The sequence below is a fragment of the Daucus carota genome, chromosome 7 (genome assembly GCF_001625215.2).
Source record: "Daucus carota subsp. sativus chromosome 7, DH1 v3.0, whole genome shotgun sequence".
Classification (NCBI taxonomy): domain Eukaryota; kingdom Viridiplantae; phylum Streptophyta; class Magnoliopsida; order Apiales; family Apiaceae; genus Daucus; species Daucus carota.
Window position 1 is genome coordinate 19,193,213 of NC_030387.2, and position 144,179 is coordinate 19,337,391.

The following is a 144,179-nucleotide window of genomic DNA, read 5'->3' on the forward strand; positions in this document are numbered from 1 at the left end:
TCTTTCCAGAGAAATCTCATTCAGATCTCTGCTTTCCCTGATGGCAGTGATTCTGTGTTCCAGATGTTCAGGAAGAGTTAAGAGAAACTTCATGTTGACCTCTTTCTTGTCGTAGAATTTCCCATTCAGATTTAAATTATTTATCAAATTATTAAGTCTGATAAATACTTCTGAAATCCCTTCACCGGGATGGGAACCAAACTGTTCATACTGAGCCATCAGTATCTCTTTCTTGTTTTCCCTAACTTCCTCTGAGCCTTCATTGATAATCTCTAACGTATCCCAGATTTGCTTGGCGTTCGTACAATTAACAACAGCATTGTACATTACTGGATCTAGAGATTCCACCAATATTAGTTGAAGAGCGTCATCTAAGTTCATCTGTTCACTCTCTTCATCTGTGTACTCAGAAAGTTCTTTCGGAATGACCTGGTGAGGTATTAACACACCATCCTCTTCGTGTGCTAATATGACATTCATGGGAGTAGTAACACCTTTGTCCAGAATCCCAATGTATTTTCTGTTCGCGATGTGGAGGAATAGGAACATGTGCCTTTTCCATAGGCCAAAGTGTTCTTTGCTGAACGGTGGGATTTTAATGCTACTGATCTTTTGTGTACTCATGTTTAAGGATTTGAAGTGAATAGTGTTTGGATGAGATTTGGATTTTTGAAAGAAAAATATTTTAAATCAAAATTAATTTTTGGAATAAAATTAATTTGAATAAAAAATATTTGGACGTTACAGAGTGTGTATAGGATCTGATACGGAAAAATGGTATCAACCGCTCTGATGCCAATTGTTAGGTCCAGATATGATTGTAGAAGGGGGGGGTTGAATACAATCAGTACCAAATCGTCGCGGAAGTGAATCTGATTGAATATGATTTGTTAATCAGATTATAATTAATTAATATAACAATGTTTGAAGTCGTTATATAATTAAAATGGTTCAGTTTTAATGTCCACTAAAGTTCGTAGAATAAATTCGACAGGGTATATTCTAGATTTAGTGATTAAAACAACCGGGTTATCAAAGCACAGAAAACTGTGGATATAACGATCAAGCAAGTTACGAACAACTTGAAAGCTTTACAAATGCTTTGATTTACAAAGTGATGAACACTAAAAATGAAGGATGCAATGCCATATTTATAGGCAAAGCATTTGTACATGTAAGACAATTGAAAGACAAGACAATTGTAAGTAGCAAAGACAAAGTAGAAAGGGCAAGACAATTTCAGATTGCCTTGCAAGCACAAGACACAGCAGAAAGACAATTTTAGAGCTAGCAAGACAATTTAGAGCTCGGTCAGACAATTATATTGCCTTGGCAGGATTGTTCTCTCGGCCAGACAATCCAATTGTCTTGGCAGTGCACCTTCGGTCAGACAATCAAAGATTGTCTTGAAAGACTCAGGAATTGTCTTGCAGGCATTCCCTCGGTCAGACAATCAAAGATTGTCTTTCAGGCAATCACAAATCTTCGGTAGGACAATCTGCTTTGTCTGGCAGTGAAGCATTCGGTAAGACAAAGTAATTGTCTTGGCTGTTGCTTCATTCATCCTAGAAACAGATTCGGTAAGACAATCTTGGATTGTCTTACTGAGTCTGTTTTGATGAAAAATGATGTAATTTAAGATATATATTAAATAGAAAATTATCCACTTAATTAAATTAATCATATAAATTCATAAATTAAATTAATTCGAGAGTGAATTAATTTAACAAATAAATTACATAATTAATATAATTATTTGTGAGGTGAAATAATAATCTATTAAATATTTAATCACCCATTCATCAGTAGAATTGCTTCCCGTCTTCTTTAAACATTAAAACTCCGTCTTGATCAGTCGAACGAACGAACCACCAACTCTGCTTGACTTCAAATATTCAATTTGAATAACTGATACACAGATGTATTGTCTGGTTCATCTGTATCTAGTTAAATCAAATATTCTTTGTCAAATAAACATTTAAGAAATTGATTTGTTCGTCGAGTCTTCGTCTTGTAAGTACTTCTTCATTAAATGGAATCTTCTGATAAAATAAAGTATAGAAACTTTATATCTTCTGAACTCCTGGACGTGCCACAAAAGATTATTTGTGCACTGAGGCTTGAACATATTAATGAACTTCTTTCAGTGATGTGCAGCAGCATCCTGGAATTTATCTGACATATAATTCCCATAAATCATTTGACTTTCTTCGTACGGATTCTGTTGACTTGCTATTTACTGAGCTTTCTTATCTGAGTTGAGTTGTATCTCTTTAAATACAAATAGGCTGAACATATGCCTTTCAAACACTGATATTTATACTCTGACCTGACAAACTCTGATTACATGAAATATTGACTGATAAGTGTCATTCCTGTGTAGAATATGTAGCAAAATCTTGAATTCAGTCATGAACATCTCTAAAGTCTGATATTTGTGACTTTACATATGTGGAAATCTATCTGACACATAACATGATCTAAATCTTTCACTTAGACTGCCTTACTTCCTAAATATTAGATATGTAATCAGTGTGGAATTTGCTTTACTCCCTTTATGAGCTCAGAGTTTAATAAATCTTAAATATGGATCAATAAAGTTTGTTTCTTCTCTTATTAAAAAAAAGAAATAAAAAGAGGGTGATATATATTTATTCTCAGGTACTCCTTTGAGATCTTAGATAATCTGTGAAAGGAATGATCCAAGTGCACTGCTGGTATTAAGCAAAATGCATTAGAAAAATCTTATTTTTCTTGGAGACTTTTTGCATTCTCTGATTACTGGAGAAATATACTGAGAAATATTTATCTGATGAAGGTTATGACTCACTTACCCTGAGAAGTTTCCATTCAAAAGATTAGTGTCTTAGTAAAGAGAAGAAAGCTTATACTCTGATCCATGTTATGATAAACTTGGCCTGTGAAGTGTTTAAATCATCTTCTGATAATCTGATTCATTCTTATGTTCTTAAGAATTTTGTCAGTCTCTGTGACATTGGAGGAATCATGTAAACACACACGTTACACTCCATATTTGTGATTAACAAATTTTGTGACACCGAGCAATGTCTGACTATATTCAAATAGCTGTTTGCAAACTTTGAGGAAATTTGTTGATAAATCTCCAAATTGCTTTCATTTATCAGAACAATATTTTCTGTTAACACTTGGTTTGTCACATAGTCTGATATCTGTTTAAACTCTGGTCAAATGGTCAAGCCTTTGATCAGCGTCGGGGTTTAAATTAAATAATATTTGGTTGAGTAAATATTAGTTTTAATTGTTAAACGGTACAAAATCCATTTGAATTCCTGAGTCGAGAAAAACACGATAAATTATTGTGTTTTTCTCGGAAATTATTACACGCTTGCACGATTCACACGCCACTAATAATTACCGTTCCACTCACTTCTTGTTACCGTTAGTCAATTGCCACGTGTCCCACTACATCCTTTAGTCAGTATATCGTGCATACATATACATACATACATATATATATATATATATATATATATATCAGTTTTAAAAAGTTTTTAACTTTTTACACACGATTTTTACTGCCTCTCTCTCTCTCACACACTTCTCTCTTCATTCTCTATTACGCCTTTCATCAAACACCTTACAAACACTATCTTAAACTCCTGTTTTCTTTCAGAAAAATGTCGACAACAGCATTTGAGTTCGATGGGGCTAAATTTGTCACAAATAACTATGCTGCCATACTCGACAATAATGAAGCCCCCAAGGAGTTTCATCTGATACTAGATTTTCTGGCTCACAGCGAGCTGATGTATGCTCTGACTCAACCAGAGTCTATTTCTCCTTCACAGGTCCTCACATTCTGGAGGACAGCACGTTATGATGATGGGGGTGATCATGGCTCTCCATCCTTGACCTGTGATTATGAGGGTCAACAGTAGTTTGTCTCACCTGCGACTGTCAGGATGACTCTTCATCTTCCTGAACATAACAAATTTGATTCTTCAGTCCCCACTCAAACTCTGAGGGACATGATGACTTTCTTTGGCTACACCGCAAGTACTGATAAGATGGGGGAACTCAAGCGTCCACATCTCTGCAAGGAGTGGAGCTTCTTCTATGACTGCATCACAAGGGCTTTTGGCAACAAATGTAGCAATTTTGATGCCATCCCTCTCTTCAGCACATTGGGTATTCTCTGATCCATAATCTTAAATTTGATTATGCTACCTCTATATTGAGATTCATTGGCGATAGGAGAAAAGAGAATATGAATATTGTGTATTATGCTAGATTCTGTCAGCTCATATTCTCTTACTGTTTTCCTGATGTACCTATACCTGAAACTGGTAATGAACTACCTTTTAAAATTACCAAACGTGCATTTACTGATCTTATCAAAAAGGACAGTAAAAAACCCAATGCACCAGTTTTTGCTATTCCTGTCACAGTTCTGGATAAATTAAGAGTTGCCATGCCAGATAAATATGAACCTTTATTCTCTGATGAGAACATACCACATCCTCCTTCCTCATCTGCTCAACCAGATGTTGAACCAACCTCTGGTCCTTCACAACAAGGGCCAGTTGTAAAATCTGATCAAGCCTTACCCTCTGGTTCTTCCCAAAAAGGGCCAGTTGTAACAACTTCACCTAAGAAAGTACTCAGATCTTCTAAGTCTCCAAGCAAACCATCTCCTCCTCCCAAGAAAAGAAGATTTTTGCAGAAGATATCAGACTCTGATTCTGATGAAGCACCTTGATAAGTGGATTTTATATCCACTTGGAAGCCTTCGTTTTGGCTTAAATTGATGGAATGGCCTCAAGCTTTTGATATTTTTGATATGTTTTAGTGTGGTGTTGTGTAGGTTTCTTGGAAGGAGAACGAAGAGGGGAATCATAGCTTTAATTGAAAAAAAACGGCGAAGCAATCGGATGCACGAGGAGAATGTTATGGACGTGACAAGGTTGGGTGTCAGGGCTGCTGATTTGGCGCGCCCGCCCCAATTTTGGCGCGGCCGCCCCGTTGGCGCGCCCGCCCCAACTCTGGCGCGGCCGCCCCACGACCTGAGCGGGAATTTTGGCCCGATTTGCCCGTTTTTGATCCGTTTAAAGGCCCGTTTGCTGGGAAACTTAAAGGAGGACTTGGGGAACTTAAAAGACAACCTAGAAACATTCTAAGGAGCAGTGACGGCTACGGAGAAGATCTAGATTCATAGTTTTCTTTTGTCTTCTTCCAATTAGGCGATACTTTTGGATGCTCATTCGGATTTGTTTCGAAACTCTTGTTTTACTCTTTTGACTTTGTTTTTCCTATTCAGTACCATGTTTACATTCGAACCCATGATGATGAGAAGTTCGATTATGAACTAATCATTGTCATGGGATTTTAGCGGATTTATCGATGAATTTTAGTAGTTAATTTGTCTTGTTCATATGTGATGGTTTGATTTCCTCGTATTGGTTGTGCTTATTCGTCTTGGATGCGTAGCTAACATCTAAGATTGCTTGTTAATCTTTATTGAAGCGACAGTGAATATATTGATTTAGAACTTGCCATGCGAGCATAGGTTTCGTGTTCGATAACATGACTTGTGATGTGATTTTAACCATCTTGCATCGCCCTATGTAATCTTGATAGATCTTGCTCTTCAACCGTTATGTTTTCAAATTCTATAGACATATAGGGTCTAAGCATAATTGGTGTCTGTTTACCTTCTATCTTAATTGTGGATGTGTAGCAGTATGGTGCAAGTATAACGACAGTTAGCGTGTATCAGTCTCGTGTTATCTGATTAGTTATCAACCATTACAATTGAATAAAGGTAGAGCTCTGAATGAAGTTGTTAATGAAGCTAGAATCCCATGTTTTATTCTCATTAGTAAATCGTATTCTCTTAGTTGATAATTCTTAGTTTCATAATTCAAATAGGATTAGTTAAGTAGAAAACCAAAACCCAATTTGATACTTGTCCAAGCATTGAATAATAATCATACATTGGTGCATAAGTGCATATTTCTGAATACACCAGTCTCTGTGGGTACGAACTTGAATAATATTCTATATTACTTGTGACCACGTACACTTGCGTGATTTTGTGCGAACAAGTTTTTGGCGCCGCTGCCGGGGACTCTGTGTTATATTTTAGTTTATGTGCTTGTCATTAGTGGTCGTTAAAGTTCAGTGACTTGGATTCTTTTCTCACTTTAGTTCGTTGTGTGTGTTTCAGGTACTTGAGTAACGTGTATGCGAACACGTTCTCAGGCTCGTAAGGAAGCATTAATTAAGGAAGAAACAATAGAGATTGATACGATGGTTGATCAACCACCAGCTGTGAATATTCCTAAGGCTCTGAAGGCTTTCTCTGAACCTAAAATCAATGACATTCGATCGAGCATTGTCAGGCCAGCAATTCAGGCCAACACTTTCGAGATCAAACCGAGCACTATTCAGATGGTACAGAACTTAGTGCAGTTTGGGGGTTCTCCGACTGAGGATCCTAATACTCATATTCGGGACTTCATTGAGATCTGCGACACTTTCAAGTTCAATGGTGTTACGGACGATGCCATCAGATTGAGGTTGTTCCCATTTTCTCTGAGGGATAAAGCTAAAGGATGGTTGCATTCTCTTCCTGCAGGATCTATTACGACATGGGAGGATCTGGCTCAGAAATTTCTTACTAAGTTCTTCCCTATGGCTAAAACCGCTGCAATCAGGAATGCTATCACTCAATTCTCTCAGTTGTATGGTGAAACTTTATGTGAAGCTTGGGAACGCTACAAGGAGATGCTTCGAAAGTGCCCACATCATGGGATGCCTGACTGGATGGTGATAAATTGTTTTATGGGCTAAGAGCTATGATGAGGCTTATGAGTTGATCGAGATGATGGCCGCGAATGAATATCAGAATCCTACTCAGCGTCTTCATCAGGGCAAGGTAGCTGGTATTCTGGATGTTGATGCTACTTCAGCCATAGCTGCTCAGCTTAAGGCTCTTACTATGAAGGTGGATTCTTTGGCAAATCTAGGAAATCAGCAGCCACCTTCAGTCTGCGAGCTCTGTGCTGGAGCACATTCTTCGGATCAGTGTGCTATTTCGAGCGAATCCGCTCAGTTTGTGAGCAACTTTCAGAGGTCACAACAGCCAGCTCCGGCCACTTATCATCCTAATAATCGGAATCATCCGAATTTCAGCTGGAGCAATAATCAGAATTACATGCCACAACAACAGCAACAGTTTCAGCAGCAAGGATCTAGACCTTTTAACCCCTCTGGTTTTCAACAACAGTTTGCACCGAGGCAGCAATTCCATCCACCCGGATTCCAGCAACAAAATCATGGGGTGGCTGGACAGTCTTCCAATGAAAGATCAGAATTGGAAGAATTAAGACTAATGGTAAAAAGCCAATCGGTGTCAATCAAGACTTTGGAGAATCAGATTGGGCAAATTGCTAATGCGTTGATTAATAGACCACAAGGAACTCTTCCTAGTGATACTGAGGGCAATCCGGGCAGGAAGGAAGTGAAGGAACAGGTACAGGTTGTCACCTTGAGGTCCGGAAAGGTTACAAAGGATAAAGAATCAGCAACAGAGCGAAACAAGGAAGAGAGTGATCAACAGGTTGAAACACCCGTACTCTCATCTGAGTCTGAGAGTGGAAAAACTGTTGTTGAGGCTGACAAGAATAAAGTCAACGAGGAAGCAAGCAAGGATTCAGCCGAAAAGTCTAGCCCGAAAACTGATACTGGGGTCAAGCAAGTATATCCACCTCCACCTTTTCCGAAGAGACTTCAAAAGCATAAGCTCGACAAACAATTCGCCAAATTTCTAGAGGTCTTCAAGAAACTACAAATCAACATACCTTTTGCGGAGGCTCTAGAACAAATGCCGAGTTATGCTAAATTCATGAAAGGTATTCTATCTCGAAAACTCAAACTCGAGGAATTGGAGACTGTGGCTTTGACCGAGGAGTGTAGTGCTGTATTGCAACAGAAATTGCCCCCGAAGCTGAAAGATCCGGGAAGTTTCACAATCCCGTGTACTATTGGGCAATTGTCATTCGACAAGTGTTTGTGTGATTTGGGAGCTAGCATTAATCTGATGCCCTTGTCTATTTTCTTGCAACTTGGTCTTCCGGAGTTGAAACCTACTAATATGTCTTTGCAACTGGCTGATCGTTCGATTACATACCCAAGGGGGATAGTTGAAAATGTGTTGGTAAAGGTAGATAAGCTAATCTTCCCTGCTGATTTTGTCATTCTCGACTTTGAGGAAGATAAGAAGATTCCCATCATCTTGGGGAGACCATTCCTTGCGACAGGGCGGACTTTGATTGATGTGCAAAAGGGTGAACTCACAATGAGAGTTCAAGATCAGATGGTCACTTTCAACGTGTTCAATGCCATAAAACTTCCATCAGATGAGGAGGAATGCTTTAAAGTGGATATGCTCGAAGCTGCAGCTCATTCGGAAATTGATAACAGGCTGAAAACTGACATCTTGGAAAGGGTTCTATCAGGTGACTCAGAATTCGGTGGTGAAGAGGAAGAAGAACACCTTCAATACTTGAATGCTTCTCCTTGGAGAAGAAGGATGGAACCTCCAATCGAATCTCTTGGGTTATCGGAATTGAAGGATTATCATGAACGACTGAAACCCTCTATTGTTGAAGCTCCTAAACTTGAGCTCAAGCAACTTCCCGAACACCTAAGGTATGCCTTTCTTGGTGAATCTTCTACATTACCTGTAATTATTGCATCTAACCTTTCAGGTATCGAGGAAGAAAAGCTTTTGAGAATTCTTAGGGAGTTGAAATCAGCCATTGGATGGACAATTGCAGATATCAAGGGAATCAGCCCTTCTTATTGTCAACATAAAATTCTGATCGAGGAGGGTAGTAAACCCACTGTTGAGCATCAAAGAAGACTCAACCCAATAATGAAAGAAGTGGTGAAGAAGGAGATTCTTAAGTGGCTTGATGCCGACATTATTTATCCAATCTCGGATAGTTCTTGGGTGAGCCCTGTTCAATGTGTGCCTAAGAAAGGAGAGAACAACAAGCTTTACAAGGAAAAAGTCAAGAGATGGCATGATAGGAAGTTGGTGCAAAAGGAGTTTTTCATTGGCCAACAAGTGTTGCTTTTTAATTCTCGTCTCAGACTATTTCCTGGGAAGTTGAAATCTAGATGGTCAGGTCCTTTCACAGTAAAGAAGGTGTTTTCATATGGTGCTATAGAAATTTATGAAACAACACCAGAGGAATCATTTAAAGTGAATGGACAAAGAGTGAAGCCATATTTCGGAGGACCGGTGAATCGCGAGTCGGTAAGCACTATCCTCTCTATTGTCTAATCCTTGGAGTTTCACGTCAAGCTAAGGACGTTAAACAAGCGCTTCGTGGGAGGCAACCCACGCTTTTTCAAGCAAATCCTGTTTTTCTTCTGAAAAAAAAAAAAAAATTCGAAAAACCACTGCCGCGCCGGGGCCCCCGCGCCAAGGCTGGCGCGCCCGCGCGAGCGGGGCGGCCGCCCCGGGACGGGGCGCCCGCGCGAAAGCTCCACAAAGTCACTGCCACTCCGCGGCCCCCGCGCCACGGCTGGCGCGCCCGCGCGAGCGGGGCGGCCGCGCCGGGACGGGGCGCCCGCGCGAGTTCGGCAGTCCCTTATATAAAAAAAAAAAAAATTTCTTTGTTTTTCTTGCTTGTTTTAACAAACCCAGCTCCTCCCCCTTAATTCCCAGCCCTTTAAACTCCTTTTCTAGCCCTAATTCAACACCCAAATTCCTCCCAAACACAAACCCACTTCATCTTCTCCAACCCCAACTATACATACATATACATACAACTATACACACACCCATCTCCACCAAATCTCATATCTTTTCACTAAATATCTCCACTACAACCTATCATCACATACATCTTCAAATCCATGGCACCCAAAAGAGCTAGGAGATCCGGGAGTAGTAGTTTGCAAGCACAATCAACGGGTGCTTCGGTTAACAAGTTTACAACCCCGGAAGCGCAAGAAGAGTTTATTCGGCTTATGGGTAAGTCAATTACTAAAGAGAGGGGTTTCTTGCCTTCATCGGGTGATGGTGGGTTGTTGTTGATGATTCAAGCTAGGGGGTGGGAGTCGTTGTGTAAGGCACCGGAAGCGGTGCCGTTGAGCATTGTCCGAGAATTTTATGCTAATGCTCGGATGGAAAAGAATGGGTTGGCAATTGTTCGGGGTTTGACCGTGGATTACACTTTGGAAGCCATCCAAAAGCTCATTGGGGGTCAAGAGATGCAAGAAACGGAGGAGGATTGGGTACGCAAAGATAAGAGGAACGTGGACTTGGATAAGATTGTCAATGAATTGTGTGTTCCGGGTACGGTGTGGAAGCGCAATCCAACCACTAATGTGCGCGTCTCGTTCCCTACATCTGCAATGAACAGGTATGCCCGAGCTTGGAACCTGTTTATTTGTTCTAGTATCATGCCCTCGGGTCACCCACACGACGTCACGGTTGACCGTGCTATATTGTTGTACGGCATTCTGAGTGGAGAGTATGTGGATGTTGCTTATGTTATCCATCAGAACATTATGAGATTCCTGAGGCATCGTACTGGTGTGGCCATTCCTCATGCCACAATAGTGACTAGGTTGTGTGTGGCGGTGGGTGTGAGTTGGTCGGCTGAGGAGCAGTTGCAGATGCCGAGTGCTCCCATTGATCATGCTATTATTGAGCGATTACCCGAGTGGGATGGTGGCATACCCCACCCTATGGGGATGGGTTATAGAGATTCCAGGGGGGGACGTGCCAGGGCACCACCTCCAGCGTCGCCGGATCGAGCTCAGGCTACACCAGATCGAGCTAGAGCTGGGCCGTCTCAGACAGGGGAGCACTCGGGGATTGGAGGCAGTGGGTTCAGTGATTCTCAGTACAGGAGGCTCACTAGGCGGATGGATACGATGCACGATATGCATAGTCGGTTTGCGAGGGATTTGACACAGGCTTTAGGGACTGCTTTTCGTGCTACGGGCGTAGACGTGGAGTGGCCTGTGTTCGGTGCTGATATGGTTTATCCTCCAGCTGACTCTTCACCTGATGAGGGTGAGGAGAGTGATGGTTCGGGCTCCTTCTAGGTACATTCGATCCTTTTTATCACCTTCAATGAGGACATTGAATATTTTAAGTTTGGGGGTGGTAATCTAAGGACTAGTAGTGATGTGTGTGTTCATATAGGTTGCATGTTGCATATAGTTTAGCATATTCTTTCATATTGTTAAATATTAGTTAGTTTTGTTTATATATATATATGCTTGTGTTAGTAGGTGTTAGTAGTTTCATATAGTTGCATTTGCATGAATCTTGAAGTTGTTTCCCAAGTTGATGTCCTATGATGAGTTATGTGCATAATTTCTTGGCTAGTAGTCTTGCTCATTTGTGATGCCTTGTTATTTGGAAATTGCTTGTGTGAAAATTGTAATTACACTTATGCTCTAGAGATAAGACTTAGACTAACTTGTTTCTTGAGTCCTTGCGTTGAGTCGGGCGTAGAGTTTGGAGTATTCCCTTTTTGAACTTAGAGTTTGTAAATCTTAAGTTTGGGGGAGTTAAGGGATGAATATGCCTTTCTAAAAAAAAAAAAAAAAATTTATTTATCAGTACTCCTTTGAGATCAATGGGTAGAATGCAATGTCATGTGAAAGGGACGATCCATGTACTTGTGCTGGTATTAAGTGCAAATGTATTAGAATAAGCAAATTCTTGGTGACTTTTCACAGCCCTTGATTACTGGAGAATTACTTGATGAAAAAAAAAAAGAAAAAAAAAAGAAAAAAAGAATAAGCGAAGTCGAATGGGGGTCGTGACTCATTTACACTGAGAAGCGTCCTAACTATAGACTTAGCAAGAAAAAAAAAAGAGAAAAAAAAGAAATAGAGAAAAAAAATAGGAGAGGCATAGGAATTCTTTGATGACCCTAAATTGTAGTTGACTCTTTAGTAAAGAAGTGTTTAAACCTTATTCTGATTAACGGCTCATAGTGAGGACTTTGTTGAAGTTTGATAGTCTTTGTTTTGTTTCACTAGAGAGCATGCTAGCACACACGATGCACTTCGCACTTGTAGTGGAAGAGTACATGGCTAATATGTGAAAAAGATGAAAGCCGAGAATGTTGCATATTCTGAGGATTATATGTTAACACGGATTACACTTCATGATTTGATTAGATGTAGGCATTTAGTTGCATTCATGCATTGCATTAGTAGTAGTTGTGTGTGTCTATGCTTGAGGACAAGCATCGGTTTAAGTTTGGGGGTGTGATAAGTGGATTTTATATCCACTTGGAAGCCTTCGTTTTGGCTTAAATTGATGGAATGGCCTCAAGCTTTTGATATTTTTGATATGTTTTAGTGTGGTGTTGTGTAGGTTTCTTGGAAGGAGAATGAAGAGGGGAATCATAGCTTTAATTGGAAAAAAACGGCGAAGCAATCGGATGCACGAGGAGAAAGTTATGGACGTGACAAGGTTGGGTGTCAGGGCTGCTGATTTGGCGCGCCCGCCCCAATTTTGGCGCGGCCGCCCCGTTGGCGCGCCCGCCCCAACTCTGGCGCGGCCGCCCCACGACCTGAGCGGGAATTTTGGCCCGATTTGCCCGTTTTTGATCCGTTTAAAGGCCCGTTTGCTGGGAAACTTAAAGGAGGACTTGGGGAACTTAAAAGACAACCTAGAAACATTCTAAGGAGCACGTGACGGCTACGGAGAAGATCTAGATTCATAGTTTTCTTTTGTCTTCTTCCAATTAGGCGATACTTTTGGATGCTCATTCGGATTTGTTTCGAAACTCTTGTTTTACTCTTTTGACTTTGTTTTTCCTATTCAGTACCATGTTTACATTCGAACCCATGATGATGAGAAGTTCGATTATGAACTAATCATTGTCATGGGATTTTAGCGGATTTATCGATGAATTTTAGTAGTTAATTTGTCTTGTTCATATGTGATGGTTTGATTTCCTCGTATTGGTTGTGCTTATTCGTCTTGGATGCGTAGCTAACATCTAAGATTGCTTGTTAATCTTTATTGAAGCGACAGTGAATATATTGATTTAGAACTTGCCATGCGAGCATAGGTTTCGTGTTCGATAACATGACTTGTGATGTGATTTTAACCATCTTGCATCGCCCTATGTAATCTTGATAGATAACTTGCTCTTCAACCGTTATGTTTTCAAATTCTATAGACATATAGGGTCTAAGCATAATTGGTGTCTGTTTACCTTCTATCTTAATTGTGGATGTGTAGCAGTATGGTGCACGTATAACGACAGTTAGCGTGTATCAGTCTCGTGTTATCTGATTAGTTATCAACCATTACAATTGAATAAAGGTAGAGCTCTGAATGAAGTTGTTAATGAAGCTAGAATCCCATGTTTTATTCTCATTAGTAAATCGTATTCTCTTAGTTGATAATTTTTAGTTTCATAATTCAAATAGGATTAGTTAAGTAGAAAACCAAAACCCAATTTGATACTTGTCCAAGCATTGAATAATAATCATACATTGGTGCATAAGTGCATATTTCTGAATACACCAGTCTCTGTGGGTACGAACTTGAATAATATTCTATATTACTTGTGACCACGTACACTTGCGTGATTTTGTGCGAACACACCTCAACTTCCCCCACCAGCTAAGAAACAGAGAAAGAAGGTCAAGCCTACAAACATAACTGATCTGACTGTTGAGCCACCTCAGTCAGAAGATCCTAACCAGGCCTTGATCTTATTCTCTGATCAACCACAAATTGCAGATCCAGTAATGGTTGAACCTCTCTCTGCAATGCCTCTTGACACTACTGCAGCTGATATTCATGTGTCAGACACAAATCCCGATGTTCAAGGTCAATCAGAAGATGCTCAAACAGAGGTTCTGTTGAAAATGATTCAAGACTCTTCGATTCAATCTGAGGCTAATGTTGCAGCTCCTGTTCAGGAGATTCCTACAGCTGCAAATTCTGATGCAGCTACAGAAGCTCTGGCATCTCATACTATGAGTATCTTTGTTGATGATAATGATGATGATGATGCAACAGAAGTCACTTCCATTCCTGTTCAGACTTCTGATATTCCAGTCTCAATCTCTGATCCAGTCAGAGATACTACACCAGTACGGGTTGATTCTCCAGTTCAAGCACTGTCACCAGTCAGAGAATCTTCTCCCTTCAAGACTCCTACTCCAGTTCCAAGTTCTCCACTTCTACCTTCCATGCCTGCACAGAGAAAAGTCTGTCACTTAACATACTTCCAGAGGATGTGCAGAGCTACACCTCCCTCTGTGGATGACAGACTTGCCTCTATTGAGGCTACTCAAAAGTCAATGCAACATACTCTGGCTGACTTGAGCTCCTCTATAGCTCTGCTGGTTCAAGCTCTTACCTCTGATAATGTCAAAAAGGGGGAGAAAGTGCTTAAAGACAAATGCAAAGATGACCAGCCATTAATGAAGAAAAAGTCAGATGATGATGAAGAAGGAAATAAGGAAGCTGCTGAAACTGCTACTGATGAAAAATCCATCAAGCAGTTGGTACAGGTCAAAGAAAGAAGTAATAAGGGTGCAAACTATGAGAGACCCAGAGAATCTCAACAAGAGCACAAGTCTATGGAAATGACTGTTATGTCTCAAGTTCAGAGCATAAATGAAGCAGTCTGGGTTTCTGATCTTATCTCTAAAGAATTTGCTGTTGTGAACTCTGAGGTTGAAAAGAAGAAAGAAGATCTGATTTCTGAATCAGATAAGTTGATTGAAGCGGGAGATCCTGAGTCTCAGAAGTTCTGTCAAACTCTGAAGTTCAGAGGTGAAGAAACCACCTTGTTCTACAAATCTCCTTCTCTGCAATCTATTGATGAAGCTGTAGCAAGGAAGATATTTGAAAAGGAAAATCCAGGAGTGGATATAAAAGCTATCAGACTTGAGGAAGAAAGACTAGCTGCTGAGAAGATGAAGATCAGCGAGACAAAGTCTGATGAGCAGAAACAAATCACTGATCCCTCACAGAAGCAGAAAAGACCAAAGCAAAAAGGGATAGTGATCAGTGAAGTGAACTATACTGATATCAACAGACCAAGAACCAGGTCTCAAACTCAACCTGAGACTGATTCAAAGGACAAAGGAAAGAAACCTGTTGATGGAGTTCCTTCTGTGATAAAGAAATCTATTGTCAAGATAGCATCAGAGAATCCTTCTCAGAGGATGATAAAGCTAAGCAAGAATGCAAACATAATCACTGATGTATCTGATCAAACAGAAGAGGAAGAAGCTGGATTGACCAGAAGAAGAAAGGATGAAGCCAAGCCAATCTCTGATATAACTTTAACCTCTGACAGTGATCAAGTTAAAGTTCCAGCAACAGAAGAAAAGCCTGAGACTGAAGAAGCTAAGGCCTCATGGCTGAAGACAAAATCTGGGAAACCTCAGGACCAGAAAAAGAAAAGTCTCTTTGGAAGCCTTGGTACAAGTCTGTACAAGGAAAGCTCAATGCTTACCAGGATCAGAACTCATGGAACCAGAGGAAAGGAAGCTTATGATACTACTGGTCTAGGGCACTGGAAGGAGAAGATACAAACAAGCTCAGCAACCACCTTCAGAGATCCATATCCTCTGACTGAGAAGGTGGGAGAAGCTGTTACTCAGAGGGACTTAGACAAAGTAGAATCAGTGCAGATTCTCATGGACACTCATGATGGTACAGGAGACAAAGAGAAGATTGCCATATTTCTGGAGTCTGGCAGAGTTTACAGAATCTCAGAAGCTGATCTATTGCTGAAATCTCTGAGGGAGCTTGAACACTTTCATTACATGCTAGAAGTAAAGAATGAAGCCACTCAGAGATGGTCTGATCTGATGAAGAGGACTATAAATGAGAAGAGAAGATTCTATGGGATAAAGTCTGATGAAGAATATACTCCAAAAATAGCTCAAGATGATGGTTCTTAAATCTTTATGGAAAAGAATAGCTCTGTGATGGAGACTATTGCAAACACCAGAATCTTGGGTTATAATAATGATGCAGACAGACCAAGGGTAATTCAGCTGGGAGATGCTATGGCAAGAAGCAAGGTAAATGCCTTGAGAGCAGCTATCTATCAGACTGGGGATGATACTGAAGAACTCAGAAATGTCAAAGCCCAGATGATACAGACCTTAAAGCTGAAGGAAGAAAATCTGATCAACCAGTTTGTCAGAGAAAGCTATGGATATAGGTTGATTTGATAAGTAGTTCTGCTGGTTCCGTAAGTTGTAATTAGTTCTGTAAATTAATTATTTCATGCATTTGTCCTTGATAGTTTTTGACATCATCAGTTTATATATATATATATATATATATATATAACTTGTTCATTCTATCTAATGTACAAGTTGGGGAGATTGTTACATATTTGATGATGTCACAGGTATCTAACTTGTTTAGTATGCAGAAGCAAATATCAGAGTTTAACTACAAATCAGAGTTTGACGACTGCAAGCAGGATCAGAGTTTAGCAAAGATCAGAGTTTGCAGGCGGCTGATTTTCAGGAGCAGATCTGGATAAATAAGGAAGATAAAGATCAAAAAAGATTGTGCAGATCAGGAGAGCAGAAGGATAGCTACTGATTAGATTATTTTAGGAAGCAGATAATTATAAATCAATCAGTAGATATCATGTAACTGTGTATATAAACACAGATTAGGGTTTACTCTACATGAGTTAGAACATCGAGCATATTATTCTTATAACCCGGCAGCTCTTAGTGATAAGTTATAAATCACTAAGAGAGTTTTTGTAACCTATTGAGTTTTGTGAATAAGAGTTTACTTTGATAATTCTCTTGTTTGAGTATTTTTTTATTGATTGTGTTCACTATATTAATTCATATAGTGAGTTAATTCGGCCTAACAAATTAATTTACGGAATTAGGAAAGGTAGTGCACATATTAATTCTTTAGTGGATTGAATTAATATTTAATGACATTGGGCCTGGCCCGGAATGTCATTAGAAGGCCTGACCTAATGGTCCATGATCCCTACTGTAGCCTATATATATTCTCGTTCTCCTAAAGCTGAAAGACACACCAAAACGAATTCATCCTAGAGTTTGAGAGAGGCAGACGTTTTTCTCAAGGAGACAGCTAGGGTGTTGGGTTTTCGGAGCTTTAAGGAGAGGCACACCTTGGGAGATCGAAGGCCACACTTCGTCCAAGGAAAATCAGGGAATACAGTAAAAGACGTGGATTTGAATCGCTTGCGCCGTAGCGATTAAGGTTAATATTATGTTCGAACTTTTAATTAGTATCATAAAACGCAGGGCCAAGGTCCGATTGTTCCCACACTATCACCCTGATCCTTCTCCGATTGCTCCTTCTCAGCCTCCCTAATTCTTTTATCAATGCTACCAAAATCTGTTTTGCACCACTGCCTCGTGTGATTTCGAATTTCCCGAAATTTTGCATGAATGTTGGGAGAACGACAAGAGTCCCAGATGTGTCTAAGCCTTAGAACCAGGTTGTCATTTTCAAGCCAAACGTTGTAAAACTTGAATGGCTTGGGACCCCAGTTTGAGGAAGTCGGTTTAAGGCAGATGGGGAATGATCAGAAGATCGATGATGCAACGCAAACAGGGCCCAATCCATATCTATATTCAATTCGGATGACAAAAAGGCTCTGTCAAAGCGACTTTTTTCCCACCTGGCCCGAACCAATTAAAACTAGCATTGGACAACGGCAACTCAAGCAGAGAAGAGCGTGTAATGAAATAATTGAAAAATTTTGCCTCCGTCTTATTAAAGTTGCAGTTTACTTTCTCCGAAATACAACAAACTGCATTAAAGTCTCCTAGAAGCAAGATAAAGGAAACCTGAAGGTCTTTAATTGTCTGTAGCAAGTGAGCCCAGAGGTTTTGTTTAGCGACACTATGTTGTGGCGCATACACATTGAAACATGCAATGGATGAGTTGTCGACCCGGCAGGAACCCTGGATAAGTAGCCAGTTATCAGAGTAGGAGTGCGATTGTATCTCAAAACAGTCGGAGTTCCAAAAAGTAAGAAGACCTCCTGAAAAGCCCTTAGCCGGTACATGTCGCCACCCAACTCTGCTGCCAAAACCTAAAGAAGAGATTTCTCTAAGGGACCAGGTAAGACATTTTGTATCTTGCAGACAGCACATTGTAGGATGTTCTCTATTGATCAAATTGCGAATCAGATATCTTTTTCCACTGCCCAAAGCTCCCCTGATATTCCAGCTTACAAATTTTTGTGTATTCATAAAAACCGAAAAGATAAGAGAGAATGAAGGAATTAATCCTTCAGTTGCAGAGGAATCTGCTCTAGCGATTTCTCTTTTGTGTTAAATGGAATTAAGCCCATAAGAACACCTGTTTCATAGATTGACTCTTCCTCCGTTAAAGAATTGTTTAGGCAAACATGTGAGATCTGTTTAGGGATAAATATCAAGTTGGTGACTCGTTTCGTCCAAATGTATCAATTGAGTGACTGATTCCTAAATTGACTCAAATGAGCTACTCATTAGAAAAATTTGTATCAAAAATATCACTCTATTGTTAGTCGAAATTTTGAAAGTACTATATATTGAGTTTCGCACATTTTTTATGAATGATATTACATCTAAATGAAAGATTCCGAGTTCTAGTATTTTAGATAATATTTTTAGATTTTTAAAAATTTATCTCCTATTTATTTTTATTTAAATCAAATAAAACAATCAAAAAATTAAAAATAAATAGTTGATAAAATTTTAAAAATCTAAAAATATTAGCAAAAATAGTAGGACTCGGAATCTTTCATTTGGATGTAATACTATTCATAAAAAATGTGTGAAACTCAATATATAATATTTTCAAAATTTCGACTAACGATAGAATAATATTTTTGATACAAATTTTTCTAATGAGTGTCTAATTTGAGTCAGTTTGGAAATCAGTCACTCAATTGATACATTTGGACGAAACGAGTCACCAACTTGATATTTATCCCGATCTGTTTAAGACCTACACCCCTGGATTTTGATTTTCTCTTTCTGGGCAGTTTGAAAAGTTTGTTGAGTTTATTCGGCACCAATTTCCTTGGTCTACCTCTTTTACTTTTTACCTTGAGTTTTTGCATTGCCTCAATCACATCTGCTTGATCCATCTAGATGTCCTCCATCGAGTGCATACTGCTATCGTCAATGTCTGAAAGATCCTCAGTCGAACCCAGCTACCTAGAAACAGAGGAGTCCTTATCTCCTGGGAGCCAATGGCTGGTGACAAACTGTTGTGGAAGTTCGGGCTCAGGGGAATGCATGATAATTTTCTTTGATGAATGCGACCAGCCAGATGATCGAATAGGAACAGAGTTAGGTCTAGGTGTTAACGGATTGATAAGAGAGTTGGACTCCTCAGCGAGCAAAACCTCATCATGCACCTCACTGTGGTCACCACTCTTTAAAATAAAATGAGAGGGAGAAGTTGGATTGTAGTCGTGCTTCTCAACCTGGTGTTGAGAGTGTGAATGATGGACTCTACTGTCTACCATGTCCTATCTTTCCTCATTTATGTCAGACATTCCCGATTCAACCAAACAAACTCTCCAAAGTTTCCCATTGATGCGAACCTTTCTCACCATGTTGATAAAATCAGCCTGGAAAGTTTCAACAAGAAATTTTGGTGACTTGTAGTTGCCATCATCATCCATCATTCTGCAGCATTGCAGAACTTGACCGATCTCCGCGAGAAGTTTTTTAAAATTTTCCTCTGTCCAGCCGAAAACCGGTAGACCACGTACCTCCAGCCACGCTCTTCTAGAAGGCAATAGGTCGTCCAACGTGGCTCTTCTAACCTCAAGGAAACCAATTTGAAGGAAGTCAATATCAACTTCTTCAAAATCATTTGGGCAGTCAAAATGTGCTAGGAAGCACCTATTTGAAAGACCCCTGACCGTAGCTGTCTTCACCCTCAGGCCTTCCACTATCAAAGTTACATTAGATACCGTTTCTGGTTTAATCGTTTGGAGGAACAGTGAATGATTCATTAACTCCAACATATCATCATTTGGGAGGAGATCCATAACATTCACCATAGAGGGAACATCACAGCTTTTTTCATCATGTTCACCATCCTCTGGGAGAGACTTTTTAACATCTATAACTGGCTTAACTACAGGGGATGTTGTGTGCCTGTCACCCCCAATTACGGGCATAGCAGACTCCTCCTGAAATTTATAGAAGCTTGGAGTTTTGTATTTTTCAGAGGAAAATATTTGGGGTTTATGCTGAGATTTTGCCCAAGATAAATGAAGTCTTTTAGTTCCCAGCAATTTTCCATGGAGAGTCGAAATGAGTTTATTACCATCAAGTTCTTCCGCAACAACAATGAAACCAAAACGATTCCTATTCTTATCCCTCTTTCGAGGTAATATAACATCTCTTAGACGACCAACCTTCTTGAACAGAGTCCACATATCCTTTAGTACAAGATTTTCCTCAAAGTTAGTGAAGAAGACTGAGAGATTAAGTCTTTTTTTCGGAGAAGCACCTTTGGCAGCAGGAGAGGCATGTTGGATGGTGGGAATGGTCTGATGGATGAAATGAGAGGAAGATAGAGGCTTTTGGAGAAGAGCATCTCTGTAGGACGAAGCTGGATTCTCGGAATGTCAGACATTCGAAAGAGAGGAGTGATGAACTTGTCCTAAAGCCAAGGACAGAGCTTTGTCATTACCCTTCATGGCGTCCTTGAAAACAAATTGTTCAATCAACATTTGAAAGCCATGTAGGAATTTTTTACCACCTGCATCTGAGAGTGATTATTTTTCCGATTCTTATAGTGCGAGTTTCCGAAAGCCTGTTTAAGATCTGACTTTTTCTCTTTGTTGTTTAAAGTCCCCTGACTTCTATTACCATCTCTTGCAGCTTTAAGGGACCCATAGTGGATTTGATTCAAAGCCATTCGAACCCCCTCCGTGTCTCCCCTATTGATCATAAGCTGGACATTATGATCAACAAAGTGATTGTTCGCCTGAATGAAGTCAAGTATTGGTAGATCATAATTATGTGTTGCAAGCTCTTCTTCTTCCGAGATGAAATTTAAGTTTCTGGCTCTCTCCCACCAACCATTATTATGTAGAAATTCATGAATGACCCACAGAGCTTCCTCATCACCGAGAACTCCTTTCTTAATCAGATCGGGATGTACCACTGCTAACAAGAACTTTACTCGTCGTAGAGCAGCCGGGATAAGACTCTTGTTGCCCTTTCTTATCCAATCAACCAAATCGGTTTCCAGGAGAAACCAATGTTAAAAGATTTGGTCTTCCTCTTTAGTGACGGAGTGCTTCCCTGACTTACCATGGATCCGATTGCTGTAATTTCCGGCGACTTCCCCGAGCAACGGCTCTATTTTCTGCTTTGGCTCATCCCCCGATGTCGCTTTTTTCTCCAACGGCTCTATTCTCTCTATTCTCTCCATTCGTAAAATTAAGTTATCTTGTTTTATTGATATACTTGATAGAATTTATCATTAGATTTGTAGCTAAATGCAAAATTATATATGTTTCTCTCTTTTTTTTTCATATACATATCAACTCTATAATTATTTTGAACTAATAAGCTGCACCTAGTTAGTCTTTCGGGGATATGATAAGATGAAACATCGTGGCCGTGGTTAGGCTAAGCCCATGACTATTTACAATTGTCGATGTCATTATTAACCATATTCACGATCTGAATTATCTTAACATGAATTACATATTTTGTCGTAAGCCCCTAAATTTCTCCGATAAAATAAAATCATACTAATCACCACTCTAAATATGCTTAGACCTCATATTTTAAAATATTTATTTCATTGGAACAATTACTAAATTTAATTTAAGATTTATACAAAGATCCTTATTTTAGAGTGTAAGATTATTTGGTTCACACGTTAAAAGATCATGTAAGAGTTTTCATCCGTTTCACACTAGAGAAAAATATACAGTTAAAAATTAAAATATCGAAATAGCCGGATCTATTTTTTTTTTTCACAGTCGGATCTAAATTCTAATATATAAAGTCATAAAGAAGCTGGCGATTTTATTTTATACATTTAAATAAGCTTAAGCGCGGCAAAGCCACACACAGTCTTCCCGCCATTTGAGCACCCACCCAATCTGCTCTACTAAACACATTTCTCTAACATCATCTCAGACTAATATATTTATATTCATCACTTGCCTTGTCTCCTTGTGCACAAGCTCACAAAATCACCTGAAGATGGCTGAAGCTACTCCAATTAAGCCCCACAAATCTCCTCTCAAGAAACTCAAACACTCACCCACTCATTCCTCCCCTAAATTTGCAATCCCAGCGACCCCAGATACCGCAGCTGCCGCGACGCCTCGCCGCTCTCTGCGCTTCATTTCCACCCCTCAGCAATCATCCCCAGCTCCCCAATCTTGCCCCAAATCGTCTCGGCGTGCGCTGTCTTATAAACCCCCAATTAAGGCGCCCAAACCCCAGATCCCCAAAACCCCCAAAAGCGATGCAATTGAGGCGGTGCTGTCTCCGGTGTCGCCGGATAGGCTGGATGTGAAGAAAAGGAGGAATCTTGGTGGGAGAAAATCGGCAATTGGGGTGCAGAAGAAGAGGGTTTATTATAAGAGAGTGTCGTATGATGGGGGTGAGTTTGCGGTTGGGGATGATGTGTATGTCAAGAGAAGGGAGGATGCGAGCTCGGACGGGGAGGATCCTGATGTGGAGGAGTGTAGGGTTTGTTTTAAGGCGGGGAGGGCTGTGATGATTGAGTGTGATGATTGTTTAGGGGGGTTTCATTTGAAGTGTTTGAAGCCGCCGCTTAAGGCTGTTCCGGATGGGGATTGGATTTGTGGGTTTTGTGAGGCGAGGAAGTTGGGGAAGAAGGTGGAGTTGCCTGTGCCTCCTAAAGGGAAGAAGTTGGCTAGGACTGCCAAGGAGAAGCTTCTTACGAGTGATTTATGGGCAATTCGGATTGTCAGGTAATTACAATTTTTGAATCAAATTTATTAGATAGCTCATTTCATTGTTGTACTTTTTTATGTTGCTATGATCAATTGTTAATTTCATGTATAAAATTATGTTAGTTGAAGCGTTGAGCTTTTTCCATTTGGCTAATTTACAGGTTGTGGAGAGAGGTAGATGGTACTTACTGGTTTCGGGGACAGTGGTATGTGATTCCTGAAGAAACTGCTTCTGGTAGACAGCCTCATAACTTGAAACGGGAGCTCTATAGAACAAATGACTTTGCTGATAATGAGGTGAATATGAATTTACCCTTTGATAAAGTATATTATGATTTTATGGTTGCTTCTATGATTGTTTTCATCAGTCATATATTATTTGTTCAGAATTTGATTGTATTTATACCTTGCATTTTCACTTTAGCATATATGTTTATGCACATTGCTTCATGTTCTAACTTCCAAAATTTATATTATCAATCATTCCCTCTTCCATCACAGAATGCGCTTACTCTTAGTCTCCCTATTGTGTTCCTCCTCAACTGTCCAATTTTTGAGACTGCATAGATCAACCTCAGCAACAAAATAGATCAAATGTACTGCCTATTTTAATGTTTTCACAACTCATAAACAACCCTCAGTAGTCACATCCAAACACAACACCATCTAAAGTGACATGATAGGTCTTTGCAATAGCTTTTCTCACGCTTTAAAACAATACTAATATTTTCTGACCTTACCCTTGTGTGGTGTACCCTCCAGTCGTAGCAGAGTGTGCGATAAGGTCTCTTTTAACCATCCCCTGAAAGGCCATGAGAACATTATCCAAACTTCTATGTTTTGGTTCATGTGAACTAAAAAAATTACCTTAAATAACATCCACGCAAATTATTTTCTTAAAATATAAGAGTGTCCTTGTTTACCCAGTTTAAAGTACACAAGTGACTGCAGATCTCTGTTACACTGGCAAGTGTGTCCTCATTCATGTCCCAACCTTATGGCTGCTTACATTCATTCACTTCCTATGCTTCTATTGCATTTCATGTTGCTAATGCTTTAAAATCATAACTCTTAATGCATTCTAATAAATAGATTACATGCTACATGAATAGAACTAGATCAAATTTACTTGCTCATCAAACTATCCAGAACTGGCTGCTCAAAACAGAAGGCCATTTCATAAACTGGCAATGTGCTATTCCATTCCTTTAAAGCAGAGTTTAGAGAATGCCTTGAGCACAAACGGAAACATGAAATGAATAGAAAATTTTGATGGCAGTGGTTGCTGACTCACTCAGTTCGCAGGCTTACATATGGTGTTCCACATGAAAATATTTGTATGGTAGGACCTAGAATTTTTTTATTAAGAATACACGCGACTTGAAAACGGAGTTAAATGGCTGGATGGCTGCAGCTTCCATCAGACTGCTTGTTAAGATGGAGTGATGGGTTTAATCAGCTAGAACCATGTAAACTTGACTCTTCGTATCTTGAGATATAGTGCACCGCTTTGTTATTGCCTAATAGTGAGTTCTTGGAAGCCATTGCTTCTATCTTGCTATTTACTCCTACCTAACTCACCAAACTCTTTAATATTTTGCCGTTGATGCACTTTGCATACAAATATACGTTGGTTTACGATATCTTAGTTAGTTTGTAGTATACTGACTAGATAAAATACGCGAAGAGAAAGAAAAAACACTGTCATTGTACCTTGGCTCTTATACTCTGCATAAAGAATGGACCGGATTATATGCTCAACTGTGTTGTGTACGTTAACTACGTTCTGTTACACTTGACAAGCAGATGCTTATCAAGGTGATATTTCCAAAATCCATTTTCTTACCTTTTTCATATTTTGTTTGTAGATGGAATCTATCCTCAGACATTGCTATGTAATGAACCCAAAAGAATTTGCAAATGCAAACAATGAAGGGGATGATGTTTTCTTCTGCGAATATGAGTATGATATGCGCTGGCATAGTTTCAAACGTATTGCAGATATTGAGAAAGAGGAAGGGGTAAGCATTTGACAAAGTAATCCTTACCTTTAAAATTTCAATCACGAAATATATTGGAATTTATCAACTGTTTAATTTGGTAGGGTAGTGAAGAAGCTGGCAAGGATGAAGATTGGAATCCTGACAATGATTCAGACTCAGAGCTAGAGTCAGAAGATGAAGAAGACTATGACTACGAAAATGAAAAAAGCTTTAATTTATCAAATGGACCATCTCCAGTTCGTCTGGCTGCGGTATGAGAATTATTTTTGAATATCAAACATCCACAAGCTTCGTGAGCTAACACTATTGACTTTTCCTTAACAGAACTCACAGAAGGGAAGAATCTTTGGACTTCAACGGATAGGGATGAAGAAAATACCAGAACATATAAGATGCCACAAGCAAACAGAACTTGAAAAAGCAAAAGCCACCCTTCTGTTAGCAACTCTGCCCAAGTCTCAGCCTTGTAGAACTAAGTACGTCTAATATTAAAAATTATGGTTTTGCTTTATGTGGTATAAGCATCCTAACAGATTTTGTAAGTGCAGAGAAATGGAAGAGATAACTGGCTTTATAAAGGGTGGCATATGTGATTCCCAGTGTCTAGGGCGTTGCCTCTACATTCATGGCGTTCCTGGTACTGGCAAGGTGACATATATGAGCTTTCAGTCATTGGTTTTAGGTTGACTTTAATTGGAACTATTCTGTCATATATTGAGCTTGTCATTTGTTTCTAAAGTGCTCTATCTGATAAAATTGCAGACAATGAGTGTGCTTTCTGTTATGAAGAATATAAGGTCTGAGGTTGATGCAGGAAGTATTAACCCTTACTGTTTTGTTGAAATTAATGGTCTTAAACTAGCATCACCGGAGAATATATACAAGGTACTGCTCTCGGTTAAAAGGCGATTGAGAATTCATCATTAAAAATTGGCTGTTGGTGTATAACATCATTAATTATTAACCTTTCAGGTAATTTATGAAGCATTAACTGGACACAGGGTTAACTGGAAAAAGGCACTCCATCTTCTGAATGAAAGATTTTCAAGTGGAGCAAAAAGGGGCGATGACCGTCCTTGTATATTACTTATTGATGAGCTTGATCTTTTGGTGACTAGAAGTCAATCTGTAAGTTGTACTTCATTTGGAGTAAAGTGAACATTTTGTCTATTTCATAGAAGTATGGAACCTAATATTTAACGTTTGAATTTGATATTCAGGTCTTATACAACATTCTTGATTGGCCGACTAAACCACATTCCAAGCTACTTATAATAGGTAGGAAACTAGAGCCTTTGTTTCTTAAATGCTTTACTTAAGTGTGTTGACTGTTGAGACTCGAGCATCAGTGTGATTTGTGTACTCGTCACCAAAACATGTAACAGGGATAGCAAATACCATGGATCTTCCAGAAAAGTTGCTACCACGCATATCTAGCCGCATGGGCATCCAAAGACTATGCTTTGGTCCTTATAACTATCAGCAGCTTCAAGAAATCATTTCAAGCCGCCTCAAAGGAATTAATGCATTTGAGAAACAGGCTATTGAATTCGCTTCTAGAAAGGTTCATAACGGCCAAAATTTTCGTCAATAAACACCTTAAGAATTTTATGTTTCTTTTGTCCTATATGATGCACGAGTAAGCTTGGTATTTACCAAAATGTTAAATATTTGAACTTACCTCGTATTCGTGTTGTGTTGTAGGTGGCTGCTGTCTCCGGAGATGCTCGGCGTGCACTTGAGATTTGCAGGCGTGCAGCAGAACTTGCTGATTATCGTATGAAGAACTTATTGGAATCCAGTACTAGTTCCGAAGGTAAATAGACTAAGATTCAATCTCAGGTCACCTGAATTTTATTTTTTTTTTGACATCAAGAGAAGACTAATTATTTGTGGAGATCCATTTCTTGGACAGAAAGACCCAGAGTCTTGCAAGCTATTTGTTTTTTTTTTATCTAGACACACTATTCACACACAATGTTAATACTCTGATAATCATTAAGATTATCGCATAAGATTTTAGTTTTATTGCTGAAAATATGTATGCCTGTGTCACTGTGTACCTTCTCCAACATTTGTTTATCCTAAAAGTCAAAATAATATATTTCTATAATGACAATTCACATATTTATTTACCTTGGGTAATTATATTTGATTCCACTCATGTTACTTTTGTGATCAATAATAGTTGATTGTTATTTCTATCTGATTTAGAGGCCAGTTTATCCCTTCTAATGAATTATAATTTTATGTCTTTTCTCTGTAGAAAACATTCTTGTTGGCATGGCGGAGGTGGAAGCAGCCATAAAGGAAATGTTTCAGGCTCCTCATATTCAGGTGAATTATAAGCTATTTTCCTCAATATTTACATTAAATATTCAATTAAACAAATGCTAACTATATTTGTCTTAAGCTTGGCTGGTTTTAGCTAACAATGTAACTGCTCCACCCGTTGATAACTCTCATGTAGAACTTTACTGATAGATTTTGATGGTAATAGACTAAATGAGAATTGCCTTTTCGCACAAGTAAAATGATAAGAAAAAGCTATGTTGTCTAATGCAATACTAAAAAATATTAAGCATGTACTAAAAATATGAAGCGTGGTCAGACTTTGATTAACAATTATTATTATGTTCCCAAGCGCAGAGGATTTTCATCTAGTCACAAAGTGCCTCATCTTTTATGCTACACATGTGCTAGAAAATTCAATTGTCTTTAGTTCCGTCATGTCTGTAGAAGTAGAAATTTAACTATGTATTATCTCCGTTATTTTCTCTTCTCCCCCAGGTAATGAGAAGTTGTTCCAAGCTTGGCAAAATCTTCTTGGCAGCTTTGGTGCATGAGTTCCATAAAACTGGAATGAGTGAAACTACATTTGAGCAGGTTAATGTTCACAGGCCTCTTGTTCAAGCTCTTCGAATACTACTCATCCCATCCCTTTGCATCTGAGTTTAATTTCTGTGTGATCTCAAAATGAATTGCTGGTGCAGAATACTTTATATAATTGACAATGCATTGTTAGAACCATATTTTGTGTTGCAGAAACACATGCATATATATCTTTAGTTTTGTATGTAACGGGTAATTAACAGAATCTGCTCTGCGAGCGGGATACACTTGGCACATTTGGTTTCTTTTGATGGGTTGTAGATGATATGTTGGAACCAGATTTATTTCTTAAAGCTCATGAAAGTGCTTTATCTCTGTAAAAGCATAGATAAACTGTAATAGCCACATCAGTTTGAATTTCACGCCTTCTTCACAAAGGATTAATAGATACAAATTTGAGCTTCTTGGCAATGTAATCCCTTCCGGTTCTCCGCTACAGTGCCACACAAGTTAAAACCAGCCCAATTTTTAGTGCTAGTCTAATGTAGATAATGAGACCTCTTTTGCATCCGGTCATGCAGAAAACTTGTCTTAATATAGGAAATTTGATAATGTGTAGTATATGATTACTGAAGCATACATTTCCTGGATGCAGTTGGCAGTTACTGTCTGTTGTTTCTGTACGAGTAATGGAGAAGCATTCCCCGGTTGGGACTCACTTTTAAAAGTTGGGTAAGCAAAATTCTGTTTTTCTATTTGTTATTTGAAGCCCACAGTTGTTCATAGAAGCAGATAGCTTACTATTGCTTCTCTCCTATCTAAGTCTTCCTTTTGTTTGTTATTTTATTTGTTGGCAGCTGTAAACTTGGAGAGTGTAGAATCATTTTGTGTGAAGCAGGAGCTAAACATAGGTTACAAAAATTGCAGCTCAACTTTCCAAGGTTAGTAGTAGTTCATTACAAATTCCTCGCCCCCCACTCTATAAAACCTTTTCTCTTATAACACAAAACCAAATAAACTGGGAAGACCTTGATAATTTATCCGCGCTCTTATATTGAAAATATAATGCCAAGGGGCAGTTGATTAATAACTCATTTTAGACTTTTAGCTCTTCATTTGGATTAGTGTTGGCCTGTGAGGCTTAGTTACCATGCTCTGAATGGGTTACACCACGGTTCACTTTTAAGAGGGTGTGTTTGGATTGCATTGGGCTTTCTTTATCGATGCGTAATGCAACTGTATTAAACAATTACTGTAAATAAACTTCACAAGGATGAAAAATGAATCGCATGTAGATAAGTATTATAAGCAACACAGTGCAACTCAAGGATTAAAAAAATTTGGATAATAAGAAATTAGGAATGGATGCAAGCAGAATATTGTAACTGCAAGGAATAGTTTTAAATTTATATCTGAAGTTTTTTTTGTCTCTGATTGGTTAAGTTAGCAGTTAGGACTCTTGCTTCACATTCTCCAGCTTATGGAATCTGAGCAAGCTTCTAAGGAAACTCACCTCTTTAGCCACTTTTGTACTAAATCATTAGCATCATGAATTAAGCATTTTTACAACTGAATTCCGTAGGCTTTCTTTTAATTATTTTCTTAGAAAAGTACCTCTTTTTGTATCATCTGCATAGCTTTTGTCCAACTTCTCCTTCTTCCTTGGGACACTAAAAGGAGTCGGTCTGTTTCTTCGGAATTACTTCACTCCCATTTTTTAAACCAATCACTAATTCGTCGTCTATTTATGATAATCTTCAAACCTGAGATGAGAGGAATGCATTATGAATATGGAAAATCCCATCCACTGTTAAAAATTTGCAGTTTGCAGTACTTGCATTAACTAAATATACTTCACTTGGAAGGTTAATATGCTTATAATAGTCAGGATTAATCGTAGATCTTAGTGCTCAAGTAAAACCAGCTATTATTATCATTATGTGTCAACTGTTTGTGTTAATTTCTTACAGTGATGACGTATCATTTGCACTGAAAGACACTCAGGAAGCACCTTGGTTAGCCAAATACCTCTGAGTCGATAATAACATAAAGGGAGCATGCAACACTTCGCAACAATCATGAGTTCTAAAATTTTTCCGCAACATTCAGAAATCTCACTATTTATGTTGTACTTGTTCAATCATACCATTATTTCATTGATTATCATTCTTAAATATGATCAGAGATATCTGCAGTTCTCGAGGACTATACTATATTTATAAATTGTAACTGTACAAGTTCGTTCTGAATAAAAAAGGTTGAGGATTCTAACCAGAACTCACTATTTAGACAACAGATAGAAGAAAGAGAGCTTATGTAGGTGGCTTTCATTACTATTTGTATCATTGGTACACTATACAGTACATGTGTATGTTGTGAAGAGACTTGTACTTTGAAAAAAAATGACTTATATATGACTTTACACTTGAAGCTCTTAGAAGGCAAAATGAGATCATACCATGAGGCACGAGGATTCTAAGTTGATTTGGTCATATTTGCACCTGAAAGTAGGATAAATGAAAAGGCAAAGTAATAATAAGTTTTTTCCGTTTGTTTCGTAAAGATCTAAAAGAATTCCGAAGGCAGGGGTTCATTTGTAGAACTTCACTTGAGTTGAAGATTTTTAAATTTTAGTGATTACTCATTTAGTTGTCAGAGAAATTTTCTGAAGCTAGGTTGTCTGACAAAATGTGGGGTGGGTATGAAAATTTTGGTTGCATTCACTTGAATGGAATCGAATGAGGAGAACATGAAATGAAAAAGGAAGATATCATGAGAGAATAGTGACTAAACATGTGTGAATGTAAAGTTTTTATGATGAAGATTGTGGGTTAGATTTCTAATTCAAATTATTTGGAATGAATTGGTTGAAAGAATGAAAATTAAACATATTTTCTCTAATAACCCCCAATTTAGAGTATCAAATTCATTCAATTTTTCTGTCATTTTATTTCATCAAAGAGAACGCAGTTTTGGATATCTCTAGGTCGGTAAACTTATTTTGAGATTGCAGGTGAAGTAATTTTATATGGTCTTCTCTTATCTGCTCTTTAATATTTGTGTGCTGGCTTCTGTCATGTGGCCCTTTGGATCTTTAATCTACTCTTGTAGGGAGGAGCTAAAATCCAACAAATTTACCAAAACATTACTTTCATGGTGCAAAGTGTTACCAGCATGGTTACGGTAAGGACCCAATTTATGCAAATGTTCTTATATAATTTACAAGGAGGTCTTCATGAATATTCTTAGTCCAAACACGATTTTAAAAGCTGTATGCCTTTTACCTGGTGCATAACGCTTCCCCATTCTTAATTGCATATCGCACCCCCTAAGTATCGTTCAAAAACGATAGAGTACTTATACTTTAAAAAACTCAACTCGCACCCCTTATTTTTACTTCTCAAAACCGAGATGCACCCCCTGCCGTTAACTCAGTGCACTCCGTTAAGTCACTATATATATAATTGCAATTCGGACCTCCTAACTTACGTTCAAAAACGATATTGTACCCGTACTTTTGGAAACCCAAATAGCACCACCTATCTTTTTGGAAACCCAAATCGCACCACCTATCTTTACATTTCAAGAACGATACGCACCCCCTCCGTTGAATTCCGTTATCTTCCGTTAAAATACTCCTCCGTCTCAATCTACATGTCCCTTTTGCTTTTTGAGAAGTCAAATTGACTAATTTTTGACCAACTATTAAAAAAATATTTATTTATTATTTTAGAAAATAGAAAGTTACATATTAAAATATACTAGATTTTGTTTAAAAAAAATATCATCAAAAAATAAATCTAGCCTATTTTAATAGAGGTAAATAATAGGGAGTCCGAATTGCAATTACCTCTATTATTTGCGAAATTCAGACCCTTTATTATTTGCGAAATTCAGACCCTTTATTATTTGCGAAAACAAATAGACTAGATTTACTTTTTGATGATATTTTATTTAAATTTTTGTTTAATTAAGTTATCCCAAGTCAAAATGATTTTACATATTGAATGATTTTAAATTTTTAGTGACATATGTATTAGGTACTTAAAATATACACTATTTTAAATATAAAAAATAAATTTATGTGATATTTATTATAAATAATACATAAATTTATTTATTGATTAAAATATATAAATTTTAATTATTTTGTTTGGAAAAATTGATCAAAAAAATTGAAAAAATATCATCAAAAATTAAATATAGTCTATTTTAATATGTAACTTTCTATTTTTTAAAATAATAAATACATATTTTCAAATAGTTGGTCAAAAGTTAGTCAATTTAACTCCTCAAAAAGCAAAAGGGACATGCAAATTGAGACGGAAGAGTATTTTAACGGAAGGTAACGGAATTCAATGGAGGGGGTGCGTATATCGTTCGTGAGATGTAAAAATAGGTGGTGCGATTCGAGTTTTCAAAAATATGGGTACAATATCGTTTTTGAACGTAAGTTAAGGGGTCCGAATTGCAATTATATATATAGTGACTTAACGGAGTGCACTGAGCAAGGGGTGCATCTCGGTTTTGAGAAGTAAAGATAAGAGGTGCGAGTTGAGTTTCTTAAAGTATAGGTACCCTATCGTTTTTGAACGATACTTAAGGAGTGCGATATGCAATTATCTCTAATTTTTAGCATAAACTCGCTTCATGAGTTTGAACCTCTAAGTAAATGATAAAGAGCAATCACTTGATGACCATGCGCAGCACAAGTTTCTAAAGTTGTGTGTTACTAAATCTTATACCTTAATGAGCACGATTGGATAGCCCAGTGGCGGGCATATCCTCTGTTGTCCCGGAACATCCGGGTTCGACTCTGGCTCACCCCGAGAATTATTAGAACAGATACTAATTTGTAAGGCATATAAGCCTGCATTGTCAAAACAAAAAAAAAATCTTATACCTTAATGGACGCGTTAACTGTGTCTTTTAATTGAGAGCGTAAATTTGCCTTCTAATTGACGGAGTTAATTGTGCCTCTTAATTGAGGGAGTTATTTGTGCCTTATTTGAGGGCGTTAATTATGCCTTAATTTAGGGCGTTAATTGTGCCTTTATTGAGGACGTTAATATTTTATTAATTGTGCCTTAATTAAGAGCTTAATTGTCTCAATTATGAGTTATCATAATTGTGGGATTATTTTGATCAGCTCATAATATACACGTGTTTTTATTAATAATTAATTATTAGATATATTATATTTTATATTTTAATATATATAATTTGTTATATATCAACTTATATTCTTCTTGTTTCCTTTGTTTTATTCTCAAGATGCTTGGAAGAAGACGGGTTTTTCTTTTCAGACATTAAAGTTTTATTGTCTAAATTTCTCCGGTCATCTTGCATGTCCGACGATTAGATGATAAGATTTCTTGAATGAAAGAATTATCACGGTGTACTGCCGAATCATTTTTGTTGAGATTCATTCTCATATTAAAAATAAAAATTAAATACAAAAAATCTTATACCTGCATTAAAATTAATTGGCATTTAACATTGTAATGGTAATTCATAGTCAATACAGGGTCTTGTTTAACACAAATCCGATATTTCATTAGCTTAGCTTTGATCAACTCAAAGTAAATACAGGCAACGCGGAAGGAATCACTATTTCTTCAAGCCCAAGAAAGTGAGAGCTATACCAATGTAGTCATATCTGTAAGCATCTCTAAAGAGCTGCAGCTTTTTATCGTCCCATGGCGGAAACCTGAACCAGAAGTCTGTGAGAAAGCCTCTCCTCAAAATGGCTTTCTCATGGCTGAAGGTATCGAAAGAGAATTTTCCATGGTACCTTCCAAATCCGCTTCCTCCCACGCCTCCAAATGGGATGGTGTCCGCGGCATGCTGCACATATGTTTAGTGTCAAAACAGAGAAATAGATGGCTGCATTATGCTGATATTGTTAGAGGTACTTACTTGAACTAATGTGTCGTTGAATGTTATGCCTCCGGATGATGTCCCTGCTATCAGCATCTTCTTCAGCTTCTCATTGTTTGTGAAAGCGTAGATTGTAAGTGGTTTAGGCCGCGAATTGATAAACTTAACACTGTCTTCAATCTTATCCAACTGCATTCAGAATCACCCAATAGCAGTTTAAGTTACTGTAACATTTTTGACACAGAAATGTAGAATACACTTTGCTGATAGGCTCCTAGTTTAAGCATTATGAATACTCTTGCAAAAAATGAAATGATTGTGAATATATATGCAAAGAAACAGAGAGTTTTAACTGTGATGATAGGAAGCAATGGACCAAATATCTCCTCTGTCATGATAGCAGAATGGAGTGGGGGATCTACCAGTATCGTCGGCTCAATGAATCTGCAATTCAGTAAATCAAGAAACTTTTTTAATCGTCGTTAGATGATTAATTCTCCCAAAACCACGAGGTTTTGGAAAAACATACAATGCATTTCATACATTTAACACCCCACACTTGAAAGCCTGCAACAGGAGAATAATGATCACGCGTAAGTTTCATAATGAAACCACTGAAGGGTGTGAACTCATTAATGAGTCGCGAACACAAGATTCTTCTGAACCAATCTCTGATGCCATCTTAGATGATCAGCTCGCCCAAAATTTTAAGCTATTGTGGAAACCACAACCAGATCTTTTACATGTACTACTCTAATATGAGAAGCTGGTTAAAGTAAACATAGTTGCATGCTGGTATTTTTTTTAGCTAGAAATTGTTTTTTGACTTACAAATTAGCTTCGTCTAAAGAACCACCATGTCGGATAGAAGCTTTTACAAGAGGATCACTCAGCAGATTCTTCAATCTTATGAAATGATGTTTGTTTATTATCCGTGCTAGACATTCTTTCGGATTATCCCCAAACATTTTCCTGATCCATATCTGGAGCCTTGACACCTAAATCATTCATACGGTTCGTATAATTTTGAAATTATGGGTAATGGAAAGCATCAATGCATGATGAGCTCCTCTGTGTTACTTAGAATCCAAAACATCAGATATATACAAAATGTTCATCAAGTTTCATACCAAGGTGGATAAGTATCTCTTTTCCACAAGAATGTAATCAACTCCTATGCAGACTTGACCAGCACATGATGCAAATTTCCCGCCAAGAATCCGCTTAAATGTAGACTGATATAGTGATATACATGTAACCAAAAACAGGAAAAGATTATAATGACAAATTCAGATACAAGAATCAAGGAAACTGTTGCAATAATATTCCCCTCTGAATTATCTATTTATTTTGTGTCGAGATTATTCAGTTTTGCTAAATATAGTACATGATCCGATTAAGGTATTCTCCTGATACTTGCGGTTTTAGGAGAGTTGGTTGTTTCAGAGTCCCTTCTAAGGTGTCTATGGTTTCATAAATTGTGTAACACTATTTCCTGTATTTAAATTTGTAAAAAATAAAAGTGATGACTTTTAGTAATACATAGTAGAAGTTTACCTCTCTGTCCCAAGAACCAGAGATGGAATCCACAACTGCAGGGCACTTACCACCTAATTCTAAGGTGACAGGTGTAAGATGATTAGCAGCTGCCGCCATAACCAGTCGCCCCACTTGAGCACTACCTATAATCACTCATTATCAGTTGAAATCATGATTAATTAGTTACACAAACATATGGGGCAAAATGAGAGATTAAGATGATTAGTTAGTAGTCATAATTTGCTTAAAAGTTCACCTGTGAAGAAAATCTTGTCCCATTTATGTTGAAGAAGTTGTTGGCCAACAGAAACACCACCTTGAAAGACTTTGATAGCTTTATTGTCAAGGTACTTGTCGATCACACTAGCCAGAACTGCTGAACATGTAGGAGCCAACTCTGATGGTTTCAGAACCACAACATTTCCAGCAGCTATTGCCCCGATTATCGGTTCCAGAGATAGCCCTAACAGTTATTTTGTTGTGCATTAATATAAGAAAGCTTTTGTATTAAGCAATGTTGAGCTATCTTAACAATTACCAAAGGGAAAGTTCCATGAGGAAATTATGTAGACAAGACCAAGCGGTTCAGGAATCAACTCTGCGGTTGCAGGGAATGCAATTAAAGGCAAATTAACCTGCATATCAAACAAGCTATACTCTATTAATATAATTTTAACAATTAATATTGAATTAAACATAATGGATTCATATACCATGAAATTTAACAAATATTTGAGATAAATTATTTAGTTAACCTTCTTCGCGGACATCCAATATTTTAAATTGCCCAGTGCATATTGTACAGACTTTGTTACAGTTCCAATCTGCAGAAATTACATGTAACAATGCAACTGTATGAGTAGTGGCTATAAGTCAAATTGTACGAGAAAGCGGAGAAATTAAATCATTAATCATGTGTCAAATAATTATGCTAACAAAATTGAAGTTGCAAGCTGCAATAAGAGTGAAGTGGCAGAGTTAGAAACCTCATCTCTATAAGCTTCACACCGAGGCTTCCCCAAATCTTGTTTAAGAGCGTGGAAGATTTCGTCTTCCGTCTCCTTAAGGAGAAGCTGCATTGCTTTGAGCTGAGACCTCCTCCAAGATGCATCTCTGGTCTTTCCGGAGTTAAAGGTCTCTCTGAGCTCCTCCAAGTCTTTTTCGAAATTCGGGTCATCTCCGGCTTCTCCTCCCATAGAGTAGTTTGGATGAATATGAGGAGGTGGGACGGAAATGTCAATGTTATGGTGATCCATAGAGCAAAACAGAGGTATATTAGGTATGAGAGACGTGTGGTTTGATGTGTGTTGTGCTTGTTTTGGGGGGGTTTATTAGGTCACAGTGAATGCATGGTGGGGTTTAGTCCCTCTCTTTGGGCATAATATAGGAGCATGGAGACTTGCATGTGCAATTTATTAGTACGTCCGAAATCCAAATTAAGTACCAATTAAATGCACTTGTCTCTTCTTTCTGGTTCCTCTTCTTCTGTATGAAATTTCTTACTGTCATTTCAACCATTTTCTCCGATCATTTTAGATCGAAAACGCAGGAAGAGGATGTGTTATGTGTATAGCTTGGATTTTGAGATGGTCCCGATAATATAGGTCGCTTGTCAGATCCCTGTCATGACTCATGAGATGATTTACAACTACCCGTGGGGTGAGTTCGGCTCCTCTTCATAAATGGCTCCAACTAACAAACTCCGTACTTCACTTCACCATGAATAAATTCAACACATCATCATGCACATGCTGATGCTTACATGTACTCCTTCCGTCTCAATTTATAGGTCCATTTTGGAATAAACACACATATTAAGAAAAAAGTTGATTAGATAGAATCTTATCTCATGTATCATTAATTAGTGTATTGATAAATGAGAATATATTTGAGTTTCAAAAAAATCACAATAAATATAAGAATTTAGTGCATTGAGAAATGAGAATAATGTTGAGTTTCAAAAAAATCACAATTAATATGTAGATAAATTTGTATTGAAATAAGAGAGGGACAAATATTTTGGGACAAATTTTTTTTCCAAAATAGACTTATAAATTGAGACGGAGAGAGTACCATCTATATATGTATTTTAGTACATACGAATTTGGTTCATGTCTTCATGATTAATAAATGTGGTTAACGTGAATCATCGAAATATTGATATTTGGATTAATAATTTTATTGTACGGCTCTAAACCTCATTCGATCCTCTTGATAAGTAAATTTTTTCTTTCATAACTTTTGAGACGCTCATCCTCATACCTCTAATTCTCATAAATTGTTAATTCTATATCCTTTGAGAAACTCATTCTCGTACCCTTAATTCCATATATCAGTTGTCATAATTTTATTGATAACAAAAATCTCCTACATGCACAAAATACACTCATGAATATCATTCATTTAAACGGAATGAGTTGTCAGTGTAGAAACACCCTAACAAAGTATTATGTTTGATAGCTTCCTTATAACCCTTGGTCCTTTAATTGTGAAAGAGTAAGACCCATTCAATGTCATCATCTAATCCAAAACCTAGCTAGATCTGAGAAAGTACGAGACCTCGTATCCGAACTGTCTGTTTCCCATCCTCGACTCATGTAATATTATATATATACTAATAACCTACCCATTGCCGAGGGACTGCTTGTTCCGGTAATCTAGTTGATCAGCTGTCAGGCATTTTATTCAAGTTGAGACAAAGATTTCTAACTAGTTGTTCGTTGAGTATGCATTTATGTGCATTTAGTATTTCAACCAACAGTGTTCACTCTTTATTTCATCGCCTATAAGCATGTCACATGCATGCATGAATGATGCTAGTGCTGTAGTGCACAATTGCATTACCAAGAAGAAGAGCTTGCATAGTTACATACCACCGCACATGTTCGTCACGTACTAGAACAGTACTACTCCAATGTGACTATTTCATGCCCTCCTCTGCTCGATCGTGTAATTTAAGTGCCGTGTCAACCAATTTTTTCAAGGACATATCATAATTCGAATTTGCATGAGATTTGAAGTTTCCAGTGGCAGAGCATTACTTGGAAACTAACTCACAATCCCATCTGGCATTATCACATCTTGCTTCATGACATTGTACGTCCTGCTCATCGTGTTTATTTGCCTAACAACTTCCTCCACTTCTTCTTCTTCAATCAGATCTCCATCCTGTTCCAAGAGTAGCTCATAAGCATGCACATTATAATCAGTTTCCAATACCACCTTGATAATTTCTTTTTGTATGCCATAACCATGACTTTTTGAATCGCCCACAGCTACTCCCCTTTGTGATTAATTCCTAGCAAGAATGCCTATTCCATTCACATTCCCATTTTGCAAGTCGTCATCAATGGTTGATGCATGGATGTTAATTTTTACAAACTTTCGCTTCGGAGGCTCCCAGCTTGAAACTGCTACTACGCTAAGAACAAGAATGAGAATATAGATGATATGAAGTGCATGCAATAGACAGTGAATATATAACCGATACTTATAAACAGGGCCGTTTGGGATTTTTTTGAGGCCCTGTGCTGACTTTAAGAATGTGACCCTTCCAAATGACAAAACAAAATTTTAAAATATTTAAAATAACATGATATTCATAAACAAAATTAGACTACTACAACTGAAAAATTGTTTTTTTAAGTAGTTAGACTTAAATAATGGTAAAAATAATGGTAAAAATTAAAGAGATATTAATATTATATTATATTTAAATAATGGTAAAAATTAAAGAGACTTAAATTAGTGTTTAAATAAAATAATAGTAAAAATTAAAGAGATATTAATATTATATTATATTTGTCATGAGTATATCAAAAGATAGAAAGAAGTAGTAATAGATTGGGGGCCCTAAATTTTCATGGGCCCTGTGCTGTTGCACTTGTTGCACTCCCTCAAAACCGGCCCTGCTTATAAATCCTAGACACGCATGCTGATTAATGCTAGGCAGGGACCTATCTACACTGGGGTTACTTGCCCCCAGCAACGAAGCCAGCAAACCTCTTTAAGGGGGGCCAAAAAAAAATTCTTCGATGCATTAAAATTTTTCATCAGTACCGTAAAATATTCTTTATAAAATAAATACAAAAATACTAATAAAAAAATTATAGTAGAGCTTTGCGTTCTTTTAAATCAGAAAATCAAATTTATAATTGTGTCAACAAAAATATTTAGCTATTTCTCTTTAAATATATATATAAGTATAAAATGGTCAGGAAACTCATCATAATAACTCTAAGTTATACAATTATCTTTAATTAGTAAGTAACACACATTAAATGAAATTGTATTTTGACAATATCTCAAAAACTAAATATTATGTTTATTATACTTACTCCTTTTCAAAAAAAATGTTTATTACACTTACAAAAAAAATATTATGTTTATTTAGAAGATGACAAGTTATAATTTATATAAGTAAAAATATTACCTGGATGATGAAATTTAAATTGAAAATGAGTAGATCAATATTAATATTATATAATAAATTGATAATGCACGAGGACTAACTATTCTACGAAAATGAAGAAGTATAGTGAGGTATAAGTTTCTTGGATAAGATCTCCACCAAAGATTTTTATTTTTAAAAAAGAATCATATTAACATTTATATTTATCACATATCACATTTTACGATTTTTTTTAAAATAGTAAAATTATATATATATATAGAGTGGAGTTCTGTGGGATACTAATACAATTGAGAAATTGGAGTCCCTAAGATCCACCGTTAGATTTTAAAAAATCCTGTGGCTAAGATTTAAAGACAAAAATAGGGTTGACAGTTACTAAGCAATTTTGAACTCCAATTACGCGCACGTTTCTTCAAGGTGTATCCTGCATTCATCAGTGAAGCACACAAGGACGCTCGATATCAAAAATCCCTCACTTCCGCTGTGTTCAACCCTAGGTCAATCACTGTGTAGAACTAATTCAACGACGGACTAGTGGTTTGCAGGACGCATCAAATTTTGGCGAAACTGAGTTCGGGTATGTCTACGATCTCTTGATTCTGTCCTTTAATTGCTTTGCATGTCGTTTTTCTGGCCACTCAATATCTTCATTTTATGAACTCCGGCGGCCCGATTCACTGGGGTGTCCTGCAGTTGCCGGCTCTATTTCGTGGATACCCTCTTTTTTTTCTTGGGGCTTTGATACAAATAGAAGTGTATGTGTGTTTTTACTAGACATTGCAAGAATATGTCAATTGATGGAGACCTCTACGACTGGGCAATCCTTCTTGATTAATGACTACTTTGGTGGATTTTGGGTCTTGTGTTGTGTATTAGATGCTTAAACTTTTAAGTGCATTTTGTTGTCTTGTTCTGCACTTTGTTACTAATTTGATCATGCAGTTGTGTTGTACTTGATTTTGCATTTGTTATGTATTTTTGAAACGAAGATTCCTAGTTTTAATGTGTCCTGCAGTTTTGTGATATGCTAGACCGAATAAGATACCTGTGCTTCACTTTCACTTCACGTTTATTTACTGAACACTCGGCACTGCAAGAATATGTCAATTGATGGAGACCTCTATGACTAGGAAATCCTTCTTGGCTAATGACTGCTTTGGTGGAATTTGGTTCTTTTGTAGTGTATTAGATGCTTAAAATTTTAAATGCTTTTTGTTGTCTAGTTCTGCACTTTATTACTATTTTGATCATGCAGTTGCATTTTATGTGATTCAACATTTGTTATGTATTTTTGAAACGAAGATTCCTATTTTTAAAGTGTCCTGCAGTTTTGTAACATGCTAGACCGAATAAGATACCCGTGCTTCACTTTCACTTCACGATGGTATGAGTTTTGCAGACAAAATTTGATTATTTTTTTTGAATCAACAGGACTCTTTGTTGTAGCACGATGTTATTAGTTTTTAGCTCACTATGCGAAGTTAACACGCTGAATGTTCTGTCTTCTGTCTCAGATTATAAACCGGACTCTTTTCGTTGTACCTTCTCCATATCAGACTACTATGCGATGTTAACACATTTTTAAGGATGACTTTGTAGTTGAGGAAGGCTCGATGAATATGAAGAGGTGTTGGTGTAGATGTCGAGCAAGAAGAAAAGTTGCATCAGGATCAGTCCTAGAAGAATGATGCTATGGATTCAATAAACAGTTGTTTTTGCCTATATTGCCTACGACATTGTAGCCTGAAAGATTTTTTAAATGCTTCATTATCATCTCCAATGGTTTTTTCCCCCTATTTCCTGTTATCCGGGACAATCTGTTTGTACTTAAATACCTAGAAATTGGAGATTGCACCAATTGAAATATGAACTACTTTTACAAGTGTAATTGACACGTACTTGGAATATGGATGTGAAGTTGATTTTTTTGTAGGATATTGAGTTGTTTTCATAGATAAATTAGATTAGACATTTCGACATATATTCTACTAGTGTGGAGCACAAGCATATTTCCTGGAATTTTAGGAAGTGGTGTGAGTATTAAACCTTTAAAATTTTATGAGTGTCTCACTAACTTTTCGTTTCATCAAAAATTTTATCCTCATATCTCACCATGCTCTTATGAACTTGGTTAGAAAGATATTAATTTTCATCCCCTGTTCTCTACCTTCCTTTAACTTAAAATTGCAGATGGAGTATTAACAAGAAAAGGATTTCATACAGAATAATGGGGGCATGCCCCAGGCAAAAGGAAGTAAATATCACTAATAGAACTCCTTTATATACATGTAATCAACAGCTAAAGCTAACATTAATCTATACTAGTTATAATACTAAACTAGGGTCTTTGCTAATTTGTTTTTTGAAACTAGTACAAGAAAACAATTTTGTTTTAACACTGTTTTACTCTGGCCGCATTTTGATCACATCAGTACGCCCCATTTGACAATGCATGCGGTGGTTCCGCTCTCTCCACACCTGATAGATGGCAATGTTAAGAAACGAGAGGAGCCAATTTAACTCCCCGTCCCACTGCCATGTTTCGAAGCACTCTGCCTTGAGTGTATTCTCGCCAATCTTAAAAATAAGAAAAGGCCCTCTAAATATCACATTCGAGACATAACTGCATCCCGCAAATCACATAAGTCAGATAAATATAATACCAAACCTGTTCATTCTTCCTTTGGTGAGTAGTCTTTCCTTTAGAGCCAACCACATTATAAAGGAATGCCAGTCCATATGAAACCATGCTGGAAAATTCCCAGAAGTACGAGTGCAGTTCCAAATTTGACCCAGCAAAACGTTCGACACATGGAGCCCATCCCAAGTGATTGCATCTACCTCATGAACTTGAATATTATGCATATTCTGCTTTAACTCTAAAAAATCAGAACGGCTTGAACTTGTCAGTAGCCAAATGCCAGTATGCAGACAAAAGTTGATTTTTGCAAAAAGATTTGAACGAACATTACTCTGTAATGATGCTACGAAGAAATATACATTAGCTATAAAAAATTCGTGCACACAATTCTTAGGTACATGCGATCTTGCAGTACAGGATTTTAAATGAACAACAAATGCATTAAAAATTCTGCAAAACTTACTTGATTCGGCCTTCTTATCAGACATTAAACACTTGCTATGGAGAAGAGCAGAGAATGATCCAAGAGATGTAGATATTGCCTCCTCAAAATGAAAGAACGAAAAGAAAAAAAAGAAGAAAAAAATGGCTTAACGACTGCAGGACGCTACTTCTACGCAATTCCCTGGACACACTCACAGGCAGTTGTAACTGCCGCATAAAGACACTATCACTCAAAAAAATGAACGGGCTGGGGTTTTAAAAAATTAAAACTTATAAAACAAAAATTAAATCAAAAATCCTCAGCCATTGGATCTAAAAAAAATGAAGGGTTTAGATTGGGACTCCAAGTACTCCAAAAATTATAGTACTCCATATAACTTTCTTCTATATATATATATATATATATATATATATATATATATATATATATATATATATTAGGGTTTGTCCATTTTTAAGTAATCGAGAGAAAATATAGTTAGTTGAATAATATAATTTAATTAAAATTCAATCCATTAATACTAAAATACTAATAAAATGATGTTAAAATTTAAATTATAAATAATAAATTGCGAACTATATATCCGCCCGTGCTTCGCACGGGTTAAAGGCTAGTATGTATTAATTTGACAACCGGACATTAACTATCAAGCTCATGTCTGAATTAGAATACCATTATTCAACATTACCTCTCTTAAGACATTTTACATTTCGTGCACTATGTGTATATATTACTACAACACATGCAAGGAGAAGGCCAGTGCTTCTGGCATGTTTTTGTAATTTGTACTTATTCGGTGCTTGTAAATTTGTTTAAATGCAGTAGTTCAATTTGAGCCAATTCGTGACTCTTTTTTTTCCATCATTTATATTATATTCTCTCCGAAGAATATTTGATTATTAAGAAATTTTATAATTTGATTTTAAAAGACTATTTAAATGTATAAACCGCATAAACCGTACCGCAACCGCACGACTTTTTTGTGGTGCGGTTTACGTGGTTTTAACTTTTTGCGGTGCGGTTGCGGTTTGAGAAATTGACAAAACCGCACACGTGGTTTGGTTTGCGGTTTTAGCCAAAAACCACACCGCGATCACCTCTAATCTCCACCGAATCCGAGCACAGTATTACCTTAACCCCCTTCTTCTATCTTCCCGTCCAGTTTCCTCAGAATATGTATACAAGCTTCTAACTCAGTCTCAAAAGCTTGACTCGCTTTAACCAGCCCTGAAAATATTTCTTAAGTTTTTATTGCATGAGATAAAAATTGGCCTTAGAATTGATCATCATTGATTTCTACCTAGAAATATAACGTCTGAACTACCATTTCGTCCAATAAAAAATGATGAGTTTTTAGCTAGTGATCAGACTTAGTTTCTTAACGTAATCAATTGTCACAAAAATATCCAAAAGAAATTATGCCACGGTTGTTAGTGCCACTAATTCCCCCAATACAACCCAAACAAACGAGTTTTATGTTCTGGACAAATGTAATTCGTTATCGTATACCATGAAAATCCAGTTCTGTTATCTTAAACTACACGTGTTGAGAGAGAGAGAGAGAGAGAGAGAGAGAGAGAGAGAGAGAGAGAGAGAGAGAGAGAGAGAGAGAGAGAGAGAGAGAGAGAGAGAGAGAGAGAGAGAGATTATGTGTAGTGGAAGCAAATTTCTGTAATTAGCTTGGTTACAAAACAAACTTTCCTGTTTTCACCTTCTCTACCATATACATATATTGCATGACACTATACTATATAATAACATGTATAATATTAGCTAGGTTTCCTTGTGAGTGAAGAAATATACGTAGAGAAAAAGACAAGTTATGGAGTCAAAGACAAGACGACCACATATCTCTCTCCAGACCGTTCTCTCCTCCACCTTCAACCAACCCTCTCTCTCTCTCTCTCTCAGTCTCTCTCTGCGTCTCTCCCCATTTTTAAGCAAACCCCACAACCATCTTTGTCATGATGATTTTGGCTCCACTAGTCTCTCCTCATGTATATAAAACTTTGAGTGCATCATAACATGAAAACAGTTGGGAGAGAGGGAGTTCAAAAGACTAAAGATGAGAAAGCCGGATCAATGTGGGAAGAATATTAGTAACAGTAGTAGTAGTAGTAGTCATGTTATGAAGCTGAGGAAAGGGCTGTGGTCGCCGGAAGAGGATGACAAGCTAATGCATTACATGCTAAGTAATGGACAAGGATGCTGGAGTGATGTGGCCAGAAATGCAGGTCTGCAGAGGTGCGGAAAAAGCTGCCGTCTCAGGTGGATTAATTACTTGAGGCCTGATCTGAAGCGCGGCGCCTTCTCGCCCCAGGAAGAAGATCTCATCATCCATTTCCATTCTCTTCTCGGCAACAGGTGAATCTTAGATCAAATTATTGCTTAATTGAAGGTTTGCATTAATGTTATGCATGGTGCAAATAATTATTAATCCTTTGTGTTTTTGACAAAACTGGAGTTGATGATTCCACAGCCATAGATTCCAGGATGCTAACAATAATTGCAGCTTGAAAGTAAATTAAATTGACAAATTTATAATAGATTGATTGGTGTTGGCATTGATATCTCATCATGCATGCTTTTGATCAAGTCAAGCAAACATAATTATAATTTCAGAATTAACCCATCTAACTAATTAGATCACCATGAAATTAATTACCACACACATATACTCTTTGCAGATGTGGTTTTACTATTCTCACACGTTTAACACTTTTTTTCCCGACATTACCAGCTAACTTTATCTAGAGATAACACCTGATATTTACAGGTTTCACTAATTAATTATCAGATAAAGACCATTGCAAGGTTAATTAGCCATAGTGACTGATGCAGCAGGGGCTTATTAATTAAGCACCCGGCCCCTTCCAAGAACTATCAAGAATATCGTTTTTAAAATATTAATTAAGTCTCTTATTTATCATTCCTGAATTCATCACTTATCAGCCATATAATTATCTTCCTCAAATTATATTACTCCCCTGTCCCTCTCATTTTATTACAATGTTTTTACATTACTTGACATGTATTTTAAGGTGTATATAAAATATAGTTCCATAACTTATTTTTAATTTTTTATAAACATTTAAACATGAAATTTATATTCGGAAGAAAAAAATAAAATAATATGTTAAACTATATTTTATAGGAATATTAAAATGTGTGTCAAACTACCATTCTCCAAGATAAAGAAGCCGGGGAAGAGGGAGTAAGTAATTATTAGCTGTTATATTTTGTAAGGTTGCATAAGGAACCGAAATCTGGGATTAATTTTTAGGAGAATTAGCATGCGTCTCCGTCTATAAATTTGCATGTCTCTGTGTTGTCTGCATGTGTGGTTTATAAATATATTAAATTACCATCTAGTTCATAAGAATTCATGAGGACAAACCTTAGAGTTGAAGACACTCTAAGGTCCATGTCAATTGTTGTTTTAGAATCAAGTTTCCCATGCAGATCATGCATTTCGTTAGATAACGTATAGATACCCAAATCTTCTATTACACATCTAATTACTTGTAACTGACTGATGTTTATTGATTTCATTTTTTTCATTTTCTGTTGCGAAGATGGTCCCAGATTGCAGCACGCCTGCCTGGACGTACTGACAATGAAATCAAGAATTTCTGGAACTCAACAATAAAGAAGAGGCTCAAGAATTCATCTTCTAGCTCTACACCAAACACAAGTGATTCCTCTATAGAGCCTAAAGAGATCAGCACCACCGCGGGAATCTTCTCCATTCCACCACATTGTAGCACCACAACAATGTCCAATATGGACTCATCATCGACTCTGTCCCCTTCGTCTTTCTTCTTACAATCCATGGGTTTAAGTTACATTGTTGATCCGAAAATGCCCATGAGTGCTGGTAATGGCATAAACCTATGGGGTACAACTAGATCATACTTAAATGTACCGCAAAGCCTGCAGGGGATAAGTGGAAATGGCAATTTTGGTGGGAATATAGGAATGGACTGTGAGCTACATGTTCCTCCTTTGGAGAACATAAACATAGCAGAAAATTTAGGGTGTGATGAGGTTAATAAAAGTAATGCAATTTACAGTAACAGTCTGAATAACAGTAGCAAAGTCGAAACAATTGGAGGGAATGGAAACTATTGGGAAGGAGATGAGTTAAGAGTGGGAGAGTGGGACTTTGAAGAATTGATGAGGGATGTTTCTTTCCTTCCTGCCCTTGATTTTCACCTCATAGATTAACTGATCCAAATTCTTCCCTCCAAGGGCCAATGGTCGGTTTAAGCCTAAAGACGGTCTGGTTTTCCCCTCTTCTTAATCCAAACTACATATTTTCATCGAATCTCCCTAGCTATTTGCTTTTCTTCCCTCTTTCCTTATACAATCTTCACAAATTGACATGACACATTACCTTAGTCTAGCTTCAGAAGTAGAGAGACAGCTTAACTCGAAAGCTAAATATTATTAATTTCGAAGATTCTGAAATAAGGTCACTCTCAGAGGTAGGTGCATATATGTAAAAGACACTGCTCATGCATGCAAAGTACAAAGCTTGTATAGTTGTAAGTATCAATTTCATTTGATGTTGTTGAGAATAATAAACACTCTGATTAACATTTCCAGTTTATGCTGGTGTGGCTGTAATCATCATTCATACACTGTAAAGCGACGTGAATATTATTCAAATTATATACAAAGAGTACATATTACACAAATCATCATGCTTTGTGTTTCTTGGACTTAAGTTGAATGCTTGTTTGTTAAACTTAATGGTACTCAGTTCTTCTTGGAATAATTATTATTCTTGTGGACTTGCATTGCATATTCGAAGATAACTTAATGAGGCATGTGGTATAACTAACAATCAAGTACTCTGAAAATTAGCAAAGGAATAGATGTGCTGTAAATGAATCACACCAAGAGGATCTTATGGCCAATATGTATATGATCAACTGATGTAGCACATAAAGTGAAAACAAATGACTTAAAGCAAGTGCAATCGAGCTATTAGAAGAAAAAGGCTTTGCAGAATTGCAGCGGACCAGCATAGTTGCTAGAATTCTTTATTTGTTTTTTTTTCTATAAATTTTTGAATTGGATGCTTATTTATGTATTGAATTTCTAGATCCTGGCCAAGATTCCATGAAGATGGCCCATGATAATGCACAGGCCTCCAGGCCCAGTTGTTGCACTTTTTGATAGTGTTCGACATGATCTGGCCCAGTGCCATGAAACCAGCTAAAACCACATGTACAAAAAAACTCTCAACATAGTAACAGTAACAGGAGGTCTTCATTTAAATATCTGTATATCCGTGTATGTACGAATCTCATTAACAACGAATCAAGTTACATATGTAACGGATCCAGAATAAAGACCGTAGTTCAGTCTATCTGATAGGTATGAAAAACCCTTATTTCGTTCATCTTATCTTATCCAGAATAAAGACTGTAGTACCTAAATTTTCTCTTAGCTAGATCGGTTTTTTTATCTACGAGCATCTCCAAGGGAACAAAACCCTTAGCTAAAATGTCTACTTGGCACTTAGGTGGCATCTAGGTGTCAGTTTTAGAGAATATGTAAAAGTTTTGGACTCCAACCATATTCCCTTCAGCAAAAATTATAGATAATCATGTTTTGATTGGATATATTTGCTGAATCAACAAATCTTTTAGGTATAATTTTAGCTATCATATTATACATAATACCATTGGAGTGGCTACCCTTCCCCTTAGGTAAAAATTTACATAATCATTATTTTATTATATTTTAGCTAACACTTTTTGTTATCACCCTTGGAGATGCTCTTATGGTAGGGAATTATAAAGATACTGTAGGTAATTTTCAAATTCATCATTTGTTTGATCCAAATATATCAAATTAGTCAGGTAATTTCAAAAATGACGACTCAATCTAATTATAAGATAACATTTATATCAACTAAACTATTTCTAGTGATTGAATTGATATAAAAAATATAATTTTTAGATGACTAAATTGATACGAATTTATTAATGAACAAGTCGATAATTCAACAGCAAAAACAAGTGAGTAAAAGATTGTCCTACACATCTCCATCACAATGGTCGGTTAGATGATGGTATAAATATGCAGTGACAGAGTTTGTTGTGTACATGTCTTGTTGTGATAACGCCTGTTTTGTTTATTAATGCTAGGCTGCATATGGAGAGATGGGAAGAACTGACATGTAAATCGCCTAGGATTCCTACCACATGCCAAACCCAACCTTAACTTTTACTATAAACTTTTGTAAGAAACAAACCACCACATCTTAAGACAGTTCTGTTTACACTAGTATTATTCTACCACCTGTCCTGTACTTCTGTTTAAATGACAAAATATCCATGCCTAGCCAGTCATTTTTATCTGCGCTTCAAAACTTTTGTGTTCTGGAGTTTAGCCCTTAGATGATGTTGCTACTTTACTGGTAAAAATTTCAGATGTAAAGTATTGATGGAAGATACTTTCTTGCCGCACGTAAAATATCACGAGAGTTAATGTTGGTAATCCATATTAATCTGTACTAGTTGTTTATTGAAATTTTGCGGTGTTCAAGATTTGGAAAGTAGTGTAATTGATAAAAGTAAAGGTTTATGTGCCGATAATAAGGGGCTGAGATGGTGCTCTTCTCAGCTTTAACTGGTAGGTCCTGTTTGGAAGTTAAAAATTTGGGCAAAATCACATTTTTGGGGTGACTTAGAGGTTTGACTACTAAAATCCGTTACTCCCTCCGTCCCTTTTTACATGTCCTTTTTGAAAAAAAAAATTTGTCCCAAATTACTTGTCCACTTCTCTTTTCAAAGCAACTTTTTGTATGTTTTTTCAAAATGTAACAACTTCCAATGTTTGACTAGCATATATATATACACAACTCTATCTAATTCATTACATTTATTAGGGATATGTATGAAAACAAGATATCCACCTAACATTTTCTTAAGATGCGTTATTTTTTCAAAAGGGACAAGTAAAAAAGGACGGAGGGAGTAATATAAATGTTTGATAGTTAGCGGATTGAAATAGAGGTTTGGACCTAAAAAGCTAATTTTGAAAAAGCTACTTTGAGGAACTTTTGGTGTTAGAGGTTTTGGTTTATGTTAGAAAAAGCTAATTAATCAGCTATTTATCAAACAGTTTTACGAGAAACAGCTAATTAAATCCGCTAGTCAAAACATCTATTTCAATCCACTAGTCAAAACATCTAATTGAATCCGCTATCAACTAATCCCCAAACTAGGCCTGTAAACGGATCGGATTTGGATCGGATCTAGCTAAATCCATATCCTCATCCATTTAAATTTATCGGATTCGGATCGGATCGGATCAGAGGTCGGATATTTTACAAGTCAATCCATATCCGGTCCATTCAGATCATGGATAATCGGATCGGAGCCCCGATCCGCTAAGAATTGTGAAATATATTTTTTCACCATGAATAATGTTTTAACTTCCAGACAGAAAAAAGTGATATTTTTTAGCTATATTAATTCATGAATTTTAACGTAATAGGTAAAAAAAACTAATAAAGGTGTATTTAATTTTAATAAAGTTTTTATTATAATAAAAACTTTGTTGATTGTTTCGATAAAAACTTCAATACAGAATTTATCAAGTAAATAGAAAAATAATAGATAAGTTGCTTAATACTTTTGGAGGAAGCAAATTATGATGTGCACTCCTCTTGTAAGGATTATAGTCGATACACATGTCTTAAATACAGAACCAGGTGATCGAGCAGGTTTTAAGTGGAAAAGTTAGCTCTTGTGTTTATACTCACTCTACACAAAAAAAGGGGTGATTATTAGATTAATCGGATGACAAGAGTGAGAGTCATGTCAAGAATTAGGAGCGGCTGATCGGTTATAAGAAAATATGATTTAGGATTTTGTCTTGTATTTTTAAAAAATTTTATTTTCTATGTAATATATTAATAATAATATATTATAATATTATATAATATAATATAAAATATATTATATAGTTAAGTATGAATCGGATCGGATCGTTAACAGATCGGATTTGACTATATCCATATCCATTCTTTATCGGGCCGGATTATTATCGGACCGGATTATTAACAGATCGGATTTTTTTAATAAGGATCCATATCCATTTATTTAACTACGGATCGGATCGGGTCGGATCGGATATCCGATCCATTTACAGGCCTACCCCAAACAGGGCATGTAGTCTGATACTCCATCCATTCGTCCATTTTCGTAGTTTGACTTTTTTCTTTTTTCAATAAAGATAATAATTTAAAATTCTTCTTTCAATATAAATATATATCCTATATATATTACATTTTTATTCAGAAATTTTATAAAATTTTAATTTTTAACTATTGAGACAATCTCGAGAAACAGTCAAATGAGGATACTTCGATAAATATGAAGGGGTCGTTTCCCTAAATTTAAAGAAGTGTTTAATACTTATAAATGAGAAATTATAATTTTTATTTACGTGTTTGGATAGCTTTTTTTAAATTTACAAATTATTGAGTATAAAAATTATTAATATAATAATCAATTTCTACAAATTATCTTTAAAGTGGTTCTTTATATTTTAGTAAAATGTGATTTCAAAAGTAAAATTATAATCTCAAATTTCCATATCATAATTTGTAAGTCAAACTCTATACTTGTGAATTTGATCATAATAACCTTAAACTTTTATTGGCAAAAAAGTTTGATTGAATAGCTCATTGCTGCGTATACTGAAGAAATAACTTGTGGATAGGTGATTCTTATGCGTATTGATGTTATTTTAAAATATTATATAGTACCTGCGTTTGGCTATATTAGTTTTTGATTTTTTTTCACATATTTTTAAGATCTTGACTGCATACTTAAAATTATTATTTTCAAAATTTTTTTTTTGTAAATAAAAATATGGGAAATTCCAAATAGTACCATTGTACTATTGGCTTTTCCATTTGATACCACAAGATGTTTTGGTCTTCCATGCGGCACCACTGAACTATTTAATTGTACCGTAAATGCCCCTCTGTTAGCTGAAACGTTACTTAGCCGTTAAAATAAAAATTAAAAAAAATCAAAAAAAACACTTAATACATGTTTAAACATATAAACTAAAATGAAATAAGCTTAAAAAACATAAAAACGCAGCGGGGAGGAGAAGGCGACTAGGGTTCAAGCACAGTGATTTGGGAATCTGCTCAATCCACTACAATCAACTGGAATCATCTCGTCTTGCAATCTCGACATTCTAAAGGTACGTTTTTTAATCCATTCGAAACAGTCCAATAACGTATCTTTACTAAATGCATGCTAACTATTTGATATAAGAATGCGATGATCAGTGTAAATATCAATATCTGTGTTATGTTTGTGTATATATTAGTGTGATTGTGTATATATTGGTGTGTTTGTGTGCTTCAATGTATGTGTGTGTGTGTATTTACAGATGGGTGAAGTTGAGCAAGTGTTGAGAGGGCTACACGTGTTGACATTGGGGTTGATCCAGATAAGACATCAATGTTGGATATTGTATTAGATTATGAGGAAGAGGGCAAGAAACAGGGGCTGAAATTGGATTACCATTTCCCGACTTTTTACTATCCTTTTAAAATGGAAACTCAACCATTACTGAATGATGAAAATTTGATGAGGATGTTTAACAGGCTGAGTGATAGGGAGATTATACCCATTACTGTTGGGACTGTTATAAAACCAACAGAATTATATAAGTTGGTTTTGAATTTTAGGAGGTCGAAGGAACAAAATAATAGTGTGGATGGTGGTCATCAAGTGGTGGGGGGGGGCTGGTGAGCAAGTGGAAGAGGGGTCTGTTGGTGAACAAGTGGAAGAGACTACAGCAACTAGTAATTCAAGGCAACAAGTTAAAAAACCCAAAGTGATGAAAACCAACATATCAAGAAAGAAAGCAAAAAAACCTGTGAACCATAGTAATTTACCACCACCTCCTGTCTCCCCTAAAACCGCCTTTCAATCACTACCTATAAGGAGAAGTCCTAGATTTTCTCCTATAACTAGCAGTGCTACTAATCCTACTTCAGACCAGCCTTCTAATCCTTCTGAAGAGCAGCCACCTAATCAGTCAATGTTTGCAAGAAAGATCCCTAAATCAACTGCAAGAAGAAAAGGACTAGTAGTGGGATCAAATGTGGCAATTGATCAAACAGAGGGCAAGGAAAAGGGGCTGGAGGAGGGTGCAAAGAGTGCTAAGAGGAAGATGGTTTTCAATGAGGAGGAGTTTGAAAGTAGGAAGAGGTCAGATGTAGATGAAGTTAGTGATGGAGATGAAGTTGGTGATACTTTACCAGCAATTAAAGATAACTGGAATCAAGGTATGTGGCATGACTTTATAGACAATGAGGATGATGATGAATAATACCAAAAACTCTACAAAAATGGAGAGGATTATGAAGACAAAGAATTTGGAAAGATTCAATTGAGACCCTGGATGATTTTTCTTGACAGGGGACATTTCAAGGATACTCTAATGGATTATTGTGTGCAGGAGGGATTTGCAATCAATGTCCTCTGGGCTGATAAGACAAGGTATACAGCCACCTGCTATGCAGCATGCTGTGTTTGGAGAATTCATAGCAGCAGACTGGCAGATGGCATTACATGGGCTATCAAAAAAATTGAGCCAAATGTGCACACATGCGGGGGCTTAGAAACATATAATCCCATCTGCACTGTCAAGTGGGGAGCAATGAAACTGTTGGAAGACATAAGGGCCAATCCAGACATACCAGGAAAAGCTCTAAATGAGCTGTTGTTTCAGAGATATGGTGTATACATGAGGAAGAGTTCAGTGTACAATTTGAAGAATTATGCTGTTGAAAAGTTGTTTGGAGGATATGATCAGTCATATGCAGACATACCAGCCTATATCAAGATATTATGTGAAACAAACCCTGATTCCAAGGCTTATTTTTCTTCTGTGGAGAGTGAGAGTCTTCCAAGACAGCTATTATTTGACAAAATATTTATTTCATTTACTGCTATGTGGAAGGGCTTTCTAGCAGGTTGCAGGCCTCTTATAGGTGTTGATGGAACACATTTGAAAGGAAATTATGGAGGCATCCTCTTATCAGCAGTTGCACTTGATGCCAATAATGAGATATTCCCACTGGCTTATGCAGTTGTCAGTGTTGAAGACAAAGAAAACTGGAGTTGGTTTTTTTGGAACTTGTATAACCTGGTTAAAGATTCAAGCAGAGGTGATTGGACAATAATATCTAACAAACAAAAGGTATAATTTCATTCTCTAACAACTTATTTAAGTTGCATGTTAATATATATTTTGTCTGCTGTTTAATTTGGTCAATTTGTCTGCAGGGAATTGATCTTGCTTTAATGGATGTATGGCCAACTGCAAAAAGAAGATATTGCTGCAGGCACATTAGCAGGAACTACAAGAAGCAATTTGCTGGCCCTTTAATGTACATTCTCTTCTGGAGAGCTTGTAATGCCACCTCACAGTTCACCTCTAGAAAAGCTATGGAAAAACTCAAGGAATCTGGAGGTGATAGTGTCATGGCCTGGTTTGCAGAATTAGGTGACTCATCAACTTGGAGCAAGCACAGATTTGATCCAAATGTGTGTAATGACTCCAACACCTCAAATTTTGTAGAGAGCTTCAACTCTACTCTTGGAATTGATAGGTGCAGGCCAGTTCTAACTCTACTTGAAGGTAAAATTCAACTACTTATGCATGCCAATTTTGTTATATAAATGACTGGTTTCCTTATACATTTGTATTTCTTTGTCCTAAGATAATGAAGGCATTGAAGAATATCAGCAAGGACACCATCAGCTGCAAGGCCTATATGTCAAAGCCTGGAGAATATGAAATTCATGAGGGAAAATCTCATTTTCCCTTATCTCTTAATAATAAGATATGCTCATGTGGTGCTTGGCAGATTTCAGATATACCTTGTAGGCATGCCATAAGAGCTATGGTGCATGCAAAAATAGACCCTCACACTGTGGTTTTAGCTTGGTATTCTGTGAGGACATACAAACAGTCATATAGCCACCATATTAACCCTTTACCAGACAAGGAGCAGTGGCCTGCATATGCTGATTTGCCTATCATCATGCCACCAACACTAAAGAGGGGAGTAGGAAGACCTTGTAGAAACAGAAGAAGGGAAGAAGGAGAAGACAAAAAGGGCAAAAGGACTCAGACTGTGAAATGCAAAAAATGTGGATGTCTTGGCCACAATTCAAGGACTTGCAAGGGAGGTCTGACTGAAAAAGAAAAGAGAGCTGCAGGAGGTGAGCCAGTGCTGGTTAGGCATCTCAAAGTCAGGGATCAATCCAATGCTGCCAAAGCAGCCAAGGCAGCAGCTACATCTCAGCCAACTGAAGTCAATGATTCCCAGTTTTCATTATCTCAATCACAATCTCAAGTCTAAGTTCCTGTGTTACTGAATTATCTTGGATATTTGTTTTGCTTGAATTTGTTTTGAAACATGTTTGCTTTCATTTTGTATGACTGACTGCAGTACTTGGAATGCCCTGTGGTTCTTTTTTTGGAGGGAGATGCTTTTTTTAAAAAAATTTAATAGTGCAACTGACGTTTGTTTAACAGAGTATTATGTTAACATTGTTGTCAATAGTTCAGTGGTGCCGCATGGAAGACCAAAACATCTCGTGGTATCAAATGGAAAAGCCAATAGTACAATGGTACTACTTGGAATTTCCCTAAAAATATTAATGACATATTTTTGTTCACAATAGAAAAAAAATAAAAATAATAATTTTATGTGTACGGTCAAAACTCTTAAAAATGCATGAAAAAATTATTAGTAAATCCAAAGAGAGGGAGTATATTAGTTGAATTTTTTAACACATGGTAAATATTGAAAAAGTTTACTACAGCTAGTAATTATAGTTTCGTTCTATTTTCAGCTTTAAACTGTGGCAGCCATTTCCTGATCTTTTGCGGAAAAAACATGACAGCTTTTGCAAGTTTTACTTGGTGTCTAAGCAAATTATAGATGTTTGTTATAAGATGAAAGTTTATCCAAACCTCTTCACAAAGATACAAATAAAAATAATTAATTATCACACCATGCTTAGGGTATCGGTTTATAATTTTAAACGCAACAAACTTCCAAAAATTTTAGTGAAATGCACGTGTGACTCCGTCTTGGAAAATGAAATTCAAGACAAAGACTTTAAGATCACCTGAGATTTATATGTCCGAGTATCCAAAGCTCGATGTGTCCTATATTGTTTATTTTATTACTCCCAAATGATAAATCAAATTTATATTAATATTCTTATTTGGATTGCTAATATCACTGACATCGCACAAACAATTTTCATAAATTATATCAAATTCGAATTACTCCACAGTTAATTAGCCCAGCCACTTGCTAATTACTAGGTACTCCTCCCCAAATATGCTGGCAGTAATACCGCGTTATACGTTCATATATATGCCCGCGCAAAATTTAAAACAAAAAAGTTTGCGAGGACCCTGTTAACCCTGATTTAAAATACGGGTTTGAAATAATTTTTGACTTTAAACTCAAAAAATATATATTTATATAATCAATTATAAGTTAGCTTAAAGTTAGAAATAAATTAAAAACTTATTTGAAGACAGTATTTTTTCCAGTGACTAAATTTTCTTAAACTTTATTAATAAAAATTATCCTTAAGCCATAAGGTATCCAATATCCATAAATCACTTTAACTTTTATTATTATATTTTTAATAATTTATAGTTCATTGATAAGTCAAAGTTTTTCAAATAATTATTTTAGGCTCTTAGTTTTTCACGAGACTTTACGTCATAACTTCAAACTTAGTCGAACGGCCTTTACTATAATAATAAAAAAAAACAATAGCAACTATAAAAAAGAGTCAGGCATATCGAAATAGGTATCAAAACAACAAATCGGCAATTCATATTTTGGAAAAGCTTTTCAGATACATTCTGAAGAGAAGATAAATATGTATGTAGCAAAGCACAAGTGGAACTACACTCACGGTTACTTTTGTAATGTTCTGATTAATTATAAATTATACAATTAATTTTAGATAAAAGTTCTTGGACAATTCTTTCTTCAAATCCACAATACTTATTCCCATACTAATCCAAATTTTCATCAGTTAAATATCTCTCTAAACTACTCCCTCCGTCCCTGTTTATCTGTCCACTTTGGATGTAAAAATTTGTCCCTATTTATCTGTCCATTTATACTTTCGAAACTAATTTAATGATAGTTTTTCAAATATATCTCCATAATTTCAATTTTCAGGGCTTGACTTATTTAAAACTTGGTTGAATTCATGTTTTCAAGATATAAAATAGGGATATTCCACCATTTACAAGATATTAATTAGAAGTATTTAATGAAAAAGTTTATACAATCAATTATTCTTTGGTATATGTTTTTTTTTCCTAAAATGGACAGATAAAAAGGGACGGAGGGAGTAATTTCTATCCGGTTAAACCTATGGAATATACTGTTTCGATTCCGCCCCCAAAAGTTTTGTGGAGTACATTAGTAAGCAAATCCTGCATTGAAGTATACTCCCTCCGTATCTTTTTTCTTTTCCTATTTGTAATGTCGGTACTGTTCATAACATGAGACAAATTACTAATTTACATCTAATCTATAAAACTAAATATAGTCATGAGTGATCTTGTTAGATTCGTATTCACGAGTACTTTAATACGGTGAAGTTTTTATATTTAATACTACTACGAAATGAAAGATATTAACGATCAAAAGTGTGTGTTGGCAAACGTGAAAAGTACAAACAGGAAAAGTATTTAGGGACGGAGGGAGTATCAAAATGGGGAGATTCCCTTTGGATTGTGATTAACATCGTGAAATGGCGTGCTTAAGCTATTTCTTTTCATATCCGGAGAAGGTATTTAAAAGCATACACATACCGGTAAAAATAATTTCTCGGACGAAACAAAACATAAGAAAGAGGGCCTTTTTAGAATCAAATCCTACATCAGTTTAATGTCACATCTGTCCTGTATTAATCTCCTGATTGTTTGAGTACTCAGAAGATTAATACAGGACAGATGTTTCAATTGAGCAAAAATATCTTTTCTTCCGTGCTGAATCAATGTTTCGTTAATTTAACTTTAGGCCGAGGATTTAAGCGGGTTTGGCGGATGCTCGAAAAGCTAACTTCTCAATTTATAAGTCAAAAACACTTATTTTTATCGTTTGTATAAAAAAGTAAGAAGTATTTATGAGAAGTTGAGAATATGTTTTTGTTTCGCTGACTTCTATTTCTTTGTCAAACACTTTAATCATTTGCCGGTCTTAACTTGCTTTTGACTTTTACTCCACCGTTTTTATTTTAAGTGAGAAACAATTATTTTAAAGTCATCTAGACGATCCTATAATCATATATCATAAAAGATTATCAAAAATAAGAAAATATATTTCACTATTCTTATCTCATCATGAAGAATTGAGGCAAAACTTTAAAACAGGAAAATCTTTGGTATAAGAAGGAAATTTATGTTAAATGTAAATGCGGCAATCTATGTTAAAAATAAGAGAGAAAGCTTTATTAAATATAAATGCTGCTTGATTCAAGTTCCTTAATTTTAAGCATTAATATATTCCGTTAATCTTACCATTGTTTATGTAATTCAACAAAATAAAGTAGTATGCTTTTAAAGAGATGAATCTCATCATCGTAAGGTAGTGCGGTAAAAATTCAAAATGGGAAAATGTTTGTTAAAAATAAGCAAGAAATCTTTTTTTTTTTTTTTTGTAAAATATAGATGCGAATTGATTCAAGTTCCTTAGTGTTACAAAATATATATTTCACTAATATTATCATTTTTCAAATAATCCAACGAAAATGAGATACCCGTTTAAGCACATGACTCTCATCATGATGGGTATTGAGGTTAAATACAAAAATAGAAATGTTCTTGTTAAAAATAAGAAAAGAAATTTTTGTTAAATGTAAATGGAGCTTGATTTAAGTTTCTTATGTTGTGTTTGGTTGGAGAGAATGAAATGGAATGAAATGAGTAAAAAATACTTGAAATTAATAGAGATAGGAAGAAAATTTTGAAAAAATTTAAAGGAGTGCAAAATTGCTTTGATGAGATTTGAGAAGAAATTGAGGACCATCTCAAATGGAAGGGATGATATCTAGCCTATGATAGGTAAGGAATGGAATGGAGGAAGGAATGAAATTTCTTAAAAATCATTCGTAAAATAGTTCATTTTTCATTCCATTCCTTCCGGAATCATTCATCTCAACCAAACACAATATTAATCTTAAACAGTAATATATTTTGCTAATCTCATCATTTTCAAGAAATCCGAAGATAAATATTGTTTAAACAGATTAATCTCGTCATCATGAGATATCGAGATGAAAATTCAAATATTTAAAAATCTTTGTTGAAAATAAGAAAACAATCTTTATTAAAAGTAAATACGACTTGATTAAGTTCCTTAGCCTTAAACTGTGGCATGAACAGTGGCAACATGTCCATATATATCCTCCCTCCTCTATTCCATCTCAACACCTACCCCTACAAAAAGTTTGAGATCTCTCTCTCACCATAAACAATCCTCTCATCTTCTTCCCTCTTTTTCCCTCTTTTGTTCAAAGGGGTTTTAGTAGGGTTTTTTACATCCTCCCTCATCTAATTTTCTAGATTTAAATTTTGTTTCCTTGCTTAGCAAAGGCCTCTTTGAGGGACCTTCATTCTATTTCATCTTTTGACCATAAAGACTATTTCTACTTCATTCTCTAGTTGATAAATCTTGACAACCAAAGGTTTCCCAAACATGGCTCCAAGTGCAAGAAGAATTCTAAGAAGAAGAACAATATCAACAAGAAGCTGCAGCAACAAGTCACCAAAGAAGCCTACAAGCATCCCACCATCACCAACTCTTTTGATGAAGAAGAAGAAGAAGAAGATGAGCACTACTAATGATGCTGATGGACTTGTAGAGAATCTTACTTTGGAAAATATAAATAGCACTAATCCAGAAGTTTTGAACAATGGATGCTCAACTCCTAAGGGCAAGAAATTCAGGATCCCGAGAATCAACAAATGTCCACCAGCACCCATGAAAAGAAGATCATCAACAACAACAATGGTTTCTTCAGTGAAAAGATCTCCCATTTCTTTCTTTTCTCCACCAGATTTAGAGCTTTTCTTTTTCTTTGCTTCTGATCATCCCTTGTGTGTTAATGATAATACTAATTAATACAGTGTAGCATTCCTCATCTTCTTAATATAATACTATGATATTTCTCTTATGTTATGCATATTTGTTGCTTCTTGTTTTAAATTTCAAAACTCATGCTTTTTAGTTTGAGTTGTTAATATTGTGGGGTTTTAGGGTACAGTCCACCTATTATTAGCTTCACCATTAACCAACTCTCCTCATATTATTTTAGTTACGTGTGTGCTTGACTTATGGTGGATAAGCTTTAAAGTATTTTATGAGTGGGTTAACTATTGTTGATATAATATAAATTTCAGTCCATTTTTACAATTTGGGGGAAAATGTTTTTATATCATCTATGTCTAAAATATACAAAACAAAGTATATTGATACAAAATATCTTTTTTTTAGTATATTTTGCATATTTCCATGTATAGGCCTGTGAGTTATCAGATGCATGAGATTTTCTGATGAAGACAATGTAGAGATCATGTGTATCTTAATGATCATGTGTATCTTGTTCCTAATTTAGTTGATAGAATGGTCTTTAATTTAGCACCAATCTGTGGGATTTGTCAATCAAATTATTTGTTAAAAGCAAGAAAGGTGGGGTCGTGTCATTCATCTAATTAGTCAAAACAAATTCAAATATCGGAAAAGTAATACTCCATCTGTCCCAGTCAATTGTATACGTTTCTTTTTCACTGCTCGACACGCTTTTTAAGGCACTTATAAAACATAGTTCTACAACTTATTTTTAAGATTTTCTTTTTTTGTATAAAAGTATAAATGTTATACTTTAATTTATACAGAAAAAGAAAATTTTAAAAATAATTTACAGAACTATACTATATTGAAGCATTAAAGTCCGTGCCGCGCCCCCGTCCCCCAATGTATACTATTGACTGGGACGGAGGGAGTAGAATTTTGTAGTGACAAAAATGTTACGTAATCAATGCCTAAACTTGGTCTCTTCGTGTTTCTGGTATTACAGGTATTACAGGATTACTCCTTTACTCTCATTTTAGTTGTCATCTTTGATGTTATGCCACCAAAGTTTGAGTGACATTTATTAATATTTTTATATGTCATCAGAAATAATTTTTAATTTATTTTAAGATATAATTTTCAATTTTTTAAAATAATGAAAGAATAATTTATAATCTCTGATCAAAGATTAGTCAATTTGAACAACAAAAATAAAAACGTGACGACTAAAATGGAACTTCTGGTGTTTCAGTTTCAATAACATTCCGTAGTAGTGTTTGTTTGCGTGTAGATTTTTTTTTCTCTAAATATTAGTGACTTCATTTCAAAATAATAATTATTTTAACTTTTTATATGTAAGTTCAAGATATAGAAAAAATCATACTTCTATGCATTAAATATATTTTCCTAAATAAACTTTAATATTTATATATTTATTCAGAAATAAAAATTAAAAAATAATATTTAAAAATATGTTATTTCCATCTAAAAATAGGTAATTAAAAATCAAAAATGAGAATTATTTTGAAACGGAAGATTGGAGCATGAGATAGAGATAGCATGAAGGCACTCGTGGAATTATTCACCAGCTTTTTTGTGAAACTTGTTCTCTGATTATCATGCTCAACCGGTCCGTGATTAATTTAAATCAAATACTTAACGATTCTAGAATCTAGCCTCATTTACCGATCAATATATGAAATAAAACTAAAAATAAAATTTGTGCACAAATCTTTGAAATATACTTTTTTTGACAGAAATCTTTGAAATAAACTTAAACTTAAAATTAAAATGAATAAGCTGTTTAGTGTTTAGAAGGGGTATTTTTTGTTGTACAATCTACATGTACGCAGTAAATCAAGGCTTAGTAAACAAATAAATTAATCAGTTTTCTGATGAAATATACCGGTCATGGCCTCGCTTTCTACTTGTAAATAATAAGTAAAATTTTAGTTTAATGCAGGCAAATGGGGCTATTTTCAGACAAAAAGACCATTTTTGATCATTTCAGGTTGAAATAAATCAATAAATCTTTTTTGATCAAGACGGAATAAAAGCAAGTTGACAAACAATGGGCCTTTTATTACTTTATGTTTTATGCAGAATTAAGAGTTATTAGCCAAAAAACCCAATCAACTTGTCAAATTTTTGCCAAAAAAACCTTTAAACTTCTGTTTTCTTTAACCACCCCAATAAATTTTATTAAAAGTATAAAAATAAATACAAAATAAACCATGGTTAAATCTACCAATGTGATTTGTCATGTATTTTTCCCTGATTTGTATCTTTTTACACACGTGTATGCCACATATCGCCTAGTTATTAATAGGAATAATTTATAATATGATATTTGTTAGTTTAGATTTAGAAAATAAAATGAAAACAAGTGAAGATGTGTGATATTGACAGATTATTGTAAAGACTGAGGTTGATGTTCGAAATAAATTAATGGGGTTATCAATTTGATGTAATCAGAGGATGTGTGAAAAGATTAGAAGATGATGTGTTATTTCAGATTCTATTCTATACAAAATTAACGATGTGGATGAAATGCTTGACCCGAGCCTTCAATGCAATAACTATGACGGCATAGTAATTCTCAGTTTGTTCATTGTTTGAATGAGAGCCAGGTACTTCCTGTATTAATGAGCTGCTGATCAACCATCTTAAAGCTGATTTTAGTGAAGCTCATATATTTTTTGGAAAATGCTAGGGACCCCAAATATTTATCCCAAAATTTTTTCCCAAATGACGTGGCAAAATCTCATTGGTTGCATTCATTCCCATAATAATGAGGCCCTCCTGCAGATTCATCAATCACCCAATCAAATTTCGCCACTTGTTAGCCACGTCATTTGGTAACAAATTTTGGGGAAAAAATTTGGGGTCTCTAGCATTGCCCATATTTTTTAGTTATTTTTTTGAATAATTTAATCAATTTGGCACATAGGATATGTGATGGTCATGGTTAGTCCACATCACTATAGGTAACTCTAGTTAAATGTTTTTTAATTTAGTAAAGTTTATTGGGGTTATTGGTGGAAAAAAAATTTATAAATTTTTTGGCAAAAAAATGACAAGTTAATTAGGTTTTTTGGTTAATAATTCCAGAATTAATTGTCAAAAATATCACAAACTTTACCAATCATTTGTAAAATCAAATGTGAATTTCCACCAAATTTTGAAAATCAAATATATTATATATGGAATGTCATGAAATCTTATAAGAAATTTGTAACAGTGAAACTTATATTCCATAATCTTATTCTAACTTTCCATATAAACTTCATATATTTTTAATTTTTTATATATAAAGACAATTATATAAAGACAATTATTATTAGAACTGAAATTCGAAGAAAGTCTACATCAAATTTTATTATCCATACATCTTTACCGAGAAACGGCCTCCTATTATATTGCTCACTTTTATATATCACAAGATTTATTTTTATTTCTCCAAACTGATGTTTATATTATATATGGAAATTAATGTTTATATTTCATTTGAAATCCATACAAATTTTGTTATTTCAGTATTTCTAGATGGCCTCTTGTGAGCAACGCAGGAAATTTGGGGGTAAATGGTTTGGGTCAGGACAACAAGAAGAAGGGTAGAACTAGTTCGGGGAAAGATGGAGGTATGGGAACGGAGCAGAGTGGCGTTTTGGAGGTATGTAAGTACTGGTTCCTTCTGGATTGGAGTATGCTGGAAGCTTTCAAGAAGGGCAACTACCGACTAATTCCGTTAGCAAGAGCTCGAATTGACTTCTTATCTAGGGCAATTAAGCCGGATTTGATGGATAAAGGCGTGGCTGGAGATGAAGACTCGCTGTGGGAAATACATGAGGTCTTGCAGAATGAAGGCTGGTGGTGTAAGGCTGATCAATTGAAGGTAGAAAGTCTACTACCTACTAAACTTGAAGCGGATGCCCAGAACGCGGCACTGATGGACTTCCTCCGGGCTAAAGAACATCTAATTCATCCCAATTCAAGGGAAATGGCTTTCAAGGGAGACCCAGAGGCAGTTCGTATGGCTTTGAATCAGATTCACTACGGATCATTGGAGGAGGGGAGGCAAGAACCCAAAAACTGGACCAAGAATGATCTCCTTAGCCTAACTAGGAACTTTATCAAAAGCTGGAAGCAACTAGTGGAGCCTTCTGTCCTGAGAGATGCCTTAGGTGGAAATGATAAAGCGATCTCCCTGGCTCTAGGACAGATTCATCACCGCTCGTTGGAATCACAGGAACACCTAGTCTCCAGCCCATACAAAAAGGCACTGCTTAAAGAACCGGTGAAAGATACCACCCAGAGGAAAAGGAGAGAGGCTACATCTTCGCCAAGAGTACAGAAAAACCACTCTGTCTTCTTCTCGGGGATTCAAGAATCAGCTCACCCCTTAGCACTATGGCAGCATTTCAAGAGGGCTGGTAAAGTCAAGGATCTAATACTCCCCAAGAAAAAAGATAAAAATGGAAATCGTTATGGCTTTATTATAATGGAGAATGACATTGAAGCTGATCTGATCATCACGAAACTATCGGGGAGGCTTTTTGACTCGAAACCCCTATATCTGACTAAAGCTAGGGGGAGGAACAGCGGAGCACCTTCGCCCCAGATGAAACAGATTAACCATCTTCAAACCACCCCCCCAATGAGCTCCCCTAAACAGTCCTTTGAACCTGAAATGAAGGAAGGAATCCTACAGGAACCAAAGGCCAAAGAAGGAAGTACTCTAGGTAACACTCCCCAGCATGATGGGGGTAATACCAAGGAAGGGGACATAGGGTATGATGCTTCTGAAATAAATATCAGCCCGAGTGAAGACATGAGGTGCATAATTCAAAGGAGTCTGTTTCTACGAACAGCACAAATTGAAACTGTTTATAGCACAACCATGATTGCGGAGAGTCTGGGAGTGAGAAATGTCCAGATCAGAGGTATCTCAGGGAAAACTTTCTTGGCTTTCTTTGCAAATATGGAGGATCTCACCTGTGTGGATCGAGAGCTTCTCTCGATAGGATTTGAAGAGGTTAGAGATATTAGGTTTGAAGACATCATCCCACTTAGGAAGACCTGGGTGGAGGTTAGAGGAATACCAGTGATGGGTCTAACTGAGGAGAACCTTAAACTAATTCTCCAGGATTTGGGCAACATTCTCTTCTTTGGAAAGCTGGTCGATAAGGAGTCCTTTTATGTGCAGCCAAAATTATGGATTGAAACTGGCAAAATGGAGGAGATATCAGTCTACAAAAGAGTAAAGCTGTTGGGAAAATCTTGGCGAATTAGAATTGTTGAATCCAATGACAAGAATGGATGGTTAGGGGATGAAAATGATGAATGGTATAGTAGTGAAAAAAAAGTGAAATCTGGGGGTTCTGAGGACTTGGGAGCAAATGATACAACTGTCAAACACTCTGTTAACATGGTAAGTTCACCCTCTGTAGTAATGGATGAAGCGCGAGAAGGAGTCCAAGATACAACTGGACAGATCAGTCTGGGCACAGGTGCGATGGAAAATCACATTGATTCCCCTTCCTCAAAATCGGTAGAATCTTCACAATCCTTGGTCAACCCACTTACACCGAGAGGGGCTCCAATCATCGACACTAAGGTGTATGCCTCACATAGTTCCCACTCCGCCCACATTTCGAATGAGAAACATAGGAGTCCTGAAGTTCCCATAGAACATGCACGGAGCGGCTCACATACTGAAGACCCTCAGCTAAAACCATTAAAGGCGGAACACAACTCTCAAACACAGCTGACCATGCACAAAATGCAGGAGTTTGCAGACGAGATCATTCAAACAAAAACCACAAACTGGATCCCACGCAATATAAAATCTTCTGAGATCTCCTCTGATGTGGTTTCTCCTCGAGCGACTACAGCTCACGACTCATCTTCTCAGGGCACAGCAGATGCCCCAATGCACGAAATACAGGATAGCTTCCTGCAGGGGATGGCGAATTTGAGAGTAAAATCTAAGAGGGGGAGACCACGAAAACACAAGCAACATCCCCTCAATAAAAACTTCAAGCTGCCAAGAAAAAGGAAGTCAAGAGGAGAGGGCCTTCAACAAGTGAGTCATTTCTTCCTCAATAATACATACGATGAGGTAGAGGCTGTGTATGAAACTGGCTTACTAATGGGCCTTCTGCCAGTTCACTCTAAAGAGAAATCTTTAAAACTCATCAAGCAGAATTTAGACTGCTAAGGCAGCCCAGACTTTCACCTCCCAGGTCGTAACTTTATGGATACACACCCCTATATATCATGGAATGTTCGGGGAGCTTGCAGCCTCCTGAATAGACAACACGTATCTCAACTTGTTTGTCAAATTAAACCGGGTATCACCTGCCTGCAGGAAACTAAGTGTCAGGAATGGTCGCTGAAAATGGTCACACAGTTAGGAATGGGTAGTAATGTTGGTTGGGTTGAATCTCCGTCCAGAGGCCTCTCGGGGGGGCTAATCACAGTATGGGCTAAAGACTGCTTCAATGTCACACACTGCAAGTCATCTCGCAACTGGGTTTTGATTCAGGGAATCTGTGTTACCAGTAACAAATCGTTTGCATGTATAAATGTCTACGCACCTCAGAAGGCAAATTTAAAACAACAATTATGGGATGAATTAAGTGCATGTCTACTGCCAATTAGAGATATGTGCATATGCATACTAGGAGACTTTAATGCGGTAAGACATAAATCGGAGAAGACTGCATGTTTGTTCAATAGTGGAATGGCCAATTCTTTTAACTCTTTTATTTTCAACTCGGGTCTTCTAGAGATTCCGTTATCGAACTGCTCATTCACATGGTACGGACCATCCAAAAAGAAAGGCAGGCTAGACAGGGCTCTAGTTACTGCTACATGGTTTGATAAAGGAAACTGGGTTCTAAAAGCTTTCCCTAGGAGACATTCAGATCACAGTCCCATAGTGCTGAGCACTGATCTTTGCGAGTGGGGGCCCAAGCCTTTCAAGTTCTACAATTGTTGGCTGACAGACCCCTCCCTTGCACAATCACTCAAGGCATGCTGGACATCAACCCACAGTCCAAACCCACAGGTAAAATTTAAAGCCCTACGAGACAAAGCTCGAATCTGGAATAAGGTGAAGTTAGGAAATGTTGACATCAAAATACGGGAACTTGAGAGCCTGCAACATACTCACGACATTAATATAAACTCCAGTATTGATATTCAGGCGGTTAGGCTTCAGCTCCACAGTCTCTATCTTTTCAGATCAAGCATGTTGTGTCAAAAAGCAAAAACTAACTGGCTATTGCAAGGAGAGAGGAATACCAAGTTTTTCCACTCAGCAATAGCAAAGAGAAGGGCTTATAATTCGATCAGAAAAGTCACAGTGGCTGGCGAATGCTTCACAAAACCGAGAGAAATTAAAGAAGCATTCTTAAAGCATTTCCAGGAACGCTTAACAGATCCGATATTTTCTAAAATATTCAACTTGGGGAGCCTCCTGCAGGATAAGCTAAGCACAGATCAGTCCTGTGCCCTAGAGCAGGACTTCACTATAGAAGAAGTGGAAGAAGCATTAAAAATGACGGAGAAGACCAAAGCACCGGGACCAGATGGAGTTAATGCGGGGGTCCTCGAGCTACTGTGGCCTGAAATGAAGGAAGATATTATGTCTGTCTTCAGACAGTTTCACAGCACAGGAATCTTACCTTCGGGAAGCAACTCGTCATTCATCGCTCTTATCCCAAAAACATCCAATGCCTCTAACCCCTCTGATTATAGACCAATCAGCCTGATGAATGCATTGGTTAAACTGATAACCAAAGTGTTGGCTAATCGGTTAAAACCATTTCTCTCATGCATTATTTCACAGCACCAATCAGCTTTTGTTAAAGGAAGACAAATAACGGATGGAATTCTTATCACAAGCGAGGTTGTTTCCTTACTCCAAAAGCAAGTCACGAGAGGAATGATAATCAAGATTGACTTCGAGAAAGCATTCGATCGAGTCAGATGGGAGTTCTTATTCGACATCTTTGAGGCACTCAACTTTGGGGCGAGGTGGATTAAATGGATACGAAATATTTTTACGTCCACTAGAATCTCAATCTTGGTGAATGGCTCTCCAACTCTAGAATTCACTCCTTCACGGGGGTTAAGACAAGGAGACCCTCTTTCGCCTTTACTTTTCATCTTAGTTGGTGAAGTCTTGTCTTCTATGTTACAATTAGGGGTGGAAAAGCGGATTTTCAGAGGCATCAAGCTGAAAGGTGGCATGGAGGATTTTTCCCATCTACAATATGCAGATGATGTTATACTTTTTATTCAAGATGAGGACACCTCGGTGCTAGGGATCAAACGTTCACTACAATGTTTCCAAGTTTTATCAGGGATGAAAGTGAATTTTGATAAAAGCAAGGTTTATGGCTTCCATGCATCCACATCTCAATTAAATAAGTGGTCCAATATTCTCGGATGCATGCAAGGTTCGCTCCCTTTCTCGTATCTAGGAGCTTCCATAGGGTCTTCTCCCACAGCCATTAAGTTCTGGGACCCACTGATTAGTCGTGTAAGAAAGAAACTTGCTGCAATAGATGCCTCACATGTCTCTATGGCAGGTCGAGTAGTCCTTCTTAAATCAGTAATAGATAGTACCCCCATATACTGGCTCAGCCTATACAAGTTACCGTCTTCGGTTCTAAACTCTATTGAGCGGTTAAGACGCCAGTTTTTATGGGATGATGCCCCTCCGAACAAAAGGAAGATACACCTAATAGGATGGAATCGCATCTGCATGCAGAAGTCAGCTGGTGGACTGGGTATTTCTTCGCTTCAGAACAGGAACAATGTTCTACTTTCAAAATGGTGGTGGAGGGCATATGGAGAAAGAGAGTCGTTCTGGAATAAAGTGTTCGTAGAACTTTATGGAAATTCATGGAATTATGATTTACAATCCATCAACCTATCTTCCAGTTCGCCTATAGTGCGTAGTGTGCTCTCCATAAAGAATGATGCTTTCTGCTCTCTGGTCACGAACAGAAACAACTTCAAATGGAAATGTGGGAACGGGTCAAAGGTGTTATTCTGGGAGGACTGGTGGATCGGAGATAGCCCGCTAATGTTGAGCTTTCATAACCTATTCCAGCGTTCTAGACTAAAACATACTGTCGTTAGGGTTTGCTTGGAGTGCCTTAACTCTACTGGCAACAGCGATATGTTATGGCTGGCTCCTCTATCAGATGAGGACCAAAGCAGCTTTGACACGCTGCGTCTGCTGTTGGAATGTTTTCAACCGTCTGCATGTGAAGATAGACTAGTATGGCTACCTTCTGGCAATATTTTTTCTACTTCGAAAGCCAACCAGCTGTTTCCTGATGTTACACAGGGTCCTCGCCATGGTACTCACAAGTGGATGGTCATCTGGAGTCTGAAAGTTCCCCCAAAAATAGCAATTTTCCTATGGAAAATTGGATGGGAAATTCTGCCCACAAACAATTTTCTCCACTGCCGTATGAGTGAGCTATCTCCTTTGTGTAAATGGTGTGAAGTGAGTACTGAAACAATGTGTCATTTACTCTGGGAGTGTGAACTAGCTGTGGGTGCTTGGGAATGGGTTCGGAATTGGTGGAGTATAAAAAGAGAAGTTTTATCAAAATTTGGCTTTAATGTGCACTACCTACTCAAGCTTTACAAACCAAGGTTTATTCGACAAATTTGGCAGTTGGTCGTAGTTGCTACTTTGTGGTCTATCTGGTTGGGACGGAATGACTTCGTGTTTAACCACAAAAAGATGGATATCAAAACTATTCAAGATCTTATCTTCTTTAGGGTGGCAAAATGGGGTAAAGCGCTAAATCTAATCCCTTTTGATAAGCTCCCTCTATGGAAAGTTAATCCGGTCGGAGCAATACATGTTCATCACTATTTGGAAACATCCAAATTCTGGGCATCCCGACGTGAAAATTTTGACTTCACGGCTGCGGTGGACGCTGCATGGAAATTAAGCAAAGGGGGCATAGGAGGTTTAATTTGGAATAAGGGTGGAAGTGTAGTATACACATTTTCGGGGCCTTCATTAAATGCCACATGCATTCTGGAAGCGGAGGTTGAGGCAATACTGCATGTAATGCATTTCTTTATGTACGCAAGCAGAATGAGAGGTAAAGCGGTTATATGCTCAGATTCTTCTCAAGCTGTTAACTCAATTTATGGAGGTTTGGAACATTCTTTTCCTCTACTATGGCCGAGCTTTGATACGAGCTCACTGCTTAAGAGCTCAGTGCAATTAAATTATATTCCTTCCGTTATTAATGAGGAGGCGCATGATTTAGCAACGGCTGGAATTTACAGAGAGTGCATGTCCTCATTTAGACTGTAGTTCTCAGTTTATTATGGCCTCCTAGTACTCTACATCTCCCATCTTCCAAGCTCAGCCTTGTTTTTTCGCGGGGTGATAAATTTTTCAAATTACCTACATGATAGGGGACTGTTCTTGCAGCATGATGGGTTTGTAGAGGCACTCCTTCAGCAGTACCTAGGATTACCTATGTTTACCTTCCCAATGTACCTTTCTGCAGTTCCATTTCTGCATCCAACGGGTGCTCGATGTGCATGAAGGTTAATATCCACCACAGCTGTTAAACACTTTCTTTTAACAGCTTGTCTTCTCTTCATATTCACACAAAATACAAAACATTTCAGTTGTGTATCTCTTCCCCCCTTTTCCTGCTCCCACTTCCTTTACCTCTTCTCTGCTGTGCTGATACAATGGAGTTCATATGGGACATCCCTGCGCATAATGCATACAAAATCAACGTTCATTGTGAGTTAACAAATGAACCTTCTCCTATCGGAAACACTGTAGCACTGGGCTCCATCATCAGAGACTTTTCTGGATCTAAATGCTGGGGACTGGAGGGTCCAGTGAATGGTCTTTCGGAGGAGCAGGGTATCATGGCGGCGATCCAAGCGGCATGTGTGTATGCTGATGAAAAAGGGCTGGAGCCTATCCACATTGAAACAACGAATGTCGGTATCTTCGAGTTGGTCAGTTCTCAGGACCAGTATGTCATTCCTGTAGAGCTGCTGGAGGCATTCCGACTTTTTAACACTCTTCATGCTAACAATGTTGATAATGCTGATGGCGCAAACCCTAGGCGCATATCTTGGATCCCTCATCACATGAATTCTGCTGCAGTCTACATGGCGGAGCATGGCTTGTCCAACTTAACTGAGATGGTGGAACTACCAGGGTCCTCCACCTTGGGCAATCTCCAGTTCTTCCTTGATCGAGACATGGGACGTGTTCTCCCAAACCCTCAGATGGTGATTCTCCCGAACTTAGGGCTAGGTGAAGTTGAAGATGGCATCCCGCCTCCTCCTGTCAATCATTCTTTCGACGACCCTGTTCCGAGGAGCATCTCTGTAGCTGTGCATGATCGTAAGATGAAGGGCCCCATGCTCACTGGTAACTCTCCTCTTAAGGGATGCTCTTCCAAGAGCTGGGAGATAGAAGCTCCCATCCCCCTTCTTCTCGCCAAAGGCAAAGACATGCTTTACGGGGGTTATGCTTTCTACAGTAATGGGAGCTTCTCTAGGAAAGCAGTTGAGATACTAGAGTCCGGAATGCTGGCTGAAATCTCCCCGGTATTTGCTCAGAAAAATGTGAACCTAGAAGCTCATGTTGGTAAAGGTCTGTTGGCCAAAGATATCTTAAACTATGCAATGCTTGGCTGCCTTTATGTGGCTGTGGCAATCCTGCAAAAGCCAAATTCCCCACAGATGACTAATTTAGGAAGCGGGTCTGTGGACGATAAGAAGCCTGTCATCTTGCCTGAAGAGAATCATTTCATGCAGGCTGCTGCTGTTGCAATAGAAGATACGCCTTCCCTGCTGCCAATGCCTTCTACTCTGCCAATACTTGACTCTGTGGACGTCTCAACTCTTCCTGAGCTCCCTCTGTTGCCTGTCTCCGACCTCCTCGTGGAAATGAATATGTCCTCTCCCACTGTTGGCATGAAGCGCCCTCGTCCGGAGGATGATGCATGACTTCTGGGTTTATGCTGCTCTGCTGTCGGTTTTTAAATAGTCATGTAGGTCTGCTTGTGTAGTTCCATGTTGTTTCAGTTGCTGTTGCTAGTTGGTTTCCTTTTGTCTCTTAGGTCTAGGTTTCGGTTTAGGTTTTATGCTTGCCAGTTTGTCTCTTCTGGTTTTAATCTTGAGTAATCTTTCCTGTTGGTGCTTGGGTTACGGCCTAAAGCCTTTTGAGAGGTCCCATCTTTGGTTCCTCTCTTTTTGTAAGATTGGTTGAGATTATTACATATTTCTGGCTTTTCAAAAAAAAAATAATGAAATGCTTGTGAACAAATATTAGTAGTACTCCCCTCTGTCCCAGTCAATTGTATACGTTTCTTTTTCAGTGCTCGACACGCTTTTTAAGGCTTTTGTAAAACATAGTTCTACAACTTATTTTTAAGATTTTCTTTTTTTGTATAAAAGATTTATATTTTTATACAAAAAAAGAAAATCTTAAAAATAATTCACAGAACTATATTATATTGAAGCATTAAAGTTCGTGCCGCGCTCCCGTCCCCCAATGTATACTATTGACCGGGACGGAGGGAGTACTTGGTTTTGCTCTTGTGTATGAATGAAAATCTAGACAGGTGCATGAGATGATTATGTTTACGGTGTGCGATGATTGTGGGAATCTGTAATTCGTGTCTCAGCTGAGTCCAACATTTATCAGAGAATCCAATGAACGCCACAGCCTCAGACTCGTGCGGCTCCTTCAATTACCTCATCTACCCACTTTTCTTGCTACTAACTCTGTGTATATAAAGATAAAACTATCATTATTTTTAACAGAATCTCGCAGCCAATTTCTTGTATACCTGCAACTCTTTCGACCACATTGGATTCCATTTCCGGTTCTCATGTGGTGCTCACATAAAATATTTTTTTCAAAGATAATATCAAGATTACATTGTAGTATAATATATTTTTAGTTATTCCTTTATTTTTTTACATTATATTTTAGTTGATATATATTTTTAAATAATATAAGATAGTAAAATTTTTTTATTTTTAATTAATTTGTATGAATTAAATCTTGATTGCATATTTTTATTCAGAGAACGGTTAAATATAATATTTTAAAATACATGGTCAAATCACTTAAAAATATGTGTCAAAAATCAAATTTTTTTTTTCTGAAACCAAAAAATCAAATTATTTAAACCTCGCAAGTACATGTCTTGAAAATGTAGATAATCATTCCATCTAAAACTTTTAAATTGTGAGAATATTGGGGTGGCAGGGCTCGAACTCTAAACCTTCCGCAGATCAGAGCTCTAATACCATGTAGGGAACTATTCCATCTAAAAAGATGTTAGAAGAGACCATTTTATAGATCTTATACTTATATTTCATAACAGAAAAGTTTGAACTTACTACTAGCAAATAAGTTAGACTTTGGGCATTTTGAAACAAGTTATGTCGCTCATTTAATTTATACAAGCTTAAGTATTTAATTTTACTTTTAGTTTTTGGCAAAGTTTTTAATCAAACTTAACTTGCTTAATCAATAAGTAAGGAGATAATCGAGTCGTGGTTAATCAAATTGAGCTGATTTTTCAAGTCTTATACAGAGACACTTTGTATAATGCTTTAATTTTGAGTGATAAATAAAATTTTGTAAACTTGGAAACGGGACAAGAATTTAATCGGCACTGCTCCAAAGTCAACAAAAATAGTATGTCAAAAACAATGCGTGTTTAAACTGTTTTTGATCGTACAAGTCAGAAATTGTTGAGATGATTATAAATGTAAATAAATTGCGGAGTTGAACAATGATTACCGCCTTCCACACGTACATGATGAGTTGAAATAAAGAGTCATGGTCTCTAATCGATAAAGCATCTAGTTTTGATACTGCATTATGCATTTATTCAATTGATTAATCACTTTATTTATTATAATTATAAAAAGAATATTTGCGTTCATTAGGAGTCACTCCTCTTCTTTAATCATGTCTCATGACCATCTTTTACTTCTCGCATCAAAAGATGCCCAATATGCTTACTAGATTGATGCCATTATTGTGGGCTTACTTTTACAATATCGTGGGCTCCTACTAGTTTTTTGGACCTGTGGGCCTCTTCTTTATTCACTTCGTACGACGATTTACGTGTTAAAAGCAAACAGGTCTGACCGATTGACAATTTCATAAATGTACCGAAATGGAAACATGAAAACGAAGAAAAATGGTGTTTAGTTATATAGAAAATGAGAGGATTACAAAAATGTTTTAGTTTTTTTACAAATCTAGTTAATAATTGTTATGTCCTGATTTTATGCAAGTGAATTTATAATTAATTCAGAATTAATCACGTAAGGAAGATTGGATGGTTACTTTTAAATGTACGATTACGGGTGATAAAAGCGGTTGTTACATTTGCTTTTCTAAATTAAATACAATAGTCACACTCTCATAAGGATTTCAACGAGCTGACAGAGTGGATAAGTACTAAAAAAATGATCATACCTATTCTAAAGCTACGTGGGATGGTTCAAATATTTTAACAAGATAAATGGCGTGAATGAAAGGGAATGTAAATCCCAAGTTTTGATGATGACACACTTTAGCAAGCTATTATCTTTTTCAGCTTAACATATTGTATTTTGTCTGTTACAGCCTGCTATATTGATTTGTCAATCTAACCCTGCAGGTTTTATGAGTAACAGATAGATAGCAAGCTATTTTAGCTTGACATACTGTTATAATCTGCTGCTTTGTATTTCTAACCTTGTGTTGCAGGAATTTTACTATAACAGAATTATAGCGAGCTATTTTATAATAGCAAGCTATAATAGAGTCCTACCAGAAGCAGAACACTTCAAAGATTACAGCTGTTGACTTCTACAATTTATAGGACTTAAGGTGTACGTTTTCTAATCTGAATATGAGTTAAATATACATATTATAAGCTCAGATTATTTAAATTGAAAACGTTTCCTAAATTCAAGGAAGTGGTTATGCTTTAAACTTATCTTTTTCAAACACACTTCCTTATCCCATTTTAATAGGGACTGTTGCTTCAAACGTCTTTCTAAAACTCAGTCTTCTATTTCTATGGAGTATAATATTGAACTAACAACCTGCAACGTTCACTTGTGCAACGTTCATGGAGGTTTGTTTCAATATAGCCGTTATAGCTTTCAGTATATATACGGCTTGCTGTTTTCAAGAATAGTTAACAACTCACAATCTTGAAAACATTCTGAAATTCTCTTCTGAGCTTATATCGTGTGTTTGATTCATATCTTATTAGAGAACATAGTTTGAGTTGTAATCTCTCATTGTTATTCAAAGTTGTATTTGATTAGTCACTAAAGCTAGCGGGGTTCTAAGTATAGAACAAAGGGGGAGTTAGATAGAATTAGTCTTCACAAGGTCTGAGGTGCTAAGGTTCGAGGAACAAGGTGAATTCAAGGAGGGAAGCTCAAGGAATTCAGAGGTTCAAGAACAGGTGCACAGGGGACTAAAGTGTCGAGCTGTTTTCTGTCTGCTCAACGTTTCAGCAAGCTGCTTTAGGTGACTGGGTAAAGGGAGATATATTATTATTCTGTAATTGTTGGAATTTTCAGTAATAATATATTCTCTTACCAAGTTGGTAAGGGACCAGGACGTAGACCATTAGACATAGGGGTCGAACCTGGCTAAAATTGCTTGTGTCTGATTTACATTTCTGCACTTTACTGTTTTCCATAATAGCCTGCTATAATCACACTTGATCTGAAAACAGTAAGCTGAAATATTCGGTAAAGTTTAAAATTGATAAAGTTAGCCATTTACACCTATTCACCCCCCCCCTCTAGGTGTATTTACACGTGGTATCAGAGCTGTGTTTACTAACATTTCTGTAACAGGAATAGTATAGATCCTATGGCTGACCAATTTCAGGGAAAATCAGACTTTAGAGCTCCTCTCCTCACTGGTTCGGACAACTACAACTGGTGGAAAGGACAAATGGAAGCTCATCTCTCCAGAGACCCTCTCATGCAAAGAGTTGTTGAAAGAGGTCCCTATCAGTTCCTAGATAAAGATGGCAAGGTCAAAGATGTTGATGAACTTACTACTGACGAGCTAACAAAGATGGCTGCTAATGGAAAGGCTAGAAGTACTCTCATCAATGGTCTTAATCAAGCTGAATATGACAAGGTGTCATCTCTCAAATCTGCAAAGGAGATATGGGATGCTTTGGAAGCTTATCATGAAGGATCAAAGGGTCTAAGGAAAGTAAAATTGGGACAACTAATGAAGGAACTTGGTGCTTTCGGGTTGCAGAAGGGAGAATCAATCAAAGAAGCTCAAGCTAGGTTTCAACTCATTGTTAATAACCTAGGGAGACTTGGAAAGATAATTCCTCAATCAGAACTCAACATGAACATTCTTGCTTCTGTTCCATTCGACTTTCAATCCAAAGTAACTGCCTTGGAAGCTGCTCACAATATTGATACAATGGATCATCTAGCTCTTTTTGCTGAATTGGAACAATTTGAGAGTAAGATGCATTCCAAGAAGCATGATGCTCCAGTTGAGAAAATGAAGAACTTGGCTCTTACTGTTGAAAAGAGCAAGCCAGAATCAGATGAGGAATCAGACGAAGATCTTGCACTCCTTTCCAAGAAGATTCAAAGGATGATTAACAAGCATAGTCAGCTGAAAAGGGAGAAAGGCAAGGATAAGGCTAAGTACTCAAGTAGCAGAAGGCCCTCCAAGGAACCAAAGGATCAGAACTGCTTTGAATGTGGAAAGCCTGGTCACTGCAAGAAGGACTGCTACAAGCTCAAGTCAAAACAGCCTGCTGTTTCCAGAGACAAGAAGAAGAAATCTAAAGCACTTCTGACCTGGAGTGATGATGAAGAAGATTCTGCTTCTAGTGATGGCTCTGGTGAGGAAATGATCAACCTTGCACTTGTTGGCATGGAGGATGACAATGTTCGAGGACTCACCGATGATGGTCTTGTCGAAACTGACTCCGAGGATGACAACAGTGAGGTTAGTTCGTTCAAATTTGATATTTCCAATGATAATCTTGTGCTAGAACAACTAACCATGCAGGAGCAAGATCATATTCCAAATGAGGAATATAATTCCCTCAAGGCAGATTACAGCAAGCTGATTGAAAAGAATAACTATCTTAAGAACATGGTTCAAGAGCTTATGCAGAAGATAGATAAATTCTTTGACTCCAAAGAGCCTACTCAAGCCAGAATAAAGGAACTTCAAGAAAAGCTAGATCAAGCTGAAGGGTTTCATAAAATTTTGATGAGACGAAATGAAGTTCAAAAGGAAGAGATCTCCCAGCTGAAACAAGAAGTAGAAGCCAGAGATGCATGCCTAGAGACATTCAAATTAAAAGAATCCACAAAGCTGCATACATCTCAGCCTGCTCCCAGTACATCGCAGCCTGCTGCAACTACTCCAGTGCCCACTGCTACAACAAATCAGCAAGCTGAAAAGATCAAAATTCTCGAAACAGAAGTATTGAAGCTCAGAAAAGGAATGGGAACTTTTGTTCAAGGAGAAGAAGGTCTAAAGTACATGATGAAGAGCATCAAGGTTCCACTAGATAAAGAAGGTGTTGGTCACAACTTCAACAAGAAAGGAAATGCTCTCAAGTATGAAGGAAGGCGTGGCAAACCATACAAATATGCTATGCCCTGGAAGAAATGTGCAAACTGTGGAGGACAGGGACATCTAGCTCAGTATTGCAGAGTCAGGCCTCAAAGACAATATTTCCATAACAGACCAGAAGACAAAACAGCCTACTGGAACGGGAAAGTAGCTTACCAGAATTTCAATGGTCCCAACAGAAGCTACAACAGAAGCTACAACAGAAGCTACAACAGAATCTACAACAGAAGCTACAACAGAGGCTACAGAACCCAGCAACATCCTCAAAGACAGTACTTCCAGAACAGATCAAAAGACAAAACAGCCTACTGGAACAAGAAGACAGCTTACCAGAATGGTCCAAACAGAAGCTACAGAACTAAGCAGCATACATATCCTACTGTGGTCCAAAAGTGGATCAAGAAAACTGATTTAAATGATATATTTGTTCGTGCTTCTAACCAAAGTGGACCCAAACCAACTTGGGTACCAAAGTGTTGAGTTTTGTTTTCTTTGTTTTGCAGATGTGTCTTGCTGCTAAGATCAAGTCTACACAATGGATCATTGATAGTGGCTGTACAAGGCATATGTGTGGAGACAAAACTCAGTTTAAGAGTCTTAAGTTGAAAAGAGGAGGAGGAGTAACTATTGGTGATAGTAAGACTCTCCCTATTCTAGAAAACAGCCTGCTGTTTAGCTGCTGTGGATGCTGATCCAACCATTTGGCATAGAAGATTGGGTCATGCTCACATGGACTTGCTTAAGAAGTTGTCAAGCAAGGAGCTAGTGAGGGGTCTGCCCAAATTAAAGTATGCCAAGACCGAGGTGTGTTCAGCATGTCAGCTAGGCAAGCAAATTCGAAGCACTCATAAGGCTAAGAATATGGTATCAACCTCTCAACCTCTAGAACTCTTACACTTAGACTTGTTTGGTCCTGAAGCTTATAAAAGCATTGGAGGTAAGCAATATTGTTTGGTTGCTGTTGATGATTATTCTCGATATTCATGGACTTTATTTCTTCGTACTAAAGATTGTGCATTTGAAGAATTTGAAATTCTAATCAAACTTCTTGAGAATAAGTTGAAAACCAAGCTTATAGGTATAAGGAGTGATCATGGAGGTGAATTCCAAAAGGACTTTATTACATACTGTGAAGAAAGAGGAATCACTCACCAATTCTCAGCTCCAAGGACACCTCAACAAAATGGAGTCGTAGAGCGCAAAAACAGGTCACTTCAGGAAACAGCAAGGACGTTATTGCAAGAAAGCAAGCTGCCAAGAAGTTTCTGGGCAGAAGCAGTCAATACAGCCTGCTATGTTCTGAACAGGGTGATCATCAGGCCTATCTTGAACAAGACTCCATATGAGTTGCTGAGAAATAAGACTCCTAATATCGGGTACTTTAAAGTTTTTGGTTCTAAATGTTTTGTTCTTAAAAAGATTGATAGAGTTGGTAAATTTGATGCTAAATCTTTTGAAGCTATCTTTCTTGGTTATTCTTCAACTAGTCGTGCATATAGATATTATAATTTAGATAAACATACTGTTGAAGAATCTATTGATATTGTCTTCAAAGAACCTAACAATGATCTGCCAAGAGATGAGGAAGATGATGCAGGTATTGATCCAAATGCTTCACCTCAATCTGATGAGAAGAAGTCAGAGGAAGCTGCTACTCCAGAATCTAAGCAAGCTGAAACACCATCTTCACAGACTGTCACTCCATCACAGCAAGCTGGAACATCATCTCAGCCTACTGGAATGACATCTCAACAAGCTGGATCTTCATCTCAGCAAGGTGGGACAGAATCTCAGCAAGCTGGACTCTCCTCTGCAGTCAGGAATCTCTCCAACATTCTATCTCAAATGAAGCTTGATGGATCCTATGATGATGATGTACCTCCTACAAAGCGGGTTCGAACATCTCATGAAGAAATATCTCAAAAAACTCTGCCCAAGGCTACAAGGACAGTGAAGAATCATCCTCCCGAGTTGGTGATTGGTGACATATCAGAAGGAATCAAGACAAGAAAAGGAAAAGCAAACTTTTGTGCCTATGCTGCTTTTCTAGCTCAAGAAGAACCAAAATCTGTTCAAGAAGCTCTTAAAGATGAAAATTGGGTTATGGTTATGCAAGAAGAACTCAACCAATTCGAAAGATGTGATGTATGGGAATTGGTTAAGCGTCCTGAGAATGCATCAGTTGTTGGCACTAGATGGGTGTTTAAGAACAAGCTTTATGAAGAAGGTACTATCACTCGCAACAAAGCAAGGCTTGTGGCTCAAGGATACAACCAGCAAGAAGGAATCGATTTTGATCAAACATATGCTCCGGTTGCTCGCTTGGAATCAATCAGAATGCTCTTGGCTTATGCATGCTACAAAAAGATCAAGCTGTTTCAGATGGATGTAAAGAGTGCTTTCCTAAACGGCCTGCTGGAAGAGGAAGTTTATGTAAAACAGCCGCCTGGTTTTGAACATGAACAATATCCAGACTACGTCTACAAGTTGAAGAAAGCTCTTTATGGATTGAAACAAGCTCCTAGATCATGGTACAAGAGGCTCAGTAAGTTCTTAATTAAGAATGGTTTTGTACGAGGCAAGATTGATCCTACTCTATTTACAAAATCTCTTAATGGTGAAATTTTAGTAGTCCAAGTTTATGTTGATGATATTATCTTTGGGTCTACTAATAATGAACTTTGTGAGTGGTTTTCAAAGTGTATGCATAGTGAATTTGACATGAGCATGAGCATGATCAGTCTAGTCTACATTCCTACAGAATATCAGCTTGCTGACATTTTTACCAAGCCTCTGCCAGAAGACAGATTTCTCATCATTCGCAGGGAATTGGGTATGTGTTCAGTTTAAGTCAGCAAGCTGTTTCTGGTATGAAGCCTATTACTTTCATTTTACTCTAAATTAGCAAGCTGTTATGTATATGACGTTTGGTATGTGTGGTTGTTGGCAGTCAACCCCGGTCTCCGTGTTACATTAATTACTTTTGTGCTTATTTGTGCTCCGTATTTAGTGTTAAATTTGAATTTTAAATCCTGTTATATATATGCTTATCTGTTAAATGATATGTCCTGTTTAAATTATGTTTTATCTACTTAAACGGGGTTTTATTTATCTAAATTCAAGTATCTCAAGGATATCTCCTCAATTCTCGGTAAAAAGATTTATCTCGGAGATATATTATACACATATTTGGGAATATTTACAGCCGCGTGTCTCTACTCCAACAAAATCACTCAAGGGTTTTCTCTTCAAGCTTTCAATCACTCTTGCATCTTTATACACCCTCTCCAAGGTTCTCTCCAAAACCCTAGAAATGGCGAAGACCCGTAACCAGCCTACTCCAGCCTCCAGTTCTAAGAAGCGTCGTTGCACCGAGAACACCGACCGTGTGATCATCGACACCACTGTCGAGGAACACGAATCGTCAAATCACTCCGCCGAAGAGATTCTCAGTTCGGATGATGATTCCGTCGCGGTTCCGATCACCAAGAAATCAAAGGGGGCACTCAAATTTATAAATGCTGAACTCGAAGCCAGGTATCACAAATTTAATCTTGGCAATCGTAAGATTATTTATGGTAAAACTGTATTGGGTCCTGAATTTGAAGAATGTGGGTTAGTCAGTTTATTTGAAACTGTTGGTATGCGCAACTTAATTGATTTGCCTGATGTTGCTTATCCCTCATTAGTTCAAGAGTTCTATAATAATCTTCATGTTGAGACTGATGGGAATAATGTCGATTATGTCAGTCGGGTTAAGGACCAGTTTATTCGTTTAAACTCTATGATGCTCAATGCCATGTTACAGCTTAAGGGGTTAGATGGGGATGGGCTTCGTATTCCTTTAACTAAAAAGGGTCCTTATTTGCAATTTGATGAATTATCTGAATTGGAGCAACACTGTATTGTGCGTGGGGATATGGATAACACTGATACCTCTCTTCCCACTACTTCTGTCTTGGACCCAATGGCTCATTTGATTTTTAAAATCTCTCGTAACAATATCTGTCCGAGAATTGGGAGTCGATCTGCTTTAACCTGTCAAGATCTTATTATTGTGTCAATGCTCATGACGGGAAAGAAGTTTGATGTCTCTGGTTTGATTTTGAAGAATATGATGGATTGTGTATCCAAAAAGAACAGGGCTTTTCCATATGGTTTATTACTTACTCGTGTCTTTAAGTATTCTGGAGTTAAATTGGAAGCAAAGGATGCGTATGAGGCTCCTGCATATCTCGATTCTGTGAGTCTGGCTCAGTCCAGTTTGCAAGTAACTTCAGATGGCAAGCTGGAGAACATTCCTCCACCTGTTATCCAGCCAGTGATCTCTACCTCTAGCCTTCCAGAATCATCCTCTGCGGCCACTGGAATTCAAGCTTTGTTTGACAAGTTGGAAGCAAAATTCTCTGCCATCCAGAAAGATTTTGCAGATTATAAGGAAGCAGTTCGTGAGGTTAAGACTCAAAATGCAGAAATTAAGGGTATGGCAACTGAGTTGCTTGGCTATTTCCAGAAGGCCAAATCTGCTGTTCGATCTGCCAAAGCTACTGCCAAGAAAGGCGATACATCTGTTGATCCAGTTGCTGATAAGGCGCTTTCTACTCCACCTCCCGAGATATCTGCTGCTGTTGCCTCCGGCTCCTCCGATGCTACTCAGACTCAGACTGCTGTGGACGATCTTTTTGCTGATTAAGGGGGAGAAATGATCAGGAGTGCTTGACTTGGGCTGGGGAATTTAATTGCTTAGTTTTAATTATTATCTTAAATTATTATCTTAAGTATTATCAGACTTGTGATGTGCTCTGCTCTATGTGTTAAGACTTAAGTTGCTTTTGATGTGCTGTGATAACAGCAAGACATGGTTTTATGTGTTGGTTTTTGGGATTGTGCTGTGATAACAGCTTGACTTGTGGTTTTTAATTGCTGGATTTTCTTAAGTCAATTAATATTATGTTAAGCTATTGTGTTGATTGTTAAAATTATGCTGCTATGATAATTGATGATAATCTCTCTGCTAGAATATTATATGTTGTATCTAATCTGCAGGGGTATCATATTCAGGGGGAGTATTACTCCTGATATCTGTGTAATCATCAAAAAGGGGGAGATTGTAAATCCCAAGTTTTGATGATGACACACTTTAGCAAGCTATTATCTTTTTCAGCTTAACATATTGTATTTTGTCTGTTACAGCCTGCTATATTGATTTGTCAATCTAACCCTGCAGGTTTTATGAGTAACAGATAGATAGCAAGCTATTTTAGCTTGACATACTGTTATAGTCTGCTGCTTTGTATTTCTAACCTTGTGTTGCAGGAATTTTACTATAACAGAATTATAGCGAGCTATTTTATAATAGCAAGCTATAATAGAGTCCTACCAGAAGCAGAACACTTCAAAGATTACAGCTGTTGACTTCTACAATTTATAGGACTTAAGGTGTACGTTTTCTAATCTGAATATGAATTAAATATACATATTATAAGCTCAGATTATTTAAATTGAAAACGTTTCCTAAATTCAAGGAAGTGGTTATGCTTTAAACTTATCTTTTTCAAACACACTTCCTTATCCCATTTTAATAGGGACTGTTGCTTCAAACGTCTTTCTAAAACTCAGTCTTCTATTTCTATGGAGTATAATATTGAACTAACAACCTGCAACGTTCACTTGTGCAACGTTCATGGAGGTTTGTTTCAATATAGCCGTTATAGCTTTCAGTATATATACGGCTTGCTGTTTTCAAGAATAGTTAACAACTCACAATCTTGAAAACATTCTGAAATTCTCTTCTGAGCTTATATCGTGTGTTTGATTCATATCTTATTAGAGAACATAGTTTGAGTTGTAATCTCTCATTGTTATTCAAAGTTGTATTTGATTAGTCACTAAAGCTAGCGGGGTTCTAAGTATAGAACAAAGGGGGAGTTAGATAGAATTAGTCTTCACAAGGTCTGAGGTGCTAAGGTTCGAGGAACAAGGTGAATTCAAGGAGGGAAGCTCAAGGAATTCAGAGGTTCAAGAATAGGTGCACAGGGGACTAAAGTGTCGAGCTGTTTTCTGTCTGCTCAAGGTTTCAGCAAGCTGCTTTAGGTGACTGGGTAAAGGGAGATATATTATTATTCTGTAATTGTTGGAATTTTCAGTAATAATATATTCTCTTACCAAGTTGGTAAGGGACCAGGACGTAGACCATTAGACATAGGGGTCGAACCTGGCTAAAATTGCTTGTGTCTGATTTACATTTCTGCACTTTACTGTTTTCCATAATAGCCTGATATAATCACACTTGATCTGAAAACAGTAAGCTGAAATATTCGGTAAAGTTTAAAATTGATAAAGTTAGCCATTTACAACTATTCACCCCCCCCTCTAGGTGTATTTACAGGGAAGTTACTGCATGATGGAGCTATGCATGGAGAGATGCTAGGAGTTTAGCAAAGCTAGGACTCTAGGTATTATATATATGTGTGCCTAAGGAAAGTAAAGGACAATTGATCCTACACACAAAATCTACCCCCACCTGCCTATCAAGTTTAGCTACGTAGCTTACTTTTTGTTCTCAACATCTTTATTTTGTATTTACACTTTCGTTTGTACCACGAAAAATTATAGTGAATTATTTTATTGGCTGGGTAACCATTCCTACCCGCGGTTTTTATCTTTACGGGTTTTCCGCGTCACCAATCTTGTGTGTTATTTATTTTTTCGTATTTATTTTATCGCTTAAATTAACTCACTTAGCATTCACCCGTACAACCAATTTTTTGGTAAAACAATTTGGCGCCGTCTGTGGGAAGTGTGCTAAGTAACGAGTTGATTTGACGATGACTACCGACAGCTCACGACCGGAGTCGTCACAACCACTGACCGACGCCGAAAAGAACAAACAGCTGGAAGAGGCAATGAAGAAAATGCAGGCGACAATCGATACCCTACAGAAAGAGGTCACGACACTACGTAAAGACAAGAGCACAGGACACACCAGGTCGACCAACAGGCCAAAGAAGACCTTGCAGAGCGTAGCACGCCGTCTGGACATGAATGATGGTGCGGACGAGGCACCACGAGAAGAGGACGCTGAAAATGATCAACCTCCACCTGAAGACGAGGAGGAGGAGGACAGGGTTGGTCGACATGATGAAAGATGAGATGACGACAGGGATGATAAACGGGACGTCGATAGGGACGACAGACGGGACGACGACAGGGATTGTCACCGTGACGACTATAAAAGGCGGAGGTTGAGGCACAGATCGTCAAGGTCACATGACAAGGTCCTAGAGTCAGTCAAGAAGGAATTCAAAGAGTTCCGTGAGATGATCCAACGTATCCCAGGAGTGCCCAAGCCTCTGGAGAAGGCGACCCCCACAAGCTACGCTGATTCGCCTTTCACTGACGACATTACACTCGTCGACATACCGAAGCGTTTTGCAGTGCCACCTATGAAGACGTATGACGGGTCGACTGACCCTCTGGAGCATATCGCCCAGTATAAGCAACGCATGTTCATTGTACCGATCACGAGAGATTTGAGGGAAGCCTGTATGTGCAAGGGGTTTGGTTCAACATTGGAGGGTCCAGCCCTATAGTGGTTCGTTAACCTGCCCAACGGATCCATAGATACATTCGCAGACCTTGTCGACACGTTCAATTTACAGTTTGCTAGTAGTCGAGTGTTTGAGAAGACGACCAGCGATCTCTACAGAATTGTTCAACGACACAGGGAGCCGTTGAGAGACTACTTGACAAGGTTCAACAGAGAAAAAGTGACGATCACAAATTGTGACATCCCGACGGCCATAGAGGCCTTCAGACGTGGATTGGAGAGGGATTAGCCGTTGTATGATGAGCTGACGAAGTACCCCTGTAGGACGATGGAGGACGTTGTTACAGCAAGGCTGTTGCAAGGCTGTTGTAACAGGGTTATTTTAGTAAAAAAAGGCCAATTAATTCTGTTAGAGTTCGTTATACTCTTGCTCAAATGTATAAAACTGAGATAGTGCTGCAAAAGTTGGTTATGAATGAAATGATGAAAATTCAGTTTCTCTCCTCATCTCTCTTCTTCTGTTCTCTCTCTCTCCCTCTTTTAAGCTTTCATTTCGTTATAAGCTGTTAAATCAGTTTCGTTAAAGCTTGATCTTAGTGTAGTGGTGAGATTATAGCTTTATCATTGGTATCAGAGCCTTCGATCCGACCACATTTACAAGCTTCGAATTCAGTTCATTTGTACACTGGCTAGAACACAGAAGGCATCATCAATGGAGGATCATGTTAAGACGATGGAGAAGAAACTAGAGGCATATAATCAGAAGCATGAATTGCAGAATAAGCGTATGGAAGATACTCTAGGTCGATTGATGCACTCTCTGGAAGAATTGCGAACGCAAATGACAGGAGCGAGTACATCGCATCCACATACAGGATATCAGGTTTTTGATCAAAACTCTAATCGATCCTTTAAGTTTACTCCTAAACTTGATTTTCCAAAATTTGATGGAAATAATCCTCGAATGTGGATTAAGAAATGTAGTCGATATTTTGAGTTGTGTAAGATAGCTAATGATCAGAAAGTTGACCTAGCTTCATTGTATATGATCGACAAAGCTGAGACTTGGATCACTAGCTATTTAGTTGCTAGAAAGGGAGTCGAGTGGGATGACTTTATCATTGACCTAGTAGCTAGGTTTAGAGATGATGGAGCTAGTAAAGTAGTGGAACAATTTAACAAATTGCAACAAACTGGACAGTTAGAAGATTATATTGATGAATTTGAGAATATTAGGTCATTGATGCTTCAGCATAATCATGCTTTACCAGATGCTTATGTTTTGGATAGTTTCATTGGAGGATTGAAAGCATCTGTGAAGCCTTTTGTTAAGGCTTTCAAACCTGTTTCTATTGCTGAAGCAATTGACTATGCTAGGTTGAAAGAAAAGTCATTAACAGTGTCTTATAAGTTCAGTAAGCCTGCAGCTAATTACTCTTCCACCAAGGCATCTGTTCCATTACTGGCAAATACTGCTCCACATTTATTACCAACTCCAAAAAGTAATCCTGATTCAAATGCTGTGAAATGAAACAGAAATTTTAGGTTTATTCCAGCTGATGTTAGAGCTGAAAAGATAGCTAAAGGTCTTTGCTATTATTGTGATCAAACATATGAAAGAGGCCACAAATGCAAATTCAAAGAGCCTCAACTGTTTACAGTAGAAGTACCAGGTGAAGTGTTGAATTCTGCCATGGATCAGAAGGGGGAAAATGAGAGTTCTTATGAAATTGAGGAGGATACAGAGCCTATCATCTCAGTAAATGCATTGGCAGGAAACCAGAATTTTCAAACTATGAGATTGAAAGGAGTATCTGTGGGAAAACCAATTCATATCTTAGTGGATTCTGGTAGTACACACAATTTCTTAGATATTAATTTTGCAAAACAATTGGGATGTCAAGTAGAGGAGATTTCAGCTCAAGCCATTACTGTAAGCAGATGGCAACCACATTGTTTGCAAAAATGTCTCTAAAACATTTTGCTGGATTATGAGTGGTAAAGAATTCACAACAGAAGTGATGTTAATTCCCTTGGGAAGTTGTGATATGGTCTTAGGTATCCAGTGGCTTTCAACATTGGGACCAGTTTATTGGGACTTCAAGAAACTTCAAGAAACTAAAAATGGAATTTATTCTTGAAGATGAGCAGATTTCTCTGAAAGGCATCCCTCAGCAGAAGATTAAAGTAATTGAAGGTCAGCCTTCTATAAAATTGATGCAGAATGCTGCTCATTGTTGTCTCATCCAAGTCAGACCATTGTCTGCAACTATGATCTGCAACACTGAAGTCCAACCAGAATTGGGATCACCTTCAGTCACTTCTGTAGATAATTGCAAGGAATTTCAGCACTTAAAACAAAAATATGCATCTGTATTTCAGGAACCTAAGGATTTACCACCAAGAAAGGGAGTATTTGATCACAAGATTCCTCTTCAAATAGGGGGGGGACCAGTAAACATAAGGCCACACAGAAATCCCTTAAAACAAAGAGATATTATTGAACAACTTGTTCAAGAAATGCTGGAAAGAGGGGTAATTCAGGATAGTTCATCCCCTTTTGCTTCTCCAGTGGTTTTAGTTGGGAAAAAGGATGGCACCTGGAGGCTTTGCATAGACTACAGGGAACTTAACAGGAAAACTGTCAATGATAAGTTTCCAATTCCTGTAATTGATGAACTCATTGATGAATTATCAGGGGCTAAAATTTTCAGCAAATTAGATCTTAGATCAGGGTATCATCAATTAAGGCTTTATCCTGATGATGTGTTTAAAACTGCCTTCAAGACCCATACTGGACACTATGAATTTTTGGTTATGCCTTTTGGCTTAACTAATGCCCCTGCATCCTTTCAAAGTTGGATGAATGATGTTTTCAGACCATTGTTAAGGAAGTGTGTTTTAGTATTCTTTGTTGATGTGCTGGTGTATAGTAAAAATATTCAAGAGCATTGGTTACATCTGGAGGCAGTATTGCAGCTGATGAGCATCAATGACATGCACATCAAACCTAGTAAATGCTTTTTTGCTGTCAAAAAAATTGAATACTTAAGTCATTTCATATCAGAGAAGGGTATAGAAACTGATCCTCAGAAATTATCTGCTGTTAATAGCTGGCAAATCCCAACAAATGTGAAGGAGTTGAGAAGATTTTTAGGATTGGCTGGCTATTATAGAAAATTTGTGAGAGATTATGCTTTAATTAGCAAACCTCAAACTGATTTGCTTAAGGTGGGAGCATTTAAGTGGACTGCAGAAGCTCAGGATTCCTTTGAAAAATTAAAAGGAGCTCTTACTTCAGCACCAGTGCTGGCTGTGCCTAATTTTGAAGAAACTTTTGTCATAGAGACAGATGCTTCTAAGAAGGGGATTGGAGCTGTGTTGATGCAAAGGAATCATCCTTTAGCATTCATTAGTAGGTCATTGGGACCTAAGTGGCAGAAATTATCAGTTTATGAGAAGGAGTTATTGGCTATAGTATTTTCAGTTCAAAAATGGGAGCAATACCTGTCTGGTGGTCATTTTATTATAAGAACTGATCAGAAAAGCCTCAAGTGGCTCTTGCAGCAAAAAGTTTTAACTCCTTTCCAACAATTTTGGCTGTCAAAATTGTTGGGTTTTGACTATGAAATTCAGTACAAGCATGGTAAAGAAAATTTGGCTGCAGATGCATTGTCCAGGGCCAAGGGAGCTGAAATTTTATGTTTGGCCATATCTGTGATAGCTTCTAATGTACAAGATTTAATAAAAGACAGCTATAAAGGAGATCAGTGGATTGAAAATATTTTACAGTCTTTTCAGAGAAATGAGCCTGTAGAGCATTTTGCTGTTATAGATGGATTGTTGAGGAAACACCATAAAATTGTTGTTGGTATTTCAGGGGACATTCAGACAAAACTCATTAATTGGCACCATTCATCTGCTGAAGGAGGTCATTCAGGGAGAGATTTGACCTTGAAAAGACTTAAACACTTGTTTTACTGGAAAGGTATGACTGTACAGGTAACACAGTTCATCCAAAACTGCCAAGTTTGTCAGAGAAACAAAGCTGATTTGGCTGCATATCCTGGGTTGCTTCAGCCTTTACCAATTCCAAATGAAGTTTGGACAGATATCTGATAAGTGGTATTTATACACACTTATAGGCCTTCATTTCCACTTAAATTGGTTGGTTGTACTTAAGTGTTTAGTGTCTTTTGATGTGTTTTTATTGTTTTTCTGTGCAGGTCACGAGTTGAGGTGATGAAGTGATTTTCTATCATTTTAGGTTGTTTTTGGTGCATTATTTGCAAGAATGGAGAATTGTGGATTCATCACGACTTGGGATTTTGTGGGTACATCTTCTACAAACCCTCACGAGAACACACTCGTCCACTAGAGCTATCTAGGGGTTTAAAGGGCTTGTTGCATGTGCTAAATGCAACCGTGATCACCTACGGAAGCGGTACTAGAGCGAGGAAGGACAAGCACGCGAGAACGAGCGGAATTGGAGAAATTGGCCATCCGGGGGCAGACACTAGCGCGCCCGCGCTAGTGCCTAGCGCGCCCGCGCTACAGCCTGTTCCACTAGCGCGCCTGCGCTAGTTTAGCGCGGCTGCGCCCAACAGAGTTGTTCCGGGCTGATTTTTGAAGCTTTTCTGATGGATTTTAGCAGCGGTCGAGGCCCGGTTGACTTGGTCAATGCACTTTATTTTCTCATGTGTAAAACCCTAGCCTCACTTGTATCGTAGAATATCGGATTATAGTTTTATCAGTTTTTCTCTTGTAATCAAGCACATTATCAGTTTTGTAGTGGATCGTTCTTCGCGAGGAAGTGACAGTTTCGAGCGAGATCGTGAACATCAATTCTGTAACGTTGTGTTCTTTATTATTAATTCAAGTATTTTTATTCCGTTTAATTCTCGTAATTTATTTATCATGTTTTCACTAGAACCCATGATGTCGATTAGTTCGATTATGAACTAACCGCCTTCATGGGATTCTAATGGATTTATCGATGTAGTCTAGTAACGAATATTAATTGCTTGATTGTGTGACGTTCGTTGATTTCTTTGCATGAGCCGTGCTTATTCTTCTTAGGAGCGTAGCTAACTTCTAAGTTGTTTGTTAATTCTTTCTGAAGCGAGAGTGGATGATTGAATTTAGAACTATGCCATGTAAACATAGGATTATGTGAATGAAACATAATTTGTGGTAGACTTGAACTATTTTTATCACCCTGTGTAATCACGATAGACGACCTGTTATTAAACCTCTCTGCTTACACTACCGCTATAGAGATATAGGGTCTGAGCTTTGTTGGTGTCCATGAGATTTCTGTCTTAATTGTGGATTTTGATTGGTGTGATATGTGTGCAACGAGAGTTGGCATGTATTACTTTCGTGTTGTCTGATTAGGATCAACAGTCGCATGTTAATCAGTAATTTCAATTCTAGATGAATTCGATAATGAAGTTAGAATCCCATGTGTTTTTCTATTCTGAATTTGATTAGTAAATTTAGTTATTAGTATAAAAGAACCCATCCTTGTTAATTGTCTTGGCAGTGAAAATTACTCATACATTGTTGCATAGGTGCGTATTCTTAATTCACCAGTCTCTGTGGGAACGAACAAATATATTACTTATGATCACGTGCGCTTGCGTGTAGATTTTTGCGAACAAGTTTTTGGCGCCGCTGCCGGGGACTCGGTGTTAATTAATTAGTTTATGTACTTGTCATCAGTGTGCATTAAAATTCACTGACTAGGATTCTATTCTCTTCTCACTTTTCTTCTTTTCTTTATTTCAGGTACTTGGGTCGCGTTTATGCTAACACGTTCTAAAGCTTGTAAGGAAGCAATTAATTCATCTTCTTCTTCTTCTGACTCTGAAACAATGACGGAACCTGAAGCACAACCAGACAGTAAGGCATTGAAGGATTTCTCTATGCCAAAGATTGATGATATCCAGTCAAGCATTGTCAGGCCTGCAATCGCAGCCAAAGCCTTTGAAATCAAACCAGGAACTATTCAAATGGTCCAGAACTCGGTACAGTATGGGGGTTCTCCTACTGAAGACCCTAATATGCATATACGTAATTTTATAGAGATCTGTGACACCTTCAAATTTAATGACGTCTCTGATGATGCTGTGAAGCTAAGGCTTTTCCCATTTTCACTGAGAGATAAGGCTAAGGGAATGTTACATTCTTTACCATCTGGTTCGATTACTACATGGGAAGATCTAGCTCAAAAGTTTCTCACTAAATTCTTCCCCATGGCAAAGACTGCTGCACTACGAAATGCTCTATCTCAATTCTCTCAACAATCAGGAGAAACATTCTGTGAAGCCTGGGAGCGATATAAGGAGATGCTAAGGAAGTGTCCCCATCATGGCATGCCGGATTGGATGCAAATAAACAGTTTCTATAATGGTCTTGGACCTCAATCCAGACCTATGCTTGATGCTGCTTCTGGAGGTGCGCTATGGGCTAAAAGTTATGAAGAAGCTTATGATCTTATTGAAATGATGGCTGCTAATGAATATCAGAACCCTACTCAAAGACTTACTCAAGGGAAGGTAGCCGGAATTCTTGACCTTGACACGTCTACGGCTATTGCTGCTCAACTTAAAGCTCTCACGATGAAAGTCGATTCTCTGGCTCACCAAGGAATTCAACAGCCAATCTCAATTTGCGAATTATGTGCTGGAACTCACTCTACTGATCAATGTGCCATTTCTAGTGAATCAGCACAATTTGTGAGCAATTTTCAGAGAGGTCAACAGCCTGCCCCAGCTACCTACCATCCTAACAACCGAAATCATCCGAATTTCAGCTGGAGTAATAATCAGGGTTATAATCAACCTCAACAAGGATTTCAACAGGGACCTAAACAGTATAGTCAGGCTGGAACTTCACAACAGTATGCACCTAAACAGCCATATCACCCTCCGGGATTTCAGAATCATGGGCAATCAGCTAACGAAAGGTCTGACATGGAAGAGCTAAGACTCATGTACAAGAGTCAGGCAGTAACTTTAAAAGCCTTGGAGACACAAGTCGGTCAGTTAGCTAATGCTTTATTAAGCAGACCACAGGGGAATCTCCCTAGTGATACAGAGGTACCAGGTAAGAGGGACCCTAAAGAGCAAGTCCAATCCATTACGCTGAGATCTGGAAAAACTACAACAGGGCCAACCTCAACGTTAGTACAAGATCAGGATGATGAACCGCAAGAAATTCCAGCAGAACTTCCGTCGAATACAATTGGCATAAAACCTACTGTTGAAATGGACAAGGCTATCCCTGCAGCTGCTCCGGTATCAAAGCCATTATATCCACCACCTCCGTTTCCTAGGAGGTTAAAAAAACAGCAACTGGATAAGCAATTTGGTAAATTCCTTGAAGTTTTCAAAAAGCTTCACATCAACATTCCGTTTGCTGAAGGACTCGAGCAAATGCCTAGCTATGCCAAATTCATGAAGGGTATTCTTTCAAAAAAGCTAAAGCTCGAGGAGTTAGAGACAGTAGCTTTAACGGAGGAATGTAGTGCTGTGCTTCAACAAAAATTACCACCTAAGCTTAAAGACTTGGGAAGCTTTACTATCCCTTGCACTATTGGGGAGTTCTCTTTTGATAAGTGTCTATGCGACTTGGGAGCTAGCATCAATCTGATGCCTCTATCTATCTTCACACAACTTGGCCTGCCAGAGCTCAAGCCGACAAACATGTCTTTACAGCTGGCTGATCGTTCGATCACATATCCGAGGGGTATAATTGAAGATGTGCTGGTCAAGGTTGATAAATTAATATTTCCAGCCGACTTCGTGATTCTTGATTTTGAAGAAGACAAAAGAATTCCTATCATCTTGGGTAGACCCTTTTTAGCCACCGGGCAAACTTTGATCGATGTACAAAAAGGGGAACTTACAATGAGAATACAAGATCAGACGGTCACGTTCAACGTATTCAATGCAATGAAATTACCAACTGATGAGGAATCTTGTTTCAGTATGGATGTACTTGATACTACGGCAGAAACTAATAGCCAGCGGGTTTTACAGAATGATGTATTGGAAGCAATCCTTACCAATGATGAGGAATTGGAATAGTGAAGAAGAATTGGAAGAACTCCATCATCTTAACTCATCACCTTGGCGAAGGAATTTTGAACCACCTGTCGAATCTCTTGGCTTGGAGGAACAAAAGGAAGATCATAAACCACTACAACCATCAGTGATCGAAGCACCTAAACTTGAACTTAAACCGCTACCGGATCACTTGAGGTATGCTTTTCTTGGTAAAGGTTCTACTCTTCCTGTTATTATTGCAGCTAACTTGTCAGGTGAGGAAGAAGAAAAACTTTTGAGGGTGCTAAGGGAATTCAAAACAGCAATTGGTTGGACTATAGCTGATATCAAGGGAATCAGTCCATCCTTTTGTCAACACAAAATTCTCATTGAAGAAGGAAGCAAACCTTCAGTGGAACAACAGAGAAGGTTAAATCCTATCATGAAGGAGGTTGTAAAGAAAGAGATTCTTAAATGGCTCGATGCAGGTATCATATATCCAATTTCAGATAGCTCATGGGTGAGTCCAGTACAATGTGTGCCTAAGAAAGGGGGCATGACAGTAGTAGCCAACGAAAAAGGGGAGCTCATCTCAACTAGGACTGTCACTGGTTGGAGGATTTGCATGGACTACAGAAAGCTGAATAAAGCTACAAGGAAGGATCACTTCCCTCTGCCTTTTATTGATCAGATGCTTGACAGGTTGGCTGGTCATGAATTCTATTGCCTGTTGGATGGGTATTCTGGCTATAATCAGATTGCTATTTCTCCGGAGGATCAAGAAAAGACAACCTTTACATGCCCTTATGGAACATTTGCATTCCGAAGAGTACCTTTTGGCTTATGCGGTGCACCAGCCACTTTTCAAAGGTGCATGATGGCAATATTCTCAGAGATGATCGGCATCAATGTGGAGGTATTCATGGACGATTTTTCTGTATTCGGAACATCTTATGACGAATGCCTCACGAATCTGAGAATGGTTCTTAAGCGCTGTGTGGAAACTAATCTAATTCTCAATTGGGAAAAATGCCATTTCATGGTGCAAGAAGGAATCATATTGGGACATAAAGTATCTGCCAAGGGACTAGAAGTTGATAAAGCGAAGGTGGAAACAATTAAAAATCTTCCTCCACCAATCTCGGTTAAGGGTATCCGAAGCTTCCTTGGTCATGCAGGTTTCTATCGGAGGTTCATCAAGGACTTCTCAAAAATTTCCAAACCTCTTTGCAATCTGTTAGAGAAAGACATTCCATTCAAATTTGATGAGGAGTGCTTGGAAGCATTCGAATTTTTGAAAAAGAAGTTGACATCAGCACCTATCATCACTGCACCTGATTGGAGTAAACCATTCGAATTGATGTGTGATGCCAGTGATTATGCTGTGGGAGCTGTACTGGGCCAGTGTACAAGTAACGTGTTTCATGTTATCTACTACGCCAGCAAAACTTTGAATGATGCACAATTGAATTACACTACTACAGAAAAAGAACTTCTAGCTATTGTCTTTAGCTTTGAGAAGTTCAGGTCTTATCTTCTTGGAACAAAAGTAGTGGTATACACTGATCATGCAGCCATTCGGTATCTCATCTCAAAGAAGGATTCTAAACCAAGACTAATACGTTGGGTTCTATTACTCCAAGAATTTGATGTGGAAATTAAAGATCGGAAAGGCACGGAAAATCAGGTAGCGGATCATTTATCCCGACTAGAAGATCATAGCAAACAAACTACCGACAACACTCTAATTAATGAATTCTTTCCAGATGAACAGTTGTTTGGAGTTGAAGCCGAAGAACCATGGTTTGCTGACATTGTAAATTATCTGGTGAGTAAAGTCATTCCTCCAGAATTCTCTTATGCTCAACGCAAGAAATTCCTTCACGATGTGAAATGGTATATTTGGGATGAACCCTTTTTGTTTAAACAAGGAGTCGATCAAATTCTCAGACGGTGTATCCCTAATAATGAAGTTGAGGGAGTTTTGCGCGAGTGCCATTCCACTGGTTATGGAGGCCATTATAGCGGAGAGAAGACAGCAAAGAGGGTACTTCAAGCAGGTTTTTACTGGCCAACTCTGTTTAAAGATGCTCATCAGTTTGTGTTGAGTTGCGATCGATGTCAACGTACAGGTAATATTTCTAGGAGGAATGAAATGCCTCTTAAAATGCTTTTGGAAGTCGAAATATTTGATGTTTGGGGTATTGATTTTATGGGACCGTTCGTTTCGTCTTGCAACAACCAGTATATTCTATTAGCAGTTGATTATGTGTCTAAATGGGTGGAGGTGAAAGCCTTACCTACAAATGATGCTAAGGTGGTCTTGCAATTTCTACAAAAACAAATCTTTACCCGTTTCGGAGTCCCTAGAGTCATTATCAGTGATGAAGGCTCTCATTTCTGCAATCGGAAATTCACGACCTTGATGACAAGGTATAATATCAATCATCGGGTCGCTACTGCTTATCATCCCCAAACGAATGGTCAAGCTGAAGTTTCTAACAGAGAGATTAAACGCATATTAGAGAAGGTGGTTAACCCTTCTAGGAAAGACTGGTCTTTGCGACTAGATGAAGCTGCTTGGGCTTATCGAACAGCTTACAAAACACCATTGGGTACTTCTCCATTTCAGTTAGTGTTTGGGAAAGCTTGTCACTTACCAGTAGAGTTAGAACATAAAGCTTATTGGGCACTAAAGAAGTTGAATTTCGACTTACAATTAGCTGGAGAGAAACGCATGATGCAACTCAATGAGTTGGAGGAGTTCCGCCTCCGTGCTTATGAAAATAACAAACTCTACAAAGAGAAGGTGAAAAGATTGCATGATCAGCGGTTGATACAAAAATCTTTTGTAGTAGGACAATTGGTTCTATTGTATAACTCTCGGTTGAAGCTGTTTCCAGGAAAACTCAAGTCACGCTGGTCGGGACCGTTTACAGTCAAGACGGTATTCCCCCACGGTGCAGTAGAAATCTATGCAAAATCACCGGATGAATCATTTAAGGTTAATGGTCAACGGTTGAAACCTTACTTTGGCGGAAATGTGAATCGTGAGGTACAAACCACGATTCTTCAATCGGAATCGGATTAATTCTGGACTTCACGTCGAGCTAACGACGTTAAACAAGCGCTTCGTGGGAGGCAACCCACGCATTGAACCACACTGTACCGTTGTAAACCTCAAAAACGCAAAAAACGAGAAATTTCAGCCCTGGGCTGCAGACACTAGCGCGCCCGCGCTAGTGTCCAGCGCGCCCGCGCTAAAGTGTACAGCGCGCCCGCGCTACACTTAGCGCGACCGCGCTACTGACTGCCCAGGATCCCGAATTTCTCCCAAAAATATTTTATTTTCCGTTTTTAAAAGCCCACAATCCTAATTTTGCATGCCTAGCCCGAAATATATCCTCCAAAACCCTAACTCAGCTCTCAAATCCCTATATAAACACAAAACCCATCTCCAATTCCTATTATAATTCTATAAACCCTACACATATATACACACATCCATACACACAACCACCATCAAATCTCTCAAACCCACTACACACAAATCTCTTGCAACTCTAAATCTCTATCAATGGCACCCAAAAGAGCCCGAAGATCACAAGGACCAAGCACCCAAGCCCCTACATCTAGCGATTCTTCCTCGATGGGTGAGGTTGAATTCACTTCCGATGGTGCACGAACCGAGTTTCAACGGCTTATGAATAAGTCGATAGTTAAGGAGAGGGGATTCTTACCCACGGCGGAAGATGGTGAGCTCTTGAACATGATTCAAGAAAGGGGATGGGAGTCTTTTTGCGAGGCTCCGGAGGCGGTTCCCTTGGCTATTATTCGCGAGTTCTATGCTAATGCCAAGGAGAATCGCGATGGGTTCACGGTGGTGCGAGGAATCCGTGTGGATTATAGTGCGGAGGCGATCCGTAGAGTGATTGGGGGGCGTGCCAAGCGCCGTAATGAAGAAGATTGTGTTGTTGAGAGGATCGGGCGTGCTAAACGCCGGTTTGATGATGATCCGGTTGATCTTGAGCGGTTGGTGTATGATATGTGTGTGCCGGATACGACTTGGAAGATGACGGCACCTCCTTTGCCGGCACATGTTTCGTTTCCAGCAGCCGCGTTGAACCGGTATGTGAAGGCGTGGAACGCCTTCATCTGTGCTAACATCATGCCATCTTCACATGGGCATGAGGTGACGGTGGATAGAGCTATTCTGCTCTTTGGGATTGTCTCGGGCAAGTATATTGATCTGGGACATGTTATTCATCAGGGGATTCTGAGGTTCTTACAGGGAGGAACCACTGGTGCCATTCCATATGGCACAATTGTTACGAAGCTCTGTCGATCAAGCGGTGTTCGTTGGCCAGCCAACGAGCAATTACAGCTGCCAGCAGCACCTATTGATCATTCGGCGATCAGTCGGATGACGGAGTAAGATGGAGGAGTTCCCCACCCTCGAGGCCTCGGGTACTTATATGATGAGATGCCAGGGGGACGTCCCGGATTTATTAGGAGGGAGCAGACTAGAGCTTCTGGAGCTGGTACTTCTCAGACGGAGAGGAGCTCCGAACCGATGGGAGATGTTCATTATCGCCGACTAGCGAGACGGATGGACACTATGCATGACATCCACCAGAGGTTTGCGTTTGACTTGACACAGGCTCTTGGTAGTGCTTTCCAGGCACAGGGGGTCACAGTTCAGTGGCCAGTATTCGGAGCAGGGATGCAGTATCCTCCACCTGATTCACCTCCAGTGGAGGAGGGGGAGGACTCGGACTCCGAGTAGGTATGTGGGGGCTCTAGCCTTTTTACCGCTTTCAATGGGGACATTGAAAATTTTAAGTTTGGGGGTGGTAATCTAAGGAAGAGCATGTTATTTTATTTTGTTTACTATTGCATGTGTTAGTTAGTTCATGTAGTTCACGTTTTTTTTATTATTATTTTGCGTTGATTATTTCTCACGTTTTTTTTATTTTTCTCATGTTTTCTTTCTATTTTTCTCATTTTTTATTTTACATGTTTAGTGTAATTGTCATAGTTAGTATCACGAGCATTTGCATGAATTATGAAGTTAAGCCAAGTTAATTGCCTATGATGAGTTATGTGCGTAGTTCTTGATTAGTAGTTTCAATTGCAATGCTAGGTTAGTACTTGGAAATTGCTTGTGTTGGAAATTGTAATTCACATATCTTCTTGAGATAGGATTTAGACGAAATTCCATGAATTCTAGGATTGAATTGAGCACCCTTCATCTTAGGTCTGTAAATCTTAAGTTTGGGGGAACTGAGGAGTAGATATACCTTTCTAGAAAAAAAATATATATATAAAAAAAAAAAGAGGAAAAAATAGTAGTAAATAAATTCACTAGAAAAATAAGTGGTAGAATTAACTAGGTTGAGCTCATTAGTACTCGAGCAATTAAGTCTGAGGGGACTTTGTGCCTAACAACCTAAAGCCCTTCGTGGTTTGAGATTGTTGACCCAACGCTCGCTACATGGGTACTAGTGCATAAATCTTTAGGGATCTCAACCATTGCACGGTTAAATAAACCACTAGAATAGAGTGAATAATTGGTGTGTAAAGTCTTGTGGTGTTCGTAACGCATTTACACTGCGAAGCGCTCTGACCTTAGACCGAGCAATTAATCACCAATAAAAAAAAAGAAAAAAAAATAGTGAATAAAATAGAAGGGTGTGAACATTCTTTGGGACCTCGGCTTTTAGTTGGACTTGAGTGACGGGGTGTTAGTTTTAAACTTTTACGATTCTTGATTGGGATTCTGTGGGAGTAGTAGTTTTTGTCTTGTCTCAATAAAAGAGCATGCTTGCACACACGGGCACTCCACACTTGTAAATAGAAGAGTAATTGACTTAGTAGCGAGAGAGATGAAATTCGAGAACATTAGCACAATCTGAGGTATTATAATTGGCAAGGCAATTACTTCATAGTTTACTCATTCATCACGTAGTTGCATTCATGCATTGCATTGTATTATTGTATAGTGTCGTTGACGCTTGAGGACAAGCATCAGTTTAAGTTTGGGGGTGTGATAAGTGGTATTTATACACACTTATAGGCCTTCATTTCCACTTAAATTGGTTGGTTGTACTTAAGTGTTTAGTGTCTTTTGATGTGTTTTTATTGTTTTTCTGTGCAGGTCACGAGTTGAGGTGATGAAGTGATTTTCTATCATTTTAGGTTGTTTTTGGTGCATTATTTGCAAGAATGGAGAATTGTGGATTCATCACGACTTGGGATTTTGTGGGTACATCTTCTACAAACCCTCACGAGAACACACTCGTCCACTAGAGCTATCTAGGGGTTTAAAGGGCTTGTTGCATGTGCTAAATGCAACCGTGATCACCTACGGAAGTGGTACTAGAGCGAGGAAGGACAAGCACGCGAGAACGAGCAGAATTGGAGAAATTGGCCATCCGGGGGCAGACACTAGCGCGCCCGCGCTAGTGCCTAGCGCGCCCGCGCTACAGCCTGTTCCACTAGCGCGCCTGCGCTAGTTTAGCGCGGCTGCGCCCAACAGAGTTGTTCCGGGCTGATTTTTGAAGCTTTTCTGATGGATTTTAGCAGCGGTCGAGGCCCGGTTGACTTGGTCAATGCACTTTATTTTCTCATGTGTAAAACCCTAGCCTCACTTGTATCGTAGAATATCGGATTATAGTTTTATCAGTTTTTCTCTTGTAATCAAGCACATTATCAGTTTTGTAGTGGATCGTTCTTCGCGAGGAAGTGACAGTTTCGAGCGAGATCGTGAACATCAATTCTGTAACGTTGTGTTCTTTATTATTAATTCAAGTATTTTTATTCCGTTTAATTCTCGTAATTTATTTATCATGTTTTCACTAGAACCCATGATGTCGATTAGTTCGATTATGAACTAACCGCCTTCATGGGATTCTAATGGATTTATCGATGTAGTCTAGTAACGAATATTAATTGCTTGATTGTGTGACGTTCGTTGATTTCTTTGCATGAGCCGTGCTTATTCTTCTTAGGAGCGTAGCTAACTTCTAAGTTGTTTGTTAATTCTTTCTGAAGCGAGAGTGGATGATTGAATTTAGAACTATGCCATGTAAACATAGGATTATGTGAATGAAACATAATTTGTGGTAGACTTGAACTATTTTTATCACCCTGTGTAATCACGATAGACGACCTGTTATTAAACCTCTCTGCTTACACTACCGCTATAGAGATATAGGGTCTGAGCTTTGTTGGTGTCCATGAGATTTCTGTCTTAATTGTGGATTTTGATTGGTATGATATGTGTGCAACGAGAGTTGGCATGTATTACTTTCGTGTTGTCTGATTAGGATCAACAGTCGCATGTTAATCAGTAATTTCAATTCTAGATGAATTCGATAATGAAGTTAGAATCCCATGTGTTTTTCTATTCTGAATTTGATTAGTAAATTTAGTTATTAGTATAAAAGAACCCATCCTTGTTAATTGTCTTGGCAGTGAAAATTACTCATACATTGTTGCATAGGTGCGTATTCTTAATTCACCAGTCTCTGTGGGAACGAACAAATATATTACTTATGATCACGTGCGCTTGCGTGTAGATTTTTGCGAACAATATCTCTATGGATTTCATCACAGGATTGCCTAAATCCCAAGGTAAATCTGTCATATTTGTAGTAGTTGACAGGTTGAGCAAATATGCCCATTTCATGTCATTGGCTCATCCTTGCACTGCAGTAGGAGTGGCTCAAGTCTATTTAGACAATGTTTTTAAACTCCATGGGTGGCGTAGGTCTATAGTAAGTGACAGAGACAGTGTTTTCCTAAGCACTTTTTGGCAAACTTTGTTCTCTATTCATGGCATTGAATTTCTACTTTCATCTGCTTATCACCCTGCTACTGATGGTCAAACAGAAGTAGTAAACAGGTGCCTTGAGAATTACTTAAGGTGTATGTGTAGCACAAATGAGAAGGATTGGAGCTCTTGGCTTCCACTTTCTGAATGGTGGTACAATACTCATTTTCACACTTCCATTAAGATGACACCTTATGAGGTGGTTTATGGCCAACCCCCTCCATTACATTTGCCTTATCTACCTGGAGAAGTTTTGAATGATGAGGTTGACAGAAGCTTGCAAAGGAGGGAACAGATTTTGATTGATCTTAAGGAGCATTTAACTAAGGCTCAGCAAAGGATGAAGAGTCAAGCTGATAAGAAGAGATCAGACAGGAATTTTTCAGTAAATGATTGGATCTGGTTGAAACTTCAACCTTATAGACAACATACTGTGCAATCTAGAACTAATCAAAAGCTCTCTGCAAAATTTTATGGTCCATTCCAGATCATTGCTAAGATTGGGAAGGTGGCTTACAAATTGAAATTTCCTCCATCTGTTGCTATACATGATGTTTTTCATGTGTCTCAGCTCAAAGCTTTTCATGGTGAGCTTCCTGTCACTGTGACCTTGCCTACATTTAAAGAATCAGCAACAAAACTTCGAGTACCTCAAGCTATTTTGGAAAGGAGGGTACAGAAGGTTCATAATGCTGCTGAGGTCCAGTTCCTGGTGCAATGGGAAGGATTGCCAGTCACTGAAGCTACTTGGGAGGTGGCCACTGCTTTTGTTCAACAATTTCCAGATTTTCCTTATTACTAATGACTTGAGGACAAGTCTTCAAGAGGCAGGGAGATATGTTACAGCAAGGCTGTTGCAAGGCTGTTGTAACATGGTTATTTTAGTAAAAACAGGCCAATTAATTCTGTTAGAGTTCGTTATACTCTTGCTCAAATGTATAAAACTGAGATAGTGCTGCAAAAGTTGGTTATGAATGAAATGATGAAAATTCAGTTTCTGTCCTCATCTCTCTTCTTCTGTTCTCTCTCTCTCTCCCTCTGTTAAGCTTTCATTTCATTATAAGCTGTTAAATCAGTTTCATTAAAGCTTGATCTTAGTGTAGTGGTGAGATTATAGCTTTATCAGACGTGCAGGCCAAGGCCATGGCACAGGTCAGACTAGAAGAGGACAGACGGGAAAACGGCAATGAGTACTACCGTCTAAGCAGAAAGATCACGACAGCCAGAATAAGAGATTACAAACCATACGACAGGACATCATCTAGTGTTGAAGGCGGTTCAAAACACCATGGACGCGACAACAAGGAAATTCACTAACACCTGCAAAGGCCCTGAGCTTATAGACGTAATGGTCGGACGAGGAGCATATCAATTTTCCACAATGGACGGATCACAAGTACTAAGGACCTGGAATGCTTTTCATTTAAAGGCATATCACGTGTAATGTGCCTTACTATCTTTTCCTTTCTATTCAAGATGTCATGTTTGAGTAAGTAAATTAGGATGATTGTCTTTTGCTTGGCCTTTCGCCACTTAGGATTTGCTTGATGTTTGCAAATAATTACCATGGTCCCGTTGGTTTCAATCAATGGAATATGCTCATACCTTTGTCCGATATTACACATGTGCTATAATATGTATGTCTTGATGAACATACACTTGTTTTGATTCTTTGATATGCCATATGATTCCCGCTTATGTTGCGCTCGTTGACTTGCATAATTTTTGCTATTGCTGTGTTAAATTACTTGTGCTTAGATTCACTTATCACATATTTTATGGGTTGATCACCCTTCACAATTAATCAAAACTTTCACAGTATATAATAACGTACTACCACGTCGAAATGAAGGGATGTCGTAATAAAGTTATACATGACAATAGATAATTCTAAACTATTACAACCACGATTACGTGCTAAGTTTCAAGAGGGATTTCGGCATTTTAACTAGCCTACGAATGCATGCATCGACGTTTGAAAATAATCTATTTGCCGAATACGAATGAATATAATATATTTGTCGAATACATATACAACATGCATCAACGTTTGAAAAATAAATTTGTCGACTACAGTTACGTATATTACAAGTTTAAATACATCGACGTATATAAGATACACGTCGACGAAAACTCACAACCCTTGGTCAAGCACATTAAACATGAATTTCAACGTACATTTTTACATGTCATCACTTACACGTGTCATGACATTGACTACATGTCGCACATTACAATTACAAGTGACATATGAGGTCACAAACAACATATCATGTTACGATGACGAGTTACACATCATGTCTATAAGTTACATATTACGAACCGAAGACATGCTACGAAACACTTTACATGTTATTACATTACATCACAATCACTCCAAATTAAGGGGTCACATGAACCAGTTTCAAGCCATGGACGCATAGGAATATGTTAACGAAAATGACAAGATTACAACATCTTGCACATGTCAGAACACATCTACAGGGGGCTTTACAAATATAATGCAAAGCAACGTCACAACTTGACATGTCAATACTAAGGGGCTGATTATAATTATATCAAGGCCTACAGACCACTATGACAAGGCGAATATAAAGTGTTCTCATCTTAGAACGTGAGACTGACGACAAAAAAGCAGCTACTTGTCGATGTTTTCATCATTGGAAGATTTAGACAAGAATGACCACTTGGGATAACATTATAATGACACAACGAGATCGAGACTCGATGCATGACTTCTATGACAATCGAGCTCTAAATTAAGTCGAGAGGTATATTAATCGGTGTAAATGGTGTTACAAGAGATAGGCGACATGATACACTAGTCATCCGTCCATATAACACATCCCTTTGGTTGACATACAAGAAAGATTTCTAGTTATAAACATGTAGATGTCTGACGGGTTGCTTGAGCTGAAAAAACACATCGCTCAACACACATAATAAATGTGTACGATACTCATCTTTAACACATTATGAAAGCCATCTATGAGTAAGGGTTTCGGAATTACATCGACACGTCCAACATTACAACATTTCATGAGATTGCCCGACGAGTTGATCAACTTGTCCATATATTGCCGACGCCTTCAATCCACAACACGTGATAGTTTGAGAAGATGACGACTTATATGTATCACATCGTTCAAAGGTACACAAAAACTTTGAGGGAGTACTTGTCAAGATGAACTCAAGCGAATAGGCAAGCGGAGTCAAGCAACAAGATCATCATTAATAATCTAAAGAAGAGGCTGATGACGTGTAATGGACAGTTGACGACATGTAAGGGACGTTGACGACATGTAAAGGATGTTGCACTGAGGCATTGCCATGGGTCCAGTGGTCCGACCGGACAACTCTAAAGATGTCGACGGGACAGACCCCATATGGTCTTGTGTCTATGGAACTGAAGCTGTCCTGACACTAGAAGTCATGACACCGACGACGAGGTACGGGTTGCAAACATATGACGAGGGGATGCACTAGCACATGACATTGACGTTGTGGATGAACTAAGAGAAATGGCAAAGATACAGATGGAGTTATACCGACAGAGGGTAGCAAACGCCTACAACAAACATGTTCGTATCAAGACGTATAATGTAGGCGACTTGGTCTTGCGGAAGGTATTTCAGAATAATATGGACATGACGGCCGATAAATTTGCTGACACATTGTAGAGGTCCTACCTTGTTGACGCTATAGTTGGACGCGGAGCATATTAGTTGTCAATCTTGGACGGAATTCAGATACACACGCTAACGTCAAACAAGGAAACGCTTCGTATGATTTGGGGAGATTTTATTAATTAATTAAATTAATTAATAAAATCTGGGGCTATTGTTATTTCCTGATTTTATGCAAGTGAATTTATAATTAATTCAGAATTAATCACGTAAGGAAGATTGGATGGTTACTTTCAAATGTAGACTTAATTACTGAAAAAACTATTAAACTTTTATGATTTTTTCATTTTAACCATAATACTAATTTTGTTGCAGAAAAATGCAACTAACTAATAGAAAACATATTTGAGAGAACCCAATTTCAACCATGGTTAAATGGATGTCCTATGCAACAGTACTAAAATATCATTTTTTTTAATAATTTTGGTTTAAATATTTACATAATTCATTATACACGGACCAAACAAGCTGTTTTTATTTGAATTATTAGAGTTACTTATAATATAATTTTAAATTATTTTCGGCTAAATAATTAATTTATTTTAGTTTATATTTTTTTTGATCAGTAAGAATTTACTCTTATTTTAAAATCACATATATATATATATATATTAATATTGTTGAAGAATTATATTTATAATCAAAAATCATAATCGAAAAATATATAATATTTATTAAAAATCATGTAGAAATCTCAAAATACCATATATATTATATGTGCTTGTGTAGGTTGTACCCGAATAAAATACATTTATCATATCCATATTGCAGTAATATCAACAAAATTAGTACCACTGATTCATAAAGCGATCAAGAGTTTGAATAAATTTATAAATTTTTAAATCACATGAAAAATTATCGATACACGGGTATCTAGTAGGCTGATTGTGTTTCAAAAGAATCATGCTAACATTGTCCTCTACCTTCATACATAAATTCTGATTCGCTCTATATTTGTGTAAAACATTAATTAGGATTTTGACCTTTTAATTGGATAATAAAAAATTTAATAAAATTCATATATTAATTAATTTAATAATTAATAACTTGATAATATATGTGGCATACATCTCGAAGTTAACTTAACCGTGGTTATGGATTAGTGATAGTGGGTTTTTAGAATATACTCCCTCCGTCCCCCTGAGTTGTATACATTGGGGGACGGGGACGCGGCACGGACTTTAATGCTCCTGTAAAGTGTAGTTGTGTATTTTATTTTTAAAATTTTCTTTTTCTGAATTAAAATTTGGATGTTATATTTTTATTCAGAAAAAAATTCTCAAAAATAAGTTACAGAACTATATTTTATAAGAGCATTGAAATGCGTGTCGAGCAGTTGAAAAGAAACGTATACAATTAAATGGGACAGAGGGAGTAATTTTTTAAAGTTACTTGCATTATCCTGTAATAAATATACTATTATGGTTAAAATGAAAAAAACATGATAGTTGTATAGTTTTTTTGGTAATTAAATCTTAAATGTACGATTACGGGTGATAAAAGGGGATGTTACATTTGCTTTTCTAAATTAAATACAAGAGTCACACTCTCATAAGGACTTCAACGAGCTGGCAGAGTGGATAATTACTAAAGAAATGGTCATACCTATTCTAAAGCTACGTGGGATGGTTCAAATATTTTAACAAGATAAATGGCGTGAATGAAGGGGAAGTTACCGCATGATGGAGCTGTGCATGGAGAGATACTAGGAGTTTAGCAAGGCTAGGACTCTAGGTAGTATATATATACGTGTGCCTAGGGAAAGTAAAGGACAATTGATCCTACACACAAAATCTACCCCACCTGCCTATCAAGTTTAGCTACGTAGCTTACTTTTTGTTCTCAGCATCTTTATTTTGTATTTACACTTTCGTTTGTACCACAGAAAATTATAGTGAATTATTTTATTGGCTGGGTAACCATTCCCACCCGCGGTTTTTACCTTTACGGGTTTTCCGCGTCACCAATCTTGCGTGTTATTTATTTTTTCGTATTTATTTTATCGCTTAAATTAACTCACTTAGCATTCACCCGTACAACCAATTTTTTGGTAAAACAATAATATATGATTATTTTTATTCAAAATTAGTAATCATAATAATCCCATACAATAACTCCAAAGTGTGATCTCATAACTCGACGGTGTGATAGACTTAAATATTATGATATAAAATCTTTAATTTATTTCACAAATTTCATTTAGACAACTGTTTTAGTAAAAAATGTTTTTGAAATTGAATTCTATATTTCATGAAAAAATTTTTGTAATTATAAATTAAAAATTTGAGGCAAGAATAAGTATGACTCCCGAGCATCGAGTCATAATTCTGAATAGAGCTATTAAACGATCCGGGTGATACTGGATATCAGATCATTTTATTTTTACGTTATCTATATATGTATCGAGATCATTTTATTCGGATATAAAACTAATCTTGGGTATTTAGGTTTCGAAACTAAACCAAATAGGAGTCGTATTTTCTATTTTCTAATCGGATAGTTTATAATCCACCAAATATGCGTCAAATATAACCACTAACATTAATATAATTTTATTTCAATTATTAAAATAATTATCAAATCTTACAGGTTTTTTTGGCATTTTCATAAATATAAGTATATAACTATAAGAGCCCCCTCACCGCGTCATGGTAATATGTCATTATGTCAAAGAAACTACCGACTAGTCACTACTCACTAGTGTAGTACTGCTAGAGCTGGTATCCCCTCACCAGAATTTCAAAAGAAAACATATAAACAAACTGACAACGTTACAAATAATGGGGAGGAGCACTTGAAGCTTTACAGGATCATTGACAGAACTGTAAGAAGAATTACAAAAAAAAAGGAAAAAACAGCGAACAATATTGTCTAATCCTTTAACCTAAGCAACCTGGCAGCATGCTTTTTTCAATCATCATAAACAGAAATATCACTATGTTTGGAAGCATCTAAAAATTTTCCTCCCTTAAAACTACTTGCTTAAGGAAGGAGTTCTAAAATTTTGACCCATTAATTTTGGTGCAGTCCCTCAGCAGGCTAAACTTTGTTTACACCTGAAAATTGTTGGACACCACAAAGTGATAAGTGATAACTATCCAACATCAGCCAGTTTTATGAAAATCTTATAAGCGCCTCCGGGTTAAAAAAAAAGTTGCATTACTATGTACTATGGTCTTCTTGCCATTCCAGGTTTAAAATGCAGATATATATTAATGAAAACAATACATGTGATTTTACGTCCTCAGATGATGTCAACTCCGATTGGCTTTCTGTTTCAAAATGTCTACATAAGTTAGGCCCTGAATTTGGAGTTATGTAATACAAGTTCTACTGTCCCCTAATATCATATATCATATTGATAATCTTGTCATATATCATAAACTAAGTTGCAGTTGTAATGTCTAATAGTCTATCCAGGACTACATCTCCGTATAACTAGGCATTGATTTAATCTATGATGGTCTTCATGTCATCCAACACCTTAAGAACATTATCTATTGCCCTGTAGCCTGAAAGTCTGAAACTAACTGGCGGCGAAACTAATTACAGTAAGGAAAACAAACTCTGTATATATTCAACTGGAACTCAATGTGTTATTAATATAAGATTGATATAATTAATTGCTTTTGTAATAGGTTTTCCGCTTTTGGTTAATTAATGTTCCCTTACAGAATTCAGAAAGTAATTGTTCAGGAATGTTTTTGTAATCTGTAAAAATTTAATGCATTGCCTGCCGAATGAAAGAGGAACAGATTGGAAAGTAAAAAAGAACAGTCCATGTCGCAAATTCACCAAGAATAAACTCATGTAAGCAAGGGAACATAAAAAAAAGGTTCAAGGTGATACAAAGCTCATGGTGGTGCATTACTTTATAATACAGACATGTTAAGCAGCTTATGTATGCTGAAAGATTGCAGTAATACGAAGTAACACACCCACGAGCCTATGCCCGTGGGAAGATGGATTTTCCACAACGTCAGCCAGTAGGCGTGACCAAGAAACTAGTGACCTCGAACCAAAGACTCGAATACAAATTTGGAAACTGTAACGGTAATCCGTTAAAGTCAAAGACCACTTAACGGCACTGAATTTTTTTTTTAAACTTAACCATGAGATTGTAAGTTTTTAGATACTTTATTATTTATTTGAAAACTTTTTTCACTCGTTAGGCCAACTGAAAGTTTTGGTCCAGTACAATGATGAAATAGAGCATTAACCCCTCTATAAAGTCTTATTTTCTGGTTTATGTATAAAGAGGCTGATAAAGTAAATACTACCTTGTAAACTGCGATCACCATAAGTAACTTAAACTGCGATCACCATAAGTAACTGAATAAGTTAATTACCTGTTATATTCAAGGAAATTGAATCTTGTTAGGTCCAAAGTATCGTAGAAGGGGGGGTTGAATACGATACTCACTACAATTTAAAATTTTGTCAAATCTTGCGGATAAATAAATTGCAGTTCTGTAATGGGTTTTGTGTTCCGGATATTTATTGGGTCGGTTTCTGAGGATATGAAAATATTAAACCAACACACAATATTTTCCAAGGTATATCTGTATATTGATAAATACCTCGAAGGTGCTATAAATCCAAACCCGAAGGTTGGCTACAATGACCACTCCTCTAAATATTACAAGCCCTATCCACTACATATATTTATTGTACAAAACTAGGCTAGGGTGAGTGTATATTTGAGAGAGTTCGTGCATAGCACTTGGCCATCCATCCCGAAGGATGTGTAATTGTTAGAGCCACAATCACATATTTATAGGCTTGAATAAAACTAACCATGGTTACCAAATAGTTCCCTGGCGCCACTCCTCTTTTCTTGTTCTTATCAGTGCAAGTGGCGCTTAAATTCTTCTCAGTATATGAGTGTGACAAACTCCCTTAGCTTCATTTTCATCTCAGCCAACTTGCACCAAAGGATAGATTCCAGTAGTGGCTCTTATCACTCCTAGTTAATATATTAACCCAAGTGGCGCAAGAATATATATACATATATATATATATATATATATATATATATATATATATATATATATATATATATATATCATGAATTTGCGCTAGAGCTTGCGCTTGTGAACTTGCGTCACCCCAGTTAGTTTATTATAGTTCGACTAAGTGACTTCGTAACCTCAACGTAGAGACAAGTTGCGCCTTACTTTCATCCTTGTGCATACAGATTTCAACTCGCGCTCAGCAGGGGTATACAAAGCTATGCCATGCCTTAGTTTCTGCAGCAGTATAAATATGCAACTTGCGCCAAGATGCTCACCAGTGGTCACTGATATCACTCCTGGTTAAGGAGTTAACCAACTTGCGCTTTCATCCTTCACACTACACCGCTGTATACTTTTGCATTAGCTTTTCTTCTTGTTGTTTCAACTGGGGTAGAGCGAGCATCCGGCATGTGTATAGTGTGTTGTGGGTTCATGCACATGCAAACCCTAGTGTGTCCTAGACACATGACATCATTAATGTGCATGCAAACCCTAGGTGTAGTAGACACATGACATCATCCCAATATGCATGCATAATATATATAATATAATATATTATGTTGTGATTATATTGATAAATAAAAGTATATATAAATATACACACATATATATATTATTTATACGAACATATAATAATATATGTACATATATTTAAATATATTTTCATATATTTAAATATATATAATATATAATTATATGTAAATACAAATATAAATATATATAAATATATATAGAGATATATATAGTTATTTATAAATATAAATATAAACATAAATATATAAAGAAAAGTATATATAAATATATACATATATATAATATTTATATAAACATATAGTAATATATATACACACATATATTTAAATATATTCTCATATATTTAAATGTATATAATATACATATAACTATGTGTAAATATAAATATAAATATATATATAAAGATATATATAGCTCTCTCTAAATATAAATATATTTATGCACATAATATATTATATATACACACTTCATTATATAATTGCTTATGTAAAATATAAATACATATATTATATGAGTGGAGTTCTGTGGGAGATTAAAAAAGGTGGAGTCTTGGAGACCCCTCTTACAGCCATCGGATGAAAACAAATCCAACGGCCCATATTAGCCGCGCTTACATTTTCTTTGACAGTTTTTAAAACAAAAAAGGAAAATACAAAGTGGGGGTTTTACAGTTCCGCAGTTTCCGAATTTAGAAGTATATCAAATCCCGCAATCAACTCTCCTAGTAATCTACCGTTACGATTCAAGCGCATGATTTGGGTTTCTATCTGATCTTTAGAGGATTTTGAATTGATGTAGACTTGTCTTGTATAAATCACTGCGGAACAAATGACGAGCAAGTCAAAGTTAAGTCCAGGTTCTGCACATCTTCCTTCTCTTAGTGTAATGTATGATTGTGTTCTGCATGTCAGTTTTGGAGTTTGATCTGAGTAGGATATTGTTATTTAGACAATGCAAACAACAAGTTAGATTGTAGAAGGGGGGGTTGAAAACAATCTACAAAAATTTTAATAAATTCTTGCACCACAGATTATATTCAGATTACAAGAGAATATAAAAATAAAACAGAAATTTAAAAAACAAGGATCTTAAAAATTTCAGGTGGATTGTTTGATCCACCTGAGAGATTTTTATATCAAGAACCTTCCAAGTAGAATTACTTGGCTGCTTACAAAAGAATGAAGAGCAGAAGCTTACAATTTCTTGCTAACTTTATCTAGTGCTTTGCTCTTCAGTTCTTGGTGTTTTATACTTTGAAATGAAAATTACAAAGTGAATATATACTACTACAAACAAAACTAGTCTGTAAAAGTATTTTCCTACTCACTTTCTAGCTAATACAAATATAGAAATCTTGGACTTGATACTGCATTTGGCAGCTTGAAATTCTTGTTGCTTTGCCAGAAATGGTACGCTTCGAGGTTCTCAATATTTGACTAAACTGCTTTTGGTTTAGCTTCCAAAGCTGGTGCAGCATCTGTCACATCAACCCATGTGCTCTTTGTCTTTTACATGACTTGTAGCTGTCAATTGCTGATTGTCAATTGCTAACATTATCAATTGATAATGTCCTTGAACTATCAATTGATAAGTTGTTCAGAATTAGCAATTGATAGTCTTCCTATAATTATCGATTGATGGTGTTGATACAGCGATTGATAAGCTCCCTCTGATTAGCCATTGATACTTCAGGAATAGCGATCGATCTTCACTTCACTTGAATAGATTACACGACTTCTCATATTTACAATTCTGTCACCCTATCTAAACATCCATTGATAGATCAACTGCTAATCTAGAAGTATACATAACATGACATCAATTGCTAAGATACTCCAGCTTTGTTACAGTACCTCATCATCCGTTGATGGGTTTATCTGATCAATCGATACTGCCTTAGCATGCTATCAATTGATCAGCTACATGCAAATTTATTCTAAGTAAGAACAAAAACATTTTGCACCATCAAGCATCACATATTCCTAACAATCTCCCCCTATTTATATCTGTAAGAATTTCAGATATAAATTTGAGGTTCTTGATGATTGCAAAACATATAATACAGAAAAACAAATATCTTTGCATAAAGAAAGGAATTTTAATTGCTGAAAAGATAAGAGTTTTACAATGATTGGATTTTGCTCCTCTAGGCTGAGCAGATGTTCATGTTTTCCTTTTCTTTTGTCTGGCCAGTTTCTTGTTTATCTCCCTCTCTAGATCTTCAATGAATTTGGCTTCTTCTATGATCTTGGAATTTAGCTTTTTTTGCGTAGCCCTCAAGATGTCTACATCTGCATTTTTAGCATGATCCTTCAATCTGAAGAATCTCTTAATGCCTTGATCATCTCTGAAGGTCATCAATCTTGAGGGATGATTGTGAATGCAACTGCCAGTGTTAGGAAGAGACAACCTTAAAGGGAGATCAGAAGGTTCATTCCATTTCTTCCTTATATCTTCAATTCTTTTGAGAATTTCACTTCGGATTCCTTGTGAATATGAGGTCCTGTTGTCCAACTTCAAATACACTATCTTCAAGTCATTTTAATCTTGATCCAAGATCCTTTCTAGTGGCTATGTAATTCTTGCTTGAGATGAGTAGTGGAATTCCAACCTTTCTGGAAGTTTTTTAGTCCTTGTCAAGGCCTTTACACTTAGCAATTCATTCAGATACAACTCAATTGGAGGCTGTTCACTGATGTGAAATGCATAAGCATAAGTAGATTTAGGGACCTTGACAATTTCTGGCACAGGAGGAACCACTACTTCTCTGGAGGGAGACTTGACCTGAACAGGTCCAACTGGATCATGCCTTTTTGGATTTCCTCCTTTCTTCTTGATGTTACCAGGCATATGTTTGGCATTGCTTCTAGTTTTGCTTTTCTTTGGCCTCAAAGAATCTGCCAACTCATCCTCTTTAGTCACAAAGATTTTTGGAAAGTTCATGGATGAGATGTCAAACTCTACTGGCTCTTCTTTTAGCTCTTCTGGATGTATGATTAGTTCTGGTTGAACAGTACAAGTAGGGGGTGGATCCCGTCTTCGAGACTTGACTTTTTCTTCTTCATGCACCACAGTCAGATTTGGTACATTTTTCTTCACACCAGCCCTAGACTTCTTTCTATCTTTCTTCTCCAGATTCTTCTTGGCTTCATCCAGGATTTGTTGTTGAATAGCAATGTTTGACTCATCATCAGCTAAATCACCCAACTCCTCATCAAGTTCTTCTAGGAGCTGTGCAGCAAACTTCTCAATTTCTGCATCTTCATTTGTAGAAGGCCCTTGGGTTTTCTCTTGTTCTTCTTTGGCCTTAGCATACAAGGGGTGTCCAGGAGGCACACAAATAATTTCATTGTTCCTTGTAATGTAAACAAATTCAGATCTCCACACAGAGTCTTGATCTAATTTGCCAACAACTAGCTTTGGCTTGACAGGCTTTCCTTGTGCAATGTCTTTGGCTTCTTGTTCAGCTCTTTCCTTCTCAGCCTTCTCTCTTTCTCTCTTTTCCTCCTCAGTTTCATCCCACTTCTTGCCAAATTTACCCATATGAATGGCAAGACCAAGTAGTTTAGATTTGTCTGATTTTGGCATAGGAAAATCTTCAGCTAACTTGTTCTTACCATGTGGCTTTCTTGGAGAAGGAGGGTCAATCAGACAAGGTCTAAACTCATTAACTTCAGATGACTCACCTTGACATTTTATACTCTTGACTGTGACAGTCTTTGCTTTCTTAGGTGGCATCTTCTTCTTTGGAGCTGGAGGAGCCTTAGATTTTGGGACTGAAGCAAGTTGCTCCGCCTTATTTGGTGACTCCCCCTCAGTTGTAGGTACTTGATCTGTAGAGAGTAGAGGAAGAGTTGTAGAATTTTCAGGAATGGTTGATGGTAAAGCTGTAGAGGTGGTAATGACAAGTGTAGATGGAGTTGTAGATGATGGAGGTGTAGGAGAGACTTGTGGTAGAATAGAGGATGTAGCAGTAGTAGTGGTAGCAGCTCTTGTAGACTTCTCCCCCTTTTTGGAATCATCAAGCAAATCATGTGGAATGGGAATGTTCTGAGCTTGGAGGAGAGTGAGAAGTAACTTCTGTTGAGTGTTTTGATTGATGAGCACTAGATTAAGCTAACACTCAACATCTGAGACTCTCTTGTCTAGAGCATCAATAGAAGCAGCCATGGGAGACTCTTGATGCAGCTTGGATCTGATGTTGGCCATGGTGTCATAAGAAATCCTGGCTTCCAGATTTTTCTTGTTATCTTCTTTGACATCTGACACAGCATTGTGAAGATCCCCAATCTCTTGCCTGAGCTAAGTAAGATGAGATTTACGAAGTCTCAAGTTGTCCTTCACAAACATAGACAGAGTTTTCTTGATGGGATCTTCATCTTCTGCCCACTTCATGGCTCTCTTGTACTGCCTTAGGATCTCTATCTTGGTGTCACCAAAATTAAAGCTTTAACTGAACACCCAATCTGGCATCTCAGAAGGACCAGCTACTTTATCTTCTTCAATATCTTCCTCATCATCAAGGGAATCATCATATTTGGAATCACCTTGAGTAGAGAGCATGCCCTTAGGAACAGCAGCATGTGCAAGTTGTGCTCTCTCTAAGGCTTCAGAAGTGTGAAGCAATCCCAGAGTCTCCTCTGCTTGGACATTGGATTGACCAGCCATAACTTGATAGGCTGTATAGGATGTGCAAATTGAGAAGAATCCAATTGGTCCACATCAGGTTCCATCCTTGTATCTCCAGTACCTGCATTTCTCTCTTGATCTCTCTATTCTTGCATCAGGGTCTCACCCTGGCTCACCACACACTCACCTTCACCATCTAAGGTGGAACCCACAATCTCACCTTTTTCCTGGGAGGAAGAAATTCCCAGCCTCTCACTCATAACCTCTCCTTTTGCCTGTCTACAAGACAGCCTCTCCTCTATCTCACTTTCTCTCAATCCTAAAAGTGCAGTAACAATAATAAGTTCTTCACTAGCAGCTCTTGTGACAGCAAGATGGTCTAATTGAGTAGCATCTGCTAGTGGAACTTCTTCTATCAATGGATGAGTAATAGCCATTGATGCTACATTGTCATTCATCAATGGCTGATTGCTGTTAGGCACATCCGTTGACAGAACTGCACTTATCGATTGGTGAGAAATACCGATCGATGATGTAAAAAGATTAACAGTTGATGCATTAGCAGTGACAACTAGAGAGTCTGTGAAGAGTGAGGGATTTGGTAATTCCACAACTTCACTAGTTGTCTGAGAAGAAACAGATTGATGACCCAACAAATCCTGTGAAGGATGATCATCAATTTCAGAGATTGGCTTCTCCAAGTGCAGAGTTGGAGAATTTGGGTGGGGGAAGTTGTACAGTAAATCAACTTCCTCCATATTGAAATCTGTGATTGGAGAGAGTGTTTCAACTTGAGGGGGCTGTGACTCCACATTTGTTGGAGCCACATCAAACTGAATTTGAGAAACTGTCAAAAAATCTGTGATTTTGGACTGTACAGAGGTGTGTGTGTCAAGTGCCCTTTTCTTGGTTCTTCTTGAAAAGGTTTTGGGAGGTGTTTGGTCTGTGTCCCTTCCTCTTTTGTTCTGTGCTCTTGGAGGAGAGCTCTTTTCAATAGTGGCATCTTTTTGAGAAGATGTCACCAGAGTTGTGTTTGATTCCATATTAATCACCACATCTTTTTGGGAAGATGTGGGATGGCTTGGCAGGTTAGCACTTATCTCTCCCACCTTATCCTAGGGGCTTCTTTGATGTTCACCCCTCCCCTCACCACTAACCTCCTTCACACTCCCCTCAGGTTGTGTGGTAGATGTTACAAAAGGTGACTTTTGGGAGACACCAGAGGTGGATTTCTTAGACTTGGATTTTGAGATTTTCTTGGGTTTGGCAGCTTGGGTAGGAATTTGGGGGTTTTCAACTTCCATTGCTGCACTAAAAGTAGAAGAAATTTGAGGATTGGAAGAAGTAGTAGAGACAGAAGGTACCTGCATCAGTGATGGTGTTAGGTCCAATCAGACGTAGAAGGGGGGGTTGAATACGTCGTACCAATTTCTTCGATTTAATTTAATTGCGGATAATTCTGTTTCAGTCCATGTTAAATCAATCGTAAATAAATAACTCCAGCAAGTCGGGGAATATTCTTTGTATTAGAAATAATCCTCGGGTGCTACAAATTCCAACACAAGTGTCGGCTGCAGAGACTACAATCACTCTATTACAAACTCTCGATAAAAACGATATTCTAATTTAACTCTCGAGAATGTGTATAGTGTGTGCACTTACAAAGTGTGTAGTTGTTTTCAAATGAAAACATCAACCTCTATTTATAGGCTTTCCAACAACTAACCATGGTTAACGAGTTCGTCCTGGACGACTTGAGTTCGTTCGGGACGGATTCGATTTATAAAAATAAATCTAACTCCCATAAATCAAAGCTGCGCCAAGGAGGAGAGAAAGTCAAACATTGCGCTTCTTGAAGTCAAACAATGCGCCCTACAGTGTATCCCAGTGAAGTGTACTTAGAAAAACTCTAAGTTGGTAATGGTTGCGCCAAGGGATTGGTTAGAGGCGCAACATTTGACCAAGTCAAATGTTGTGCTTGACCATTAGAGCATCATCAGAGTTGTAAAGGGAGAGGAGCAAATACTTAGAAATAATTCTAAGTAACAGGTCAATGTTTGCGCCTACATTGGTCAAACATTGCGCTGGAAGAAATGAATTGACCTTAGGTCAATTGTTGCGCCATCTTCACTTACCCTTCTTCACTGTAATGATGTAGGAGTATGAGTTAGAAAAATTCTCAAGAGCTTTTCTCCTTGAGGAGGTCAAAGGCGCCAACTTTGACTCAGTCAAAGATTGCGCTTTGACCTCCACTGTTCTCAGTGTTCGAGTTAGTACTTAGAGAAAAAAATCTAAGTACTTATTCTCCACTTTACAATAATATAAATATATATACATATAATTAATTGTGTAAATGATTACTTGAATTAATTTGTATTCAAGTAAATCACAATTAATGATATACATATATATCAATATCAATGATTTCTCCACTGATGACTTTTCCTGAATCTTTTAATTGACTTGATCAATTAATTCGTTGATCGAATTCACTGAATACTCTCGTACGTCCTGACGTCCTGTGCACTGGTCTGGTTCACGAACGACTCGAACTGAAACAATTCTTTGAATCCTTTGCTTGATAATATACTTGATCAGTCATTCCGGGTTAGGTGTTGCTTCGATAAATTTGATTATAAATAATCAAATTAAATATACTGGAGTCTTCTGGTCTTTGATACTTGATCTTCAGGCAATCTTGATAGTAGAAACACATTGAACTTTATTCTTCACTGAGGCTTGAACATGTTAATGAACTTCTTTCAGTGGACGGATGCTCGTCTCAGATATCTTGATTGTCTTTGTCTGTTCGTATCGAATCTCCAACCTGTAGATTCCTGTAGTATACTTACGTATTGTTTCCTGTCTTTTGTTGTGTTGAGTTATCGTAATTACATTTACGTTACATTATGCTTTACAGATGGTAATGACAAGGGTACTTGATCATTAGGAACTATTCTCATCAAATCACTGCACACCCTCTTGCTTTGCAACCAGCAATCCAAGGTGTTGTCTGGCTGTGCAATTACTAAGTTCTTGACAAGATGGTTAGCAATAATCATCAAGAATCTAGCAAAATAAATATTTCTGGGCCTGTCCACATGAGGACCTAATTTAGCAACAATTTCATACAGAACTAAGTCACAAATATTAAAGTATTCATCAGTTAAGAGCATATGAAACATAGTCTGCATAGACATTGTAAAAGCATCATAATTAGACACTTTACCAAAAAATACCTTAATAAAAGTATCACACAAGAAACTCCATTCCTTGCGCATATGGCGCCTAAGAATCTGTCCTAAGTTAGACAAGTCGCCATTATAGTGCATATCTCTAAGCATACTAACAATCTCATTTTCAGTAGGCACTCTATCAGTAGAATTCCTAGGGAGTCTAAGAGCAGCTCTAACCGTCTCACCATTTATGTTATAACTAATATTGTTAATCATAACAGACAGAGTTTTGGTTCCAGAGTCATACGTGGCAGAAGTCCACATCTGCTCGACAATCTCACAGTAGATTGTTGGAGCATGGAGCATAGCATACGAAAACTTGCACTCCTTAATGAAATCCAGAAGATCAATCAAATCTTTGAGCACACTCTTGTCTTCTTTTACAACTGACCACTTAACAGCTGCAACTGCACGAATAATTCTTTTGGAAGAGAATTTTCCAATCTCTGTGAGTGGTATAGCAGTGACCTCAGAGTCTTTCTTCTTTTTGAATATGACAGATGTAGGATTGTAAGTGACAACAGGAGCATTTGGATTTTCAGGAATTTCAGGATTGAGTGGAGGCAGTGGATATGGTGGTTGACGATTGATGGCTGATAAGTCTAAGTCTCTCAGAGTAGCAAAGTTCAGACGATAGGCATATAGCAGTTCAGCAGTTAGTCTTCCCTTGCTAGTCCTTGAGCACTTCTCCCTGACTTGAGCTTCCAGATATTTCAGTATACGAGGATTGTATGTTGACAATGCTTCATCAGTGAGTCCAATACTCTGAATCATACCATCCTTGAAATACTTGATAACTGAAGGCTTGTCATGAATTTCAACTCCAATATCAGAGATCCATTCTTCCACCATATCTCTGAATATTTCATTATGCTTTCTTCCGGTTGAGATGATCTTGTTTCTTACCACAAACAGCTCAGTTAAAGAGAGATCTCTGAGAAACTGACTTGACACATGCTTGAGTCCATGGCCTTCTCTCTATAGCTCAAATGATATGTTTACCATACATCCGCTCCTGGGAAGAACAGCAACAGACACAGTAGAAATGATATCATTTAACACCTCGTGATAATCATGTAAATCCTTGTAGTTATTCCTGAAGGAGTCAAAGATATCTTTTACTTCGTCATCATCATTGTCTTGAGTGACCTCTGGAAAATAAAACACAGATCTAGCAATGTCCCATTCAGCTCCATCTTTATGTAAGTTGGCAAGTCTCCTTTCCCTTCGAATTCGTCTTTGATTTTCTAACTTCTCCCTTGCTCTCCTTTGCTCAGCATAATCCCTAGAAACATCAGCAATATCTTGTGGATTTGCAATTTCAAACTCTTCAGTAGGGAAGATGTCATTGTGATATGCAAGTTCATCAGCAAAGACTTCATTGTCTGGGATTTCTCCTTCTTCAAGATCTTCATTCTCAGCACCAACCATCCTTATTACTCTGTCATCCACAAACTCAGGGATGTATTCATCATGACTGTAACTGAATTGATGTTTAAGAGCAGAATCAATCAGTTCTTCAGACACCCCTGTGATCACCCTTTTTCCCTTTGCTTTTTCTGCTGCTCTCTCCCCCTCAGTTGAGTAATCCTCTCTGGAAGGTTGAGATGCCAGCAACTTAGCTTCAAGAGCAGCCAACCTTTGTTCCATAGTTGATTTTATTTCCACTAACTCCTCCCGTAGAACAAGATTCTCAGCTTCTAGATGTTGAACTTTGAACTTCAGAGCTTCAAATTCTGTCACAGATACAGTTGGAATAGCAGATTCAATTGTAGGTTGGGTTGATGGGTTCTCACTAGTTCGTTCTGCAGGTGTTTCTCTCATTTCACTCAAGACTAGAGCAACTCAGTGGGTCAGAGGGTTTCTGTATAACAGGTTCTGTAAGTGTTTCCCTCTCACTCAAAGAAGTTCCAGCTTCTGTGGATGTACCTTCAAGTGAAATCTTCTTAGCCTCGTCTAGAGAGGTCACAGAAGGTGCAATGAAGGTTCGTGAGCCTTCGTCCTCAGTTTCCTCGTCAGATGAACCTGAGTCATTAGAAACAAGTTGCCAACTACTCGAAGGTAGTGAGTCCTTTGATGGATCCTGAGTTGGAATCTCAGGGTGGGCAGACACAGGGCTCGAAGGATGTGATCCTTGAATGGGCGAAGAACCCTGGTTTCCCACAACTGCCTTTGACGGCGAATGACTTTGTGACAAGTCCTCAGTAACTGGCACACTTCCTGATATGAAGGGCTCAGAAACAGATTGTCGTTCACCTTCGAGAGGTGAAGAGTCCCTTAAGGGATCTGGGAATGTTCCTCCCAGGGGGGTAGACAAGGATGTAGAAAGTGGCAAATCATCCAAGTTTCCCCCAGAAGCCTGTGAAGGCACTTGACCCTGAATAGGATCAGAAACAACAGTGTCTGTCCCTGACATGGACGACAAAGTGTTAGCAACCGTCAATTCTTCCATCGTGTGTGCAACCTCACTGTGCATTGGAGTATCATGTGGCTGAGGTGGTGAAGAATTAGACATATCTGCAGTTGTCTCAGGTTCTATTCTCCTTTCCTGACTAGGAGACAGAGCTGCAGTTTCAGAAACAATCTCCTTATGTGGTGCACTTAAGGCACTTTCTCCCTCTCTCTCAGAAATAGTAAGTGGTTGGCTGAGGGGTAGAGTAGTTTCTGCTTCAGGTGTATGTGAAGTGGTGCCTTGGTTATGAATTTGGGGGATTTCAAATTCATTGGCACTTGTGATAGGTGGTGAAAGCTGATTGGAATCCAAAAGATTCTGAACCCAATCAGGTGCACTGAAAGACAAGTTGTCAGAGTCAGAAGGGATACCTGACTGTAGCAGAGGATTGTAAGTGTTGGTGAAGAGTTCATCAATATCTACCATCACATCAGTAGAAGGTGCAGCTGCAGTGGTTTGAGCAGGGCTATCCACTTCATCCTCAGCAAGGAATCCTCTCCTTCAGATTGAGCATTGTCATCTGAGGATGTCTCTGCATCTTCCACTATTACTTCCTCTTCCATTTGAGAAGTTTGAGTCTCAGGGATATTGACTTGATGAGATGTCTCAGTGACTTCTTCAGCTTGTGTTTCAGGGGCCTCCTCTTCCTGAACTACTGGATCAGCAACATTCTGATTATGTGGTGGAGGCAGGTTCTGGTTGTTTAAGAATTCTTGCATTGCCTCTGTAGGAACCACATCCTCATTGTTGGTGTAGTTCTGATGGTTTTCCAGCATAGATATCACCCTTGTAGTCATGAAAGAGCATATGACATTGTCTATATTAGGATAGACAGCTCTTTCAGCAGGAGTCAGTAGTTGGTTTAGCACTATCTGGAAGAACCGAGGATAGAGAAGCACATTCCTGTTCTTCCTTAAGGAGTCCTGAAAAGCTCCCATGATCAGGTGTCCCAGATTTATCCTTGTATTCTGTGCTATTGCAATTCCAATTTCTTGGTTGAAGATAGTAATCCCATGGAACCCTCTAGTTTTTGGTGCAAATACATGAGAAATGGAATTAAAGAAGAAATTCCATTCTCGAGGTAAATGCTTGACGTACATCTTTCCTGGAAGATCACCATTCTCCCTCTGGCAGTGAATAGCAAAGAAAAAGTTTGTTCTTTCAGCCCTGTCTGGAACAGCTTTAAAGTTCTCTGTTGGAAGTTGCAGAGCAGTGTTCAGGGTGTTCTCAGTAATTGACAGTGTTCGTCCCTGAATTTGACAAGTAATACCAAGTACCTGTCCTGCATTCACAACAGAAATAGAAGACAAGAAATCTCATAGAAGAGATTTGTTAAGATAAACAGATTCGGTCATAGCAAATCTAGCATACGAGAATTCAGACATATATCGAACCCAGCGTCGATAATTCGCTTGCGTAATTAAATTATTATTCTCAACAATTGTGAAATTTGTTTTCAGAATCTCAAAATTTGCAGCCATTTTTAATTAAAATTAAAAATGATTATAAATTTCGTTTCACGAATAAACACGAACAAATATTCACTTTATGTCACGAAAATAATTAATTAATAACGCTTCGTAAAACCCTAATTCCAAGAATTTCAGATTTCGATAAAATTAAAGTATGTTGTACTTCGTGAAATTCTAAGAATAATGGTATCGGTTTCGCAAATTTTCGACACAAAAATCACGTATAAATCGAGCCTAGAAGTTGAAAAGGTTCGAAAAACCCTTACGAAAAACGATTATGGATCGTAAAAAGGTTTATATGTACTGAAAGCTTTCGACAAGGGGAACACGATTCTAGTCTCAGAAATCAAAATGGACAATATATGTGAATGCTGTGGTCGATTAAAGATGGCCGAGGGCGGAGGGTTTTTTTTTAAAACAGTAAGTCTGTGTATATGTGTGTTCGTCGTGTGTATATGCGCAATAATAAACAAGAGAATGTCGAAGTGTAGTATATATGCATACTGAGAATCGAGAGGCGCAACTTGGTTAATGACCAAGTTGCCCTCCATACACAGTACATAGCTGAGCCACTAGCGCAACAAAGACAATTACTAGATTACCCTTTGGTGACTTAGAAGAATTCTAAGTCAAGAAGAGTATATACCTGTGAACCCCCAACTAGAGGCGCAACATTTGACCGAAAGTCAAATGTTGCGCTTCAATACAAACACAGAGACTATACGTACAAGGCTGTTGGCGCAACGTTTGACTGAAAAAGTCAATTGTTGCGCCGAGTTCCTGACTTGGTCGAAGAAGTATGAACACTCATACACTCCTGAACAGAGGCGCAACGTTTGACTTGAAAAGGTCAAAAGTTGCGCTCTGTTACCACTTTGTACTTTAAAGAAATTTAGACAAAATTCTTTCAAATCCAAACGCCAGTATATCAATTTAATAAGTATTTTGATTAATTCAAAATGAATTAATAAATTGATAAGGGAACTCACAATTTATTCAAATAATATTAAACCGAATTAAATTTAGTTAAATGATATTTAAATAATTATGCTGCAAGTATTTTAATTAAAATCTAATTAATGGATAACTTAGAATAATTTGAATTGCTTCAAATCCATTAATCAAATATAATTAAAATATGAATTAAATAAACACTAATATTCATTAATTGAATATAAGCACTTAAATAATTAAAGAAAATTAATTCTAAATATCTACCATTTAGCAATTAATCACATAATCACATAAGGTCATGCAAATCATATTAATCATGGCAAATAATTAAAACTAATTATCAGATTGATATGCAAAATACTGGATGCTCTTTGTAAATTCACAAGTCCTGAAAATATGTACATTTTAAAACTTGTGAACTTACGAACAAATTGCAGTTATTTCTTGTCTAATTAAATAGACATATTTAACATCCCAAGTTCACCAACCAGTCTAGAGAAAGTGGATTCATCTAATGGTTTAGTGAAGATGTCTGCAATTTGTAGATCAGTAGGTACAAAGTGTAACTCTACTGTTCCATTCATGACATGCTCGCGAAGGAAATGATACCTGATATCAATATGCTTTGTCCTGGATTGTTGAACAGGATTGTTGGCAATGGCAATGGCACTCGTGTTATCACACAGAATCGGAATTTTATCCAACATGAGTCTATAATCTTGTAGTTGATTCCTCATCCACAAGATTTGAGCACAGCAACTTCCAGCAGCTATGTATTTAGCTTCCGCTGTAGATGTAGACACGGAGTGTTGCTTCTTGCTATACCATGACACCAACCTTCGTCCAAGAAACTGACAGCTTCCTGAAGTACTTTTCCTATCAATCTTACATCCTGCAAAGTCAGAATCTGTATAGCCAATCAGATTAAAACCTGTATCTTTAGGGTACCAAATCCCTAGATTAGGGGTTCCCTTGAGATACCTAAAAATACGCTTAACAGCTACAAGATGTGACTCTTTAGGATCAGCCTGGAATCTAGCACATAAACAAGTTGCGAACATGATATCTGGTCTACTAGCAGTTAAGTATAAGAGAGAGCCAATCATACCTCGATACTTCGTGATGTCAACTGACTTACCAGATTTGTCCTGATCAAGTTTGACAGCAGTTGGCATAGGGGTTTTGGCAGGAGATGCTTCTTCCATTTCATATTTCTTCAGAAGATCCTTGATGTATTTAGATTGGCAGATAAAAATACCGTCAGGCTTCTGAATGACTTGAAGTCCTAGGAAGAAGGACAATTCTCCCATCATGCTCATCTCATACTTGCTCTGCATTAACTTAGCAAATCTCTCGCACAAAAGATCATTAGTAGAACCAAATATAATGTCATCGACATATACTTGTACAAGAATTACATCATCCTTATGCTTTTTATGGAAAAGAGTTTTATCGATGATACCTCTGGTGAAACCATTTTCAAGTAAGAACTTGGAAAGAGTGTCATACCAGGTTCGAGGGGCTTGCTTCAGACCATAGAGAGCCTTGAAGAGAAAGTATACGAAGTCTTCAAATTCTTTGTCTTCAAACCCAGGGGGTTGTTCAACATAGACTTCCTCTTCTAGATCACCATTCAGGAAAGCACTTTTCACATCCATCTGATATACTTTGAAGTTGGAGTGTGCAGCAAATGCTAAGAACATCCTGATTGCTTCAAGCCTAGCAACTGGAGCATAGGTTTCATCATAGTCAATTCCTTCTTCTTGCGAATAACCCTTTGCAACCAGTCTTGCCTTATTCCTCGTAACAATACCATCTTCATCCAGTTTGTTTCTAAAAACCCATCTAGTGCCAACTATAGATTTTCCTTTAGGTCTTGGCACTAGCTTCCAAACTTTCTGCCTTTCGAATTGATTGAGTTCTTCCTGCATTGCAGATACCCAATCTGGATCACTTAGAGCCTCTTCAACTTTCTTTGGTTCTGTCTGAGACAAGAATCCAGCAAAATTGCATTCATTCTGAGTTGCTCTTCTAGTCTGCACTCCTGTGTCTGGATCACCAATGATTTGTTCAACAGGATGGTCTCTACTCCATACCCTTTGTCTTGGCAGATTCAATCTTGATGATTCACCATAATCATAGTTGTGTTGAGTGTGATGACTAGTAGATCCATTTTGACTTACTCCCCCTGAGCTGATGTAGATTCTATTTGATGATCCTCCACTTTGACCACTGTGACCATGATGATCATTTGTATTGTTGCCAATACTTCCTCCAGATGGTTCAGGATCAGCATTTTCTTCATTTGTATTAGGTTCCCTTATATCATCTTCAGGTTGATCTTTTCCTAGGTAGATGTCTTCTAAATTCTCAAATTCCAGAGAATCAGATTCATTTTCCTTTTGGAGACTTGGGAGTTTGGTATCATCAAATCTTACATTGATGCTTTCAATCAGCTTGTCGTCATTGATCAGATAAACCCTGTAGGCCTTAGACTCTAAAGAATAGCCCAGAAAAATGACTTCTTCAGCTTCGGCATCAAACTTTCCCAGATGCTCTTCTTTTAACACAAAGCATTTTGCACCAAACACATGAAAGTAACTCAGTGATGGTTTTCTGTTGGCCATTACTTCATAAGGAGTCTTATCCAAATCCTTGTTGATCAGGGTACGATTTTGAGTGTAGCAAGCAGTACTTACAGCTTCAGCCCAGAAATAGATTGGAAGTCTTGATTGACTAATCATTGTCCTTGCTGCTTCAATCAAGGTTCTGTTCTTCCTTTCTACGACACCATTTTGTTGTGGAGTCCTTGGAGCTGAATACTGACGAGAGATGCCCTTATCAGTACAGAAATCATTAAGAACAGCATTACGAAATTCTGTTCCATTATCTGATCTGATTGCCCTTACTGGCAAATTTGCTTCCTTTTCAATCTTCTTAATATGATCAATGATGACGAGTGCTGCTTCATCCTTTGAATGTAAGAATAATACCCATGTGTATTTTGAGTAGTCATCGACGATCACAAGAGCATATCTTTTCCTTGATATAGAAGGAATGTTGACTGGTCCAAACAGATCCATATGAATCTTTTAATTGACTTGATCAATTAATTCGTTGATCGAATTCACTGAATACTCTCGTACGTCCTGACGTCCTGTGCACTGGTCTGGTTCACGAACGACTCGAACTGAAACAATTCTTTGAATCCTTTGCTTGATAATATACTTGATCAGTCATTCCGGGTTAGGTGTTGCTTCGATAAATTTGATTATAAATAATCAAATTAAATATACTGGAGTCTTCTGGTCTTTGATACTTGATCTTCAGGCAATCTTGATAGTAGAAACACATTGAACTTTATTCTTCACTGAGGCTTGAACATGTTAATGAACTTCTTTCAGTGGACGGATGCTCGTCTCAGATATCTTGATTGTCTTTGTCTGTTCGTATCGAATCTCCAACCTGTAGATTCCTGTAGTATACTTACGTATTGTTTCCTGTCTTTTGTTGTGTTGAGTTATCGTAATTACATTTACGTTACATTATGCTTTACAGATGGTAATGACAAGGGTACTTGATCATTAGGAACTATTCTCATCAAATCACTGCACACCCTCTTGCTTTGCAACCAGCAATCCAAGGTGTTGTCTGGCTGTGCAATAACTAAGTTCTTGACAAGATGGTTAGCAATAATCATCAAGAATCTAGCAAAATAAATATTTCTGGGCCTGTCCACAAGAGGACCTAATTTAGCAACAATTTCATACAGAACTAAGTCACAAATATTAAAGTATTCATCAGTTAAGAGCATATGAAACATAGTCTGCATAGACATTGTAAAAGCATCATAATTAGACACTTTACCAGAAAATACCTTAATAAAAGTATCACACAAGAAACTCCATTCCTTGCGCATATGGCGCCTAAGAATCTGTCCTAAGTTAGACAAGTCGCCATTATAGTGCATATCTCTAAGCATACTAACAATCTCATTTTCAGTAGGCACTCTATCAGTAGAATTCCTAGGGAGTCTAAGAGCAGCTCTAACCGTCTCACCATTTATGTTATAACTAATATTGTTAATCATAACAGACAGAGTTTTGGTTCCAGAGTCATACGTGGCAGAAGTCCACATCTGCTCGACAATCTCACAGTAGATTGTTGGAGCATGGAGCATAGCATACGAAAACTTGCACTCCTTAATGAAATCCATTAGAGTGTGAAAAGCCTCAGTATTGTTGCCCTCCTTGTCGACATATGCCACATGGTTGTTGTAAAGCATAATGTAACGTAAATGTAATTACGATAACTCAACACAACGAAAGACAGGAAACAATACGTAAGTATAATACAGGAATCTACAGGTTGGAGATTCGATACGAACAGACAAAGACAATCAAGATATCTGAGACGAGCATCCGTCCACTGAAAGAAGTTCATTAATATGTTCAAGCCTCAGTGAAGAATAAAGCACAATCAGTTTCTGCTATCAAGATTATCTGAAGATCAAGTATCAAAGACCAGAAGATTCCAGTATATTTAATTTGATTATTTATAATCAAATTTATCGAAGCAACATCTAACCCGGAATGACTGATCAAGTATATTATCAAGCAAGGGATTCAAGGAATCATTTCAGTTCGAGTCGTTCGTGAACCAGACCAGTGCACAGAACGTCAGGACATACGAAAGTATTCAGTGGATTCGATCAACGAATTAATTGATCAAGTCAATGGACTTATTATAGATATATATACATATATATATATTATTAATTGTGAATTACTTGAATACAATTAATTTCAAGTAATTAACTAAATCACAATTAATTATATATATATACATATATGTGTACAAATTATGAGAGCCTTGTAAAAATGTCTAAGTACATATCAAAGGAAACTCTGTTGTACTTGGCGCAAACTTTGACCATGAAAAGTCAAAGCTTGCGCTCCGTACAAATACACAAGAACAAGTGATGAAAAAATTCTAAGTTGATACAAGGGACACAGGGGAACCGCTCTTGAGCGCAACCTTTGACCAAGTCAAAGGTTGCGACTACAAAAGCTCATCTAGCGCAAGTATTGTTGTTTGTCCAAGGCAGAATACAGTGGTGCACAGTAGGCGCATAGTTTGACCCAACTGGCGCCATCTTTGACTTTGCAAAAGTTCTGTATTACTCTAAGTAATACACTTGACATACAGTGAAGAAGTAAAGCGCAAGGTTTGACTTCCCTGGCGCCATGTTTGACCTCACTCTCACCAAGCGCAACCTTGTGATACATATACATATATTTATATATGTATTATGAATTGGCGCCACTTGAAGTAAGGATATGACTTAGATTTATTTTTATAAAGCGAATCCGTCCAGGACGAATTCAAGTCGTCCAGGACGAACTCGTTAACCATGGTTAGTTGTTGGCAAGCCTATAAATAGAGGTTGATGTTTTCATTTGAGAACAACTACACACTTTGTAAGTGCACACACTATACACATTCTCGAGAGTTAAATTAGAAGATTGTATTTATCGAGAGTTTGTAATAGAGTGATTGTAGTCTCTGCAGCCGACACTTGTGTTGGAATTTGTAGCACCCGAGGATTATTTCTAATACAAGAATATTCCCCGACTTGCTGGAGTTATTTATTTACGATTGATTTAACATGGACTGAAACAAGATTATCCGCAATTAAATTAAATCGAAGAAAATTGGTACGACGTATTCAACCCCCCCCTTCTACGTCTGATTGGACCTAACAATTGGTATCAGAGCTTCGCTGATCGATATACAGATCTGAGATCCGTAACCAATCTGAAAAGCTAGCTGTCCGTACAATCGTAATTTTATCTGATAACAATGTCGACACACAAGTTAGGAATCAAAGTACCTCCATTTGACAAGGATGACTACAACAACTGGAAGATGAAGATGTTGCTGTACATCAGAGTTGCTAATCCCATGTTCATTGGGATTCTGGAAAATGGTCCATTTGTGCCTATGAAGATTATTCCTGAATCTGTTGAAAATGGTGTTCGTATTCCACAGAAGTCTGTTCCCAAAGAGAAAAGTGAATACACTGACACTGATAAGGAATATGTTGCACAGGATCATAATCTGCAACTCATAATTGTTGAATCAATGACCAAGACAATGACACATCTGATACTAAGTCTGAAAACTTCAAAGCAGATGTGGGACACTATTGAGGCATTGATGGAGGGATCTGAAGAAGTCAGGGAAAACAGATACGATATGCTAATTGCCAGATATGAAGCATTTCAGGCAATACCTGGAGAGAACATTTCTCAAATCTATGAGAGGTTCATGTTGTTGTTGAATGAACTCACCCTGCATGGAAAGACTTATCCACAGAAAGAGATAAACAGAAAGTTCTCATTTGTGATGCCACCCCATCTAGTTGTTAAGACAGAGACCATCCGGGAAAGAAGCGACTTCAGGACTATGACTTTGGAAAAGCTGTTTGGAAAACTGAAGACGTTTGAGATGGAACTTGAACAGAGAAAGATTATATATGGTGGTGGATCAACAGAATCCAAGAGTATGGCCTTACAGAAGACCACTGCACTGATTGCTGATCAACCATACTTTGGTTATCAACAATTAGTTGAATATGGTATCAATGATCACACTGTTGCTCAGAGTGATTGTTCATCCATCAAAGCTGACTATCCTTCTACCATTACTGAGATTGTAGAAGCTGAAGTTGATGAAGTTTCTGAAGAACCGGAGGATGAGTTCTACACTCAAGAAGAGCTGGAGCAGCTGGAAGATAAGTCAATGGCTTATATGGCTGCAAGGTTTAAGCATATCAAGTTCAGAAAGAACCCCCGGTACAAGAAAGCTTCAGGGAACAAGTTTCAGGGTAAAGGAGGATACTCAGGCTCAGGGTCAAAGAGTACTGGCAGTTTCAAACCAAACATGTATGACAAGAGCAAGGTCAGATGCTACAACTGCAATGACTTAGGGCACTTTGCTACAGAGTGCAGGAAACCCAAAGCAGCTCCTGTCAGAAACAACTCATATGATAAGAAGAATTCTTATGAGGATCTGAAGAAAGAGAATGAGAAGCTAAAAGCTAAGTTGGAAGCAATGGTGGCCAAGCACAAAGGAAGGGCTTACATTGCTGAGGGAAAAAGCTGGGATGACACAGATTCTGATGATGAACCTGTCCAGAGCAATTATGCTTTTGCATTAATGGCTGACACTGTCGAGGAATCTCCATCTCAGGTATCTCCTGAAATTTCTGTTGATGACATGACTACTGCTGATTATAAAAAGACTATAAATGAACTAGGTCAAGAGATGTATAACTTGCACACTAGTTTATTAGCTTCAGAATCAGATAACAGTAGTCTTTCTCTAAAGATAGCTAAACTTGAAGAAAGAGTAGATGAATTAGCTTTAGAGAAACTCATAAACACTAACCTTAAAGATAGAATTGAATATCTAGAGAATAAGGAGAAGTGTAGTGCAGAAATTGAGGAGTCCCTTAGGTCTCAGATTGCTGACCTAGAAACTAAGCTTAGGGCCTATCAGAATTCTGCCTTTCTACAGAAAGAGATCTTGGATAGTCAAAGGGTTGATAAGAAGGTTGCTATTGGCCTTGACTATAGTTCTTTGGAAAAAGCCAAAAGAAAGAAGAGAAAAGAGAATGAAGGCATATTTGTTTCAGCAGGAACTGAGAATGCTCCTGAAGGAACAAATATACCTAAAATTCTAAAGAACACCAAGACCCCTATCTTTAGAATGGCACAAACAGAACCTCTGATAGAAGAAGACCTTGTCATCAAGGAAGAGTTGAAAAATGAGGAAGTTGTTAAGCCTCAAGTAAAACAGGAATCACAAGAAGTACCTTCTAAATCCCATGTCAGAGATGACTCAGATAAAACTGGATTAGGAAGTACTAGTTCCAACAAAAAGAAGAACAACAGGAATGGCAAGTTAGATCCTAAGAACACCAATTCTAGGAATTCTAATGCTAGAAAGGTTTGTAATAATTGCAATTCTACTAATCATCTTACTCATGCATGTAAAGTGATTAAAGTAGATAATTCTGTTTCTAGCATGCCTAATACTGTTAACATGAATGCTGTTCATTTGCCATGTGGTAGAGTAGGTTGCATGCTATGTGCTATGAATATGATGTCTGCATGCTTTACCATGTTGAATGCATCTTTTTCTGCACCATCTACCATGAATATGAATATGCCTGCACCTTCTGTTGCCCCTGTGGCAAAGACTGCTAGTCCTTCTAAGAAGAAGGAAACTCCCAACTCCAAGTCTAAAAGCACTTCTGCTAAGACTAAAAAGGAGAAGAGTCTAGTCACCCCTGAACAAGCACATGTTAAACCAGTTTCTGTTGATAATCCTGTTTCTACTAAATCACCTGGACCCAAGAATGTCTGGGTACCAAAGAAAGTTTAATCCATTTGTGAATGCAGGGTACAGGAAGAAAAAGTAAAGTTGTGTGGGTTCTTGATAGTGGTTGTTCAAGACACATGACTGGAGAAAAGTCCCTGCTCACAGATGTGGTGATGAGAACCGGCCCAATTGTAATCTTTGGAGATGACAGCAAAGGTTTTACAACGGGATATGGTAAGCTGAAAGTTGGAAATGTCATCATTGAAGATATCTCTCTGGTGGAAGGACTTAAGCACAACTTACTGAGTATCAGTCAGTTCTGTGACAAAGGATACGACGTAATCTTTCAGAAGGAAGTTTGCTTAATCCAGAACCGGAAGAACAAGGATCTTACACTTCGTGGTGTAAGAAAATCAAGTTTGTTTATAGCCGACATAGACTCAGCAAGTAAGGGGGAGGTCAAGTGTTTCTACACCAAGGCCTCTGCTGATGATAGTTGGTTATGGCATCGGAAGCTCTCACATTTGAACTTTAAGACTATGAACTCTTTAGTCAAAAGAGAACTTGTGAGAGGATTGCCACAGAAAGAATTCTGTCAAGAAGGACTCTGTGATGCATGTGAAAAAGGGAAGTCAAAGAAAGCATCACACAGGAGCAAAGGCATGACAGATATTGGTTCACCCCTTCAACTGATTCATATGGATCTATTTGGACCAGTCAACATTCCTTCTATATCAAGGAAAAGATATGCTCTTGTGATCGTCGATGACTACTCAAAATACACATGGGTATTATTCTTACATTCAAAGAATGAAGCAGCACTCGTCATCATTGATCATATCAAGAAGATTGAAAAGGAAGCAGATCTGCCAGTAAGGGCAATCAGATCAGATAATGGAACAGAATTTCGTAATGCTGTTCTTAATGACTTCTGTACTGATAAGGGCATCTCTCGTCAGTATTCAGCTCCAAGGACTCCACAACAAAATGGTGTCGTAGAAAGGAAGAACAGAACCTTGATTGAAGCAGCAAGGACTATGATTAGTCAATCAAGACTTCCAATCTATTTCTGGGCTGAAGCTGTAAGCACTGCTTGCTACACTCAAAATCGTACCCTGATTAACAAGGATTTGGATAAGACTCCTTATGAAGTAATGGCCAACAGAAAACCATCACTGAGTTACTTTCATGTGTTTGGTGCAAAATGCTTTGTGTTAAAAGAAGAGCATTTGGGAAAGTTTGATGCCAAAGCTGAAGAAGGCATATTTCTGGGTTATTCTTTGGAGTCTAAGGCCTACAGGGTTTATCTGATCAATGACGACAAGCTGATTGAAAGCATCAATGTAAGATTTGATGATACCAGACTCCCAGGTCTTCAAAAGGAAAATGAATCTGATTCTCTGGAGTTTGAGAATTTAGAAGACATCTACTTAGGAGAAGATGAACCTGAAGCTGATATAAGAGATCCTAATGCAAATGAAGAGAATGCTGATCCTGAACCATCTGGAGGAAGTATTGGCAACAATACAAATGATCATCATGGTCACAGTGGTCAAAGTGGAGGATCATCAAATAGAATCTACATCAGCTCAGGGGGAGTAAGTCAAAGTGGATCCACTAGTCATCACACTCAACACAACTATGATTTTGGTGAATCATCAAGATTGAATCTGCCAAGACAAAGGGTATGGAGTAGAGACCATCCTGTTGAACAGATCATTGGTGATCCAGACACAGGAGTGCAGACTAGAAGAGCAACTCAGAATGAATGCAACTTTGCTGGATTCTTGTCTCAGACAGAACCAAAGAAAGTTGAAGAGGCTCTAAGTGATCCAGATTGGGTATCTGCAATGCAGGAAGAACTCAATCAATTCGAAAGGCAGAAAGTATGGAAGCTGGTGCCAAGACCTAAAGGAAAATCTATAGTTGGCACTAGATGGGTTTTTAGAAACAAACTGGATGAAGATGGTATTGTTACGAGGAATAAGGCAAGACTGGTTGCAAAGGGTTACTCACAAGAAGAAGGAATTGATTATGATGAAACCTACGCTCCAGTTGCTAGGCTTGAAGCAATCAGGATGTTCTTAGCATTTGCTGCACACTCCAACTTCAAAGTATATCAGATGGATGTGAAAAGTGCATTCCTGAATGGTGATCTGGAAGAGGAAGTCTATGTTGAACAACCCCCTGGGTTTGAAGACAAGGAATTTGAAGACTTCGTATACTTTCTCTTCAAAGCACTCTATGGCCTGAAGCAAGCCCCTCGAACCTGGTATGACACTCTTTCCAAGTTCTTACTTGAAAATGGTTTCACCAGAGGTATCATCGATAAAACTCTTTTCCATAAAAAGCATAAGGATGATATAATTCTTGTACAAGTATATGTCGATGACATTATATTTGGTTCTACTAATGATCTTTTGTGCGAGAGATTTGCTAAGTTAATGCAGAGCAAGTATGAGATGAGCATGATGGGAGAATTGTCCTTCTTCCTAGGACTTCAAGTCATTCAGAAGCCTGACGGTATTTTTATCTGCCAATCTAAATACATCAAGGATCTTCTGAAGAAATATGGAATGGAAGAAGCATCTACTGCCAAAACCCCTATGCCAACTGCTGTCAAACTTGATCAGGACAAATCTGGTAAGTCAGTTGACATCACGAAGTATCGAGGTATGATTGGCTCTCTCTTATACTTAACTGCTAGTAGACCAGATATCATGTTCGCAACTTGTTTATGTGCTAGATTCCAGGCTGATCCTAAAGAGTCACATCTTATAGCTGTTAAGCGTATTTTTAGGTATCTTAAGGGAACCCCCAATCTAGGGATTTGGTACCCTAAAGATACAGGTTTTAATCTGGTTGGGTATACAGATTCTGACTTTGCAGGATGTAAGATTGATAGGAAAAGTACTTCAGGAAGCTGTCAGTTTCTTGGACGAAGGTTGGTGTCATGGTATAGCAAGAAGCAACACTCCGTGTCTACGTCTACAGCGGAAGCTGAATACATAGCTGCTGGAAGTTGCTGTGCTCAAATCTTGTGGATGAGGAATCAACTACAAGATTATGGACTCATGTTGGATAAAATTCCGATTCTGTGTGATAACACGAGTGCCATTGCCATTGCCAACAATCCTGTTCAACACTCCAGGACAAAGCATATTGATATCAGGTATCATTTCCTTCGCGAGCATGTCATGAATGGAACAGTAGAGTTACACTTCGTACCTACTGATCAACAAATTGCAGACATCTTCACTAAACCACTAGACGAATCCACTTTCTCTAGACTGGTTGGTGAACTTGGGATGTTAAATATGTCTAATTAATTAGACAAGAAATAACTGCAATTTGTTCGTAAGATCACAAGTTTTAAAATGTACATATTTTCAGGACTTGTGAATTTACAAAGTGCATCCAGTAATTTACATATTAATCTGATAATTAGTTTTAATTGTTTGCCATGATTTATATGATTTGCATGACTTTATGTGATTATGTGATTAATTGCTAAATGGTAGATATTTAGAATTAATATTCTTGAATTAATTAAATGCTTATATTCAGTTAATGAATATTAGTGTTTATTTAATTCATATTTTAATTACATTTGATTAATGGATTTGAAGCAATTCAAATTTTTTTAAGTTATTCATTAATTAAATTTTAATTAAAATATTTGCAGCATAATTAACTAAATAGTAGTTGACTAATTTTAATTAAGTCTAACTTTATTTAGATTAATTGTGATTTATTCAAGCAATTTATTAAATTATTTTGTTTCGATCAAAATAATTCAATAAAAACTTGAATTGTTTGTCTGTACTGAACCTAAGCGCAAGGATTGACTAGTCAAAACTTGCGCCCAGGATCAGTATTCATGGGTTGGCTGTATCTACTTAGAATTTCTTTTTAAGTACAAGTTATATCTGTAGCGCAACATTTGACTAAGTCAAATGTTGCGCCACCATTTCTCTCTGTACTACTCAACTTTCACGTTTTCTTCTAAGTATTTCGTTGGTCAGTCGAGTCAAAAGTTGCGCCTCTATACTTTCATGTATAGAGGGCAACATCGTCCTTTCAAAGGTTGCGCTCGTATCTTATACTGTGTACAGTATCAAGGCTATTTTAGTCTTTATCTATGTTGCGCCTTTGTATGTCTGTGTATATACGTTATGCACTTGAACATTTCTTTTCTCTCATCTCTTTTAAACTGCTACACGCCTATACACACACGAGAAAACCTCCACTGCCATTTTTAAAAAAAAAAACCCTCGACCTCGAGTTCGTTTAAACCCACAAATCTCCACCAAAATCTTGTCCATTTTGTGATCTGTGACCAGTTTTAGAACCACTGAGACGAGGGCTTTCATTTGATCCGAACCTTTTTACGATCCGTGATCGTTTTTCGTAAAGGTTTTTCGAAACCCTTCACATTCTAGGACTGATTCGTACGTGTTTTTGGCATCGATAATTTGCGAAACCGATACCATTATTCTTAGAATTTCAAGAACTATAACATACCTTTATTTCATCGAAATCTGAAATTCTTGGAATTAGGGTTTTACGGAGCGTTATTAATTAATTATTTTCGTAACATAAAGTGAATATTTGTTCGTGTTTATTCGTGAAACGAAATTTATAATCATTTTTAATTTTTTTAAAAATGGCTGCAAATTTTGAGATTCCGAAAACAAATTTCACTATTGTTGAAAATAATAATTTAATTACGCAAGCGAATTATCGACGCTGGGTTCGTTACATGTCAGAATTCTCATTTGCTAGGTTTGCTATGACTGAGTCTGTATACCTTAACAAGTCTCTTCTTCGAGATTTTCTGTCCTCTATCTCTGTGGTAAATGAAGAACAGGTATTTGGACTCAAATGCGTTATTCAGGGACGAACACTGACAATCACTGAGAACACCCTGAACACTGCTCTGCAACTTCCAACAGAGAATTTTGAAGTTGTTCCAGATAGAGCTGAAAGGACGAACTTCTTCTTTGCTATTCATTGCCAGAGGGAAAATGGTGATCTTCCCAGCAAAATGTACGTGAAGCATTTACCTCGAGAATGGAATTTCTTCTTTAATTCTATTTCTCATGTATTTGCACCAAAGACTGGAGGGTTTCATGGCATCACAACCTTCAACCAGGAGATTGGAATTGCAATAGCTCAGAATACAAGGATAAATCTGGGACACATGATCATGGGAGCTTTTCAGGACTCCCTAAGGAAAAACAGAAACATACTCCTCTATCCTAGGTTCTTCCAGATTGTGCTGAATCAACTACTGACTCCTGCTGAAAGAGCTGTCTATCCCAATATAGACAATGTTATATGCTCTTTCATGACTACCAGGGTCATCTCTATGCTGGAAAACCATCAGAACTACACCAACAATGAAGATGTGGTTCTTCCGGAGACAATGCAAGAATTCCTGAACAATCCAAATGTACCTCCACCCCACATTCAAAATGTTGCTGATCCAGTGGTTCAGGAAGAGGAGGCCCCTGCAACTCAAAGTACTGAAGTCCCTGAGTCATCTCATCAAGCTGATATCCCTGAGACTCAAACTTCACAAATGGAAGAAGAGGTGATAGTGGAAGATGCACAAACATCCTCAGATGACAATGCTCAATCTGACGGAGAGGATTCCTTACAAGACAACTCCACTAATTCTGAAGATGAAGTGGCTAGTCCTGCTCAAACTACTGCAGCTGCACCTACTGATGATGTGATGGTGGACATTGATGAACTCTTCACCAACACCTATAATCCTTTGCTGCAGTCAGGTATCCCTTCTGATTCTGACAACTTGTCTTTTAGTGCACCTGATTGGGTTCAGAATCTTTTGGATTCCAATCAGCTTTCACCACCTATCACAAGTGCCAATGAATTTGAAATCCCCCAAGTTCATAACCAAGGCACCACTTCACAAACACAACAAACATCTGAAGCAGAAACTACTCTACCCCTCAGCCAACCACTCACTATTTCTGAGAGAGAGGGAGAAAGTGCCTTAAGTGCACCACATAAGGAGTTTGTTTCTGAATCTGCAGCTCTGTCTCCTAGTCAGGAAAGGAGAATAGAACCTGAGACAACTGCAGAACTGTCTTTTTCTTCACCACCTCAGCCAAATATTCCTTCAAAGCACAGTGAGGTTGCACACACGATAGAAGAATTGACGGTTGCTAACACTTTGTCGTCCATGTCAGGGATAGACACTGTTGTTACTGATCCTGTTCAGGGTCAAGTGCCTTCATAGGCTTCTGGGGGAAACTTGGATGATATGCCACATTCTACATCCTTGTCTACCCCCCTGGGAGGAACATTCCCAGATCCTTCAAAGGACTCTTCACCTCTCGAAGGTGAACGGCAATCTATTTCTGAGCCCTTCATATCAGGAAGTGAGCCAGTTGTAGAGGACTTGTCACAAAGTCATTCGCCGTCAAAGGCAGTTGTGGGAAACCAGGGTGCTTCGCCTATTCAAGGATCACATCCTTCGAGCCCTGTGTCTACCCACCCTGAGATTCCAACTCAGGATCCATCAAAGGACTCACCACTTTCAAGTGGTCGGCAACTTGTTTCTTATGACTCAGATTCATCTGACGAGGAAACCGAGGACGAAGGCTCACGAACCTTCATTGCACCTTCTGTGACCTCTCTAGAAGAGGCTAAGAAGATTTCTCTTGCAGGTACATCCACAAAAGCTGGAGCTTCTTTGAGTGAGAGGGAAACACTTACAGAACCAGTTATACAGAAACCCTCTGCCCCACTGAGTGCTCTAGTGTTGAGTGAAATGAGAGAAACACCTGCAGAACGAACTAGTGAGAACCCATCAACCCAACCTTCAATTGAATCTGCTATTCCAACTGTATCTGTGACAGAATTTGAAGCTCTGAAGTTCAAAGTTCAACATCTAGAAGCTGAGAATCTTGTTCTACGGGAAGAGTTAGTGGAAATAAAATCAACTATGGAACAAAGGTTGGCTGCACTTGAAGCTAAATTGCTGGCATCTCAAACTTTCAGAGAGGATTACTCAACTGAGGGGGAGAGAGCAGCAGAAAAAGCAAAAGGGAAAAGGGTGATCACAGGGGTGTCTGAAGAACTGATTGATTCTGCTCTTAAACATCAATTCAGTTACAGTCATGATGAATACATCCCTGAGTTTGTGGATGACAGGGTGATAAGGATGGTTGGTGCTGAAAATGATGATCTGGAAGAAGGAGAAATCCCAGACAATGAAGTCTTTGCTGATGAACTTGCATATCATAATGACATCTTCCCTCCTCAAGAATTTGAAATTGCAAATCCACAAGACATTGCTGAAGTTTCTAAGGATTATGCTGAGCAAAGGAGAGCAAGGGAGAAGTTAGAAAATCAAAGACGAATTCGAAGGGAAAGGAGACTTGCCAATCTACACAAGGAAAGAGATGAGTGGGATGCTGCTAGATCAGTGTTTGACTTTCCAGAGGTCACTCAAGATAATGATGATGACGAAGTGAAAGATATCTTTGACTCCTTCAGGAACAATTACAAGGACTTACATGATTATCATGAGGTGTTAAATGATATCATTTCTACTGTGTCTGTTGCTGTGCTTCCCAGAAGAGGATGGATGGTAAACATGTCATTTGAGCTACAAAGAGAAGGCCATGGACTCAAGCATGTGTCAAGTCAGTTTCTCAGAGATCTATCTTTAACTGAGTTGTTTGTAGTAAGAAATAAGATCATCTCAACCGGCAGAAAGCATAATGAAGTATTCAGAGATATGGTGGAAGAATGGATCACTGATATTGGAGTTGAAATTCATGACAAACCTTCAGTTATCAAGTATTTCAAGGATGGTATGATTCAGAGTATTGGACTCACTGATGAAGCATTGTCAACATACAATCCTCGTATACTGAAATATCTGGAAACTCAAGTCAGGGAGAAGTGCTCAAGGACTAGCAAGGGAAGACTAACTGCAGAACTGCTATATGCCTATCGTCTAAACTTTGCTGCTCTGAGAGACTTAGACTTATCAGCAATCAATCGTCAACCACCATATCCACTGCCTCCACTCAATCCTGAAATTCCTGAAAATCCAAAAGCACCTGTTGTAACTGTGACGGCCCGAGAATCCGGGGGCTGGATTCTGACGTCACCACACAAAACCTTTTAAAAACACCCTTGAAAACCTTTTTTTTTTTTTTTTGAAGATTGATAATAATCTATTCATAAATTATGATCCATCATTTCATAAATCACAGTTCAGGAAATCCTCAACTATTCAGTATCCTCCATTATCGGCTAAGCAACTGAATTTAGCCTGCTAAACCAGCATGACAATGGCGGGTTGAATAATCAAGAAGATCCCAATTCATTCAAAGCTCTAACTATCACTGAGCAACACATGCTTCAATGACAATCTGAACTTCGAATTAATTTGTAAAACGGAAATTCTTTAGAAACTTGAAGATTAGAAAGAATGGGTCAGAATACTCGCACTTTTGAACATTGAAAAGAAAGGTATGAATACTTGAAACATATACCAAATGAATGGATCAGAATATTTGCAATATATCCAAGAGAAAGGTTTAGGATACTTGCCTTAAATTTGACTCCAGTCTCACATCTCAATCTCATCTTTCCATTTTATACTCTATGCATATCATAGTCTCTAGACCATCTCTGGCTATACCCTATTCGCCACACCACTTCGCTTACTCGACTCATTCTTTATTCGCTTTGGAACACCACTTGTCCTTCTGAACGTCTTCGGTCATCCACGTCTCGTCCAAATCCTTAACGAGAATGAGATAATACTATAGTCGCTAAATAATATATCGCATATACATATCACGTATACCGATACTCACTTATACAACCCTTTAAACTCATCAAATATCACTTAACACATAATCATGCTTTGACTCTACCATATAGTCCAATCATATTCCACATAACATATTATCAATTAAATATCATATAAATCTTATCGAAAATCCGACATCGTCTCGTCTATTTATTAGACTATCCACCCGTTATCCTATCTCAATCAACAATCAACCAACCACATCCAATCACTATAATCCATATGCTTTTATCCGAAATCTATCAAGACACGACACTATATCATTCAATCATTTATCACGTATATAATATCAAGAATAGACATATATATCACGTAGTCATCAATTAATAACAATCCAATAACATATAATCACATTCGGCACGTTTAACAACAATTATTCACATTCTCGACTCCATCATATTATTATGTCATACCAAACTAGACTTTATAAGCTTTCATCTCTCTTTCGTTTCACTTGATTCCGACTTACGGATCAAAAGTTATGATCAAAACAGTTTTCTAACTCCTCTATCGGCACATAACACATCAAACAGATAGCAGACAACACATTACACATAAGGTTTCCCACCCCAATTGATATCAAATCAACTCTTGGGTTAAAAATGATTTTTCGGGAATTTTCTGGAATTTTTAAACATTTTTCGGAATTAAAACGGATAAAATAATCACTTTTCGGATAAATAATCAAGTCCCGAATACTTGAAATTGGACTTGAAATCATTCATAAACAATTATCGAGCCTTGAAAATAATTTGGAAAAATATTTTAAAGCTCGAAACTATTTTTCAGAATTTTTAAATCAAAAAGGATAATTAAATCCAAATAATTAATCAATTAAAATCAATTAATAATTAATTAAATTAATTAATCAATTAATATTTAAATTAATTGACCAATTAAAATAATTAATTACTAATTAAAATTAATTAAGAAACTAATTTAGATTTATTTTTGAATAAAGAAATAATTAAAAACTATTTTTGAAATTTAAAATAATTAAATAAAAACAATTTTTGAAATTAAATCAGAAAGGTTTATTTTGTAAACTTTAGAAAGTTTTTGTCCAGGGTTTAAAGTGCAACTTTTCAAAGTTACAGGGGGTAATTCGTGAGTTTCAAAACCCAAGTACAACATCTTCATCATCTTCAGAACCTGGGGGGCTAAACGGTAATTAAACCGCCGCCGCCGCCCCAGTTGCCGGAAACGGCGTTTGGGTGCCCAGAACTGAACAAAAAGGTGCAGATCCGCTCTACTCCCTCTCAGGAATCCACTCGTGCAATCGGTTTTATCAAAGGATCGGCCGTTTGGCCGGAAAAGCGAGTCAAACATCCGCCGCCGCCGTTGAGTTTCAAACTCCGGCGAGGCTTACACGCGGCTCCTCCACAAAAACTAATCACACCGACCGATTCCCCTCGTCCTACTGATCATTTTCATGCCTTCCAATCAAACCCAGAATCATTAAACAAGAAGCGCCTAAATTCAAATTGAGAATATTCATAAACTACGAAGAACATTCAAGAACATATATCTAAAAATCAAATCGACTTTTCTACATGTTATTGAACTCCGTTTTTGACATATAATATACCAAAACGACGAGAAAAACATGCTCTACATCATAGAATCATCAAAACAATTAAACAATCACGTTTGCAAAAATTCAACATTTAAAAGCAAATAATTCGAATTTTATAAAATTAATCTAAAATCACCTGTTGAATCTGCACACAAACGGATGATTAAACTAGATTCTACGCGTCGATAGCTTCGTTTTGACTATTCATACACCTCCATCGGATTCCAATAACACCTCCAAATCCTCGTTTGATTACGAAGAACACGAAGAACATCGCTCGGTTTCTCTCGGTATTCGTGCAGAGAAACTGGTGAAATGATTTCTACGGTGAAAATAAGCTCTAGAAAGGTCTATTTATATTTACAAATAATTGGTACCCCTTTGGATCGTTTATGACATGAAAATACGTATTTAATAGCTTTATATTAATAAAGCGGGGTCCAATCGGTACCGGTTTTCGAGATAATCATCAAAACGGGGCTTTTAAAAACAATGATTAGTCTGCGGGTCCCATTGCACGTATTTCGATAAAAAGTAATATAATAATCAAAATATCTGGCTTTCACGTATATCGAGACAAACTGGATAATTATCAACAATTAAAATACCCGAAAAACTCCGCCGGACCGACTCCGGGGAAAACCGTACTCCGGATCGAAAAGTCAAAACACGAAAAATGTCCGGAATATTCAAATTAGACTAAAGGTGAGTTTTCTCGAAACTTTCGGGAAGAAAAATCGCTAAACCGTTACGAGTGAACGGTTTTCAAATAATCAAATAATCAATAATTAAATATAAATATACGCAATTAAATCCGTAAATCGATTATAAAATCATCTAACATTCCATAAATCGATATGAAAATATCCAAATAAACTATATTTTCTCCTGAGCATATAGAAATTGGAATCTCTCGAATACGAACACATACGAGCATTCAGCTCAGTAAACTAGATAATACAAAATTCATAAAATTATATAATAATCACATAATAATCATAAATCACCATAAATAATTAAACGAGCAATACCACAAGTAACACTTAGTCACATACCACATATATTCACATAATTATCATCTAGAATTTTCAAAACAAAAATATGAAAATCAGTTTTGAAAATACAATTATTTATCAATAACACAATAACCCGGGGTTTAAATATAAAACCTTGAAAACTCATTAAACTAGAATAAAATATTAAATCTTATTCCCTTCTTTGAAGAAAATCACTTTTAATACTAATAAAAAATATTTTTAAAAATCCGGGTCATTACAATCTACCCTCCTTATAGGGATTCCATCCTCGGAATCAGAGAAAGAAGGAGAACGCATAATTTGTAAAATCCATATTAATCCACAGAACAAGTATAATCATATAAAACTATTCACATAATCAATTCACTTTTCAACTAAAGCCAACAATAATATTTAGACAAATAGATTTATAATAATCAAATCTAAATTTAAAAATATGGGATATTACATTCTACCCCCCTTATAAGGATTCTGTCCTCAGAATCCGCGATGAGAACTAAAACGTATCATTTATAAGATCATTGTACACGCTTCATAGTATCACATGCTTATCCGCCTTTGATCAACTTTGGCATACCTTCAAAGTTAAAGAAATAGGAGAATCAAAACCTTCACAATTGCAAACTTCATTTCCCAAGAATCAATCTTTGGGAATTTCAGAGGAACGAGATATTTTTTAAAATAGGTCACATTGGAATACAAGAGTGACTGGGAGATCAATACGATCAAATGAACTTCATGTTGCGTGTCCATATTAGACACTACTAAAGGTTTTTAACCTTCTTGTAATCACAACACACACAAGTGATGGCGTCCCATCCAACTCCTATCACACAGACAGGTATACCTTGTGTCCCCTATACATAGGGTTGTTCATCCCAATCAGATGGAAAGAATTCAAGAAATCTCAAGGAGCATCAAGGAATGTTAAGGATTATCGAGGAATATATTAAGGAATATCGAAAAGATATCAAGGAATATCAAAGAATGTCAAAGAATATCAACGAATATCAACGGATATCAAAAATATCAAAGAACATCAAGGGATATCCAAGAAGATGAAAGAATATCAAGGACTGTCAAGAAATGTCAAACAATATCAAGGAACATCATTGTCTCTTCACAACAATCCTTTATCACACATCTTTGTTTTCCAACTCATACCAATCATCAATATCAATGTCATCTTAGAATTTGAGAAATTGAAGATCTCATTTATCAAAACTTTTGTAGAAAAGATATCATGATAATATCTCACTGATGAGAAAACAATCAAAAGAATCTTTAGTTGAAGAGAGGTATTGCCAAGGT

General features: G+C 37.5%; 4 protein-coding genes and 3 non-coding genes across 7 annotated transcripts; 4 read left to right on the forward strand and 3 right to left on the reverse strand.

The window, feature by feature from the left end:
• Positions 1–6,690: 6,690 nt before the first annotated feature.
• LOC135148163 (small nucleolar RNA R71) lies at positions 6,691–6,797 on the reverse strand. Its single transcript, XR_010286055.1, has one exon. It is a non-coding gene; the product is annotated as a small nucleolar RNA R71 (small nucleolar RNA).
• A 15,329-nt stretch (positions 6,798–22,126) lies between these two features.
• LOC108192265 (origin of replication complex subunit 1A) lies at positions 22,127–30,087 on the forward strand. Its single transcript, XM_017372117.2, has 16 exons — positions 22,127–22,994; positions 23,138–23,273; positions 24,845–24,997; positions 25,081–25,230; positions 25,304–25,455; positions 25,528–25,627; positions 25,742–25,864; positions 25,952–26,107; positions 26,200–26,257; positions 26,365–26,543; positions 26,684–26,795; positions 27,246–27,316; positions 27,770–27,865; positions 28,467–28,543; positions 28,669–28,752; positions 29,782–30,087. Exons 1-16 carry the CDS (start codon positions 22,255–22,257, stop codon positions 29,843–29,845), a joined length of 2,451 nt encoding a protein of 816 aa, XP_017227606.1. The 5' UTR covers positions 22,127–22,254; the 3' UTR covers positions 29,846–30,087.
• Positions 24,905–24,982, forward strand: LOC135148124 (small nucleolar RNA snoR28). Its single transcript, XR_010286017.1, has one exon. It is a non-coding gene; the product is annotated as a small nucleolar RNA snoR28 (small nucleolar RNA).
• A 3,173-nt stretch (positions 30,088–33,260) lies between the features above and the next one.
• LOC108192274 (aldehyde dehydrogenase family 3 member F1) lies at positions 33,261–36,639 on the reverse strand. The gene is made up of 10 exons (XM_017372119.2): positions 36,217–36,639; positions 35,986–36,054; positions 35,769–35,865; positions 35,487–35,693; positions 35,249–35,373; positions 34,822–34,926; positions 34,523–34,689; positions 34,045–34,135; positions 33,731–33,880; positions 33,261–33,658 (listed from the first exon to the last, which is right to left on the reverse strand). The coding sequence occupies exons 1-10, from the start codon at positions 36,484–36,486 to the stop codon at positions 33,422–33,424; spliced, it is 1,518 nt and encodes a 505-aa protein (XP_017227608.1). The 5' UTR covers positions 36,487–36,639; the 3' UTR covers positions 33,261–33,421.
• An 8,136-nt stretch (positions 36,640–44,775) lies between these two features.
• LOC108192254 (transcription factor MYB46) lies at positions 44,776–47,419 on the forward strand. Its single transcript, XM_017372137.2, has 2 exons — positions 44,776–45,094; positions 46,306–47,419. Exons 1-2 carry the CDS (start codon positions 44,796–44,798, stop codon positions 46,955–46,957), a joined length of 951 nt encoding a protein of 316 aa, XP_017227626.1. The 5' UTR covers positions 44,776–44,795; the 3' UTR covers positions 46,958–47,419.
• Positions 47,420–53,221: 5,802 nt separating this feature from the next.
• On the forward strand, positions 53,222–55,151 carry LOC108203301 (uncharacterized). The gene is made up of 3 exons (XM_017372121.2): positions 53,222–53,983; positions 54,070–54,405; positions 54,507–55,151. The coding sequence occupies exons 1-3, from the start codon at positions 53,222–53,224 to the stop codon at positions 55,149–55,151; spliced, it is 1,743 nt and encodes a 580-aa protein (XP_017227610.2).
• Positions 55,152–91,413: 36,262 nt separating this feature from the next.
• Positions 91,414–91,520, reverse strand: LOC135148179 (small nucleolar RNA R71). Its single transcript, XR_010286071.1, has one exon. It is a non-coding gene; the product is annotated as a small nucleolar RNA R71 (small nucleolar RNA).
• Between the last annotated feature and the right edge of the window lie 52,659 nt (positions 91,521–144,179).

Excerpts from the sequence above, each read along its gene's own strand:
- LOC108192265 (XM_017372117.2), top strand. The coding sequence starts at position 22,255 with ATGGCTGAAGCTACTCCAATTAAGCCCCACAAATCTCCTCTCAAGAAA. Across the intron at positions 25,231-25,303 it reads CTCCAGTTCGTCTGGCTGCG|AACTCACAGAAGGGAAGAAT; the intron begins GTATGAGAATTA and ends TTTCCTTAACAG. Across the intron at positions 26,258-26,364 it reads TTCCAAGCTACTTATAATAG|GGATAGCAAATACCATGGAT; the intron begins GTAGGAAACTAG and ends AACATGTAACAG.
- LOC108192274 (XM_017372119.2), bottom strand. The coding sequence starts at position 36,486 with ATGGATCACCATAACATTGACATTTCCGTCCCACCTCCTCATATTCAT. Across the intron at positions 34,927-35,248 it reads CTGGTTCTTGGGACAGAGAG|TCTACATTTAAGCGGATTCT; the intron begins GTAAACTTCTAC and ends TCACTATATCAG. Across the intron at positions 34,136-34,522 it reads TCTTTAGACGAAGCTAATTT|ATTCATTGAGCCGACGATAC; the intron begins GTAAGTCAAAAA and ends ACTGAATTGCAG.
- LOC108192254 (XM_017372137.2), top strand. The coding sequence starts at position 44,796 with ATGAGAAAGCCGGATCAATGTGGGAAGAATATTAGTAACAGTAGTAGT. Across the intron at positions 45,095-46,305 it reads CATTCTCTTCTCGGCAACAG|ATGGTCCCAGATTGCAGCAC; the intron begins GTGAATCTTAGA and ends TCTGTTGCGAAG.
- LOC108203301 (XM_017372121.2), top strand. The coding sequence starts at position 53,222 with ATGGATTATTGTGTGCAGGAGGGATTTGCAATCAATGTCCTCTGGGCT. Across the intron at positions 53,984-54,069 it reads TAATATCTAACAAACAAAAG|GGAATTGATCTTGCTTTAAT; the intron begins GTATAATTTCAT and ends ATTTGTCTGCAG. Across the intron at positions 54,406-54,506 it reads GAATTGATAGGTGCAGGCCA|ATAATGAAGGCATTGAAGAA; the intron begins GTTCTAACTCTA and ends CTTTGTCCTAAG.